At 43.2% G+C, this 144179-nt stretch overlaps 5 protein-coding genes across 6 annotated transcripts; 2 read left to right on the forward strand and 3 right to left on the reverse strand.

Annotated features, from left to right (window-relative positions):
• Positions 1 to 5260: 5260 nt before the first annotated feature.
• Positions 5261 to 9566, forward strand: LOC149277341 (phosphatidate cytidylyltransferase, mitochondrial-like). The gene is made up of 9 exons (XM_089503021.1): positions 5261 to 5380; positions 5529 to 5711; positions 6118 to 6210; positions 7694 to 7844; positions 7985 to 8130; positions 8223 to 8388; positions 8498 to 8560; positions 8982 to 9054; positions 9413 to 9566. The coding sequence occupies exons 2-9, from the start codon at positions 5535 to 5537 to the stop codon at positions 9564 to 9566; spliced, it is 1023 nt and encodes a 340-aa protein (XP_089359147.1). The 5' UTR covers positions 5261 to 5380; positions 5529 to 5534.
• Positions 9567 to 13206: 3640 nt separating this feature from the next.
• LOC149277342 (transcription cofactor vestigial-like protein 4) lies at positions 13207 to 25841 on the forward strand. 2 transcript variants are annotated; one of them, XM_089503014.1, is made up of 5 exons: positions 13207 to 13270; positions 21493 to 21682; positions 24884 to 25106; positions 25248 to 25371; positions 25573 to 25841. In XM_089503014.1, the coding sequence occupies exons 1-5, from the start codon at positions 13207 to 13209 to the stop codon at positions 25839 to 25841; spliced, it is 870 nt and encodes a 289-aa protein (XP_089359140.1). The 2 variants fall into 2 exon arrangements, with proteins under 2 accessions (XP_089359140.1, XP_089359139.1); XM_089503013.1 differs by lacking the exon at positions 13207 to 13270 and adding an exon at positions 18911 to 18992.
• Positions 25842 to 29361: 3520 nt separating this feature from the next.
• LOC149277343 (ubiquitin-like modifier-activating enzyme ATG7) lies at positions 29362 to 50151 on the reverse strand. The gene is made up of 18 exons (XM_089503022.1): positions 49974 to 50151; positions 49175 to 49229; positions 48753 to 48870; positions 48301 to 48378; positions 46882 to 46998; positions 46002 to 46148; positions 45601 to 45689; positions 44438 to 44559; positions 44070 to 44160; positions 43829 to 43973; positions 43579 to 43737; positions 42909 to 43103; positions 41694 to 41888; positions 41301 to 41416; positions 40520 to 40595; positions 40037 to 40117; positions 37239 to 37361; positions 29362 to 29394 (listed from the first exon to the last, which is right to left on the reverse strand). Exons 1-18 carry the CDS (start codon positions 50149 to 50151, stop codon positions 29362 to 29364), a joined length of 2118 nt encoding a protein of 705 aa, XP_089359148.1.
• A 9150-nt stretch (positions 50152 to 59301) lies between these two features.
• Positions 59302 to 66511, reverse strand: LOC149277344 (histamine H1 receptor-like). The gene is made up of 2 exons (XM_089503023.1): positions 65154 to 66511; positions 59302 to 59572 (listed from the first exon to the last, which is right to left on the reverse strand). Exons 1-2 carry the CDS (start codon positions 66509 to 66511, stop codon positions 59302 to 59304), a joined length of 1629 nt encoding a protein of 542 aa, XP_089359149.1.
• Positions 66512 to 107746: 41235 nt separating this feature from the next.
• LOC149277345 (sodium- and chloride-dependent GABA transporter 1-like) lies at positions 107747 to 115019 on the reverse strand. The gene is made up of 14 exons (XM_089503038.1): positions 114782 to 115019; positions 114243 to 114374; positions 113897 to 113997; positions 113444 to 113553; positions 112260 to 112392; positions 111725 to 111859; positions 111543 to 111646; positions 111047 to 111171; positions 110800 to 110912; positions 109732 to 109863; positions 109489 to 109591; positions 108945 to 109045; positions 108022 to 108189; positions 107747 to 107851 (listed from the first exon to the last, which is right to left on the reverse strand). The coding sequence occupies exons 1-14, from the start codon at positions 115017 to 115019 to the stop codon at positions 107747 to 107749; spliced, it is 1800 nt and encodes a 599-aa protein (XP_089359164.1).
• Positions 115020 to 144179: the final 29160 nt, after the last annotated feature.

Below are 144179 nucleotides of genomic sequence, written 5' to 3' on the forward strand. Positions count from 1 at the left end.
ATATATATCTCACATCTCATATATATATATATCTCACATCTCATATATATATATCTCACATCTCATATATATTTATCACATCTCATATATATATCTCACATCTCTCATATATATATATCTCACATCTCATATATATATATCTCACATCTCATATATATATCTCACATCTCATATATATATATCTCATATCTATATCTCACATCTCATATATATATATCTCACATCTCTCATATATATATATATATCACATCTCATATATATATATCTCACATCTCATATATATATCTCACATCTCATATATATATCTCACATCTCATATATATATATCTCATATCTATATCTCACATCTCATATATATATATCTCACATCTCTCATATATATATATATATCACATCTCATATATATATATCACATCTCATATATATATCTCACATCTCATATATATATATATATATCTCACATCTCATATATTTATCACATCTCATATATATATATATATCATATATATATCTCACATCTCATGTATATATATATATCTCATATCTCATATATATATCTCACATCTCATATATATATCTCACATCTCATATATATATATCTCATATCTATATCTCACATCTCATATATATATATATATATCTCACATCTCTCATATGTATATATATATCACATCTCATATATATATATCTCACATCTCATATATATATCTCATATATATATATATATATCTCACATCTCATATATATATCTCATATATATATATATATATCTCACATCTCATATATATATATCTCACATCTCATATATATATATATATCTCACATCTCATATATATCACATCTCATATATATATCTCACATCTCATATATATATATCTCACATCTCATATATATATCATATATATATATCTCACATCTCATATATATATATCTCACATCTCATATATATATATATATATCTCACATCTCATATATATATATATATCTCACATCTCATATATATATATATATCACATCTCATATATATATATATATATCACATCTCATATATATATCTCACATCTCATATATATCTCACATCTCATATATATATATCTCACATCTCATATATATATATATCACATCTCATATATATATATATCTCATATATATATCACATCTCATATATATATCTCACATCTCATATATATATATATATATCTCACATCTCATATATATATCTCAAATCTCATATATATATATATATATATATATCACATCTCATATATATATATATCTCATATACCGTGTATATATATATATCTCATATACCGTGTATATATATATATATATACACACATTTGAAATCTCATGACAGGGGTTCTGAATTAGTAGTAGGAGCAATGCGGATCGCCCCGATGAGTCAGACGTAACGGAGTGGGGGGTTTCAGATATTGAGCAAGTTGGACAGGCTGGCGAATGCCCAGGGCCGACTACTCTGCCCCCAAATAACTTTATCCCTGAATAGCTGGAGGTGTTTCACCTTCCTTCATGCACCGGCTGCCTCTGACGCGTTTCCCTGAATCCCGCAATATGTACAAATGTATTAGTAATAAGAATTATCAGCGCCATCTGCCCCGGGGACAGCGGGGCAAAACAAACATTGGCAGATGAGTGCTTACATACGGCGTCTGTGCCAGCTCTGCCTGGGGCACGGCTCTGATACAGGCCAAGCTGCAAACTAGCTAACTGCCCCCAGGAGAGTCCTTCGTGCATGCGCTGCGGAGCCGGCTGAAAGAATTTCTGTAATAAATGGCTTTCATCCCCAGAGTTCCTGCACCGAGTCCTGCGGTGATTGGAGGCTGGGGAGGAAGAGGAGTCCATCGTCAGTAAGTTACTATTTACGTACGGAGATGGGTGACACCGCTGCGATTGTTATTACTGTTTGCGTCCTTTCAATGTCTGTACTACTCCTTTAACCCAGTGCGGTCTCTGGCGGACGGCTGCTGGAGGCTCGCTCCCCGGGCTGGCAGCTGCTTAGCAGGTATTGATCGGTAAACGGCCGCAGTGTATTTCTCTAACACCAGCTGCATACACTCAAGCACATGTGCTAATGCCATATACTAACACACGCACACTCTAATGTCATACAGTAACACACGCTAATTCTAACACCGTATGCTCACACGCTCTCTCTACTGCCAGACACTCACTCACTCTCTCGCAGATTTCTGTGATAGTGTCCGTCCCGAATTTCATAAATAAAACTGCGATTCTCGGAAACAGACTAAACCTTTATCATTATCGCCTCATTACTCCACCAATGGATACTCAGTCCTGCTATAAGACAGCACAATAGGAAAAACTGGAACACAGAATTTTGCCCCTGGTGCTAATGCCCCTGCAGGGTCACTGAAATAGGACTGAAAGAGTTAATTATTCCCGGTTCTGGAGGGGGGGGTCTGCATTTAGTTCAGAAATGTTACTGTGTAAATGATTTACCCACCAGGGACGTTAACTGTCAGATTTGTAAGTTTCCATGGTAACCGCACTACCCACCCTCGTACTCGGAAGCCGCTGGTTACATAATATCCCCGGTCGGCTTCGTTAAACAGCCTCTGCCGCTAAACGCCAGCAGCCTCCGGTTGGGGTATTCCCGTTCCCATTTAATTTAAGTTAATGAGCCAAGAGGCGTTAATGGCGTCAAGAAGCTGCCGGCGGGCGATGCCTCCCTGTCCATGGAAAACCCGCAAAAAGGGCACAACTTCAGCGCAGAGTGCGGCCGCCAATCCCTTTACTGCTCTGCCGAGACGACACATAAAGTGACCCAACGGCCCGTAAACGCTGCCGGGCGGGTAACGGAGGCAGCAACAGCTCAGGGGGCTTTTAGAGGCTTTACCCCGCAATACATCATCGCCTGCCTTCGATACATAGCCGCCGGGGCAGATAACTCAAACAACTGGGGCAGATAACTCAGAGTTCAAATTGTTTTCTGTAGAACAGGGGTGTGCGTAGGGCTACTGGCACCTGGGTGCAAAGTTTCTTTGGAACGCATTAACACCATAAACTGACACACACACTCACACTAACACCATACACTGACACACACTCACACTAACACCATACACTGACACACACTCACACTAACACCATACACTGACACACACTCACACTAACACCATTACTGACACACACGCACACTAACACCATACACTGACACACGCACACTAAGACCATACACTGACACACGCACACTAACACCATACACTGACACACGCACACTAACACCATACACTAACACACACTCACTAACACCATACACTAACACACACTCACACTAACACCATTACTGACACTCACACTAACACCATACACTAACACACAAACTCACACTAACACACAAACTCACACTAACACCATATACTGACACAAACTCACACTAACACCATACACTGACACAAACTCACACTAACACCATACACTGACACACAAACTCACACTAACACCATACACTGACACACTCACACTAACACCATACACTGACACACTCACACTAACACCATACACTGACATACACTCACAATAACACCATACACTGACACACACGCACACTAACACCATACACTGACACACACGCACACTAACACCATACATTGCCACAGACTTTTACTAACATGCACACAGGAACACGCACACAACATATTGAAATGTCCTTCAGCCGGGTCTAGTGTTGCCCTAAGTAGTTATTAAGCCAGCCGGCCCCTTCCACCTCCGCGCCGGACGCGGTTATCTATAAAACCTGTCTGTCTGTCTGTGCATTGTGTCTGTCTGTGTCTATCTGCGCTGTATGTACATTGTGTCAGTGTGTCTGTCTGTGTCAGTGTGTCTGTCTATCTGCGCTGTATGTACATTGTGTCAGTGTGTCTGTCTGTGTCAGTGTGTCTGTCTGTGTCTATCTGCGCTGTATGTACATTGTGTCAGTGTGTCTGTCTGTGTCAGTGTGTCTGTCTGTGTCTATCTGCGCTGTATGTACATTGTGTCAGTGTGTCTGTGTCTATCTGCGCTGTATGTACATTGTGTCAGTGTGTCTGTGTCTATCTGCGCTGTATGTACATTGTGTCAGTGTGTCTGTCTGTGTCAGTGTGTCTGTCTATCTGCGGTGTATGTACATTGTGTCAGTGTGTCTGTGTCAGTGTGTCTGTCTGTGTCTATCTGCGCTGTATGTACATTGTGTCAGTGTGTCTGTCTGTGTCTATCTGCGCTGTATGTACATTGTGTCAGTGTGTCTGTCTGTGTCAGTGTGTCTGTCTGTGTCTATCTGCGCTGTATGTACATTGTGTCAGTGTGTCTGTCTGTGTCTATCTGCGCTGTATGTACATTGTGCCAGTGTGTCTGTCTGTGCATTGTGTCTGTCTGTGTCTATCTGTGCTGTATGTACATTGTGTCAGTGTGTCTGTCTGTGTCAGTGTGTCAGTCTATCTGCGCTGTATGTACATTGTGTCTGTGCAGTATGTCTGTCTGTGTGTGCAGTATGTCTGTCTGTGTGTGCAGTATGTCTGTGTGTCTGTCTGTGTGTGCTGTATGTCCGTCTGTCCCGTGGCTGCACTGTATCTCCCCCTGCTGGCAGGTCTCGGCATCATTTCTTTTAATGGAATCGCCACAATATTCTGCAACGCAGCCTTAATAACAGGAGTGAGTGTCTCAGGGGCAGCTGGCCTGTTAATTATTTGGCACAGAATGGTGGGAGTTGCAGTGGTTGTAATATATTTAACCGATCAATCATCACCCAGCATAATAACAGGGCGGGCTGATCAGTAACCCAACACCCCGCCCTGTAACTGCGAGCCAATCAAACAGGGGCTACTCACAGCCAATCAGAAGAGCCCTTAGAACTCGCCAATTACAGAGCCCAGAGCAATCCGGAAGTGATGTGCACGTGTGCAGCACCGAATTGGCTGTCACAGGGAATACTGTGCGTATATCCTGTGCTGTGTGTATAACCCTATAGAATACTGTGTGTGTATGACCCTATAGAATACTGTGCTGTGTGTGTATATATATATATATATATATATATATATATACACACACATACATACACACACACACACATGCATTACAGTACATTGAGAGAGTGACTTGTGTTTTGTAGCGGTTACTTTGGGTCTGTGTGTAGCTCTTGTCCAGAAAAGCCCGTACCGCGCATGTTGTAGGGCTAGTATTGTGCATGCTGTTCTTGCCCCTTCGCAGGGTATGAGCAGCCATGGCCATACAGGCGATCCAGAGCACCGGCTACCAGTTCAGGAGAATCCTCACCTACTTCCCCCAGGACATCAGCCTGGCCTTCGCCTATGGGTCGGGGGTGTTCAGGCAGTCGGGCACGGCTCACGGCAGCGTTGGGGTAAGACGGGTTAATGGCGGTTGGGCTCAAGCTCCGCGGGTCGGGGGGGGGCTCAAGCTCCGCGGGTCGGGGGGGGGGCTCAAGCTCCGCGGGTCGGGGGGGGACTCCTGCTCCACGCATCCATCATCCGGGTTTTATTCCTCTCTAGAACAATATGCTGGACTTTGTGTTTGCCGTCGATGACCCCGTTATGTGGCACTCGATGAATGTAAAGCAGAACCCGGCACATTACTCGTTCCTGAGGTTTCTGGGACCCAAAAACATCACGAGTGTACAGAACGACTATGGAGCCGGGGTGTATTATAACACCATGGTGCCGTGCGACGGGAAGGTGAGCGCCTGGCTGAAGGAATGGTTTGCTCAACCTGCCTGGTCAGCGTCTTATGTTCAGAAGAGTCATATCTCCAAACAGTCCCGATTTTCAGACGCTGTCCCAGGTAGACACCCCGCTGACCCCACCCACTTTTGGACTGACAACACCCCTTGCCACACCCCCACACAGGACATGTGAAATGTTGGGGTAGAGGGTATGCCTGATGCCCATCTATTCAGACAAATGCCATTCTCTGCTGCATCAAAACCCACGTCCACCAGGCCAAGCCGTGCCCTCTCCTCCGTGTTATCCCTCCACACCCTCCAGTGTTACTCCGGGTATCCCCGTTGCCGCGTTCCCCGGATACTTAGTGCCCTGTGGCCGTTTCTCTGAGGACTTTCGCCTTATGATTTTATCTTTCCAGGTGATAAAGTACGGCGTCGTCAGCACAGATACGTTGGTTGAAGATTTGCTCCATTGGAAGACATTGTACATCGCGGGACGTTTACATAAACCGGTAAATATTGGAGATAAATCTGACCTCCCGACATGACTTCTGTCCCGTTTAATAATCTTTCATAAACCTCCGGGGCTCTGCCCCGCGCTGACCTCGTAGGAAGGTTTTCCAGCCGTAGGAACCTATTACCAGTAGTTCCCGTCCATAGAAATGCTGTGATGTCATGAAGACATTGTCCCTAATCTGCCACGGACCGGTGACACGACTGCCTCGTATAAAAGATCGGGGGGGGGGGCGCAGCGGCGCAGCCGGTCTTTCATCTCTCTGACAGCGTCCATCGCAGCTGGCGATGCTTTCTCGAGTCCCCTCTCTGACCGGTACCGTGATAGAGATTTTTGTCTCTGAGGCCTCTGTTGATCCCGTTAGATTTTTGGTGTAATGTCAGGTTTAAAGGTGCCGTTCCACTTCGACAAATCTTTACTCGCACTCTCTATTCTGGCAAATCTCAGCCGACATGTCATTCCCATTCTCTGCCACTAGAGAGCAGCAACCCCCTAAATAACCATTCCGGATTTATTACACGGAGCTTATTCAATAATCATCACCGATTTGCCCTGTGTGGTGTACAAGAGCCCTAAAAAACTGCAACTTAACTCCCCTCCATGGACGCAGCATGAGGAGCGGCGCAGCATGCACCCCGGCCGCCATGTTTGCCAGTGTGGCTGGTTTATTGAGAGTCTGCCCGCCACCTCCTGAGGAGTAAGGTTGATTGAATTGGGGGCTTTTTTTGTAGAAGTTGCTCTGTTTATGTCGGGTCCCCCGGAGCGATTCACTCGGCTGCCTGGTTCAGAGAAACGTGCGGAGGGCAGGTCTCCCTCAGGGTGTCTCTGACCTAAATCTTTTCTACCATTATCTTACGCAAACTGTATAGAAATCCTTCTTCTCCATAAACAGGGTGGGGACGGGCCACGGGGGCCGTGACACGTGGCTTCCTGTGTACACGGATAGACGTGACGATAACATTAGATCGTACTGAATCCTGTACAACCAGATTAACGGCGGGATGGCCGGGTAACGCGCAGATCTAACCCGTCTCTCTATGTCTATATATACTATATATATATCTAGTGATGGCCCCCCTGGGCCGTGGCGGTTTATCTCTGCAACGTGTGATCGATAATACCAGCTTGACTGATCCGCCGCTCCCATCATAGACTCGTGAAGTGGAACTCCGACTCAAGCCGTCCTCCTGCCGAAGCCTTTGCCGCGTTCTGAATCCCGACCTCCGGCGGCTGCTTCTAAATCTAACTTTAAACAAGAAGCTTCCGAACGTTCTTCCTCCCGACCGCTTCCCGTCGCCGCTTTGGGTGGATCTGGGTATGAGGGTAAAATTCCCGTCCGTTTCCATGGCATCTGTAGGAATGTCTGGGTGCCGATCGCCAACCCGCGGGGCCTTCCTTTTCCTGCGGCTGATTAGAGCTGTGCTGCGTGTCGCCCCTTTTCTTCTTCTTATTTTTTTTTTGTATTTTGTTTGCTGTCTCAGGTAAAAATGCTGATGCAGAAGGATAACGGGCCGCTCCGCGCGGCGCTCAACGCCAACCTGAAGAGCGCGCTAACCACTGCCCTCCTGATGCTGCCGGAGAGCTTCACCGAGGAGGAGCTGTACCTGCAGATAGCTGGCCTCTCGTACTCCGGTCCGTGCGCGTCACACGCATGTCACACGCATGTCGCACCTCCCATGCTCGCACACTTCCCATTTTTAATAGTAAGCAGAACCCCCCGAGTGATATCACAAGCAGCCCCTGACGTCATCGCCCTTCGCGTTTCTCTTTAGGTGATTTCCGGATGATAATCGGTGAAGATAAAGCGAAGGTGATGAACATCGTCGGGCCGAACGTCCCCCATTTCCAGAAGCTGTACGGTAACATCCTGACGGAGTGTCCGCAGGCCGTGTACAAAGCACCGCAGGGCCGCGTGGAGGTGAGTGCTCGCTCACGTGGCCTCTCCGGCGCAGCGCTGGGTACCGTGCGGCGATTCCTTCACCCCGGCGCCGGTTCTTGTCTTTGCTCCAGGTGGATAAGAGTCCGGAGGGCCAGTTCCTGCTGTTGATGGCTTTGCCGAAGACTTTACAGCAGAGGATAACGAATCTTGTGGACATTCCCGGGAAAAACCGCGACGTGGAGGAGATGCTGCTGCAGGTGGCGCATGATCCGGACTGCGGGAGTGTCGTGCAGCTGGGTGAGCGGGGGGTCCCTATGGCGCAGGGTGAGCGGGGCAGCCCATGCGGCTGTCTTTGATTATACCGCGTGGTCTCGCCGGTTACATCTTGCTTTCTGCTTCTTCGCAGGCGTTCAGAGCATCGTAAAGACATCCAGCCTGTCTCAGAGCGCTAAAGGGATTCTGACTGCCGGTAAGCCGCTGGTGGGAGGGGCTGATCTGGCGCTGTGGGCGTGTCTGTGCGTTGCAGTCACATATATAAGTAGAGAGTACAGATACTCTCCTGCCGCATGGTGTGTGACTGTGATCCTGCCAGAATCGATCAACGCGTCGGGGGTCACAGCCGCCTCACCGGCAGCACCAGACCTCCGGCTCCATATTATTACCTGTTTTCTATAAGAATCCCCGCAGCGCTTCCTGCAGTCCCCACGTAGAAAGGGTCTGACAGACCGACACATTAGGTAAAGTGGCCTCGGCTCCAGAGCTTACAGTCCTTATGTAAATAAGCAATATGGGATATTTAATTTAGAATAAAGTTAAATGCCCCGGAGTATGTTCTCTTGTTACCTATGCAGGGCGTCCGCTCACCCTCTCGTCTATATTTTATCTTTTAGGCTTTAAGAAAACCATTTCCTACTCCTCGAAGAAAATGTACAAGATGGTGAGGAGTCTGCGCAGGAAGAACCCGTAGAATCCCCGCGGCTCCCAGCTCGTTTTTTATTCTATTTATGGAAAACTTTTCCTTTTATGATGTGAATTATAAATGAATGAAATGTGGCGTTTCCCCCGAGCCTTTCTTCTAACCGGCCGGACCCCCGGACCACGAATCTCCCCCCAGCCTTTCTTCTAACCGGCCGGACCCCCGGACCACGAATCTCCCCCCAGCCTTTCTTCTAACCGGCCGGACTCCCGGACCACGAATCTCCCCCGAGCCTTTCCTCTAACCGGCCGGACCCCCGGACCACGAATCTCCCCCGAGCCTTTCCTCTAACCGTCCAGACCCCCGGACCACGAATCTCCCCCAGCCTTTCTTCTAACCGTCCAGACCCCCGGACCACGAATCTCCCCCAGCCTTTCTTCTAACCGTCCAGACCCCCGGACCACGAATCTCCCCCAGCCTTTCCTCTAACCGTCCAGACCCCCGGACCACGAATCTCCCCCGAGCCTTTCCTCTAACCGTCCAGACCCCGGGACCATGAATGAGAGATGAAGTTGCGTTCTCTTTACGGTTGAGGAGTTTGGCCGGGCGCGGGGGTCCTCGGGTGAAGCGCGGAGTTTAGAGGAAGGGAACCGGACTGCATGAGGAGCTTTGGACAGTCTGGGGTTAATCTGCAGGAATTTCTTACAGGCTGCGAGGATTTTTAATTGCCCCGCTAGCTGCCCGGTCCGTACCCATCGCGGGGTGCGCTGTATGCGTGGTGCGGAGCGCGTTGGGGCTCGGATCTCGCGGGGACACATTCTCCTCGGCGCTCTGTGCAAACTTGCCTGCTTAGCGAGTAATTGGGGCAATTTCATAGAAAAATGTAATTCGTACAGAATCCCGAGAGAAATCACCCAAAAAGATCAAAAGAATTTCCCTTCCACGGGAGATTTGCAGTCATTACAGCGATGGTGCGAGGCTGGGGGGTCGGGGGGTCCACGCTGCTGGGGGGGTCAAGCCGGGTTGCGGGGTTAGACGGTGAGATCGATGGCGTTTGATTCCGATAGGTGGAGACACGTGGCGAGATCTCGAGGCGTTTAGAAATTAGACCGTAATATTTTATCGCCGAGACGCTTATTGAAGTTCAAATATTGGCGAGCAAGCGGCGGAGTGTCCTGAGTTACAGGGGGCAGTCCCGCTGTGGAAGGAGTTTTTATCCTGTTTGTGAGCAGATCGTGGCCCCGATCTGAATAATTAACTCCCCCTCCACCTTCCCAGCATGTTCTGCTCTGGCGCCCACAGGGTTAAGTAAATCCTTTGTAAGTGGAGGCCGATTATCCTGTTTACAGATAATCCCCCGTAAAGCTGGCGCTGCGCCCCCGGCGTGGGGGTCCCAGGCGTTATACCCCCAGCCCCCCTCTGAGTAACGGCCGCCGGTCCTGTTATTGGGTGTTTGTCTCCTTGCTGCCGCGGATCAGATTATTTATAGGGAGCCCAACCTTCTCCCCCGGGGCGCCGGGCCCTGCGTTTGTTCCTCTGGGATGATTGTGACGTGACTCACAGACCGCGTGCTGCAGATTCTCCTGCATGGAGCGCTTCCCGGGGGGGTCGCAGGGAAGTTGGGGGTAACAGACGGTCAGAGGGGGTATTTGGTGACCGGCTGCGTGTCCTTTCCTCGCGTGGCCCGGGTTTATCGTTTCTGGAGTTTTTAAGGTTAATTTGCAGGCGGAGCAGAGAGACGCGTTTAGTGGTTTTGGAATAATTTCATTTTTATTTTTAATATTTTTATTCCGCCCCCACCTCCCACGAATGGTTAATATCCGTCACTGTCCAAAGCCCCCGTCTTCTAACGTTCCTTCATTTGCCGCGACTGACCGTCTTGGACCCGGATCGCCCCAAACGCGACTCGTCGGTAACTTAGAACCCTAACCGGTGCCCGTGTGGCTGGCAGAGGCCATCAGGGGGTAACCGGGGCAGGTGTGTCTGGGGGTCTGTGTTTGGATCAAAGCTCCGTAGGGGGTGCGTTCCACGTCTCATCCGTCCCCCAAACCTGACTTAATATTTGGAAAGAATTTTTTTTGAAAAACAAGTAATTCTTGATGATGTCATAATAATATTGTTACCATTTTTGTAATTTTTACTAAACTTTCTTAATAAATGAATTTTCCGAAGGATTTCTTTCTGGCGGATGACGTCGCTCACAGATTTTGTCGTTTTGGCCGCCGGATGTTTCTGGTTTGGTGCAAAAAAAATTCTTGCGGTTTATGACGTTTTATAACTGAAAATAAGCAATACTGACCCCTCTCACCCCCAATACCCTCTCCTCCTACCCCTCTCACCCCCAATACCCTCTACTTCTATCCCTCCCAGTGCCCCTCGGCGGTCCAGCCATTCTTCTCTGATACACCTTTGCCCCTTTACCCCTTTACCCCCCCCCTCTCTGCCCCTTTACACACACCCCCCGTACCTGCAGCTCATGCTCTGACATCATCCCACTATTATACTCGCTGACCCCGCCCTCTTATCGGCCTCCACCAATAGGAGGACAGGGATCTCCCCACCTGCCAGGAAGAGAATCGCATCATTCCGAGCATTCCTACAGCTAGAGTGAACTGCCCCGGCCGCCGGAACTGCCCCGCCGCTCGCTGTGTCTATTGCCCCGGCCGCCGGAACTGCCCCGCCGGTCACCGGCTGCTCCCCCATCTTCCACCTGCTTCTCCTGGTCTGGATTTTGATAGAAAGTTACTGCACCGGAGACCGAGGGGTAAAGTGCCCTGGCCGGGGGTTAGTGTATCTAGTTGGGTCGCTTTCCTGTGGGGTACTTCTGCTAAGGCGTCTGCACGGGGGGGGGCGGTATTTGAGGCACATTGTAATGAAGTTAAAAAGACAGGGGTTACAGGGGCAGGTAAGGTGACCCCACGCGGCAGCCTTAGGGGTTCTGTTGCCCCGTGTGCCCCCGCATACCCCAGGATACCCCACTGCCCCCGCATACCCCAGGATACCCCACTGCCCCCGCATACCCCACTGCCCCCGCTCCAATCCGCTCCCAAAGGCACTGTCAATTTATTTTCACTGAATAGATTGTGAGCTCCTGGGGGCCCTCGTCTCACACGTGTTCACGGTGCCCGCTGCAGCATCGCTACGGTCTGTGCTGGCGCTATATAAATAATAGATTTGCGTGTTCCGTGTCCTCCCCGTGTGTTGTTTGCCCCGTTATTCTCCTGACGGTTTTCGGTCGCAGATTGTTTCTTGCGCTGCTGTCCCCGCACGGAACCTGCCGGCAGATCGGCCCCCAGCGGCCGTCGAGTCGGTTAACCTTAATCAGTCGTTGGTCTCGTCTTAGATACAGGAGCCGTATGTCTATCTCATGCATGTTTAATACCTTCACTGTATTACTCTCTACCACCTCTGCTGGGAGGCTGTTCCACCTATCTACCACCCTCTCCGGTGTGAGGTTCTGGTCTCTGGCTGTAACGTTTCTCCTGCATGTTGAGACGCAGATAGATCATGCGTGGAGCGCTGTCAGAGGGCAATAACCCCCCCCCTGCGGAGCACTGTCGGAGGGCAATAACCCCCCCCGCGGAGCGCTGTCGGAGGGCAATAACCCCCCCCCCCCCCCGTGGTGCTTTCTCTGTTACCCTGGTCGCCGACTTCCCACGTTACGTTACCCCTTGGATCGGTCGTTACCCCCGTTATTTGGGTCCGCGGCTTTTCATTGGTCGGCGGCCCCGGTAAGTTTTGGTGACGTGGTCATGCGCGGTATCGCTCTGCAGGCGACTCTATGCCCTGGGGTGATCTCTCCGCGTGGCCCCGTGGCTGTTTGTGTCTCCTGGATATGGGCACGGAAGGGTTAATGAGCATTTGCGTTGGTTAATCCTGTAAAAATACCTGTTCTGGAGGATCTGCCCTCCGACAATTACCCCCCCCCCCCCGCTACTCACCGCCTCATCCGGTTCATGCAGCCTCGCAGGTGCCTTCCATGCGGCAAACGCAGAGCCCCCCCATGCGCGGGTGCGGCGGGACGTGCGGGGGCTGTAGGTGGATTTTGTCCTTTTTTGTTATATTTTGCCCCAGCGTGGTGCAGACTCGCCGCTTGTACCCTCCGTGTCTCCAGACGTGGTACCTTGGCCTGGGTTTGAATGATGTCACGTCTGCCCCCCGCTGACACGTTACTCGCTCGTGTTTTTCAGGGTCCGGACATGGAGACCCCGCTGGACGTCCTGTCGAGGGCCGCGTCGCTGGTCCACGCAGACGACGAGAAACGTGAGTCGCTGAGAGTTTTGTGGTTGAATCATAACAGGGGGTGGGGGGATACCCCAGTTACCCCCACCCCAGGGGACCCCAGTTACCCCCTGGCAGTGAGTGGAGAGCCGCATGGCTGATTTACCACTCTGGCTTTATAGTCACACACGTTGGGCAGGAAAGGGTGTTTCCCGGGGCAGTTCCTCGCGTTGGTAAATAAACCCCCGGGGCAGTTCCTTGCGTTGGTAAATAAACCCCCGGGGCAGTTCCTTGCGTTGGTAAATAAACCCCCGGGGCAGTTCCTCGCGTTGGTAAATAAACCCCCGGGGCAGTTCCTCGCGTTGGTAAATAAACCCCCGGGGCAGTTCCTCGCGTTGGTAAATAAACCCCCGGGGCAGTTCCTCGCGTTGGTAAATAAACCCCCGGGGCAGTTCCTCGCTGGCCGTTGCGCTTTTGTCAATAACACCTGAGACGTCTGGTGAGCTCCATTGTTTGCAGATCTTTGGCAAATGACATCATTCCTCCCGCAGATGAGACGCCCCTCCCCCACCTGCTGATGTCAGAGGGGTAAAAGGGGCATTAAAAGCCTCCATGCTTTAGGAATAAAAGTCTCCCTGGCCGGGGGGTCTGTGGCCGGCGGGGGGTCCCTGGAGACCCCCTCACGTTACTGGCCGGCCCACACGGTGGAAAGGGCGCAGTTCTTCGTGGCAATGTATGTTCGCCCGTTTCAGGGCACTTTGGCCCCCGGGGCCGGTCGCTCGCGCAGGAGCTCTGTTTGATGAGGTGTGTTTGTTAGCGTAGCTGCGGCTGAACCGGCTCTGCGTGTTACCGGCTCCCGTGCAGCTCTATTTACCCGTCTGTCGCCAGTAACTGCCCCGGCGTCGGGCTCCTCGCAGCGCTGGCGCTCTCTGGGGGTCTGCATGCGCAGAGCGACGACCCAGTCTGTGGAGTCTGAACCAGAAAGTGGAAATGAATCGGCCGGCGGTGCCACGCGGGGCAGTAACAGAGCCCATTCACCACGCGTAACGTCCACGTGCCCCAGGGTGGGGTATTCCTGCGCGGACACACGCAGCGCTGGAGAGTGATGCGTCTGAATTACCCCCGATGTTCTCCCCGGGGCCGGAGCTGGGGGGGGGGTGAGAAGTGGGACGTGTGGCTCCTGGGTTTTCGGATCACTTTACATTGATCTCTGGGGGTGTCGGATCTCTGGGGGTCTCGTCCGTCTCCCGCCGCGCCCCCCCCCCGCCTGTGTAACGTTACTGATTGCAGGGGGTCCCGGGGCATTTCCCTTGCAGGCTGATGTCTCGTTTTGATGTAGAGAGACCGGATCTTCCCTACGGGGGGGCCGGGGGCATTAGAGGCAGATGAGAATCGTTGGGTTCTTGTCTGCCCCTTTCCTGCCCCCGGGGCCGGCTTAATGCCTCCGGTATGAGGAACGTAATTACCGGTATTACCCTCGCCCCGGGGGGGGGGGGGAGTTGAGCTGTTTTATTATTAATTATATATCGCCGTCATACTCCGCAGCGCTGTACAATGTGTGTTATTATTATTTAGATATCGCCGTCGTACTCCGCAGCGCTGTACAATGTGTGTTGTTATTTATATATCGCCGTCATACGCACGCCAGCGCTGTACAATGTTATTATTATTTATATATCGCCGTCATACTCCGCAGCGCTGTACAATGTGTGTTATTATTTATATATCGCCGTCATACTCCGCTGCGCTGTACAATGTGTTATTATTTATATATCGCCGTCATACGCCGCAGCGCTGTACAATGTGTTATTATTATTTATATATCGCCGTCATACTCCGCAGCGCTGTACAATGTGTGTTATTATTATTTATATATCGCCGTCATACTCCGCAGCGCTGTACAATGTGTGTTATTATTTATATATCGCCGTCATATGCCGCAGCGCTGTACAATGTGTTATTATTATTTATATATCGCCGTCATACTCCGCAGCGCTGTACAATGTGTGTTATTATTATTTATATATCGCCGTCATACTCCGCAGCGCTGTACAATGTATTATTATTTATATATCGCCGTCATACGCCGCAGCGCTGTACAATGTGTTATTATTATTTATATATCGCCGTCATACTCCGCAGCGCTGTACAATGTGTATTATTACTTATATATCGCCGTCATACTCCGCAGCGCTGTACAATGTGTGTTATTATTTATATATCGCCGTCATACTCCGCTGCGCTGTACAATGTGTGTTATTATTTATATATCGCCGTCATACTCCGCTGCGCTGTACAATGTGTGTTATTATTTATATAGCGCCGTCATACTCCGCAGCGCTGTACAATGTGTGTTATTATTTATATATCGCCGTCATACTCTGCAGCGCTGTACAATGTGTGTTATTATTTATATATCGCCGTCATACTCCGCTGCGCTGTACAATGTGTGTTATTATTTATATATCGCCGTCATACTCCGCAGCGCTGTACAATGTGTTATTATTATTTATATATCGCCGTCATACTCCGCAGCGCTGTACAATGTGTGTTATTATTATTTATATATCGCCGTCATACTCCGCAGCGCTGTACAATGTATTATTATTTATATATCGCCGTCATACGCCGCAGCGCTGTACAATGTGTTATTATTATTTATATATCGCCGTCATACTCCGCAGCGCTGTACAATGTGTATTATTACTTATATATCGCCGTCATACTCCGCAGCGCTGTACAATGTGTGTTATTATTTATATATCGCCGTCATACTCCGCTGCGCTGTACAATGTGTGTTATTATTTATATATCGCCGTCATACTCCGCTGCGCTGTACAATGTGTGTTATTATTTATATAGCGCCGTCATACTCCGCAGCGCTGTACAATGTGTGTTATTATTTATATAGCGCCGTCATACTCTGCAGCGCTGTACAATGTGTGTTATTATTTATATATCGCCGTCATACTCCGCTGCGCTGTACAATGTGTGTTGTTATTTATATATCGCCGTCATACTCCGCAGCGCTGTACAATGTGTGTTATTATTTATATATCGCCGTCATAACGGTTCAGGCGGTTAATATGGCCTGAATTTGATACAATGTTGTTCTCTGGGCTACACGCTCTGTTACATGTTACACGTCAGCGTGACCCATGTTCTGGGACCCCGCCAATAGAATTATCGTTTGAAGGGGTTTTCCGTGGCATAGGGACGTGACCCGGGGTCTGGCACGTACGGGGGGGGGGGGGGTGTTTAGTCTGCGGGGGGCAGGAAGTGCACGTTGCGGACAGGATGTTGTGGGTTGCCTCCTGTGTCGTCTCTCGGGAATCGTGTCCTCCCTGCCCCGGGGGTAACTTAGTAGCCACATCCCTGCTGAGTGTTCCTGGTGCTTTATCCACCCCCCTCCCCCACTGTCTGCTTCACGCCCCGGGGGTACTTAGTCATGTTCGGGGTCCTCGAACCTGTTTAACTCTTTGCGTCTGACCCCATCACACTCCGCGTCCGCCGGCGGGGAGAAGCCCCAACCATTCTTTCCTCTTTATTGTGTTTTTTATTTATATGGCGCCGTCATATTCCGTAGCGCTGTTTGAATTCCAGCAGGTGTCAGCAATGAGCTGCTGCCATGGCAGACGTGACTATTTACTGCTTCCTGTTGCGCGATCCCTTACGTTGTACATCGGGGTAAATGTGGCGGAAGGAACACCGTCTGCAGTCTGTCCCAGGTTCTCTCTGTAAGGGATGTTGCCCTGGGGAGGGTAATTTTGAGGCTCCAGGCTGTGGTGTGGTGGTGGGGGGGGGTGGGGGGGGTGGGGGGGGGGTGGCTGGGGGGGGGTGGGGGGGTGCCCGGGGGGGGTGCCCGCCCTGCCCCCCGCCACCTTTAATCCAATAATTGCCGTTAAAGGCTCGGGCGCTTCTCGCTCCGACGTGTCTGGCTGCACCGCGCCACACGGCTACATCAGTACTAAGCACCCGGGCGATCGCAGATCATTGTCAAATCTGCCCCATTCTCCCCGTTAACCCTCTGAGAGCCACGAGCCATTTCCAGGTATCATCAGGTTTGTCCTCGGCAGACTTCCTCCTGCCCAGGGGTGGGCATTCCATGTCGCGCATGCGCCCTCGTTACCGCTGGTTACTACTAAATTACGCCACAAAATATATTAACACCTTTGTGGCCGTATACCCCTAATATTAACCCCGTAGGTTCTGTCTACAGAGGCTTAGAATGGAAAATGCTTTGATACAAACTCTTCTGAGCTGTAGATGTTGGATCCACTACCCCTGCGGAAGAGCCCGTCTGCCAACACCGAGGGCCGGAAGTTCTGCCGGTCCCCGGACCTCATGGTGTTTGGAGCTGGGACCCTCTTTCTCGCACTGTTCTGTGGGGGGGTCCTGGGGGCCATGCGGAGAGTTAATGTCACAACGTGCCATTAGGGTAATAAGCCCTCGCTGTAATGCGTGCGCTTTCCGCGTGGCATCTGAACGCGCATGCATTTACTGCGGCGCATTCCAGCTTCCCGGAAATATTCCAGGAATTCCTGCCGTACCAATAGCAGCCACTAGATGGCGCAGTGATGGAGTGCGGTGACAACCTCTGCCGGCCGGCGGATCCTCATTGAAATTCCTAAAAACCGAATGTTGCAGAATCTTGTAATACCTTTTTTATTTAAAATAATAGACGGGCTTTCGGGGGTCCGCTCTTTATCAAATCAAACGCATTTCCGACCAAGCGAGTGAAAAAACGTTTAATTCACTGAAATTCCTTTACGTTTTCAGGGTCTCCTGGGGGTCTGTTCACTAAAAAGGCCAAACCTCACTGCGTGTTATATGGGGGGCAACTGCGGGGGGCTTCTCCCACAGGAAGGGCTGAGCCGGCCCCGTACTTCATTATTAATTTATATAGCACCATCATATTCCGCGGCGCCGTACAGCAGGCACAGGGACTTAACTGGTGGCAGCGGGGGTGGGGTTAGGGGGAGCATGCTCGGTGGGGGTGGGGTTAGGGGGGAGCACGCTCGGTGGGGGGTGGGGTTAGGGGGAGCACGCTCGGTGGGGGGGATAAAGCAAAGTTTCTATTTAATGTCTGTAACTGGAACGCCGGGATTCGCCAGCAGAGGGCGCTGTGTGTGACCCCCGGGGGCGCTCTTTGGGACCAGATAGGAAGCGGACGGAGTCCGGTATGTTTCATATCATTCATGTAAATATATCCCGTCAGGCTCGCTCCCGTTGCTCTGATAGTTTATATTTGGGGGCTAGCGCGCTCCCGTCGCTCTAATATATGGGGTGTGCTCGCTCCCTGCACTGGGCGGTAGCACTCTACCCCCCCCCCGTGACGTGATGCGCGTGCACGTCGCCCCGCCTCCGCCAGTCGGGCTCAGCCTGCGTGTCGTTCGCTTGCAGCGGGGCTGCGAGGGGTTTTTGTCTGGAGCGGCGCGTGTTTTTCCGTTCATTTTGTGTTTTTTTTTGGTTCCGAGCCCCGGAGACCCCGCAGGACGTGGCCTCGCAGGTAGTCTCTCTGTGGAGCCGCCGCCCCGCCGAGGACTTTTCTTTGTTTTTTTTATACTTTTAACGTGTTTTGTCTGCCGGGCCTTTTCCGTGTGAAGTTCGGGGACCTCGGAGTGTTCGACGTCGCTCTCCCGGTAAGGCCCGGAAGCCGGGAGTTTCCTGTTAACCCGATAAATGCTGTTTATGAGGATGGATCTGCTGAACTATCAGTATCTGGACAAGATGAACAACAACATCGGGATCCTGCGCTACGACGGTAAATACCCGGGGCCCGATGAAGTGTCTGTGCCCCCCCCCCGATGAAGTGTCTGTGCCCCCCCCCCGATGAAGTGTCTGTGCCCCCCCCCGATGAAGTGTCTGTGCCCCCCCCCGATGAAGTGTCTGTGCCCCCCCCGATGAAGTGTCTGTGCCCCCCGATGAAGTGTCTGTGCCCCCCCGATGAAGTGTCTGTGCCCCCCCCGATGAAGTGTCTGTGCCCCCCCCGATGAAGTGTCTGTGCCCCCCCCGATGAAGTGTCTGTGCCCCCCCGATGAAGTGTCTGTGCCCCCCCCCGATGAAGTGTCTGTGCCCCCCCCCCCATGAAGTGTCTGTGCCCCCCTCCCCCATGAAGTGTCTGTGCCCCCCCCCCATGAAGTGTCTGTGCCCCCCCCCATGAAGTGTCTGTGCCCCCCCCCCCATGAAGTGTCTGTGCCCCCCCCCCCCGGTGATCTGTCTGTGGGACTCCCCCCCCCCCACCCCCCCCTCCCCCCGTGATCTGTCTGTGGGACTCCCCTCCCCCCGGTGATCTGTCTGTGGGGCTCCCCTCCCCCCCGGTGATCTGTCTGTGGGCTCCCCTCCCCCCGGTGATCTGTCTGTGGGGCTCCCCTCTCCCCCCGGGTGATCTGTCTGTGGGGCTCCCCTCCCCCCCGGTGATCTGTCTGTGGGGCTCCCCTCCCCCTCCGCAGTGTCTCGCGTGGATTTGTTATTCCCGGTCGGGAGGATTTCTTGTGTTTTTGTAAACATTAAATTCACACAAAAAAAAAAAACGGCCGGAAGTTTACAGAAAAATCCCAATATTTACAAAAATTTCTAGATTTGTATATTTTATAAAACTTTTATTTCTGATTCGCCGAATTACTTTTATTATCACTTTTATTTAAAATATAACCGTAATCCGGACCCCCCCCCCCTCCTCGGTACCCACCCCCTCCTCGGTACCTCCCCCTCCTCTTCCTGTGGGCTCCAGCGAGAAAAATGTTTGCTTTTTACTTTGTGAAAGGCTGTTAACCCTCGCTGTGCCGTCTCCTCACTTTGTGCCTCTGCCGGGCGACCGCTTGGGACTTCGCACAAAGGGGTGAAAACGGATCCGCTGCGTCTGTGCTGTACAGCACCACGGCATGTGGTGGCGCCATAGAAATAATTGCTTTAAGTGCAGACCCTCCGCCCGGAGGGGGGTGTTTAGTTGTTCCAGCGGTCCGAGTCTGGCCCCCCCTACCCCGCCATACGTTATTCGGTATATGAGGGGGATTCGGGCAACATTCAGGTTTTAACCCTTTGGCTGACAGTTCATCTCGTGTTAACCGCTCGGCAGAGTCCTGCTGGCACCCGGGGGCCCCCACTTTCCTCCCTTCTGGAAGATTCTGTGTTCCCCGCGAATGTAAACACTGAGAAGAATCGTGCCGAGTCGGCGCATTCCACCTGCTCCGTTTCCTGATGTTTGGGATCCGCAGAGCGGGGTACCTGAGCCCTCTGTGGCCCCCGGCGGCCCCCGTCTCGCTGTGTCCCTCTCTTGTTTACATGCGTTTAATCCCGCGTTATAACCCACATTGGTTTCTGGATGCCACTGTAGAGGTAACCCGTCACACGAAGTGTTTTATGTGGTTTGGCTTCCGTGTATTAAACACCCCAGGAGTGGTTTTCCTCATTTTTCGGATCCGCCGCCCTGCCGGTTCCACCTCGTGGCCCCTGGGTGTATCCCTGGCTGAACTAAGCACGGGGAGACTCTTGTGTACCGTAGCGATCTAACCTGCAGCCGCCAGGTAATTACATCATGCAGAATGCCTCGGTCTTAATACCCCAAGAGTCTGTGAGAGTCCGTTTCAGGCTGGGGGGGGCGCCGTTACTTCCTGTGGTAAAGCAATCTGGGCGGGGCGGAGCTTAAATATCACATGATCACCAAAAACAGGGTAAAAGAGCTTTAATGAAACGGGAAGCAAAGCGCATTCATCTCTCCGGCCCCCTGGACGCCGCGGCAGAAGGAGAAGCGCCAGCGGAGCGGGCATGGGGGCCCCGGAATCTCTGCTTTGTGAGGCGCGTGGATTCCTGGCGTGTCGGGACTCATCGCTGCTCTTCTTCTGACCGCGTGATTCATGCGCGAATGATGCGGATTCACTGGATTCTTCACCAACAAAAAAGAGTGAAAATACCCGAGTAGAGCGCTCCGCGTGCGTCAGCGGCTGGGGTGCCGGCTTCTCTCTTGCGCTGCGGTCTCGCCTGCGACGGAAAGTTGCGGCGGTCTCTGCTGTTTAAATAAGAGACATTCTGGGTCTCATCCCACCCCTATCTCCCGTTTCATGAACCCTTTCACCCCCTCGTCACATGCGCGCTCCGGGTTGAGTGGACGGCTGCCCTCACTCATCATCCATTGTTTAAAGGAGAGATTGTGTTTAACTCCCATTATTCATAGCCGGCCGCCCGTCCGGTGCAGGGAAGTTAGCCATCGTGTAGCGTGTTCATGTGTTGTATGTTAGAAGCTCACACGTGTGTCTGTCTCGCAGGGGAAGCAGCGTTACGCAGTGAGCCCCGAATGCAGTCCCTGCCGATGTCCGCGGCTCTGACCAATCACCGGACGGGCCCTCCGCCGATCAGCCCGAGCAAGAGGAAGTACAGCATGGAGCACGGAGACGACGACCTCGACTGTGAACCCGACCACGTCTCCAAAATGAGCCGGATGTTCCCGCCGCACCTGTGAGTGTCTCTGCCGAGAGCGCGGGGGTCCATCGCTCAGTAGCTGAGCTCCTTTCAAAATGAATAGGAAAAGTGGCAGCCAATCGCGTGTCTGCTTGCTTAACCCTGCTGAACTCGCTACTACAGGGGAATTGAATGGAAGCGATACTGAGCATGTGCAGGAAGTGGACTTAAGTATACTTCCTGCTTGCTGACTTCCTGGTTTCTGTAAGGGGAGATGAGACAGAGGCCTTCTTTTCTCACTCGTATCATCGTCAGATTGCCGTTAGCTGTCCGGTGCTTCTCGTCCACCGCATTCTAACATCCCCTATCTGCCTGTCTGTGAGTGCCGGGGCCGGCCGTGAGTGCCGGGGCCAAATGCCTCTCATTCTTTAGTGAAGGAAGTGATCTAAGGGCGTCCTTTGATAAGTGAGACGGCTCTCGGCTGTCTGAGATCCCGGCAGCACATTCCCGGCAGCACATTCCCGGCATTCCAGGGGGGGGGTTGTCAGGGGGGTTTAGTCGCAGGCTGTGTCTGAGCAGCCGGGGCAACAAACAATAAAAAGACTGTGGAGGGCTTTACCGGCAAGTGTCTGTGAAGTGAAGGACAAGCTGCCTTTTGTGACCGTGGGGGAGGGGCGATGGAGTTAATCTGATGCTTTATTGCCCCATTAGCTCCAAGGATATAAATAGGTTTATAAATTGGTAGACTTGGGGGTAACTTTACTGATTTTATTTGGTGGGCTGTAAACAAATGTCTCTTTTTTTTTGCTTTTGATCGCGGCTCACGTGACGGCAGGCGCCTCCATCACAGCTCGGGGCCCCGCCGAGTAACACAGAAAATCTGCCTTTTGTGTTTGTCTTAATCCCATTATTACGTCCCACTTAGCTATGTGCCGACAACCGCTACTCCAGCCAGTCATTTGTCTTCAAAGGTTAAACCCAGAACCTTCCTGCAGATCGGCCCCCGGCGGCCCCCGTCTAGTCGCCCGTTTCTTCTGCTGTAAAGACTCAAACCTTAATCAGTCTCTCGTCTTAGATTCAGGAGCCGTATGTCTATCCCACGCATGTTTAATCCCCTCACTGTATTACCCTCTACCACCTGTGCTGGGAGGCTGTTCTACCACACTGCAATTGAAGACGTGTATGTGATGTGCCACATGCTGTCTTATTTCCAATTGTTCGTTAATTAACACCCGTTTTACACAGAGATTTCCGGAGGTGTCTTGGGTCCCGCTTGGTTGAAATCATGGTTAATGGGGAGGAATAACGCTCTGTGAACGTGGGCGTTTGGATTGGCTCTTACTCTCTTAAAGCAGCGCGGTTTGGCAGCGATTTCTGTAGGAAAACAAACCGTTCCTGTTTGGATTCGCTCCGTCCCAATTATTTTTTCCCAGCGAAATGAAAATCACCCCAAAAATGGCGGCTGTTGCTAGAAACGTTTGATTGGCGGGAGGGGGGTCTCGGAGCTTCACAGTCTTATTATTTAGCGTATTGCGCGGGAGTCACCTGGCCAGTAATCCCAGTACCCGGTGCCGTGTTGGCAGCCGGGGGTCACGTATGATGAGTGCGTGGGTCACACGCCTGGATCACGGTCCCCCGGCGCTGATCTCCCTTCTGACGGTGGCCGCTGTCGCTTTAATTGGCAGCTGAGGAAACAAAGAGCTTCTTATTCTTCAGCCCCTCCCCCCAGAGCTCAGCCCCTCCCCCCAGAGCTGTCTCTCACTAATAAGAGTCCTCTCTGGGCCGGGATCACCTGATCTCTCTCTGATCACCGGGTGCTGGGATCCCGTCCAATCAACATGCCTGTAATACGTGTAATAAGACGTGTTTGTGTGTTAGAGGGGCAGATGGACGGGCAGGGGTTAAAATGTTGCTGTGTTCTTTAGGGAGTTCAGATAAAGGGGGTCGTTGTGCCGGCCGCTCGGGGGTCTCGCTGCTGTCTCTGGGTAACGTGCTGAGTGCCTCGCTCCTGCCCGGGGGTCCCGCCGCGTTATTGGCTTCGTCGGGGTGGGGAATGCGAGGGGCTCGAGTCCCGCGGCTCCCCAGATGTTTCATTTACTCGAAGGTTTTGTCCCTGGGACGGGGTTGTTTTGGACACGGTTGCCACGGGCACGGATTCCGAGGAAGGTTTTGGAACGAGTCCCCGAGACAGCCCCCCCCCCCCCCCCCGTTGGAGACAGCGTATGGAGGGGTTAGTGCGTCTCTGTACGAGTTCCTTGGGGGGCCACACGTGCCCTCTGTAAAGTTTGGGGCCCCTCGCCAAGACCCCTATTTTTACTGTCTGGCGTGGTAGCTGCCTCGGCTGCTGATACCCCGTTACTGCGTCACGTGCAGAGCTATACCTCTGTTACCCTCCGCTCCCTGACGGCGACGCTCGCGGATGCCCCATGTAGGCAGGAAGGCCCCGTGCATGGTGTAGGAGGGGGGGGGGGGGAGTCATCCTGGTTAATGGCGTCCTCGCACTGTGCGTCTGATATCCCCCTCCCTCCTCACGCAGCATCCAAGGGGACTCTTAGTTTGACGGCTGCCGACAGCTTGCCAGATCCGTGGGGCCCGAGACTGGGGGGGCGGGGGCCGATTACGGCAGGGGGGTGGGGGGGGGGCTTAATGCATTAAAAACAAAAACAACTTTATTCACCAGATGCGAACTTTGAGTGTTTTCAGCCACAGTTAATTTAACCCCTGATGAGCCAAATCCGAAGAGCCGGTTAGACTGCCAGGCGAGGGGGGGGGGGGTCGCTGCTCGTTTTGGGGGGTTGCCATCCCGTTGGCCGCTCCCAGGCCTCATGGACCCCGTTATTAACGCATTCGCCTGGTCGTGAATACCCGTCGTCCTGTGTTACCCCGGATTTGCCCCACCGAGCAGTTTTATGTATATTCCCGGGGGCCCCCGCTTCATGTAAACGAGATATCGGGGGAGGTGCGGGACGTTGTGCTGCGGCCGGTCGGCCATATTTGGCGCACCGAGGGGTCCTTACACGGCGGGTCGGCGGTCCGTCTCACGCTCTGTATGGTTCCGTACTGTGGCTCATTTGTGGTATTTTAATACACTATGGATGTTCTTGTTACCTGCGCAGCTGTATGAGGGTAACGTGTATCCCAGCATGCAGCGCTGCACATGCATGGGCCATGTATGCGCACATTACTCCTGAAGCCCGCCGTGTGGCGTGACGAGGGGGTCTCCCTGGCTTCATTTCTGTGTCTTTTTTTTGTTTTTAGCTCCAAGACTCTTAATGGGGATTTCCGTAAAGAGGGGAGAGAGCGAAGCCGGAGCCCCGTAGAGCGCGCCGTGGCGCCCACCATGACGTTACACGGCAGCCATTTGTACTCCTCGATCCCCGGCCTCGGCATGGATCAACCCCTCGCTCTGACCAAAAACAGCTCGGACGCATCGAGAGGCGCCATGATACCGCCATCCCTGTCCCCGGTGGAGCGACAGCAGGTAACGCCGCGCACGCGTGGGCCCTCATCTGAGTCCGCCGGGGATCTATAACGCGGACTCGATCCCCGCAGATCCCCGTCTGACGCAGGCGGCACGGAATAGAAACAAAGTAACCGGAATAACCATTTTCTCCATTTCTAGAATCGGCCGTCGGTGATCACCTGCGCGCCTCCGAGCAACCGCAACTGTAACCTCTCTCACTGCCCCGTGGCCCACAACGGCTGCGTCTCCGCCGCGCCCACCAGCTTCCGGCGGCTCTCAAACGGTAAGTCGGCGTCATTTAACTCGTGCCGCGTGAACGCCAGGGCCACGCGCGCTCTGACTGGAGTGCCGCGTGAACGCCAGGGCCACGCGCGCTCTGACTGGAGTGCCGCGTGAACGCCAGGGCCACGCTCTTTCGTTCGATGTTCTGTAGGATTTGGGGAAATGCAGACGGACGTCTCACTCGCTTCTCTTTGTGTTTCAGCTACTACTGCCTGTGACCCCGTGGTGGAGGAACACTTCCGCAGAAGCCTCGGGAAGAATTACAAGGAGCCCGAGCCCGTGGCAAACTCCGTGTCCATCACCGGCTCCGTGGATGATCACTTTGCCAAGGCCCTGGGAGATACTTGGCTCCAGATCAAGGCTGCCAAGGACAGCGTGTCCGGCAGCCCCGAGTCGGCGTCACGGAGGGGCCAGTCCTCGCCGTCTTCTCACATGGTCAACCATAACCAGTCCCCCTCCGTGCTGTCGTAGAGCCGGAGATCCTGTGCTAGAGATGGGATCTGCAGGTCTCTGATCCCCGGGGGCTAAAGGGGGGGGGGGGGGGCGGGCGGGCAGGCATGTTTTTTTTTTTTTTTTTACTTTTTTCTTGTTAAAACATGCTTGGCATTTAATGGGTGCCTTTAAAACCTTCTAGCAGGAACTCTTATCGTAACGTAGCATCCTAACTTCCTGCCTCTGTTACCAAAGAAACCTCTAATGCAACCCGAGACAAACCCGCTCATCATGCGCAGAAAAAACGGACATTTAGTTGGTTGACCCAAACGCTATTAGCTTCTGATTGGCTGGAGAGCAGGCGACGCGCGGTTCGTTTCCGACGCTTTTTCTGTGGAGTGACGTCGTGCGTTTACTTGAAAGAACGGTCATGTCTGATTTGCACTATTCGGGGAGGACTGAGTTTCGTAAGGATGCGAAGCCGCGAGTTCCGGGGCCCGAAGGAGACGTTTCCGGCTGCCGGTCGATGATCCTCCTGTTGCTGGGCGGCTCGGTACCGGCCGTGGATGGCGGCGGGCAGCGTAATAGTGCATTGTTTGAACGTTTCGTGATGTAATAGCTGGAATCTATTCACGTAGAAAAGAACCAAATACTTCTCAGCTTCTGCAGAACCTCTTTGTTCTCCGGGTCCTTCGCTCGCTGCTGGTCCAGTTGTACCGAGATATTGTATTTGCCGTCGGCCGCGTTGGTAACCGGCTGCAGCCTCTGGAAAGGCGCCTGAAATGTTTTTCTTCTGAATTTTACCGGATGCTGCACGTTTCGCTCGGCGCCGCGCATGCCGCGTGGCTCTCGTTAGTAAGGGTCGCGGTGTCGCACACCGCTGTCCTTGCGCTTCGCTGCCACACACATTCCTCCTGCTGGAAACCCACAGGTGCAACGGAATTTCATTGTTCTGCGTGGCCCCCGTGCATGCGCAGCGTCTGACCTGCAGTCCTCTTGTTACATGTAACACCGCTACATTCCCAGTGACAGGACTAGGACTCCGCACTGTTCATATCAGTGGCCCACGTCGCCCCCGCGCAGGAACGCGTCCCCCGGAGACCGCTTACTCCGTGGCATCTCCCCGTGGACGCCGCTCGCTCGCTCTTAAACTTGCTTCCCCTTCGAGACTCGCAGGGATTGTGGCCGCTGACTCCCGTTTGGTTGGCTCCGTAGCCCTCCTCTGCAGGTAGCGCATGTTCAATGAACCCTTTTTATATCGGTGACTCGCAGACCGTCGTTACGCTGGCGTAAAGTGTACAGAGACATTTCTAGGTATTTTTTTTGAAGATCAGTTAATTTGTTAATGATTTGTAGCTATTTAATTTCCCATTTTTTCATTTATTGTAATCATTCAGTTTGTTTTTCCTCTTTTTTTGGTTTGGAGAAAAAAAAGTTGATCTTTTTTGTTGTAGAAACGTATACAGTAACGTGCAGGACCACATTTATTCTGTAGACACTGCATTAACCCTTTCTAAAGCCACTGTGTGATAGCGGAGAGTGTCCGCCCCCCGCGCATACCCATCCCCCCCGACGTCTCACTCAGCCTGTCGGCCTATCTGAGATAGGTGGTTAAAGGCAGCTGAGCGCACGTGGAGTAACAAGTCCACTTCTGTAACACAAGCACTCGTGCGAAAACCTTTGTGTTTAACCCCCGATGCGCCGGATAACATTACGTGGAACGCAACTTAAACGCCATTCGATCCAAACCCCAAATATTTAAGGAAAAAAGCTGGCGGACAGATTGAAACGTTTGGATTTGTGGGAGGGATGGAGAGGGTTAAGTTTATTTGTTTAGTAAAGAACAAGTAATTGGGGGGTAAAACAGACTTTTTTGGTATCGTTAAGGTTCTGCTTCCTCTCCCAGTAACTCCCAGTTCAGTCGCACTGGTTTTGCTGAAGAACAAATAAATATTTCCATTTCAGCCTCGAAGATCAATAAATAAAATGACCGAAAGTCTGTTTTCCCCAGAAATGAAGAACCTGCAGTCGGCGTGCGGCATGTCCACGTTTGTAAATCTGTATTATAGCTTCTCTTTTGTGGCCCCTGTTTTGCTGGAAACGGGGAAAGAAAAAAAAAAAAGGTTTGGCAGGCCAGCTTTTTTTCTTTTTCTTTTTGTACTTAAAAGTAGCCTTAAAGAACAATAAAGTGCTCTTAAACCACAACCGTTGCCTACGTTTTGTTTCTGAGTGTAAGCTCTTCTGCAGACAGCCACGTTATATATTTCTGCCCAGACGGGAGAACCTACCGACCATTAACTCCTGCCTTCCCGTCAGCCTCTTCCTTGCACGCCGCGCCTGAATATAAAGCCCCGTTACAGGGAATTCAATACTCTGTCAGAAATGTTAAAAAAGCCTATTTTTAGACAAACTCAGCATTTTGGTTATTTATAGGAAACAGAACCCTCTTTCATCGGCGGGCGTCGAAGATCTTTCGTGTTTTCCTGACATCGGCTAAAATCTAGGATTAGAACAAAGCTTTATTGAGTGGCCCTCAGGAACAACCCCCCCCCCCCCCCCCCCCCCCAGCTTTACCGGAATGGTCCAGCGGGGAAACCGACCAAACTCATTAAATATTCACTAATTGTCAGTTTGGGTTCTAAAACATGATTTAACCCGTTTTTAATATCAGCCAGCAACACGTGTGTTCTGCATCATTCAATCTGCGGCCCAAACGAAAACTTTCTGTCCTAAACGTAAAAGCGGTAAATTGTAATAAAGGGTTAATTAACTTACGCAACCAATCTCACTACTCTCAGCCGCTTCCTTGTTGTCTAGATGTTTCAGTAACAAATTAGTAGAAACTTCATTGAAGCTTTTTCTCTGGGAGCTGAATGTGTTTCTCGCCTATGGGCAGACTTTAACTGAAGGGCCGGACGGGGGCCGGAGATGCTGCCAACTCTTTAGGTCGTCTCCATGACTCGGCTAATAATTATTTCTGATACCGTAAACCAAGAGACACAAATATACAAACCCTGCAAACCCCGATCTCTCGACGCGTCGGCGCCGCTACGAAGAGTAAACATGGGGAGATGGGGGGGTTTGGCGTTATTATATCGGAGTTGGCGATCTGACCCCGGCGCCCCCCTCGCGGTTAGCGATGGGAATCCAGACTCCGTGACCTGGAAGTGAATTGAGAGGTCATTCGTAAAAATTACCTCTAGAATTAATGGTTTTGATATCAGTTTTAATTAAATTTAAATGAACCAATACCGTTTTTGTTGACATTTTGCCACGCTGCCCCCCGCCCATTACCCCACCGAGCGCCCTCTACCCCAACCCAAAGATTTCCGTTAATGACCGGATATTTCAAGCGAGACGGCATTTATTTCCCAAACAGATGAATACGGAACGTGACAGACGGACGCGTGGGATACGGAGCGGGAACACGGAGCGAGGCGGCCGGGGAAGGCGGAGCGAGGCGGCCGGGGAAGGCGGAGCGAGGCGGCCGCGTTGGGGGGGGGATTTATCTGGAGACGGACGCGCAGAGGCCGGGTTTTCTGCCCCTTTCTTTATGTTTTCAGATGATCTCATCGTCGCTCATATCCCAGATCTAAAGGGAGAGAGAGCAGAGGGGTAAATAACAGAGGGGTAAATAACGACATGGGGGCAATCACATTGTTTCTCCATCGCCTGTTAACCTTCCGCCGATTTATAAATCATCCGGATTTCGGGGGATTGTTTGAGATTATAACGCAAAGGAAGCAACAGACAACCCGCCAAAAACAATAAACCCAAACGTGGCAGCATCCGGACCCTCGAACCCACGGCTACGATCAGATTTCCTGCGAGTCGGCGATATCTCTGCTTATTATGTACAAAGAGCCGATAAATCCGCAGAGCCTCTCGCGTTAGGAGGGGGGCCCAAGGGGGCAACAGCGAGGAAAATGGCGGCCCTCTGCAGCGTTTGCCAATATAGTTCAGATTCACATGGGAAGCCAGACCTGAATCTACTACTCTTTCAGACCGGCCCCGGCTGGAAGCCTAACAGGAACTCTCCGGGTGAAGCGTCGCTCCTCCGGGTCACTAAAGGGGAAACCCTGGTCACGGGAGCTGCGTCAAGGCCCGCTACCCGCCTCAAGGCCCGCCCCGCTACCCGCCCCCTTCCTATTAAAAATAATCGGGTGTCCGTGATGGTGGGACCACTAACAGCAGGACCGCCCACTGACATCAATGGGACCGCCCACTGACATCAATGGGACCGCCCACTGACATCAATAGGACCGCCCACTGACATCAACGGGTCCTCCTACCCACATCCCGAAAGGGGTCTCCGAAGCCAGAAGGTTCCCGCGGAATTCTGCAAACTGGAGATACGGCGAAAATTCACAGAAAACACTACTCTGCCCAATCCCAGTAGTATTACCATCTCAGCTGTAAGGACATAAAATGCGTTGACTAATCCTTCATCAGAAATTTCCAAATCCTGACACAAAATCTGAATGAAGTCCTCAAACGCCGAAGAGTGAAATGGAGAAAGAGGTGGAGGGAACCTGTGAGGCTGCGGCGCAAGAGTTATTCCATTTCTCGCCTCTGTGACGGTGCTCCATGACGGCGCTCCGTGATTGGTGCCCCATGACGTTGCTCTCTGATCGGCGCTCCATGATTGGCACTCTACTTTCTACATTTTTACTCTAGTGGTTCTGCTGCAAAGTGGATTTATCACCATGGCGACTAATGGAATAGTCCAATCGCGGGGTTTACCAATCAGGGGCGGCTGTCACTTTAAGCGCAGTCTGAATACAATTAGCTTTATTACCAACAGCAGCAGAACACCCCCCCCTCGGTAAAGCTTTATTTAAACGCGGCGCTCGCCGACGCTCAGTATTTTTCCGTCGTTGACGAGGAACACACAGGATCCCTTCAGCTGGACGTCTGCGGAGCGTCCCGGGATTTTCCACGGCGGATATTCTAAGATTTACACAAAACTGCAAACTTGGCTATTTTTCCTGGTGGCCGACGCAGGCTTTTTTTGTTCAGAGTCACCAGTTTGTTAACTTCCCCGTCTCATTCCATCTGAGTAAGAGACCTCTGAGGTCTCACACGCTTATCTAACGCTTTCTTCTACGTTCTTCCAATAAATCAACTTCCACTAAAGACTTCATTTCTCGGGGGGATTCAGACCCCCGGAGTGGATTCAGACCCTAGGAGTGCCACTCGATAGAGCGTCCGTGTGGAGACATAGCGGGGAATTACATGGGTCGTGCGAATAAACAGTGGCGCGGGTGGTAACCCAAACCGGAGGGCCAAACTCGTGGCCCCTACAGGACTGAACTGGCTCTATATGAACATGAGAGATATTTCCTATCAGGATGAGATCGGGGAGGAAACACAGATAATCGCGCAGCTCGGTGTCCCTGTCTCCGCCCCCGTGATTGTGGGGGTGTAGAGGACCCCAGACCCAGGTGATTTTAGGGGGGTGGGGTCAGAGGGGGGCACAGACTGAATTCCCCGGCAGACGTCGGGATCTCAGAACTCACATAATGTCCACGAGCCAATCAAGAGCCACGTGCATTAACCCATGCCAAGCGGTGAGAATTTCCCCCTCAATCTAGAAAGGTGCACATGTCCCCAATATATCTGCGGTGCTCTACACCCCCCCCACACTGTGCGCTCCACCCCCCCCACACACACTGTGCTCCACCCCCCCCACACACGGTGCTCCACCCCCCCCACACATGGTGCTCCACCCCCCACACACACGGTGCTCCACCCCCCACACACACGGTGCTCCACCCCCCACACACACGGTGCTCCACCCCCCCACACACGGTGCTCCACCCCCCCACACACGGTGCTCCACCCCCCACACACACGGTGCTCCACCCCCCCCACACACGGTGCTCCACCCCCCCCACACACTGTGCTCTACACCCCCCACACACTGTGCTCTACACCCCCCCCACACGGTGCTCTACACCCCCCCCCACACTGTGCTCTACACCCCCCCCACACTGTGCTCTACACCCCCCCCACACTGTGCTCTACACCCCCCCCACGGCTCCATGCCAGAAATTATAAAATGGAAGAATCAGAGCGATAAAGCCATGACAGGGGGCTTTGTTTCCCGTCGCGCGGTGCCGCTGCCGACGCGCTGCAGAGAGCTTTTTCTGGGACTCGTTTATTTGTGAAGCCGCGAGATGAAAAGACACAAGAGGGGGGTAATTGACTCGAACTCGTTTAGTAACCTGTAACCACGGAAACGCGAATTTGCAGCCTGTCCGCTACTCTGCGTGATACAAAAAGCTGCTTCGTGTGTCGGATGAAAAATGACTGGAAAAACGGGCATTTCAGCAAAAAAAATACAAACTTAATTAATGTAAACGTTCGCCAAATTCCTTCCTTCGTCCTAATTTTGTAAACGCGGGGATTCAGAACTCATGCTTTTGGCCTCTTTTTAGATCTTCTGGAGTCGTCCAGCGAGCGCGCCCCGAATGCCCTCTTCTATCTAAACGACCAGCCCGGTCTAGCAGGATAACTGCCCCTTCATGCCCCACATCTGCTCCGCGCCGACCGGGAAGTAAAAGTAACGGCGATCATACGCCCGTCATAATACCCAACGTGGTATAAGTGGGGGTAACGGGTGAGAGACAAGGGCAAGATCTGCTCTAACCAACACAACACAGCTTTGGAAATCGCTCCTTCGCACCATATGGGGGGGGGCAAAAAACGACAGAGTAAAAGGACCCCTGAGCCCCCATACACTTTGCCATAGGGGGCAGATTGATGCCGATCGGGCCCTGAATAAACAAACCCTAACCTACAAAACGCGCCTGGAACCGGTCCTGTTGGGAGCGTCAAATAGGTCAGCAGTCTACGCCCTGCATGAGAGGGTAATAATTACACAGGGCCCGGGGCGGAATTAGGGCACGGGAAGAGAATCTCCATCCGGGGGAATTCATAATAAGAGCTATAAATAACGCTTGGAAAGCCGGGGGAAAGCGTCGTTAGGAATCCATGTTGGGTTTTGCTCTAAAATAAACATTATTATGATTTTCTACGTGGACTCTTTACATTTTGCTAATTCTGCCCCTTTGGGTTCGGGCTCTGCCCCGGGTGAGAGCCCCTCGGTCACGGACTAGGTTTTTGTTCTAAAGAGGGTAGATATATAATGAATTAAGTGCTGGCGGGGTGTATTGGGTGCGGGGGGGTACGGGCCTCTGTCACATCGGGGGGGGGGGTACGGAGACACAGGCGGTTCCACGTTAATACCCAGACCTTGCACTCTATTTAAGCTCCGGTGCCGTCGTCCTCGCTCGTAAGTGATATCCGCGGTAACCGTTAGCCGGTTGAAAATGATCCGGAACGTTATCACTTTAATCCTACACGGAAATAAAAGTCGTCGGGGAGGAATTTCGGCTGTAACCAGACCCAGGAGGAAAGCGGCCAGCTCCCTGCCCGCGGCAGCTGCTGTAACCCGAGGAGCCCCTCTGCACGGAACTGGCACCTTCCGCTGGTCGAGGGGCTCGCAACAACCCTTAATCCCGGGGGTCCTTTCCGTGGTCTGCGGGGCTGGTCGGGGGGAGGAAAAAGGATCAGAGGCAGAGAAACCGGCGGTTCCACGTCCTGATCCAGCAGAACTTCCAATAAAGTGATAGACAAGGAAGCACAGAGGGCAATTGTTACCGACTGTAACTGGCGGGGTATTAATGGGGGCATTTCTCACCATATGCTACACTGTCCTAGTAGGTGGTCTGTGAGAAAGCCACGCAACTCCACAGTAAGTGCGACCACAACTGTGAAATGGCAGCACGGCGCGGGCGGAGGGACGGCGGGGGCGGAGGGACGGCGCGGGCGGAGGCACGGCGGGGGCGGAGGGACGGCGCGGGCGGAGGGACGGCGCGGGCGGAGGGACGGCGGGGGCGGAGGCACGGCGGGGGCGGAGGGACGGCGGGGGCGGAGGGACGGCGCGGGCGGAGGGACGGCGCGGGCGGAGGGACGGCGCGGGCGGAGGCGGAGGCACGGCGGGGGCGGAGGGACGGCGCGGGCGGAGGGACGGCGGGGGCGGAGGCACGGCGGGGGCGGAGGCACGGCGCGGGCGGAGGCACGGCGGGGGCGGAGGGACGGCGCGGGCGGAGGGACGGCGCGGGCGGAGGGACGGCGCGGGCGGAGGCACGGCGGGGGCGGAGGCACGGCGCGGGCGGAGGGACGGCGGGGTTACTCTCTGACCTTGCAAAGGGATCCTTCTCAAAAATCTCGTTATTTCTGGGCCAGAAAGTGCCACGTTTTAAATACACGCAGATATTTCCAGGGGCGAGTGTGAAGCTGAAAGCGTAATTCTTTGAGCCAGGCGGGTTTCAGACGCGGGGCGACCCCAGTATTCGTGACGCTCGCCCGGCGCCGCCTTCTGCTCTTTCCGGCTGTTTCGGTTCCAGAAGGTTTTCGTTTAAATCTCAGTTAGTGAAACGTCGTCCCGGGGCACGTGGCCGTAAAAATGTCTTTATTGCCCCAACCTACGGCTGTTTTTTTTGTTAAATAATCATAATTTAGCGCACACTGAAAAATCTTTTTGGGTCAGCTTTTGGGCGTAATCATCAGAGAAGCTTCTTTGAAGTCTCGTTGGGTTTTAATCGCGGTGATGAAAGCAGCGGACGCTTCGCAGCCCAAAATCTGAGCAAAGTTTAGTGGGTGCGGGGCTGAGCTGGAAGCCACTCGATGGGCCACGGCGGAGCGTTTACACAAATCTACATCTGGAAATCATTTGCTCCGAAGCCGATTTTATTTCTCCCTCCAGCCGAGGGGCCGATTGGGGCCCAAATACCCTGCTATTGGCTGTAACAGAACCCACCGTCACTTTCTTCCGCGGGAAGACCGGAGATACGACTCGGGCGCCTTTTTTTACATCTAGAATGTGCAGTAAAAGCACTCCTTTATAAGCAATGTTTTACAAATGAAACGGACGTTGGACGAGAAGCGTGATGGGAGTTGTACTCCCCAATCTGTGAGCCAACAGACTTTTAAAATCCGAACGTTAAACAGAAAAACCCTTTGCAGCGGAAGGGCTGTCGGTCTATCCCTCGAGTCTCTCGCTCCCATTTACCTTCCTGGTTCAGGCTCGGCGACGTCCCGCGGAGAGCCACCAGGACGCGGCAAACAATCAGTGTGTAAGCAGCGCGTTCACTGACACAGCGTGGAGCGAGCAGAGCCCGACGGCCTGCGCCCAGGGAATGGATGGGGAGCCGCGGAGACCGCGACCGCTGCAGAGACGAGCTGAAGCCATCTCTCCTGCAGCTGGCGGCATCAGGGGCCACAGGAGCCCATCTGAGGCAGGTGGAAACCGTAATAGTGAAGATTAAAGCCGAGGAAGGAAGCGACTGTGACATAAGTGACAATTCTGGGAGCCGTGCGGAGGAGCGAATCCAACCAATTTACCGTCACATTCAGTCATACAAATACCCACAACCTTAGGGCTGAATGAACCCCGGGGCCCATCGGCCCCTGACTCCTGGCCTTCCTTCTGGTCTGTGACACAGCAGAGTGAAACCGCCATAAAACTTCCCAGGAAAATGTTTGATTTTTCCATTTAAAGTAAATAAGTTTGGGTTAGCCGATAATAAAACACGAGAAGGAAGTCAGATTTTCCGCCGCTAACCTTCACGATTTGTGTATAAAACATGCATTTCAGTCCCAAAGTAAAAGTGAAATTACAGCCGCGTTCTCGAAGAGAAACCCATTAGCCGCGTCTTGACACGATATCATTTCACGTGGATTTTCCAGCCCGTTTTGTCCTCGTCCCGCCACCCACCTCGGAGGGAAAGCTGCGCACGCGCTTATTGTTGGAGCCCGAGGAGGGACTTGCGTTACACGAAGCCTGCGATATCACTCCGGCTCGGAAATAGAGAGAGATCTTGGAGCTTTTCCAAGCAAATGGAAACGAGATTCAAATGTTAGCTCGAGTAAATTCCCAAAGCGCTGCGTCTCCGGTGGAAAAGAGACTTCAGCGCAGATTGGAGGAGCTTCCCACAGCTTGGAACTCGCAGCTAAGACTGCATTTGCCGTGGAAAGCCCTCGGTGGAACCAAAACACACACAAACATTTCACTGCTTACAAAAAAAAAAAGAAAGAATATTATTTTCAGCCTTCAAATGAAAACCAGATGCCGACGACGGCCGCCAGATCCACCCCGCAAAAGCTCCAGGAGAAACGCGCGGCGGATGTTATTTACTCGCCGGACGGTTAATTTCATGGAAACCAAAGTCACAAGATGCTGTTTTTTGCTAACGAGGCTTTTGCGGCATCGTTACTGTAAATTTACAATCACTAAACGGCAAAGAAAAAAAGGTTTTGATGAGAAACGCGAGGGAAATGGAAAATTTTTACTAAAACGAGAGGAAAAAAAAAGTCAGAGGCTTCCAGATTCAACAAAGTAACAGAACCGATAGAAATAAATAAAATCAACTGAGAAATAATATGAAATTTGGCAAAATAATGTACGTGTCGAGACCCCGTTATAACGAGAGGGTCAGCACCTTCACGGCAGATGCCCCAGCGAGGGCCACACGTATCACGGCTGTTAGAGAGCCGTGGAGAGCAGCACATGCACGTCACACGTATGAAATGACTTGGTATGATAAACATACTACGAGGACATGCAGTAACTGAACAGTTTATGCCGATAGCGCCAACATATTCCGCAGCGCTGATAATCATATAAATGAGGCTTTTTCACAAATGGAGAGAGCCGCGCGAACAGTTACCGCGTGGTTTATCGCGCGGAAATCTTTAATCGGCTCATAAGCTGCTGAATGAATTCCCCAGAACGCTTTCCATGTTCACAGAATCCCCGCATTTAAAGAGACAGACTCTGCGGTTCCTGCGCCGCGCAGGCACAGGACTTCTCGAGCCGTGAACGTGTTTCTTTAAGAAGCGTCTGTGTGTCTGGGAGCCGAGCACGCGATGAATGACTGCTGTTTGCTCCGTTCTATGCATTACACCCCGGCAGGAGCAGACTCGCCCGCACAGGGGCTCCCGGCGGCGGAGATTTAAAGAACCAAGAAGTGAAATCATCCCCCGATCCGTGAATTCCACGTCCCTGTCTGCGGCTCTTGTGACGTTCGTGCCGGTGCCAGTAACGTGTGTAGTTGTCATTATTGTGTTTAAAGTGATGTAATTTGATACAAAACAACAGGAAACAACCCAGGAAAACCCAAACCCTTTCAGTCTGGACCTCAAACGCTAAGCCGACCCCGATTTCCTCTTCTATCCGGATAAAACCTATCATTCCCTTTCATGCATTTAAGTATCTATACATTTACTATTCTATCGTCTCAAGGTTGCAAACTTTATGTGGTGCATTCCACAGCTCCATTCTACTGGTTGCTATAGCGATTGCTCCACTTTTAGGCCTCAGAGCCGCTCTTTATACAGTGTTTTCTGACTCGTGTGTGCAGCCCTTACCTCGGCGGCCTGCGTCTCCTGGTGGAGCAGCGTGAGACCCGTCAGATCTTCCAGGAACGCGTGCGAGGAATCGAAAACTTCTCTCAAAAACCGGAATCCGTCCTTCTCGTACTGCTCGATAACCTGCGATAACACAAAGGCAGCGTTAGAAAACGGCCGCTCGGCTGGAAATCACAACGAATTCCCCGGCAGCCTCTGAATAAAAACACTAGAGCACATCTTACCCCACAGAGCCACGCAAAATACCCCAAAATCCCAGGGCTTTGCGGAGGGGCAAGCGGGTTCACCTCGTACCTGGCAGTCGGGGAAGGATTTCATGATCTCATCTGATGAGCACGGGATGGGGGGGGGGGGTGTCTGTAAGACCAACAGACTGACCCTACAGGAATCCTCACCGCTGGGGGTCCTGAGGTCCCCAACGCACGGATACTCTGCCCTGGTGACCCTCAGACCGCTGAGCACAGAGAGATTACTCGGTGAATTAAATAACGAGTGCATAAAAAAAAAAAAGTGACATAGAGGACGATTTATTTAACCAATATCGTGGTATTTCATACAGTTTTTATGTACGTTCACACAGACTGTCCCTGGCACCGTATGGACAAGGAGCGACCTTCCTGTCCGCTGACGTATATATCAGCGCTTCCCATGGAGCTGACAGCCGACGCAAACAGGAAAAGGAAGGGAGAGGAAGGAAGCGGCTCGGCTCTCCCGTGAACACGACGGGCTTCATTCCGAGTGTGAGGGGAGCCGAAACCTCATTATCCGAGCCAACTTATCGGCACAAACAAAGGCCTTATATGGTGAGAGGCACATGAAAGTAACAAAACGTGCAACATCACCACCATTCACTAAGCATGGTGAGTAACGGCGCAGTCTAGAGTTTCCCTCGCAAACGGCAGAATCATCGGGTTTTGACCCGGAAGATCGAGATCCGACGGCCTCTGGACCCCAGAGGGAATTGCTTTGCGCTTGGAGCTGCTACTTCTGTAGCATCAGACGAGATATAGTTCAGAATCAACAAATATTTGGGAAAGTGAACTTTTTGCCATTTTGGGCATCTCTGTAGCTTAGCTGTTTATTGCACCAAAATAACCAAATCTCCCGATTCTACAAGCTTTTCAATAAGAAGAGAAACCCAGTCCTACACGGCTTAACCCCTTAAGGACAACGGGCGGTCCCAAAATCCATTGAAAACAATGCATATGTCATTAAGGGGTTAAAGTTCCCTCTCTGTATGTGATCGGTGTGCAGTACTCCGCGCAAGCTCGGACCCGTGATCCGTAAAGCGGCAACCTCTTCCCGCTACCAACGCCTCTCCACACGACCTAAACCATTCATTTTAAACAAAACGCCAGCCTTTTACAAACAGGACGGTGGAAAACTTTACATTTTGGGGGAGAAGAGGCTTTGAAATAAAGACCCCATCAGCGGAAACGGACTTTCACCGGAAATGACAGAAAATCCTTTGGGAGTCTGGACTCACACTTCGGGGTAACAATGGCGGGAGCGAGCGGTGTCATTTCAACTGAATAAACAATGTCCCCAACTGTTCCCCAGCACAGACGGCTCTTTGTGTCTTCCAGTTATACTCAACCCAAGCGAAGAACTTTATCGGGAAACCTCGAAGGAACAATAGGGGGCATTGTGCCGGCTGCGCTCTGTGCAGGAAGAGCCGACGGATTTCACAACCCGCCGGCGTACCGTATGAGGCTTCAAAACCTCTTCTCCTCAGCGACTGCTGTGACATCATACGGCGTGGAAATAAGGGCTGAAGTGAAGTCACAGCGTGAAACGTTATATATAGAGGCGCTGGCAGGAGTGGGTGGGATGTGCGGCCGCCTGCTCCCGATCGTCCAATCAGAGTTTTCCAGCTCCGCATACCGTTACCTGCGCGGCCTTATCCCATATATTATAATAACGAGTAGGGGGGATACGTCCCGCGTGTTACACAGCGAAGCCGCGTATATGAACCGTATGTCTCTGTCGTTCACTTGGCATTGTATCCATTATGTTTCCGTATGTATTATGTTTATAAGGAGGGATATTTTAACCCCCGAAGCACTGATATGCTGCCCTGAGAAACGCGCGCTCGTTCCATGGCAGGCTGCGTGGCTCCACACAACTCGCCCATTTCCGCAGAATTCCCCTTTCTGAGCTCAGACCTCAATTTCCTTAAAGTACGCAAACGGTTCCAGCAGGCAGAAAGAGCTCGCGGGGAACTTGGCAGCGAACGCCAGAGATAAAAGACACATCTGGCTTAAAGGAGACGCGTGCAAAAAAACCCAAAATGCAAATACAGAGGAATAAGTCCTCCCCGCTTCCAGATCCCTTGGCAGGTTTACACGAAGCTATTAAACTCACGATAAGTCGAGTATTTGCTGTGATGTTGGCCGGGCTCCAGCCAAACAACTGCGATCGGCTCCATCTCGCTACAGACGTAAAACATTCAAACGCAGCACTAAATCTCACGCACCCTTACCAGCCTCGCCAAGAAAAACGCTCTATATACACACACACTAATATATATATATATATATATATATATATATATATATATATATATATATATATACACACATACACACACGTAATAAATAAAGTATTATGAATAATAATAATGCTAAAATCGGTTACCGACTCACCAAACATCCGCCGGTACATATTATAAAACTTAATAAACAAACTTTTCGTGGGAATTAAGCTTTTCTTGATACTAAAGTAGAAATTTTGTTTGTAAACCAAAATAATTCTTTTCTAAGTTATTGCCGCACCAGGCGAGTGATGGGATAACATACCTTCACGGAGCAGGCGGTGCACTTGTCAAACGCTAGGCTCACCGGCAGCACGTTGTCGAATCGGGATAGAAATCCTCGGATCTGTAAAAGAATTCAGTGCGATTAGGCATCTACAGTGCTATGGCATACCCGGGGTTAATCGCTCCCCAACATTCAATGGCCGGAAAGCAGAGTGAAGCAACACTGCCCCCTTCTGCCCAAACAGCGGAAGCGCTACGCAGACCCAGTCCCTGTGCATCGTCATGGAATTTAAAGCATTTAAACTTTATCTGCGCAGAACAGAGAAAAACGGGCCAAAAACACTAAACTACAGGCTAAAAACGTGAAGTGGGAAATAAAATTAAGAAATTACGTTTCCAGTCTGAAGACTAAAAAAAGGCCCAAAATTACTAAATATATATATAATCCAAAACATGAAACATTCAGACACTTCCAAAGAGAGGCCAATGAACACAAATGAACGGTCATTAACCCCTGAATCACCTGATGTGGTACGAGCCCAAGCGAGGTGGGAGGTTCGTTCATACGGTCGTCACTGCTGCTCGCAACAGCATATCCCCTAAAACACAAAAAAATGCAGGCGATTTGGGCCATAAGGTGCAGAGCAAGGACCCCGCACAACGCAAGAACGTTTTTTTTCTGCTGCTATGGCAAATAAGCCTCTCAGCCTATCAGCAGCTTCTGCCTGTGTCACAAAGCTATAAAGCACTAGCACATAATTACAGAAGACAAGGGTTAGTTAACCTAAGGTTTTGATGGCCCTGGCCATGTGAGCTTACAATCTAGCAGAAGGTAGATGAGATACAGCAAGGGGCTGTCTGCTGATTATGTCATCACACGCCTTTTTTGCCACGGCATCACCAAATATAACTTCTCAAAGTATATAACAGATCTGCCCTTTAGACCCCTAATGGTTAACGGTTTCACCTCCCAGCTAAACCCAAACTGGGAACCATTTCAGAACACTTAATGATCTCCTTCGTAACTCAGGGGCTGCCAAAGCATCTGGGACTTTACATCAAAGGGAAGCGATGCTGAAGTCAGGTTACTGTGACTACTACATGTGAATCAGCCCGTAAAGAAGACATGATTCATGCGCGACGCATATTGGAAACTTAGTTTCTTTTAGGGGAATTCTCAATGAAAAGGTGATTATGGTGACAAAGTGAAGCCGTTTGCCACAGAGAAAGTGTCGCTGCCACGTTACATGACGGGAAGAACTCAAGGTCACTGGATACCCTCTCATCCCTTCGTTACCACGTACCCCTCGGGATGCTGGATTACAGATACCATCAACTCCACGGCTAACGCCCCGGCGATCATGGATAACCCAGGTCGGCTGACGGTGCACTGCTGGTCCAGCGTACGGTCTCTGGTGGACTGATGGGAAAAGTTACCATAAGTGTCTGTAAGCACATAACTAGGTGACCGCATTCCCATCTATTATCAGAAGTTGTGGACGTGGTCGCGTCCCTTTAACGACGTCCTGCTGAGCCACATGCTTTACTGACAAACAAACAGTTGAAAGAGAATAACGTGGGACTCTGCGGTAACCCTCAGCCGGCGAGCGCCACATAACCCGTGTTCTAACCGTACCTGTGTGGCACTGGATGCCGCGGGTGTGTAGTTTGTGTTAATTGGCGGATTTTTCACTCACGTCTCCTGGTGCCACGACATCGTTGCAGAAATAACAGCCGAGCTTGTAGCCGGGGATATTGGAGAAGAGAGAGGAGCCCTGGAGATCACAGGAGCTCTCGGCACAAGAGTCGCCTGCATCCTCAATCCGTGGCCTCTTCAAACCGTGTCTCATCACCACGAACGTGTCAAACCCCAGGGCAGCGTTGATGACCAACTGAAATCAGAACGGGGACAGAAAGGGTGAGAAATACTTGACAGCTTCGGCCGAAGAGCCGTGAGGAGCAGACAGACATCGTCAGAAATCCAGGCGCAACATTTCCGTTTCCCATGATGCACCAGGACATACGGAGTGGAACCGATATGAAACCTCATTATAGCGAAAGCGAACTAGAGGAATACAGCACTCAGCCTGAATGCTGTTTATTGTATTTATGGTGGCCCTAAACCGTTATTGCATTTGTGTCCCAAAGAGCTTGCAATCCACTCATTATTATGCTATCTATAATTACCCTGTGGCAGGAAGGGGGCAGGGAGTGGTTTGTTTGTTTGCGAATGTATGAAAATGCAATTTAAGTTCACGATAAGTGTCTACTGAGTGTGGGCTGTGCGGAAAGTGTGAGTCAGGAATAGGACCTTGAAGTATCACTCACTGAAACAGTCACTCTAAGCGGAGTAAAAGTTGGTTTTGATTCACCGGCCGGCCTCTGCTTTTTACAGCCTTTCCCGGTCTGCACGGAGGCGTCTTTTTTTAGTCCCTGATGGACCAGACTGGACAGAACAGATCTAACCACACGAGCCGCTTGGGAAACGGACCCGGTGATCAGAAACTCTGCCATTTCCTTAGAAGTCGAGCGTCAGCAAAATACATAAATAATTTTAACTATAAAGTTGAGGCCGAGCTGGGGGAGGACGGATTCATTTATGTTTTTGGGAAAAACTGAAATCTTTCAACTGTATGTATGGCAGTAAATGGCGCGAGCTCCTGGAGCCGCCGAGAGTCCCCACAATACTTTTACAGTTTAAACCGAAGCGTAACATCTCGATCCTCCACATTCCTGGAAAAAACTATGAAAATAGAAAAAAATTGTATATAATGACAAAACGGGTCAATTGCACTTTAATGGAACGTAACACTGAGTGATGGGAAGCTCCACAATGGGCAGTAACGGCAGCCTTGTTACTAAAGTCAGATACAGAGTCGCCAGCATGCAGTACGTCGGCTGGAGGGAATTACCTTCCTCTGGCTGGCAGCGATGACTGTGGGGAGCCAGCGACTTTCCCTGGTGTCCATTAGAAGGAATATCACGTCATGTTCTGCTATGAGCTGCTCCAGCTTCTCAACTTCGTCCTGCGCTTGGGTCAGGGTCTCCTGGGAGAAGTTCACTGGATGTCCCGGCATCGGGATACTCATATTAAAGCCGTTAGATGTCTGCAAATAAACAGGGATTGGGTCAGATTCCATCTTCATGAGGACGACTCTGAAGGAAAAGATTAATTGAGTGTCGCCTTAATTGGACATTTCTCGTACGGCTGCGCTCCGTTAACATTTAGGCCAGACGTTTGTGTCATTTGATATTAAAAGTTCCGCTACTTGGAGATAACAGCTCGACCGACTAATTGTTTTGGAGTGACGGAAAAGACAAGAGGCTGAAAACACTGTAATTAAACTAAAATGGTTTCAAGCACTGGGTGAATTTAACACGTTAGGCATCAGACGGGGCAGACAGAAGCCAGATTTTTATTTATGAATCCAAACTGCTGTCTGCACGACGGACGTACTGAGGCTCCGGAAAGCAAAACCAAAATGAGCGAGTTATTTAGATATTTTTACGATAGTCCCCTCTTCTATGTATATTCGTTATTCTAGAACGCCCATCTATTGATCCCGCCGGAGGTTTCCGTACCACACCAGGAAAGATCTTCTGCAGTTTTGCGGCGGCCGCGATGGCCTTTGAGGTTCCCCCTCCGAGACAGTCTTCGAATTCATACAGAGGCTGCCGGACGGGGTTAGAATAGGAGATTTTGGCATTGTCCACAAACGTTATATGCCGGACTCCCCAGCCCTGCACAAAGATAAAGGAATAATACGTGTATCCTTTCCAAAGCGTGAGCGCAAAACATCGTATAACATCACAATCAGACGGCACCACTCACCATCAGCGTCCGAGCCACGTTACAGCCCAGGGTCCCGGCTCCCAACAACAGGCACTTGGCCGAAATCACCTTCTCCAAGTCCAGAGAAGGAACCAACCGCCAGCGCATGAGTTTCAGGTTGAGGTCTACGGATGACTCCGCTAATCTGAGAGAGAAATCGGCACAAAATTAAAACGAGGCCAGAATCCAGGAGTTTCAGTTTTATCTGAAGATTAAAACAAAAGCTGTTGATATGGTTTACCTTTTTGGATCCATACATTCGCTGAGGTTGACCATTCTTGGGCCCATTACCCCTTTTTGGTTTTTCTCCCATCCAACGGCTTTTGGGCAGGCTGAGAAAAGACACCGAGGGACTTCATTTAAATGGTGACTGGAACCAATAAGTCAGGATAATTATCACATATTGATATGTGAAGCCGGGAATTTCCAATGGGTTCACGCCATGAGCCCTTTAATGTCTTGTATGTTATTTTGGGTAGACTACATGCTAATTACAGGTACTTTTCATGTTATGAGATGTATTCCAGCAGCAGAAATACTGTCACTCTTAGTTTTGGGGATCTTTTTTCTGATTAAACGGTTTGATAATTATGCTGATTATCCGGTTACCTTGGCTAAGCGTGGTCTGAGGGAGAGTAATTTGGAAGGCCAGGCTGTGTGTTACGTCCCTCGCCCCCTGCATGGTCCGGTCTCTAACACTGATAACTTCCACCGACGGAAATCGACTGCCCCTGAAAATCAAAGTTTAGAAATGAGGGCGACGACCCCCAATCCCCGCCGGGCGCCATCAGAAATGAACTCACAGCTTCACCTTAATCACTTCTGAAATTCATAAATAGCTTGAGGTTTTTTTTTTAGCAGAATTAATTGATCATTTATTTTCGTTTAATTACGTTCAGTGAAATGCTAACAGTGTCGGGACAGGTGCTTAATCAGTTCCATTAATCTAAAGATTTGCGGGACATGACTGAAATCCCGAAACAGGAATCAGATGGAGACGCTTGATAGAGGTCAGAAAAAGACACCGGAAACCAGCTGAACTTCTAGGGGCCGGTAAGATACCGGCTGCCCCCAATGGTTTCCCGTCTGACAAATGACATCATACGGGAAGTCACACGTGCCACGGGCTACCTTTATTCGCAGCGTACGGGATTCACAAGGAACAGTTCATTTTCACGTGAACTTTTAGCTTAATGGGCAAATATAAAAGGTTCAGATTTTCCTCTCGAAGGTACATCAAAAAGGGGGCTTTTATGGTTCTGTGGTGTAAATGTTTAAGGAAGGGCAGTTTATACTCTATAATGCATTAAGTAAGATGGTGGGGATTACATTATTTTGGTTATTTAATTCATGTCAAGTTTTAAAAGGGATTGTAGTTTCCCAATCGCTTCATGGCGCCTGCATGAAGCTCCTTAAGCATTAAAAGGGGTTAATTCACGCCTGCAGACTAAAAAGATTAGCTATTGTCATGCCAGCAAGAACAGGTAAAATCACATAAAAAGCTTTCATTATAAAAACATAAGTAGAGATTGGGGGAGAAATGAGGGCACAGGAAAAAAAATAAAAAAGGCATTAAATTGTCTCTAATTAGCGCTATTAAATTAACAACTCATTTCTAGAGCCGCTCAGGTTACATAATCCCAACGAGTCTCAACGCAGACCAGATTGATGTCGGGTTTCATCCAGTTATTTTATGTGCAGAGTCTGCAGAGAATCGCAGTGACGTTTAACCTGCCCCGGTACGGACTGATTTAATACTTGTGCTTCAGTACCATTGGTACGCCACCATCGCCAGCATGTTCCGCAAGGGCCAGCCCGGGTGATTTGGTAAGGTGCTTGGGTCGTAAAATCCCAGCGTTAGCTGAAGAAAGACAACAAGTGGTTAAAACAGTAAATACTGACATCCCAATTAGTGGATTTACTTCAAGGCAGAGACGTGTTACCACTGCACGCCAACCTCGTCTCTTCACTCATGCCGATTAACTACTTAAAGACGGGGGCGTTTTCACTCCTTTTCACAATTTAATGGACCTGTCAAAATTATAGTTTACTTAAGTTGGGCTTCCCTTCCATATCGGTCCCTGAAAGCTGCCTAGGGTCCTATGGAGACGCGTTTAGAAACCCTTTCCACTTTCTCTCCGACTAGAGATTCCTGTATTCGGGAAACACTCACCTTTTCTGTGTCTTTATAAAATTCATCAAATTTGCTTAGCGGAGCCATGGAAAACGAATCATTTGTGTAACGGATTAGAAAGAACGGCGGAGCCGAGGAGCCTCCTGCTTGTAACAAATCGTCGTATGCCTTCTGAAAAGCTTGTACCTGAAGCCAGAGACGCAAGCAGGATATTTTACAGACGTCATCCAGCCATTACCCCCATTTCATAGATCAGCTGCCCTCTCCGACTCGATGCCACGCAGAACCTTTCGCGCATGCGAACCCTTTGAGTCCTTCTAGTACCGGGTGCACGTTACATGTCAAACCAGCTGAAACTCTGCAATCAATTAACACTAAAAATCTTTGCAACCAATTAATTACATCTCCAGTGATTTAATTGCAGGGGGACAGGGTAACACAATTTGAGATGGAAAAGCGTTTCCTAAAATTCCTCAAACGCGAAGCTGGCAGCCAACGTGCAATTCTCTGTTTCATAGCAAATCCTTTCGGTACATCAGCCAAACTTATTGGAAAGCAGTAACTGCACTCTATAAGCTTGCTGCGTTCCATAACAGACGTTTACCACTAAAAGGAGTGATTCAGGAAGGAATTAAGTATTTATTACAGTAAATATCAGTGAAAGAATTCACAACCTGCAGATTATCACAAATCATGTGAAATCTATTTAAAAGATAAATAACGCAAACTAAGTCGTTAAATCAACCATTTGGCTTTAAAATCAAAATGGTATCATAGCCAATCTTTTTCATAGCTCGACGATGATTTTAAAATGATAATAATGAACCCAAAGCCTTGCTGGCCTCTTCTACAAACCATCTTCCATGTCACCCCAGACACACTCATATCAGCGCCGTGGAAGCCTTCGTCGGGCTGTTACCTGAACCTCCGAAAACCTTTCCCCCAGCGGCACCGGCGCCGTCTCCAGCTGGACTCCGTCTGGGAGGCACAGGGCAGGGAAACAAAACCAGTAGTAAAAACGGTACTTTTTCAAATCCTGCCGAATAAACACATACATTAAAAGGAGCACAGATTGCCAGCGGCAACTAAACAAAAAAAATTCCCCAGTGTGACCCAGTTATCTTTTCTTTATAAAGCCCCTGAGGCTAATATTCTGATCTCGGGGCATTCATGAAACACGCAGTTAAATCCCTGTTATTAAAGAATCCCAGAGCATGTTACAGAATATTACCAGCTGCTTCTATATTCCATTTTTATCTCGATGCTGTCAGTGACATTTACAGAAGCTTTTCAGACCACAGAGGCTCCTTCTTCAATAATCATTATATGCTTGAGACTAATTACAGAGACCCAGGGGCTCATTATATGTAATATGTGGTTTTAAATGAAACATGATGGGGGGGTTTATTATCTGTAAACTTATACGGCACATCCTAGAAGGGTTTAATACCCGTAACACGTGATCGTATCTATGCCCGTTTCTCTGCCTCGTCTGGTAATGGAGAGGGCTTTATTTTAAAGAAATGAAAAGAGGAGAAAAGGAGCGATAGGTCACCGGTTCCAGATCAATGTGTTATCGGAGCGGGCACGTCCTAAATGGGGGCTTCTGTAGCGGATGCAGCAGGAGAGAGCGAGGACATCCAGAAAAATAACAACGTGTATTTATATGTATTAATAGACACATGGCGGTTACAGATAAAATGTAAAAATAATTAACTGAAGCCCCTCATGCAGCCTTTTCTGTATGCAAAATTAGACAAAGCCATCCATCACGGGCTTTGGAAATCCATTAGAGTTATTTACGTTGCGCACACGGTGTTTGAATAGCTAATCAATGTCTTTTGTTGACCCATATTTTCATGCAGGAAATAGACAAAAGCTTTGAGAAGCAAAAGAAAAAAGGTATAAAAAAAGCCGCCTGTTTGAAGATCGATATCTGCGTATTGTTATAAATTGAATTGTCAGAATCTAACCTTTCAAGCGTACGGAGGCTCGGGCCCCAGAAGACCGAACATATTAAAAATGTCACAATTTAATCTGGAAAATAATAGCCGGAATACATTAGGAGATGCAAATCCTCCAGGATAAACGTTAAATTAATAAAACGTGATCTTTATTTCCATGGTTTACAATTAACATTCAGCAAGAGCTGCTTTAAAGCACCCGGGAAACTGGATGATATAACCCCAAGAGTTAAGATTATGAGGGTAACCTTTCTGCTCTATGGGGCTAAACCAAGTAGCAGATTTAAAGAGTGCCTGTGAGGTCCAACCTCGTTCAGATTTCTTTTCTGCATTTACTGTGGTTTATGACAAAGGTTAAGAAAAAGTATAGTTACCGAGAATGTTAACAGGATGAATTTATTTAGGAGAATGGGATCCTCAATGGCTTTCCCCGACATAATTGCATCAAAGACCTGCAAAATACGTGTTTTGTTAGACAAATATAAATCAATGAGTTTTACTAAAGAAGCACAGAGACACCAAACATGTTTGGTTTATGCATTTCATAGAGCTGTGACTGGAGCGATCTATGCATCAAACAATATGTTTATTAAAACACAGTCACATTTTTAAGGGGCTACCTTAAGGCATTAGAGAGAGGTCTTGTGATAGAAGACATGTATTATAGACAGACTTAAAAATCCCAAATATAAAAAAGCAATTTTTTAATCCTAAAGCCACTCATGATTGGACGTTAATAGTATTCCAGCGATATCGGGCCGGAATGATAGCTTCACATTAATGATAAAGAGCTTCACAACTTTATGAAGAGCTTCACAACTTTCACCTCATTAGCTGCATGTTCCAGCAGAGCTTTCTTATCACACGATTTAAATGACTCCAAGGTGTTGGTATTGTACAGGGACCCCCGCACAGGGCAGCATCGGGTTGGCGTCGGGGCGTTCCTGCGCAGGGAAAACAGACACGTTAACAAGTTAATTATTCCAGGGTGATAATGTCGTCCTGTACTGTGTGATATTTTAATAAAAAAAAAAAAAAGAGAACCGGAATCTCTAAACAGCACCTGGACCCGCATCGTTGGGCGCTGCGAGGGAAGAATAAAACTGTCCATGAAAAAGAAATTTAAATAATACGTTTGACCACAAGATAGAGACTTATAGAGTCTTAACACCCCCACCTCACAAACTCCATAAAGGGGGAAATGGGTCTCAATCTTTTTAGGTTTAATTTGAAAAAGTACTAACTCACATATCAAAGGCACTAAACTCCAAGGTAAGGCGAGTCGGTAACCGAACTGGATCACCTGAAACATGAAGAGTGACAATTATGTGGAACAGGAGCGACAATTTAAATTTGTCTTCAGCACTAAAGTACACTTCATCCAAACTAACTCTTTAAAACACATAAAAGAGAAATAACTTCAAATACTACATTAAAGGACTCATTAAATTGTCAGGGCACGCTACAGTTCATAATACCTGTTGACTCTCCTGCTAGTAAATGCATGTTTTGGTTTAGAAACATGTAAATATGAAAGCTCCTGATCTTTAAAGCCCTTCAGACTTGCTTTAACAGAGATATCGGAAGTTACCTGATCTGCTCTTTAAAAATCATGCCCCAAAGTACTTGGAATGAGTTTGTCTTTTCACACAAGCGCCGTGTAATCAGATCCACGCCACGCAGATTACATATGATTATAATTACACATAATGGGGAATTAACATGCATTAGTATGATATATGCATATACAGTTTGTACACATGCCCCATTACAGACCCTCTTCCCATTTCCCTTCTGATTGCATCTTGGCATGCTGCGTTTTTTAAATAACCGTTCAGGTTTCTCTGCAGCTCGCGTGAAAGCTCATCTGGCATTCTTGGCATCCCATTATCAGAGTCCGTCCTGGCTGACACAGGATAATTACCTGTCCCTTTCCCCAGTAAAGTGTTAATTCACACTGTGAACACTCACACATTTGTCTGTTACCATAAGACAGGATAATGATCTGTAGGATTACACATCTCCATTTACACGCCATGTCACTTACCATTATAGTAATAACCCTTTATTTCTCTGGGGGATTCATCCAGCCGATACTCATTGAGCTTTTTTTGGGTTAATTTGTGCCAAAAGCCTGCGTCCAACGCACTTGTGAAGGGAACAAACTGAAGCTTTGGAATGTCGTGCTCGGGCACAGGTTCCGTTATGCTGATGTCGGATGTCATTGCTTCTTTTAGATTTTACTGAAAAGAAAAATTGATTATTTATAGTTTTTTTAAATATTACGATAAAAGCTGCCTCAAAACTAACACCCCATCTCCTGTGAACCCTGGCCGTATAACATGGAAATGAGACATTGTGAGCACAACGCTGTCATTATCATAATCTTCATTTCTATTCAGCATCGAAGAATACAAACTGTCATTTGAAAAAAAAAATGTGAATTCATGTGCATTTTAATTAGCTTCATATCGACACAAAGGCTGCCCTGGGTTATGGCCTTATGTGTAAAGTCTGTGCGTTTCCGTTTGCTAATAACCCTTTCCCGAGCACTCTGATAACGGAATTCTCGGACAGCGGCACACTCGATTTATTGAGAGAGGCGCTGGGTTACCCATCTCTTAGCCTCAAACTAATTGCACAAAGTCTGCCGCTGCCACAGACCTCCTGCCACGAAGGTTAAACTGAGAAATATATTGAGAGCAGGCCACGGAATGGAATTTTAATTAAGTGTATTAGTTTAAATAAAGAAGCTTATTAGGTAAACAGAAAATACACATCTCTGGCTTGAAGAAATTCCAAATTTCAATATTTTGTGCGACCTCTGTCATTTGTGTTTTTTTTTAAAGAGCAATAAACATATTTTAGCGACAAGTGGAAATATCGCCTGTGCCCTGTCTGCGATCTATCTAAAGTTGAGACAGTTAAGGATTATAAATGCTAATGGGGTTCAATATTATGAGTGGGAAATATCTTTTACATAAAGGGGAACATTTTTTTTTATTGTGACTTTAAGCGTTACCAGAAAACACTAATCACGAGGAGGCAGGTTTCCTCATTGTCAGGTAGGTCTCGTGCCCCCCATAGAGGGGTGAGCCTCTTCACTGGGAGGTAACATCACCCTGAGACAGCAGTCCCATGAGTAATGATACCCAGAAATGTGTATATTTTTTGCCCTGTGTGGGGTAAGTAGTGCTGTTAATAATGATTCCCTCTGTGGGGTAAGTCTCCTGCATTTGCAGTAACATTACTTCTGGTTGTGTTGTCCTGGGAGGGGTAGGTCTCCTAACCCTGGGGTAGCAGTGATCTTGGTTGTGTTGCCCTGAGAGGGGTAGATCTCCTGCCCCGGGGTAGCAATGCTCTTTGTAGTGTTGTTTTAGGAGGGCATTTGTTCTGCTCCTAGGGTAGCAGTGCTCTTGGTAGTGTTGCACTGAGAGGGGTAGGTCTCCTGCCCCGGGGTAGCAGTGCTCTTGGTAGTGTTGCCCTGAGAGGGGTAGGTTTCCTGCCCCTGAGGTAGAAGTTTTCTTGCTAGTGCTGTTTTAGGAGGGTTGGTGTCCTGCCCCTGGGGTAGCAGTGCTGTTAGTTATGATGCCCTGGGAGGGGTAGGTATTCTGCCCCTGGGGTAGTAGGGCAGTGGGCTGTCTGTAGGGGGAGGCTCACTCACAGTCTCTGTGTCATGACAGGTAAGGGCTCTCTCAGTCCTCTCTGCCGCTCTGGACTTCCTGGTTTGCTGGCTGTTGCAGTCACATGACCTCAGTGCTATCACCTGACTACAGTAGGCTGGCTGGGACAGACTACCTCAGGCAGTGACTCAGTCTCGGTGACGCGCAGATTTAGCGGGAAACTTCAGGGCCTGTGAGGCGAGGCGGCAAAATGCTGCTCCCACCATCCCCAGCCAGACACCACAGCCCTCCGGTTACAGTTACCAAAACTATATGATATAAACCCATTTACCCCCATATTAACCTGTTAGTGGCAGCAGTGACAGTGAGTGCTGTAATGTAATAATTATAATAATAGAGAGTTCTCTGTCTGTGAAGCTGCGTGGAGTGAAACACACCGGGTCACGTTCTCCTGCCGTCCGTTTCTTCCTCCGTGAAGATTTATATATAAAGCAGCGTCTTCTGTTCAGCCACCGTGTGAAGGTACCACACGGCACGAGGTCGCCTTGCGCCTTTTGTGTCCGTGGCACCATTAGACAGCCCAGGACACCAAGCCCTGTGATGGGGCAAATGCCAATGACTGTCTCTCATCTCCTTGGTATCCGGTATTAACGCCGCGAGGAGGGTCTCACAGAACCAGAACGGCTTCTCCGGTAACGGGGAGGATGACGTGTCTCTTGCGTGTGAGAGCTGGTCAGGTAGGGCTGTGTTCACTTATCTGTCATATGCCACGTGGAATGGTTATTGTGCCACGTAATGTATCTGACAGGCGATGTAGGTCGGTGCGTAAGATTGGCCCCTGAGGCGTAACGAGGGCCTCTGAGGCATTGTGGTGCAGATATAGTCCGGTGAAGCTGCACCAACGCCACCTGCTGCCCGTGTGATTTATCGCCAGGCGTGTCAGGGAGTTAAATCTCTGACCAATTTTATAAAAATTTGGCACATTTGCTTTATTTGTGCCATAATATAACCATGCAAAAGTACTGATTTCAGACATGCGCCATAACATCTAAAATAAGATACGGGGGCCCCTAATCACCCTGGGCAGGCCAGACATTATGTTCTGACAGATACAATACCGGGCCAAGACGTTACATACTTTTAATAGCAGGGGAGGGCTGGCACCTTCTGGCCCAGGTAAAGCCAAGTGGCCCCATCGTCCCCTTGCAACCCACCTCCAGTAACCCATTTACACACACACTCATTACACACACACACACACACACTCATGATTACACTCACGCTTACAGACACACTCATGATTACACACACACACACACTCACGCTTACACACACACTCATGATCACACACACACACACACGCTCATTACACACACACACACTCAGGGCCGGCCCGACAATGGAGCCGAGTGGGCCAACCGCTCCAGGCGGCACTTTGCCGCCCCAAGCCCTTTTTTTTTTTTTTTTAAAGCGAAAGAGAGAGAAAGGGGCGCAAGTGGTTTTCGCTTACCAAGCTGTCAGTACTGCTCGGCGCCCCTCTCTCTCTCCTCTGCGGCGAGTCTTCCTGTTCGGTCTCGGTGCCGGCTTGTAATGCTGAGTGCCGGCGCTCAGCATTACAAGCCGGCACCGAGACCGAAGGGGGGGGGGATGCAGCAGGGACGGAGGGAGAGGAAGGGTAGATAAGGGGGGGGGGGGGGGGGGCCTTGGGCCGGCCCTGCACACACTCATGATTACACACACACTCACGCTTACACACACACTCATGATCACACACGCTCATGCTCACACATATATGTACACTCTTACTCTGACGTAAATGAATACTGACTCCCTCTCTCACCCCCTTACCTTGCTGCCAGCTTGCTTTATGGCAATAGTTTACAAGCAGCCTCGCTTTTACCCAGGGTCACAGTAACCGTTATGTGACCCCGCTGCATTCCTGTCTCCATGGGTCCATCCAAAATTCTTTGCAAAGGACAAAGAGCCAGCTCGCCCCTGTTGAATAGTCATATTGCAAAATGTCTTGGTGGTAAAGTCTTTTTGCTGATGATACAAAGGTCTGCAACAGGGTATGCCGTCCGGGTTTGGGAACAAGCAAATTGTGCATGATTTTTGTAAAGTAGAAGAGCGAGCAAGCACACAGAAGCTGCAGTTTCCTTTTGATAAATGTAAAATGATGCACTTGGGAAATTAAAATTCAAAGTCAAAATATATAATATTAATGGCACCGAACCGGCAGCAACAATAGAGGAAGAAGACCCTTAGAGTAACATGGTGTGCAAATTAATTGGGATAGAAAATGTTGATTTGTATGTTTTTGATTCCTCTAAGATCTGGGCATCTTCAACAAACTGTAAAATGTGAAATCACAAAAAATGTGGGGATTTTGTATGTCAAAGCGAGAGATCAGCGCACACCCAGCAAATACTATTTAAAAGCACCTGTCTGAGGCATAAATATTGGGGATTCCGTCACACTATATGGCTGTATGTTGCTTATCCTGCCTCTATGTCAAAGTACCCCAAGTTCGGGGACTCGGATCGAATTTTTCATGGCTATATTGCTTACCAATCGCTGGGGCTGCACTGCCTTTTAGCCCATTTTGTACTTCCACTGAAACTGGGGTCTTAACCCTGTAAAGACATAATGATATAACATGCCAAGAGGCAACATTGTTATCCCGTCTCTTCCCTTTTCTGCTTGTCTCCTTCTCCTCTCCTCCTCTTTCAGTTTTGCTTCTCCTTTTCCTCTTTTCATCCTTCACCTCTCCTCCTCCTCCTTCTCTCCTCTCTTTCGTGCTTCTCCTTGCAGCAACTATGTTTGGCCCAGCGTGGTAGACAAATCCCACAATCCCAAGCCGTTCATATATGTACAGATTCTGAGATGCAGAATTGTTTTGCGATAACAGATGGAATAGCGAGATGCGTCACCAAACATTAAGAACTCCATCCAAGACAAAAAGGTAAACGTGTCTCAGGGGGCTTAGATCTCGCCTCATTTAATCCCCATCTGCAGTCATTGATTCCATGATAAGGAAGTAACCATGTATCTGTCAACATCTTGTGAACGCAATGTCAAGCCGTGTAAAACATGTGATTTACCCTAAAGGAAGACATTTTTAAAAAAAAAAGAAAAATGAGTTACATGTTTGTGTGAGGGTCCCAATTAATTTGCACACTACTCTAATTACTTCTGCTCATCCAAAGGTAGGTTTTAAGATGTTTTAAGTCTCCGTATTCTGCAGGATCTTAAAAGTAGACTAGAACTAAAATGTAAAATGTTTACTTGTTTGATGTGATTCGCCTACTTAAAAGATCGGACGAGCAGCTCCAACCCGGCGTGGGACTGTGCGTTTCATTACGGTAAGTGCCTCTAAGACATGGAAGGAATATTATGGTATTTACGAAAAATGGCTTCCTGCGGAGAGATTACCCGTAATGTCATTGTGCAGCAATGTAAATGGATTAAGTCGGAAAACTTATAGTTCTTTGAGTGACCTAGAAAATGAAGCACGTCGTGTAACGTGCCGTACACATGTACAAACCTGATTGCGCTGTGATCATATATCGGTGTTTAGTGCAAGTTACCGGTGATTTATAGAAACATTATCTGCATTGACATCGAAGTTCGTAGAAAAACTAGTGCAGAGTACACTTTAAAAGCATTACATAAATTACCCAAACATTTTCAAAGCATTATATACGTCGTACAAACAACACGCTTACCTGTACTCAAAATATTCTTTCGGAAAACATAAATACTATACAATTTCTGGTTCCGCTTTACTTAGCCTGCTGATTTGAAAGGGTTAAGGATTGGGTTAATGGCAAGACTGGTCTGATTTTGAGAAATTTAACGAAGTTAATTTAAAAAATGGGAGAATATTTAGAGCGGCTGTTATTATGAGTCGGATTCACCGAGCAATCTGTGGCCCCAGAGATGCGCATGCGCAGCCACTGGGCACATACACAGGGGCCAAACCCCAAAACACATGCACCCCCTTGAGCTCATTTTGGGCTTTATCTCGGCTTCCTGCACAGGAAAGAAGGAGTGCATAGAGTTTAACATTTTGCTCAAACACAGGACACTAATTGCTGATGCACGGATATATGATGTATATATAACCAGTTCTGCAATTTTTTCTTTTTAGAATGAAACATGCATAATTTCAGGGTAATAAAGAGAATTTCCTTGTGGCTTTCTGTCCGTTGTGCCATTTCCCGGGACAGTTCAGACAGTCTAAAATTTTCACTGATTTTACACAGAAAAAGAAACGTGTGGATTTTAGCCTTTTATTTCACGCCCCCTCTGACTTTAAAAGAAAGAAAAGTAATTGTGTTAAATGGCATCCTTTATTATACAAAATGCTACGGATGACAGTTACAGCAATTAAAATAACACTGCTACAAAAGACAAAGCTGTAGACAATATCATATATTTTTCTACGCGCTTTCATAGCTCATTATGTATAAACGGGCAGAATGGAGAAAGCCTGACAGCAGCAATTTCCAGGAATTGCACCTATTTAGAGAATGGGGAGTGTGAAGGTCTGTTCTCAAATTATATTCTGTTAAATCTTCTATATATATATATATATATATATATATATATATATATATATATATACATACATAGATATATATATATACATAGTGCCCTCCACTAATATTGGAACCCGTGGTAAATAGGAGCAAAGAAAACTGAAAGATTATCTTTATTGTTTTTTATTCTTATTGTATATCTTTTTCTTTAACCCCTTAAGGACCGGGCTCATTCTTCGTTTTGTACCCTGTGGGACCGAGGCTGTTTTGACACTTTTGTGGTGCTTGTGTTCAGCTGTAATTTTCTCCTCACCCATTTAGTGTACCCACATAAGTTATATATTGTTTTTTTCAGGACAAGATGGGCTTTCTTCAGATACCATTATTTTGATCGTATCATCTTATTTACTATAAAAAAATTAAAAAAACATGGTGAAAAATTGAAAAAAAAACACATTTTATGACTTTTATTTGAAAAATCTTTTACTCACCTAAAAAAGCAAGTAAAAAAACTAGCTAAATAGATTCTACTACTTGTCCTGAGTTTAGAAATACCCAATGTTTTTATGTTTTTTTGCTGTTTTTTGTAAGTTATAGGGCAATAAGTACAAGCAGCGTTTTATGATTTCCAAATCTTTTTTAACAAATCTGGTCATTCTGCCTCCATCTCCTCTTTGGAACATCTTTGAAGCCGGTTAACTCAATTTAACCCATTCAAACCATATATTTTTGAAAACTAGACACCCCAGGGTATTCCAAATGCTGTTATTTTAACCCTTTCCATGCACCAATTATACAACTACACTTTGTCAAACTTTGTAATAGTAATTTTTTTTATTTTTTTTTCACACAAATTGTACTTTAGTTATAGATATACAGGTCCTGGTATATGCCACTGTCAAACAACACCCCAATGTGTGTTCAGGAACATCTCCTGAGTGCAGTGATACCCGACATGCATGGGTTTGTCGGGTTGTTTCAGATTTAAAATGCCACATTTGGGAAGTGCGCTTTTTTTCTCCATTTTGGTCAGTCTGTACCTATGCCCTATCTTTGAGCTAGGCCACTCCAATTTACCCCATCAGCCATTTTTTTTATATATTAGACACCCCTTGGGTATTTGAAGTGCTTTTTTTTTAACTCTTTGTTGAGATTTTTGAGAAATTTTAGCACTTGCTCAAAATAATAAACTTTATTTTTTAATTTTATTTTATTTTTTTAATACTTTTTTAATATTTTTTTTTACACATTTTTCTGGTACTGGATGGTTCATCTAGTGACATCACTGCATAATAATTTTTAAATGTTAGCACATTTTTTTTTCCATTTTTTATTTACACATAGTGATTAGAAAGCTGGGCTCCATTGACTTGCATGGTTGAATGCAGTACCTGTATTCAACCAGCAAGTGGAGCCAGTTCTCTAGAGGGTCTGGAGACCCTCTAGCGAACTTTTTCGTCTTTATTGTTTTATTTCCCGGGCCGCCGCCATCTTGCTTGATGGCGAAGATCACCGGCAGCGGCGGCTGTGACCGCTCTCCGGAGCGGTCACAGCCCACCCAGAGGTAAGTGTTTGGTGTCGCTGGATGCCTCCTGATCGAGGCATTCCAGCGACACCATTTAAGTTTAGGAGGCGATCGTTGATCGCCTCCTAAACGCTTTTAAAACGGGCGTCCGCCGCCGCCCCCGATGCCGATCTCGGCCTTGCTGAATGCCTCGACATCGAGGCATTACAGTAACGCCGTTTAAGCGAAGAAAGTGATCGTTGATCGTTGAAGCTTATTTTACTTTTTGACGGTTCAGGACCGTCAAAGGTCATTTAGTGACCTTCATGTCATGACGGTCCTGAACCGGCAAAGGTCGCGAAGGGGTTAAAAAATACTCCGCTCCCATGGATATCAAACAATTGCAAACACAACACAGGTTTATCCAATATATATATATATATATATATATATATATATATATATATATATATATATATATATATATATATATATATATATATAGTGTGTGTTTCAGGGGAGGGGCACATTAACAGTGTATTGTGGTTGTAACAATAAATCTGTTTAATGTAATTAGTTTGGGATGAGCAGGATGAGATAGGGCTATGTTTGCAGTGCTGCGCTTACCAGAAAGCCTGGACGCAAATGCCTTCATTGGCTACTGTGAGCTGGAGGCTTTTGGCTGTGGAATCAACATACATGTTCACTCGCAGTCATACGTGTCCACCTGGGGGCGTTTAATAGTGGTTACTGGATTCTTTTTTGGCTCCCTTTTACAGTTGTACACCCCACATGGATAAGTGTTAGGGGTAATTAGTGCTACTAAGGAATGGCCATGCCCAGCACACTGTGCCTTGTTCAGTCATTCTTATGAATCTGTACTTGTGAACGTTCTCAATAAGCTGCATTATAAGAAAGGGTTAAGGGCAGACTGTATTTTTTCTCCTTTATAAAGTGTGAACATGCGTCTCCTTTTTTGACCCGGCTTTGGACACAGACTGCCCTCGCACTCCCACGCTGTGTCTCAATAAATGACACTGACTCACCAGCTCAAGTGCTTGACGTTTATGGATTTTAAGAGGAATATTTTTACAATTCTGAACGTAACGTTATAAAGTTAGCGCTCTCTTTCAGTAAACTGCGCTGTAAATTTCCTAAACACCAGGAAGGGGAATGTAGTGTTTTTCTAGTGTAATTAAACCAGGAGGGTTTTCCTGATTGCGACGGAGACATCTCTGGGAAATGTTAACTGCGACATCTGCTCCAGGGTCCGGATAACTGGGAACATTTGAGTGAGATTAGGTTGATATTTTTTTTTACTTCTGGTTAAGGGCTGACTGTACATTATAAGTAGCCCACCCCGGTTTGTTGTAGGAGTTAAGACTTAATCTCTTGCAAATCACTATTTAATGAATAAAACCAGATCCTCAGAATATTTTCTCTCTTGGAGAGAATTCTTTCTCCCCCTCCATATAAAATCCTGTCAACATTCTATAGTTCTTCATGTATCAGCCCAGTGTTTATTGTCCATGGAATTGCTGTGTAATATAATCTCACTGCATACCGGCAGAGAGGCGGATGACGCACTTTTTAATGCATTATGGTTGGTTCTCCGAATCTGTGTAAGAACGTGGTAGGTGCTGCCCACTCGTGGTCAGGGTGTTATCCTTCGAAACGTCTCATTTACCCCTTGGCATTTGATGTTTATCAGACCAACCGATACTCTCTGACCGGAGTCCATTCCAAGCTGCCACCTGTCCGGAGTCCGGTCCCAGCTGCCACCTGTCTGGAGTCCGGTCCCAGCTGCCACCTGTCTGGAGTCCGGTCCCAGCTGCCACCTGTCTGGAGTCCGGTCCCAGCTGCCACCTGTCTGGAGTCCGGTCCCAGCTGCCACCTGTCTGGAGTCCGGTCCCAGCTGCCACCTGTCTGGAGTCCGGTCCCAGCTGCCACCTGTCCGGAGTCCGGTCCCAGCTGCCACCTGTCCAGAGTTGAAGCTTTATTACAGGCTGCATGTCAGCTGGAAATGCTCGTTATCCCCAGGGAATAACATGGAGCATGCAAAATAAACTAACCACATCCACATCATCTAACACCAACGATGACAGGCACTACTACGTACTATTTCAGTTGACGTTTTGCAGGACTAGTAAAATAAAATGTCTCTCACCAGCTGACAACCCTCCGTCCCGCTGCACGACCCCAGAGAGTGCCAACAATAATCAAAAGCGCCAGCATCCTGCGGGTGATGTAAGTGATGCTGGCGTAATAATTCTGAAATGCGTTGGAGGTGAGGAATATTGGGCTTCCCAGCAGACACACTATATAGTAGTTCTCCCATTTTTGTAGTGTATGGATGTATGGAAACAGGATATATGAAATCTTCTTGAATCAAAGGAGTGAAAACCAATCACCTTTTCATAACTGCTGTAAATGATCTCACAGTAAATCCAGGTTAAATATTTGTATGTACAAAAGAAAATAGAAAGGGACGGCTTGTGGTGTTTAGATATTTCGCAGTGTGTCATGGTTTGCATAGGCTGGTTTTGGCTTTTCTCTGTGTATTTGCCATTATTCTGAACGTTTTGAGATACGCGCACGGTGTTCAGTCAGATTAAAGCCATAATATCCACGGCAGTTTGGTCATCGTACTGGGCACTGGACTCTCTTCACTCTTCTGGTGTATTAATGGAAATTCTGCTCGGAAAGTGTGTGGGTGACATCAAGAATCAGAGAATATAAAGCTTTTCAGGGCTATCGGCTGATCAGGAATACCCCGTGGACAATGTATCAAGAGAAATTGGGAAATTGCATTTCCGCTCGACAGATCATGCAAGAAGGTGGTTTTCCTTCTTATTGGATTATGATAAATTTTCTCTAAATCCTCTGTAGCAGTCAGAGATTCCACAGCTTGGTGCACAATATTTAACACAAAGATGAAATAGAGGACACATGTCTTGCTCTGATTGGCTCTTAAAGGAAAACAGCATAAAATCTGAAAACCTGGTATTAAGATGTATTAGAAACATCGAAAATTTGGTCTCGTTCATAATCTTTAATGGAAACGCTAGACAAAAGCAGACGTTACCATAGAAACTAAAAAAGCCTTCATAAAAGTTTCTATTTTGTTTTCATGTGATTAAACTTTCAGAAATAGAATAAGGTGACAGCTCTGCTAAAGTTTATTTTCTTTACATGTTGGAGAGAGAAATTACCGTATTAAACATGTGGAACAACTCCTATAAATGGTATCCGCTCAGATAACTACTGAGCTGCTAAAGAAATTTTGACTTCCAAGTTAGTAGTCACAAGATCACAATCTTTCATGAGATCAACGCAAACTCTGCCCCAACTCTTTCGGAGCGGGAATTAGAGCCAGCGGATCGGTCTGCAAGTCACATCAAGCTGAGCTCAATGATAACTCCTGAAGGAAGCACAAGGTTTTCTCTACAGAGATTAGTGTTTTACCCATCGAGTCTGTGACCAGGCGACACTGTGCATTAAAAAGAGCTGGTGGTCTTTGATGCAGAAGGCTCACTTTATGGTGGTTTAACTAATAAATGGGTCGGTTCTTCTTCTACGGTTTCCAGACTCTTTAAAATAATCAGCCTTTGTTTTACATCTTCACCCCAAAAAGCCATGCATTGTTTCCTATCCAGATCCGATTACTGCGCTACCAATGACCTTTGAAGATGAATCAAGTGTATGAAGTATTAGTAATAGTATTATTTTCTACCCTCTCTTAGGAGGTTGATTAATACACGGATGTAATTTCTCTTTCATTGTCACACTTTGGATTGTATTCTCAGAGATCCCTTAAAGCTCAATAGCAAAACCGCATTAACCCACCTGATGTACTGTGTGGTGTCAGTATGTTAGATTATGAAACCTTATCCACATCATAAAGATCAATATTATCCATTCCGACAATAGCAGACCTTAATACAATAGTACCTTAGGGTGAGGCCTCTTTCATGACTGAAGGTTTCGGGGAGATTGGATACCAGCCTCCTGCCTTGTCTATTAATGATTTAGCCGTGTGGGAGCAATTGAAAAACTGCAGGAAATGTCCCAGCAAACAGCCGTGCTGACGTTTTACATTTCTTTAAAACTTTGTGATTGAATTCACGTCTGTTCCTCGGATGTTCACTGGGGGGCTGTGGACCCCTGAGGCTCTGGCTGATAAATAGAGCTGAGTGGACAGGAATCACTATCTTCCGTAATGAAGCGTAGACACTCGCTGTTAGACAAAACCCAAGTGCCCTCCATGTTACACAAAATCTGAAACCACCGACTGAACCTAAAGACCATTAATTATAAAACTCACAGTTTATCCATCTGGGAGACTCGAGTATTATCCAGAGAAAGCTCAATAACACCGATAATTGGATAAAACGACTTACCGACACATGAGTTGGGTTTCTCAAAATGCGACAGTAGCTTTTAGTACATGGCTTTGCTTTCATGGTCAATTTTCAACTCTTTAGGTGACTACAATAGGTGTTTTTTCCTTGTGGTTACACATACCAAAAAAAAAAATGGATTTACTGCCATGTTTAATTTAAGCGTCTAACCCACAATCCGATGCTCGGAATAACAGGAAAGTTCTACACAGAGCACTATGTTTCAAATTAATGTTTTCATTGGTGACTTTTCATTGAACAGCTTTTATTTAAATTGTTTTAGTCCTGTCCTCACCTCGCTGTACCCAACTGACAATGTGTAATAGCTCTTCCCAAAGACTCTTCCATCATAGACTATTGAAGTCCAGATATGAGTCACAAAATACTCTGTCTGAATTTCCTGGTTATCCTCCCAGTTTGGCCCTGAGCCCCAGTAGCAGGATTTTTAGGACATACACCCCCCTTTCAGCGTGATGGTTTTCTGCTGGGGGAGGGCTGTTTTGAAGGTTGTTTTTTTAGTATCCAAAAATGTTTTCTTTCCATGAATCCATTTGATTTTATATGTGCCACACTTCAAGATTGTCATGTCTTGGGTACAATGGTTATATTTTACATATGCTTTGCTATGAAAGAAATGAAACTGAAATATTAATAGTCTTTTATCGCTCAATTTTGTTGCTTAGTAGGGTTACCGTATTTTGTTGACAGGGGCAGGGTCTAGAACCTCCGTTGGTTTACACATCAGGACCTTTAAAAAAGGTTAATTCAATTTGGCCCCTTATTTGCCCACCTAGAACGTCACATTACAATTATTAAATGTCCTCATTACATTAATTGGACTGGCTGAAATATTCCAATTCAGTATCCCAAAACACGTAAACAGACTCTGGCTACCTAGAAACTAGATTTCAGGGGAAAGCGTCAAGCCTTTTGGGAGTAATGTTCCTCCTATAATAATGCTGTAGCCGTTCCCTTTACTTCTTTGCTCACGTGGCTGTCCATTCATTACCCACAGAATAGAACTTACAACTACAGTACATTCTGGAACAGTTATTTATTAAAATAATTTATTAATGACATGTTTTAATTGAAACCATACAAATGGCACCCATTACTGATGTTATTTCATACAGAAAGAACAATGTGTCACCATAATAACCACGAGTACCACAAATAATTTATTTACACGACAAGGTACAAGACTGGGATCTGTGTTTTAACACAATGTTTAGCGACCTTTACTTTTCATTTTGGCACTCAATGTATTACAAACGAGGGTCTGTTACGAGAACCGAATATAGTGGGCTTCACCACAAGCATTGAGCAATTTGCTGCCCAAATAAATCCTGTGTCCAGCAAGTTAAATAAACCATTAAGAAGAATATAAACCAGAATAGAAATGTTTCATATCTAGATGACAAAAGTAAGTCTTTTTAAACCTTTGTTAGTGCAAATATTTTGTTGAGCTTTGACATCATTTTGAAAGCACAATAAAAAAAATAAAATTGTCTCAGAATATACCAATATGCAACAGACCGCCACCCAGAAGAGAGAGTTGCCAGATTCTGCTGTAGGTGCAGGGTGACAGATTCCTTGATTTTTCACAAATTACAAAGTACGATCTCACCGTCCCCTCATCTTTTATAATAAGGAGCAAAGAAGCCTTCAGTTTTTGCAGCTGTAAAATAAACAAATTATAACCATCAGGTCACTATCCAGCAGCCAGCTCATTTTGACTGACATCCTATCGCTAATAACTTGCTTATGTGATATCCTGTAGGCATCAAATTTTCCTACATTAAGTTATTTTTAGTTTTTAAGAATTTTTATTTATTAAAAAGCTTTATTATAAACGAAATTCAAATGTCAACTTTAACATAAATTACAAAAAAACCTTAAAAAAAATTACAAAATAAATAAATGATTAGCAAATAATTAAAAAAATAGGTTTCCAGCCAAACAGATTCAGTAATTCTGTGGCGGCAGATATACTGCGTCTTAAGAATTATAAATTATAAACTATAATGTGGTGACAGATGCTGGTCCCCTCTTTGAAGTTCTTTCCATATAAAAAGATGTTCATTCCTTTTAATTTAGTCCATGATGTGTTCTTCTGTTGTTATTTTAATAACTAAATCATTTTTTAATGAGTTTTTAAAACACAGTTCAAAGGTGCATCACTTGTTATGACTTTAGCCCTTTGTGTTAGATGGTGTGGACATGATACTCAGTTTAGGGCAAAGCAAACCAAACTGTTTACTTGAATAACCACAGGCGTGGAGACAGTCATCGCCCTAATCTCTGTCTTTCCTTTACTTGACAAGATTTAGAAATTTAGGACGTTGTACGAGTTTGTTTGGCATGGAAACACCTTTTGTTTCTTGCTGCATTACCACAAAAAATAGTTGTAGTAAATATTTACAAACTGAAGAGCAAACAAAACATATTTTCATCCCATATAGAGTAGTAAAACCGGGATAAGAATAAAGTATTATAATCACAATTTTTTGGTAAAAAACAATTCCAACCCTGTCGATTCTGGGTAGTTCGGGCAATGTCTAACGAGGACTCATTTCCTCGGTTTAATGCTTCATAGAAGATTAAAACTTAGAGAATGTTACAGTGCAAAGGTTAATCTGATGCTACATTTTTATTATTCCCCAAAGGAAATCCCATGTTTTTTCTATACAAATAATACTGCATATGCATATAATACAAACCCTACAACTCACAGAGACACTATCCCGATCCGAGGGCATTTCGTTGCTGAAGTGGATACTTTAAAATTCTCTCTTGTTAATAGACTGAGAGGGTCAGGAGTGTCACGAGTGTCCTCTCTCTAGTCATAGTACTGCAAAAAAGCGCAAAACGCCTCTTACAACACAGGGTGTTTGTGCCATTGAGTGTCATATATCTGCAAAGATCAAAATATCACGATGCATGGGTGAACTTCAGATCCTACTGATTTCAGATGAATATTGTTTTGTCTTTTTTGGTGTCTGGAGCCCATTCGTGGGTCATTTCAAGGTGCAGGATCCACACTTATCTTTCTTACACTGGCTGCAGTACAGGTCAATGTGAAATATCTTTTTAAATGTCTTTTTAAAGTTCTCATTACACAGAGGGTAAATCAGGGGGTTCAAGGTTGAGTTTACATACCCCAGCCATATGGTAAACATGTGGAAATTGTGATTACAGCAGTGATGACAAAATGCAATAACCATAAAGAGGACAAAGTAAGGGATCCAGCAGAGCATGAAAGCTGCCATGATAAACCCCAACTGCTTGGCTGCTTTCCTCTCTCGGTTCATGTGAAGTCCCTGGATGTGCTGCTTGGAGTGAGACCGGATCCTCTGCCACGTGTGCTTCAGGTAATTTAAATTCCCCGGCATGCGAGCATCTGTAGCCTCCACTGTCTCCACATTGGATTCCCCTACTTGATTCGTCTCCATAATACATGAACCAGCCTCAGCAAAAGTATGCTCCTCTGATATATCAGTTACCTCCTGGTTTTCACAGCAGTGATGTTTATTTAACTTCCCTCTGGTGACAGTTACATAATTATGGCACTCCTCTGGGTGAGTCTGTAGGATTGCCAGCGGAAAGCAGTGCAACTTCACGACATTACTTTCACACATGTTAAACTCTGGCTGGGTTTCAAAGTCCTCCAGCTGGAAGTGTCTTGGAGAGTTATCCTCTTGAGTGAAAACTTTGGAAACTGTATAATGACTTTGAAAGTGAGGCTTGGGAACCATGAGTGTTCCATCTGAACATTGCTGTCTGATGCAAGGATTTGGTTTATTCAACACATTGAGGTTCCTCATAAGTTTACTGTCGTAATACAGCTGAAAGGAGCCATTGATGAGCACCCTGTGCTGGTAGTGTTCTCTCACTGCCTTGTAGATCTTCACATAAAACCACAACATTAACAAGGATGGGATGTAAAAATTCAGTATGGCGGTGAGCACTTTGAACCAAGTCACTTTGTGGAATTCTGTTTCACAAGTATGTTCCGGCACTGATCTTATGCCACCATTTGCAAACACGTGCCAACCAAGAATCGGGATGATCCAAGTGCATGAAAGTAGCCAAGCCCCAGAAATCATTAAAGAAGCCCTGGTTTTTGTCCTGTATTTCAGATACTGCAGAGGCTGCTGAATGGAACGGTAGCGATCAATACACAAAATAAAGAGGCTGAAAATGGAGGCCGTGCTCGCAACATAATCCATCGATAGCCAAAAAAGACATGTTGGCCTTCCTAAAATCCACTTGTCGTTTAGAAGGTAGATAATGTTTAATGGCATGACGGCCACACCTACAATGAGATCCGCTATGGACAAACTGACAATGTATAGATTGCCAACAGTGTGTAAGGTGCGCTCTGTCTTCACAGCATATAAAACCAAAATATTCAGGATGACGGTAAATACGGAGATGCTGCCCAGCACCAGACCCAGACTCGCAGAGTGCATGTCCGTCACGTTCCCTGTTACACTGAGGTTTGTGAACCACATCATGTCCCCAGATCCGTGGAGGGAGAGGGCGATAGTTGAGTGACGTGACACTCACTGTCACATGTGAGCACGGGTGAAAAATGCCATCAGATCTGTAGGAAACAAACAAAAATGCTCATGACCCAGGTGTGAACATTGCTGCACAGAAACATTAATCACAGACCCGACATCAGGCCTTTGGGTTACAAATAACCCTTTTACTGCAACCATATTTAATGAAGCATTGGTCCCATAATCATTGCCTCAAACAGGCAAATGCCTATAAACACTATGCGCAGGTGCCCCCAATCACCCGAAGAACTTCCAAGAAAATACATAGTAAATATTTTACTGAAAGAAGAGAAAATGTGATAACAAATTGGCCTATTATTAAGATCTCTTTATACGCTTTACAAATTGATATTATTTATCTCAGGTACAGGCTAAGTACTGAGAAACTGGACAAGAAGAAAGGTTGGGATGTTAATTCCAAGCAGTCATTTTCTTTACAATTATAGTAATTTTAGAAAAACGCGATGGTAGCAGTAATTTCTACATCTGTCCTTGGTGAGGGTGGAAGAATCCTTGTGATGTTTTCTTGAGAACTTTCTATTATTGCATTTATCCCAAAGCACATTTTATGCTTTTTAATGGTGCTTGTGTTAAATTGCAACAAATGGGGAAAAATTGCTTTAATGCCATACAAATAATAATTCTTGTAATAAGCATGTTCCCTCGTGTTTTGCTGTGGCGCTTTTCTATCTATCAGTTGGCCTTTGCTATTTATTAAAACAAACTCTGTATAAACCTGTTAATAATCTCAGACTAAATACAAGCAAAGGGAGAAAACTAAAATATACACTATAATTAATAAATAAATTGTAATAAAATATAAAAGGTGTGAAATCATTTAAAAGTGCTACCTTGTTTGTGAATGTACAGCTACCTCTTTTATAAAAGATTTTACTCAACGCTTTTTATTTCTGCTCTAATATTGCATATTTTTGATATACACATGTATGGTAAAACATTTTTATTGTACCACATTATTTGGTTCTGCTTAATATCACTTTGTGTGGATTTCCACACTATAGTATTTTAGTTGGAATAAATACACTCACACTTTATTATTTTATCATCATTTCTCTATTAATTATGGTGTATATTTAGTGCTTTTACTTTGCGTTTTGGTTTTCTTTTCTGACACACAGGAGGGTTTTCTTTAAGTTTTCTTTCTTGTAACACTTTAGTGTCAGTTTGATTATTCTGTTTGTTTTTTTAATGATTTCACAATTTGGTTTAAAAATTGGCAATTAAAAGTGTTATCAATCGTCACCAACGTCTGCTGTTAAATTTAGCACAAATTTGAATTCTTCATTTCCTCATCTACTGTTTTCTCAACCAAAATGAAAAGTCTCATTTAGACATCCTACAAAAAAGCCCCGAAACACTAAGAATTTATTCCACCTACGGATCCGTTAATGTAGGGGATGTACATGTTTGCATAATAATCTATGATGTGTAATTAATTCAGCTTGGTGTCTCTTATGCAAAGCGTATAGTTGATTGTTTATGTAATTTAACATATGAATGTAGGCATTTAAAAGGAATAAAATTAAGTAAATGAGGAAACATTCAGATGTTAGAGTTGGAACTAATCATAATCCCCATGTGGGTGCAGCTGAGTCTTCCATGTTCCAGGCCTGCATGGCGTCGGTCTTGAAAGAGGCGTGATACGTGTTTACACCGTGTACTCTGCTGGGTCACCGCAAGGCTGCAACTGCACCCTGGCAATAGTACGTATAATCTGGTGAGTCATCTTTTGGAATATCAGGAGGTTAATTAGCGCTGCCAAGCGCCCCTACATAATCACAGGAGACTTTTTATCTACTGCCAGTCAGAAGGACCAACCTTGATTAATCCACCTGTGCTCATCTGAGGAGATCCTGAAAGCTGCGCTTTTTTTTACATACGCCAGCTCTGATGTTGAATTACCAATGAAGAATGAAAATGAAACATAAAGTGGGGTCATAAGTCCTGTCACTTTTCGAAGACAGCTGGATTTCACTGGTGGCGCTCGACAGGCTGCTGATCGGAGCTATCCGTCAGATCTTAATACGCTTTGGATGAAGTCACAAACAATACCGCGGGTCTCAATGACTAATGTTTCCCTACGTGCTACCAAATGCAGGCTTTTTCGTGAAGGTCTTTCTGGTTGATAAGTTTGTATGTTCTGTCTGCTTCCCTCAGTATAAAGTCTGTCTGATTCCATGAAGCTTTATCAGTGATCTAAAAACCAAGCTCCATGTAAACCCTTTATTAGCTGATCCAACTGAATGGGTGTCCGGCCCACCCCATACTAAAGCAGACTTTGCACCAGCTTTCCTCAGACCTTGATCCTTGATGATTAGCCAGTAATTGATGGGCTTAGCATCATGGGAGCAGTAGTTCTGCAGTAGCTAGAGCACTGCTTGTTAGCTATTAATGCTGATTAATGAACTTCTAGCTTAAATTTGCAAAAAGATGTAATAAATATATATTATTATAATAACATTTCCCTGCCCCCTTCATGGACAGTGTTAGAAGATACTAGACAATCTCTCAGGGTAACATTAACATAAAAAAATATGCATTTATATCAGAAAATAACTAGCTTTCCTCAAATCTGAGGCCCACAAAGAACCCCAAATAACTGCTCTATGTTGTGGTGGTGGGTTACGCCCTGACACAGAGGGGAGCTGGGGATACTGACCTTGTAGATGTTGGAGTTAGTCAGTCTTATGAGTTTTGGATACTGTAACTCACCTTCCAGTCGGATGAGCAATTGGCCGAGTCCTAGACAAGTCGCTCTTCCAGCGGCTAAAACAAGTCTATTCAAGAACAGTAAATCCTTACAGTGGCACCATGTAAGGTTGCTTGCTGTTAAGTGAAATTGGTTCATAAAAGTAGCTGTCGCACATTGTATGTTTGAGAGCAAAAATATTGATGAGCAATCACCAGTTCTTTGTTTGGGCAACAATTTCAGCCGAAGAACTTTGTTGCTTTGTTCCAGACAGGACCTTCGGGCACATTATGTGTCTGTGATCTAAAGTGCCCAGATATGTCTTATTCCTGTACAATTTCTTAGTAACGTGCAGGAGAAGACTGTGGGATTTGCCATTAACGGTCTCAAATGGAAAAGATTAAAGGAAGGAGATCTAAAATAAACTGTATTTACTGATATGTGATACAGGGAACATCAGTCACTGAATACATCCAGTGATTCCAGTGAGTTGTACACCTTCCATCAACCAGTCCCACATTATGAAGGCACCTGTATTGCACGTCAGTTTCCATGGAGTGATTTTTCCCTGTATTGATACATGAGAAAATTAAATAACCCCTGAAAGTGCTTTTCCACCAGAGAGCGTTCTGGTCTTCATTCAGTTCCCTGATTTGGCTTTTTAATTATCCCTTTACATTTTTTTCCTGACTCCTTGAATAATTGGTTAAATATATTCTGGTCCCTGAATAACAGACCACTTAGTTTGAAGGTCCGCACATTCTGCTGCCATTTGAGATATTTATTTAATGATGTAGCTAAATGGTCATGTTTCTGGCACTATGGAATCTCCGAGGACAAAGCAGCATTCTTGGAATTATCTGAAGTTATCTGTAGATACGGCCTTCCACCAATCCTCAGTGAACCCCACCCTTGCAAGCATTCTTACATTCTGGTGGAATAATTTTTAATGCATCACAAAAAGGTAGCCTGCAAAGCACACACCAGGACCTCAAGAGATGGCATGTGCCCCTGGGTGAGAATGACGGATCTTTTAATTGCACCGCACATCAGATGGAGAGCAGCCTGCTGTTCAATTAATTTGCTCCTTCCAGCCATGTGACGCTTACAGCAGATACAATGTGTCTAACACAGAACAATAAACTTGGACTTTTCGGCTTTGAACTGCAGAGGATTGATATGAAAACCATGTAACTGTTTCAGAAACAAGGCTGGTGCTTGGTGTTCAAGCATCGAGTCTTTGAGTCCCCAACGCATTTCAGTGCTTTAAGGAAGCTTCCATACAATCTCTGGTGCTGATCTATGTAACGGGAACCAGGGGGTCTACCGGGACGTCCCTGGCCACTTAAACACTTAAACATTGACTAGGTGATGAGACATCACATAGGAATGGAAACAAGAGGGTAAAAATACAAAATATTACAATTTAACCCCTGTAAGTCAATGTCAATCTATTTAATACAGATACCATTTCCCTTCATATTTAGGGCCAGTCCATTCTCCCAGCTCCAGGTTCAAGCAATCCCTAAGATGTAAACTTACACCCCTTAAAGTAAAATTTGTTAGGATATTTTGATTAATAACCTGCCGTATGAACGTTACAGGGATGTTGGAAAGAAACAAGAAACATGTTATGCGTTTTATTCATGTCAGTGCTGATTGTTGGTTTTATTTTCTTGTAATTTTTTCTTTGGCACATGCGGAGCTACCCCTGGGCATTATTCAGGCTTCCCTTCTATAAATAACCATGTAGACTTTATGAAGCCTACGCTGTCTGAATAGTTACAGTGACTGAGGATCGCTTCCAGCCTGACCCCATCTAATGATGAAAATAACCGGCAAATTTAATTTCATTCTTTATCAAGCAATGTTATGGTTGTTATATTGTGACATCCGTCTGGTTATACAGTCCTGTCTACAGAAAAAGTCAGAACGACACATGAACGACTTTATAAAGAATTGTGTGTCTGTAATTAGCAGCGCCAGCTTCATATTAATAGGCTTTATGTTACTTTATTTAGTGTGGACGATTAGTATTTATGTATCAATAGCTATTTTTTTTAAATAATATCCTCTGGTGTTTTTAAATTTTACGTGGTCATAATGAAAAATGTGTAACATTCATGACTTTGTGGGGCAATAGGATGAATGCAAGGCTCTTGGGAGCTGCAAAAAAGTAGCAGAATAATAATATTCATATGATAATAAAAGGCCTCCTTTTATTGTGTACCTTACTGAATAAAACCAAAAGCATTAAGCTGATTAAACTGAAAGAACCAGATATAAAACAGATAAAAAATGCTCAGAGGGACAGACATCTAAAAGCTCTCGCAGACCCCCATCCCCTAGCATGCGAGGAGGGTCCGGAGGGGGTCTTGGATTCACCCGTTGATGTTTCAGGGACTTTATTTTGAAGATCACTGATTAATTCTCTGTCCCCGGTGCGGCCAGACAGCTCTCTGTCTGCATCTAGTCTTTCAATAAGAGACTTCACAATCTTCTTTGTTGTTGCTTTTCTTTTTAATCTTCAGCAGGGTGACTGGGCTTTCAGGGTGACCCCGGACACGTCCTTGTGGGTTTGAGGCAGATGGGGGGCTTGCGGAGATTCAAGGACTAATTGCTATAGGTTTTAACTTCCAAGGGGATCAGGCACCAAGCAGCGCATCTCTTCTGCCTGTAGCCCTAGTGTCTTCCACACCAACAAAGATTTTAGGGACCTCTGTTTGAGTAAACAGGGGTGTATAGCGGTTCTATATCCCCATCTATGGATCCCTTTTTATGGGAAATAAATTCACAACAGACGATACAAAAATTTCTCATGGAATTATTTATTTATGTTTGTAGCCTTCTACAAACATAAATAGCCTGGTACCCATTAACCCAGATTGATTTTGTCTTATAACAACGTGGCACAATTCAGCTTCTAACTCTGTTTCCTAAAACATCGCTTTGTTAATGCTGGTTTCTTGTGCCCAGCTGAAGAGACTGATAATTCGCTAATAAGCTTTTTCATGAGGCCGCAGTTGCTATGGAAAGTCTCCTCATTGTCACCAGAAACATAAATATCTTGATTCCCACTATTTTAAGATGATTTTGAGCAATCTAGGGTCTGTGGTGTTTACTGCTGAATATCTTGGGCAGGTGACAGCTCTTGGTATTGTGCTTTAATATTTTTGATTAGAATATTTAAGGTAGGATTTTAGTTAATCTGACACGTGATAATCTTAAATGCTTCCTTTGGGGTAGTGTTTGTATATTTGATAAATGGTTCATTTAGTCCATTTAAAAAAAAATGCATAGAGACAATCCATACAAGCTGTATGTCTGTCATTATGTCGGTCTTGTTGTAACCTGGTGCCCAGCGCCGTGATTTTACGTATCCTCCCGGTACCAGCTTTTACCATATTTGACGCTGTCTCCATTGCCACCCCGTCGCTGTTTCTTTAGATAAAAGTTTATTTAATTTCTGCCACCCATATAATTAGTTGTCTCAGGTTTTCTTATCCACATTCCTGTGACATTTGAGAAATGCACATCTGAGATTTGCTCAGCAGGAAATCCGAAAACTTAGACAGCTCCAATCTTTTTTGTGTTGTATTTTAATGACTTGGGATAATTAATTTGAAACCAAGCGGGAAAGAAACTCCTGATTGGTTAGAATTGAAGTAAAACACCTTTGTAGGCAATACGTGTGCATCCAAGAAATCAGGTTATTTATCACCGATGCAGAACCATGTATGTTTGATCTCCATGCGCCGCAGGAGAAATAATAAACGGAGAATGCCGATCATCTGTGGGACATACGGAGCAGAAGACTTACAACTTATAACCCCTCTCCGGCCAAATCATTCACTGGAGTGGAGTCAGGGTTCTTATGTTGAAGGATTATGTTAGGTATTGTTTTACATTTATTATTTATTCACTAGGATAACGCCTTCATACTCTGCAGGGATGTACAACGGGTAAACATGATGTAACAAGTAGGTCATCACAATTTCGACAGAAACAAAATGAGATGAGAACACTGCTTAAAGAAGCGTACTATCTACAGGGAGGTGGGCAAAAATCTCTATCTTCCTTCAAACCAGACCTAATGTGGGATCTTACGTAAGGAAAGCCTTGCAGAAATTGCTTATAGCAAGCTTTTAACTCACCTGATTCTGTACCAAAGCGGCCATTTAATTTTCTCTTTTGTCTGTTGCCCCTTTTGTTCTTTTAGTGTGATCAGAGATTTTTAGGAAAACAATAGTCAAAATGCCGTGACTGGGTATCCTTTTAACTGATAACTTAATTAAATTCTTAGAATATGTGAGTTTTTGAAGGGTTACTGTAGCTATTGCGATCAAATTAGGAGCTCTGAGGATTAAGCTGACATCCTAAAAATATGAATATATGGAAAATGTTAAAAACTGTCCAAATCCATCAGAGAAATATTGTAGACTCTAAAACGGCACCCCTTGCGTTTTCCAAAAACTTTAAATTGAAAAGTTAGATGGTTTTTTGACAGGGATTTTGAGATGCAAGATTGCTTGTGACTTTGAGATAGAGAACCAGGCCTTGCTGTAGCAGAATCCTATTTCTGGAGGTCAAACAGACACATTCGGTGTCGGTCAGCACTATAGCAACTCAAATTGTCATGTGTGCAAATCGGGCTCCTGGTAGCAAAATTGCTGTTAGCAGAAAGAAACCCGCGCTTCTGTACTCTCTGACTGCCACGGCCATTTGTCGCTTTGCAAACTTTTTGACGCTTTTTTATAATTGTTATTTGAGATTCTTTCTCGGTATTTGGATGGATCTGAAATACAGATTGAAACCAGGCCTTAAATTGCATTTGGACCCAGAGCGAGAAATGTAAGATGCATTTATTAAATTTTTGGGCATATATTAAATCTGATATGATCAGGTTTGAAATTTAGAATTATTCTAATGTTATCTGGGATGAATCATCATAGGATTTTACCGGAGAAATGATACAATTTGTACCTTTCATCCCTGATTAATTACTCAGTCTGAATATGATTCCCAATGGAGATCTAAAAATGCCAGCTCATTTTGGTGTAAAATTCAGCCACGTAGCTCCCATATCCCAGCAGCAACAAAAATGTATTTTTGTTCTAGATCGAAGTGTTCATGAAACATCCTGTTCATTTTGGGGGACATGCAAAAAGCCAGGGAGGCATTCAATGGCCTCTATCTTTGGGAAGGCTGCTGATAAAATGATTCAGAATCCAGTAAAAGCAGGATCTGTTAGGTTTCTGAATGACAATTACAAGTTAATTGTTAGAGGACTCATAACACAGGGTGCTACAGCCCTGGTTTGGTGGTTATTGCCTCTTTAATGCATTCATTGCCATTTCTCTTTGTAGAGGAATGATAAATCTTCAACTTATCCGTAGAGATGGACTCACCGGCATTCTCTTTGTTACTATATTGTAGTTTATTATGCAATCCCTGAGCAGAATGCAAAAAAATCTAAAAGTATTTGGGGATTTTGGAATTAAGGACCAATTTTCCCTCATTAAAGACAAAATGCAATGGATCAGCCAAAAAGTCAAGTCAGCTCAGAAAGATGCCACTGCTGGCGAACCTCATAATATATATATTTATATTATCTACAAGAAATAAAAATAGTCAACTGCCCTCATATCACATATCCTGAAACAATATATACTGATTCTGGTTTTACAGAAAACATACACGATAAACAGATCTTTTATCAGAAGTAAACAGAAGCTAATGCAATAAAAATGTCTTAGATGGGATGAGTTCCTTGGTTTCTATATAGCATTTGTGAATTTGAGTTTAATGTCTATGGTTCCTTTCGGTAATTCTTCCAAAATGGCATTTTACTGGTGCGGAAAAGCAGTCAGCTGTCAACATGGGGACGTGCAAGTCTAGTGTTCCAGTCTGGGCCAAGAAGCAAAGCAGATATGTCTGAACTCAGTCCAGAGGAGGTGAGAACATATGACAATATGGACAGCAAGGCATGATTTTGATTGGCCCCGTTTACTCAGGAAAAGACAATACGTCACACAACCAAGTTAGGTAGTGCAAGGTACCTTCCCAAAAATCCCAACATCATATAGGAGCTCCACTTTGTTTCCCAAAACAACAAACACATATTTGGAATTCTGTCTTGGAATATCATCTTTGTATGGAAACATCGGAATCACTTCTTTTATGTATACCAGTCCAATTCATGTATTTACAGCTCTGTTAAAGCAGAGGTTTGCCAGCAAAGCCCGTCTGAGGCTTATGGGAGGATACTCAATTCACATGAATGACGATGGGGCCTTTCCCCATCAACCGTGACATCTGAGATCTTCTTGAAAACATCTGCTATGTTCCCATTCAGGTTGGAAAAAAATACCCTTCCTCTGCTCTATGGAACACTCCAAGGTGAAATTGAAATAAAATCTAATTTTCTCTTGCCCGGGCTCAGTGATATCTCTGCAAATTTCCATTAATCTCATGAATTTTTATGAGATAAAAGCTATGCCTTAAAACAAAAGGTGTACTTCTCCAGTGTCTGTTCAGATAGTCGAAGCTTTCTTGGCAAATAAGTCAGTTTATATCATTGTTTTGTCAATCGACCCATTGTAGCCCTTTAACAGTGGTTGCCAGTCATTCAGGGCATTTAAAGCCAAAAGTCACAGACAGCGATGCAGAATAGAATTCAGTGCGAAGGATTCCTTGTCTCCGTGTGTAGGTACCAGCAAGCAGACTGTCCATGGGGTCAGTAACAATGTTTCACCTCTGTGTGAATGTGATAGGCTTTAGAAAACAAATAATATTCTTATTGTCACCTTTCGCCGGCGGGTCTGTCCAGGGGGCTCCGCTGCTGCCGTCCGGCCGTCTCGCGTCCCGCTCCCTCGGGTGGGGGCGTCCTCGATGGTGCCCGCCGTCGGGTCTTCCAGTGATGCTCGCCGCCGGGGATCGCCCGCTTCGCCCGTCCTGGAGTCTGTCCCTCCTGCCGGGGGTCTACGGCGGGGGTCCTGGAGAGGTTCTGCTGCCGCCCTCAGTGTGCTGGAGGTGCACACACGTGCACGCTGTCATGGCGGCCAGGAATCCCATACCCAGCAACTGCGTACGTCACGCTAGGGGGCGGGTCCTCCCGCTTTTTATCTGATTGGCTGATTATTGGCTGCAGCTGTTTGGCACCAAATTTAAACTCCCTGCTCACTCTAATCTGAGCCCTTGTGTGGTACATGCGTTATCACTGTCTCAGTGTGTTATATTCTGATTTACTGGTTTCCTGAGTACTCTCTGATCGCCGCCTGGATTGATTTTGGATTGCTATTGCTGCCTGCCTCGACCTTGGATTGTGACCTGTTTATGCTATTGGAACTTTCCTGCTGTTGTCCCACTATTCCTCCTGCTTCTACCCGTTCTGATATCCCACCATTCTGCAAACGGGACCCGTCTCTCGTCGGATCGTTACACTTATAACTTTGCATTACCCCAAATGCCTGCTCATTCCCACGCTTGAAAAATAAACCATTCAAGGAAAAACATTATCAGCTTTTCACACAAAAAAAACAATTCTTTCTTGTCCAATGAAACGTGTCCCATCTGGCGGGTCTACGCAAACGTGTCATGGGTTCACATATGATACCTCCTGTCTCTCAGAAATGTCCTTTAGTTTCTTGATATTTGGCTGTCAGGGATCTAAAATGACACTGGGAATATTTTTTTTTTATCATGTTTTTCTCTTAATTTGCATTTGAATTCAATTTAGTTTGATTCAGCTGATTTACCCCCAATTCAGATATGTTTTAAATCCAAGATTGAAAGTAAAACTAAATACAGACTGTATGTATTGAGAAATTAAAAAGAATGCTCAGTTGGGAACCTACATACTGATTTCCCCATACCCGTGGCATGGAGATGTTGGACTAGGATTTCTATCTGCTCTCATGTTCTTTGAACAGGAAAACATGCTTTCCATCTCGGCCTGACTAACTGGTCTGCCAATACATTCCATTAACACCTGAAACAAAAGGAAGACGTTCTAGAGAAGCCATTGGTGTTTGTTGGATTCTGATGTAAGGATGACAGGCAACAGTCACATACTGACACCAGCAACAGTCTGCTTATGGTTTCATTAGTGGATAGACTGGTTGGGAGGCTAGTTAAAGATGGGTAAGGAGATTTCATGGAGCGTAGCAAACAGAAGGGTATTTCCTATGTTTTAAATATATTGAACTTGTAGGATAAACTCCATCAATACTCGGAATTGACATATCCTCACCCCTCAGTTTACTGCTGCTGTAAAACTTTTCTGCAGCCTCCTTTATGGCAGCGTGTCTCTGGGACCTCTTACAGAGCAGTGCGTGTTGGGAGAGGGTATTTCATGGAAGTCCGTTAACATGTGTAAACAAAGCTCCTACTTACTAACAGCTGTCAGAATATCTCTGATTCCACCATCACCAAACACGGTTGATGTGGATTATCCTCCTCCTCTGCTAGCTACATGCAATTGGCTAGAAATCCTTTCTCCAGTTTCCTTCGGGGTTTAAATATTGTATTTGCCTTTCAAACATTTGAATTAACCAAATAAAACATGTCAATCTAAGCACAGCTGTCTGTGTATCCACCATATAATGATCCGACTGCCTCTGTTCTTGAGCCGTTCAACGTCACATAACGCTTCTCTTTAGTTATGGCTCCAAAATAGTAAAGGTCACCTAGTTATTCTCTACTAATCTTTGTAAAAGTGGCCTGGTTTACTGCAGGAACAGTGAATGACTTGGATCGTGGTATTAAAGCAGGCAGTTCCAATCACCGGGAAAGCAGCTCGTAAGTTTTAAAGTACAAGCTGCTTTCTCTAAAAGTTGGAAAAACAGTCGTGGCTTCTTCAAACAGTAAAGGCGCTATAGTTCTTAGTTTCATAAACCAATAACAGTACATCTTTTTTATAAGTGGAAGATTTCAGACTGAAATAATGCTGTAATTCTGTTTACAAAGACACAGTATAGAGTAAAGGATAAAACATGCATTAAAAGAAAACACGTTTCTCTATGGGAAAAACCAGAAATGCAAGAATTACCAGTTCTATGCATTATTTGGTGACTACACATCGAGCAACACATAAGAAAAATATGGTAGATCTGTTACCTCTCCGGTCATTTCCATGGCTATGTAACTGAGAGCCCAACCTTCGCTAGACAAAAAAAACTAAACTAACCGGTTGTGCCTCCTACAGAAGAATATTTTTGAAGTGGCACCAGTGCACAGGGTTTCCCAATTCTGTCCCGGCTGAAATCAGTTACCTGTTATAACATTTCATGTTTTCTTCACATTCAAAAATGATAAGATGCTACAAAGTCTTTTTTGCCAATTTTTACAAAGAATATGGGAGGGAGTATTGTGTGAAGAATTGTTATTAATAAAGTAGATAGCATGTGGTATTTTTATGAAAATGTGTTTTTACCTTCAGAATTTATTAGCTTTATTCATGTACAAGTGACGTTATAAACCCTGTCTGAATGGAATAGACGTATTCAGGATAATCCCACAGTATCCCATCACATCCTAGAATAACCCGGAATATCTTGATGTTTCAATGCGTGACGCTCCCCACCTGGCACGTAAATGCTTTATTCCGTATTCAGTCCTTTGAAATCAGTGAAATGGGGGGAATGTGTTCATGGGGGTCTCATATTTTACTCATATTAGGAAAAGAGTGAACATTTCCTCCTCTTAACACCCCACGATATCGAGTCCTTTGGTTATGTCTCTGTGGAGCCACATCCAGCGAATGGAGATTTTGGCAAAAACTGATTTTTGGAAATCATGGGTGCGTTTTGGGGGTTAAAACTGAACATTCACTGAGATTTTAAAGAAAAAACCTCTCAGCACCTTTATTATTTGGCTTCTGCATATAAAGTACACAAATTTAATATCCATCAGCATTCTGCTGCATTTGCTTATGTTTAATTCCCATCTTTAAATGACCCATCTGGTTTGCTATGATATACAGTTTGGGGGAGTGTGGCATTACCCTATATCCCTGTGCTGATGGAATCAAGAGACTTACTATTAAAAGTTTCATTCACTTACCTTGTTATCGTGGCTCAGGTTGCCTGAGATCTGTTACACTTTCCCCCTCGCAGGGATTCAGTATCTCTCTCCATGAAAAGTCCTTTAGTGGGTTTTCTATTCACACAGGAGCTTGCAATCTGCTACCAGGACGGAGAGGTTAATCCCAGGGATCAGAGAGATCTTTGTCAGTCTTGGTGAAGTCTTTGCAGGGTGACTGACATTGAGCAGACTATCGGTCCTCTCCCTCCCGCTGCCTTCACGGTGACTGAGAAACCTTCCCTGACAGAAGAATCAGCCCCTCTGATGATGATCTGCCACCCAGTGAAACACACGTCCTACTGCTTCCGAGACAAGCCCCCGACTTCTTCAATTCCCCCCTCTGTTTATTTACTGCCCATATCATATTAAACAACATCTTCCAGTTTTCTCTTATTAGGATAAAATAACCGAGGAGTCCAGGCTTCCTGTGAATAGTTTCATTCTCACTTGTTGCACCGACATCTAGATTAATTAAGTGTCCGTAGCATCAATCAGCTCTATATGGGAGATTCCTTCTTTTCATTGCATTCTAGTGCCAGTAAACCTTCGGAAAGCCTAATGAAGCGTATGGACTTTAGCATAGAATTATATTCATTATTTTTATTTACACACTAAAACACTGCCAGGGCAGTAACATTATTGCTTAATACCTGAGATGCGTAGCATAAGGGGTGAGCAAAGTGAGATGCTACACATCTCCGGTATTATCAACTGCCCCTGAGCGCCCCCAGACCTTTAAATATGTTCCTACTGCAGTGAAGTAAATTATGAAGGAGCTGGAGGTATTAGGGTATATATTTTTAATAACATGTATTGAGCGCGTTTATCCTACTTACAGGTGTCTTACTATAGACATAATTATTGTGAAAGACTCTTGTATATCCCATTAACAACAAAAACACGCGAATCCATATTTACGTAAAGTCACACTCCAGCTATCATGTGCACCTTAATGCATATGATAACTGAGTGGCTGTTTTAGATTTTCGTTGTGTCCCCTTGGCAAGTGCATGGAGGGATTCAGCAGAATCTCCTCCTAAACATTTATACATTTGCCCATTTCCCCGATAGTTACTATGCAAGAGATGTGTTCAACCTCCTGACGTGGCACCCCACCAGTCAGCACCTGGTCGGCAGATGTTATGGGGGAAATAGTCTAATGAGACCCCAGTGCTCATGCACGGAAAACGCTCCTATGGATTCAAATGGGAGCACTTTCCTGCCAAATCTTTGGTCCACAGAGGAGGAGGGGAACTACAGCTTTGGAACTGCAGCTTCTCCCTAAGGTAAGTGACTGACTTTTTTTTAACCTTTTAAAAAATGTATGTTTTGCCACTCGTGTGCTGTTTTTGATGGATATCTCTTGGGCAGTTAAGTGTTTTGCTTAAGGCTTAGTGGCATGAAATATAGGAATGTGGCATCATACGGTTGTGGACACTATGTGATTAATGGTCAGGCTACTAACCCTCGATGTTATGGGAGATATCAGGGTCCATTTGGTTTCCAAGCAAAGTGAAAACATCTTTTAAATATTTGATACTCTTCTAAAATATTTAAATTTAGGATGATATACAGTAACTACTCACTATTAAATGACAGAACCAATTCACCCATGCAACTTGTTTGCTTCTTCTAGCCAACGGATACTACGTATTTAATTACCTTCATACTTCATCTCCGAACTGTTATAAATATCGCCTTTCAAACAGCAACAGTATCTAATCATTTGATGAATATACTTTCCTATTAAGCATTGATTGCTCTGATCACATATTTTAGAAAAATAATGGAAAATCATATATTCAAAACCAATTTAATGATCTGAATATTCAGATTTTTGTGTGGATGGTAATGATTTATAATCTATTAAATAAAATTTACCTCACATAAAATCAAAGTGTTTCAAAGCCAAAAACTACTTAATCAGACTAAAATGAGGAATACATCTTTTTTCCAAAGGGTACATAGAAAGCATTTTCCTATTTAACTTCTCCATATGCCATGGGGGGGCCTTGTGCATAATGTTTTTGCATATGATCAGTGATTGCAATCAGATGGGAGGCTGAGAAAAGTCAGGATGGCGTTGGAAACGTCTCTTGTGAATTCTTTACAATCTGTTTTCAGATTGTGTGAATTCCTCTCTGATCTCTGCATATGATCCAACAGACATTTGCTGCGATAAACCCCACTCCCATCATAATAATAATTCATGAGAACACCGCAAGAAATGTAGATTGTATGGAAATGCTCCAGGAAGACATACTGAAAGTTGGCAGAGAATAAACGAATGAACAGTGGATAACCAAAAGTAAAAGTGCCGGCCAGACTTTGTCACGTTTCCTGATTCTAAAGTAAAGATTTTATTTCGTGCTGTGAAATTCTGAATGCAGAGAGAATGAAAGCTTTAATGATAAATTCCCACACAGACTGTGATACACTGAGTGATACACTGCAACCATAAATAAAATACCGCTCAATATTTACTTCTGTTTGTTTAAAACTGAACAAATTGTAAAATGTAAATAATTTTTAGCACATTTTCATTCACTGTACACATCACTAACAATAGCTCACAGACACTCGCCCTTTATCTGCAAATCACAGATCCCAGTCAGACTGTTAATTATACAGTTAATTATTGCTTTCACCATGACAGTTGAAACTGATAGACCGGTAACACCTCTAACAGAATCAAGAGGTGAAATTTGTTGGAAAGTCCTAAAATGAACTCCCGTAATGCCATAGGCTGCAAAGCCCCAACGGCCTGCAACCAATGGGTGACATAAAATGTCATACATATATTTTGATTTATTTGCTTTTGTCCTTGAAAACATTCCAAAGGATTTTTATTTGTGTAAAAAAACATATAGCAATTCTTATACTTCTTATAAATAGCAATTGCTTTAGTGTAGTGAACATAAATGATGCATTTACTGAGCTGCATGGGGTTATAGATATATATATATATTAATGTTATCTAACTTGATTTTCTTTAATGAATTCAAACTGCTGTTTCCGTTAATTCTATACACTTGAGATTCTAGAATATTTGCAGAAAGAGGAATGACCTTTCTTTAGTAACACTTTATTACTAGTATTAATACTGTTAATACCTATTACTATAATGTAAAGACGAGTTGAAAGGAAATCTGCATAATTTGAGTGCACCTGTTATAGAGTTATAGTATTTTTATGTATCTGCCCCAATTTTATATCTTATTAAAATCAGTAGTAAAATTGCTAATTAAAATGTCATCAATGTATCAATGGGTCTTATGAACACAGGTAATTTCTAAGATCATTAGATGTCATTTTCCTTAAAGAAACTCTCATTATACTTAAACATCTCAAAGGACGGGGTATAGTTTGTGAGACGTTTGCCAGCCTCTCGAAAGGCGTTGTGTGAATTTTGAGAACTTGGCCGCCCTCTTTGCTGTGAACAGACCTCGAATCCCTGACACTTGCACACAGGGGATATATACATGGGCAGATCGCAGAGCTAGTCCTGCTCCTTTGTAATGTAGAATCTTATTGTGTGATTCAGTGAGTAATAAATCGTTCTGGGACCATGATAGGCTTGTTCTAGATGTGGTAACAATGTATTGTTTTCCTTTAATAGACTCCGCTTTCACCACTAAGAACCAGCTAATTTCTGGCTAAACTGAATCTCTTTACCTGACCACTGACCTTCCATGTTTCCGTTTGTTGAGATATTCTGTGTTTCTAATGAGAAACTAAAGATTTCGAGGCCCTCCCTTGGAAAGTGATCACCTTTTAGAGTTGACATCAGCTCCTCCAGACTTCTGTCTCACACTTTGTCAGTACTGCCAGGCCATCTGCATCAAAGATCATGCCTGGTTCTGGGAGATGATGATTTGGAAGACAGAGGTCAAATATTAAATATGGCATAATTCCCAGTGTGTCAGGCAGTGAGAAGCTAACATTTTGTCATTCCTGTGGATGCAGCTCATGTTCCACATTCAAGAAGTTTCACGTTATTGCAGATCATTGTATTTAGTCTGTCTAATAGACACATCATTGGGATATCAAAATGGCTGTTGGGCATAACACCATGTATTTGTGTTACCTAGCAATAGACTAAATTAATTGGCTTCTGTTTGATAGGTCTTCTTTAGCCAATAGGCAGCGGGTTGAGCTGTGACATCCCGTACATACTTGAATCTTACTGTCAAAACGTTTTCTTCCTGCCTTACGTGAAGATTTAATTCCTCTGTCCATCTGTAGCCACAGGAGGTACCGTGAATAGAAAATGGGGCTTTAAGAATAAAGAATTAATCCAAAGTGTGAGTAACATGCACAGTAACATGCACAGCGGGGATTGCAAACTTATATTTATCTACCAACAGGGGAAAGTGGATACGTAAATTAAGTCACTTACAGAACTCCCTGACAAGGTGTAGATTTTCTTATCTGTTGTATATATAATTGTTTCACCTATAGAAAGGTGCAGACTTTCGCTGACTGTAGTACAGGCTGCCAGGCTGCATTATATCCATGTAAAACTAGATTTATTCCCCAAATATCCACCGCGGATACTTCCTGCTCATAGAAATGGGGGAACGGACCCAAACTTCTGACATGATTGGCTGGATACCAGAAACACCTCTCCAGGGAGGAGCCTTCTTCTCTTTAAACCGCTTCAGAGAGGCCAGGCATGCGCGAAGAATAATCAGAATAGAATTGACGACCAAAACTCACGGTGACGTATTTCACCAAACGCTTCATGGCCGTGAAAGACTGCGAAATATGTCTAAACATTGATAGCCTGTAACGCACACGTCTACATAATATTTCTTGGAAATGAAACTGGAAGCTCGTCATGGAAGCAACAGACGCTGAACATGGGGATTGCTTGAAATTCTCATTCATTTTATTTTAATTTTTTTATTATTTTATTTATTATTGAATGTAATTCTCCCGTGTTGTCACTTTTTGCCCCCAAATTTAGCAATAAATCATCATTTTATACAAAATCTAAAGCGACGCCTCATCTGTCCATGCTGCTCCTTCATTTCAAACCTTTGTGTTTCTCAGCATTCGTTGGCCAAAAGTGGATTATTTTACCTTATATGAGGAACCTTAACCAAGAAGTAATTTATTTCCTATTATTAAATTATTTTAGGATTTCACAAAGATTGGAAACGAAACACAGTGTGAATTATTGCTGCTAATTGCTCTGAGTGAATCATTCTTGTTTCCAGTATCTTCTAGTAAATGTTAATGAATTTCTAGAGAATTGGTGTCACGTTTCGTATATAAAAATATATATCAGGAGAGAGAGAGCGAGAGAGAGAGAAGAAAGCCTTAATAAATAAAATTCACACCGTTCACTAAATATGTATTTCATGTTAACAACGTTATAAACTGCCTGTCATAAAAAGTCGTTATTTAAACAAAACCCTATCTTATCTGTTAAAGCGTGGAATATGTGGGGTATGCATGTGATCCCTGGGATCCCCAAACCACACAAAGTTTTTTTAAAAACACATTTATATTTTCCAATATTACAGTTTGACCACGCGCAGTGTGATTCATTGTTCTGGGGCATTTACACACCCTTTTCTGCCCCGTGCTTATTATTTATTGGTTTAAGGGTGACTCATATAATATATGTTGTATTTGCATTTGTTTTCCTGCCTCTTTGAAAATAAGTCTTAGCCGCTGACATAAAATATGAGCGAACCTTTAGCAATGAATCCCTACTAGCTACTCAAAAAATTCAATAAACCATTAGACACAATATGTTTACATGCTGTTTCTGGTGATCCATTTGTAAAGGGAATTTGAAATTGTTTCTTTTTTTCCGGCTGATTTTTTTTTTCAGAATAGCCAGCGTCTAAAATAAATGTCTCAATCAACGTTAAAAGCAGAAATATAAAATGCTTTGTTCAGCACACATTTGAAATTGCGACAATCCAACAGACTGTAATCAAATGGTTTCAGAGCACACTATTTAAGTAGCCCCCCATTCAAACATGTCACTTAATGCAAGGAAAATGCATGTCACTTAATGCAAGGAAAATGCATGTCACTTAATGCAAGGGTTCTCTTTTGCCGGCTCGCATTATTTGCAGGAGCTAAACTGGATTTGCAGAGTAGTCTGGTGTTGCCAGAAGATCCTAATCCAGCGATTATTGGTTTTGAGGACACTCTGTCAGGTTCTGCCATCTCTCGCTTTGTTTATAATACTTGACATCAAAGCACAGATCAGCTGAACCTAGTCCTCCTTGCTCTCCCTTACCCTGACCTCCGTGTTCCCTCCATCCTCTAGTCCCCAGTCACCTTACTCTCCCTTACTTTGAGCTCCTTACTATTTTCCATCCTGACCGCCTCACCTTCCCTTACCCAAAACTATCTTGCTGCTGCTCACATTGTCCTCCTCACCTTGCCTCCTTAATGCCCTTTTGCCCTTCTCTCAAGCTTTCTGCTTTGTTCTTATCACCAACCTATGATCACTGTGCAGATTCACCAAGTACCAGGTTGTCTGAGATACCCCAATCTTGGGATCTTTTAGGATTGTGCATGAGCTGCTCAGTCCTTTCTGGGAAGACTTGCCTTCGTCCCTCACATAGAAACATAGAGTCTCCTGGCAGATCGGCCCCGTTCGGCCCCCATCTGGCCACCTGTTTCTCCTGCTGTAAAGGCTCAAACTTTAATCAGTCTCGTCTTAGGTTCAGGAGCCATATTTAAATCCCTCAATGCATTAGCCGCTACCACTTATAAGAGACTGTGATATATTTTACCCTGACTGAAAACCCTGTTTCTACAAAGAGATCTTCAAACGTATTCAGCCCGTTTACATCATATTTTGTAACACATACACTCTGTAGCCTACAGACTGGACGAATTACACATTAATAATAATACACCCTGATAATAACATGAAAAGACAAAGGCGTGTAATAATTCCACATAATGAAAACTCTGAAGAAAGTCAATCCACCCCAGGCGGTGTCACGCTGTTATTGGACGGTGCTGAAAGTTTGACATCTTTTTAAAACATTCTACTAATGCCACTCGCTGCCTCGCAGCATCCCCTGCTTGGTGCCCACAGCATATAATAAACACATTTTATCAGGACCTTTGTTTGACAAACAATTACTTCTATATATTTTTTTAGGTTTTCATGCATATTTAATTGTAAAAGCCAGACTTCCCAGGGAAGCTTTTATATACAGTAGCAGCTGTTTGTGCGTCTTTGTGTACTTCTGATTAGTTTAAAATAAGAAAGTCTCTGAGTTTCCACGCCTCGCTCTACAGGGCAAAGATTTTGCTGCTTTGGCAATTTAGCCAATAGCTTTGTGAATCAGATATCTATATAACTCCTGCTGTATCTGTTTACCAAACTGAGCTGTTTGAAATCAGTTGCGTTGGCGGTGACTACATGTGCACATCATTAATAATTATGTATTTCTATCAGAAAAAAACCTCTAAAGGAAAGACAAACTTTGTACTCGTTGCCATCTACTATGCATATTCGGCACCATAAACATTAAGATTATTTATTTGTATCCATCGCCGTCACCTGATAAGAAGGATCAATAGCGGAGGTGGTAGAGGGTAATACAGTGTGGGTATTAAACATGCATGGGATAGACATACGGCTCCTGAATCTGAGACAAGACCAACGTCTTAAAGTTTGAGTCTTTACAAAAACAGGCGACTAGATGGGGCAAATGGGGCTGATCTGCTGGGAGATTCTATCTTTCTATGACCTTCTCCTCTGTTATTTTGATCATATGCTAAAGCTTTTTTGTTTTGTAAAAAACCTCATTTTTAGAGAAAATAAAAACTCATATCGAATGCTCCCTGGAATATTATAATGTTCCATAACGCTCCTACGAGACACCGTAGCTCTCTTTGATGATGGGTTATAATCCAATGGAGCGCTGAGCTGATGTTAGTGCTAACGATCTCTCGCTGCCTGAGAATCCTTTAATGCCATTCTGGACATGAACACGCAATGGTCAGATGGATGAACTCTGGCCCCCAAGGACATTATCTGCAATATCTCTATGAGTACACTCTGCCACAGTCTAGTAAACATAAGCATTATAATGAATATATATACATAACATAGTTTAGGAACTAAACATATATACTGTGATGAATCAACATCAAGTTCTCCTGTGAAATACTCGTTAAAGCTTTATTCACTATGTTAGCCAAGTTTTGCTGTTTTTCCTATTAAATGCACTATTTACTCATACTACGAGGTAAACCACGGATTAATTTGTAACTGAACTGCTCAGCGTCACATCAAACAAAATAACCTGGACATTCTTGGTCTGCTGTCCCAGGTCTTACAGCACCATCTGCTGCTGATCGTAGTATTAACACTGAGCCATACGCTATCTCTAAATACTAGCAGCTCATGATTATTAGGAATCAGTTAATATAAGACCTTCCTAATGTCCAGATAACGAGAAAACACTGAACGTTCTACACATTATTTTCAGGAGGAGACGTGAGACGCCATAGTGGTTCCAACGAGACTAAACAATCCACTTTCGGAGAGACACCCGTCAGCTGCAACGTCTTTACTGCAGCTGCTGACTTAATATTAAAACAAACCAATGAAACCTTAAAAAAACACAATAGCATTATTAACTCGTGTTGAAAATGCTTAAAAGCCTTGTACTGTAATTAAGATATAATTAAAATATGTGAAAACAGTGACGCTGTCCAGAATCGTGGGAGTAGTTTAGCATATATGCGCAGCCTCTGGTGAATGGGTGTTTTTTATTATTATAAAAATGTCCATATTACATGATGGACGTCTGTTTTCCTGATGTCATTATTACATCATATGTCTACTTTTTTAAAATCCTCTGCGACTTAGAAAGTGTGGATTCCAGGTAATATACGTCCTTCTGTCTCAGGGTCTGTAACGAGCAGACATTCCTATTCCTTATTAATTTAATATGATGCAGAGATTTCAATGAATATTTCTTTCTCTCTAACCTGTTATTCGCAGGCCGGTGGAGCGGTGATGTCCATGGGGTCGTGCAGGGTAGCACATCAATATGGTCAAGGAGACGAGGTATCTGTGATGGTTCATTTATCCTCCTCTCCTTACCTAGAAAAAGTTTTGTGTTTAGGAATGTATAGAATAACTGGATTATTTACAGTTTTTGCTAGGAAACTAGCAAAAACTGCGGTCTGGAATCCCCTCAGATATTTCAGGGCAGATATCTGGGGGGGTGTTCTGTATTTACATTTCAACAGATATTGAGAATTTACCACCTGTGCAGAGGTGAGCAAAGATTCCCCAGATATCTGCCCTGCCAGTGGCATTGGAATGACTCATGGTTTTTGGCTTCACTTTCTGCGATCTCTGTAATCACCACAAGGGGGCACTTGCTCCTTAATAAAGAAAAAAAGCAAGTCGTTGATATTGTCAGAGTACAAAGGACTGACCTACAGGCTCTGGGGGATCTGCACATCCACCGGCCTCGGTCTCCATGTGTTAACAGGCTTTAATTCTGTACCTGGCTGTACCTGGCTAGTGGTGAGCACCGCTGTATAAATCAGTGACGTGGCACCGGAACAGGGTGCAAACTGAACCCAACATTGGTATGTGTGTAATAATATATTATCTGCAAACTGTTTTAGTTTTATTTTTTTTAATAAAGTACTTTGGAAATGCTACATTTTGATAGCATTCCTGCTCTGAAAGTGTGCGTCATCAAATGTTTTGCTTGAATTTAAATTAATGTTAGAGTTAAGCATTATTTAATAATATAGTTAAAATGAGACTAATGTAATTATAATAGACACAGGTATTCGGTTTACAGTCTGATCTCGGGGCATCTGTCTGCCGAGAGATTTATCGCAGTAACGAGTTTAGTGTAATTAGTCAGTTGATGGTGTATTTAATGATCTGTAACATATGCGATACCTTTTTTGGTGGAAGTTTCCTCTAGAGAGCTTTGTGCTTCTGGTTGATATTGCGTAGAGTTATAGCTTGTGAGTAAGTGGTCTTTGGAGGTCTGTGGTGGGTGATTCTGTGCACTTGGCTGCTTTTACCGGCGAGAGGAAAAAGAAGATTATTCAACCATGTTTTAGGTTGAGCTTCAGAATGTAAGTGAAATAATCAGAAGCATGTTTTATCCCGTAATAGGGAGTAAAATGAACTGGTCCAAGATCTTCCACTCATGGATTCCGAGGGCTTCTTTTAATCTGGGCATTTAATTATCAGGCTCACAAAAAGATGTAACCGGCCAGTGCAATAGGGTCACAGATATTATTAATAAAAAGATGGCAGAAAGACACATTATCCCCTCAGTGAGGTTTGTAATGCATTATATGTGAACCGTTTTGTTATTTCACGTGTCCAGCAATGCTAACATAAACATTCAGGACACATTGCCTATAAAAACATCACGGTGGCTGGATTTGGAGAAGTGCGAGGTAAGCAGTGAAAGTACCCAGTGTTTGATCTGAGGGTCACATTATATTTATACAGAGCAGCTGTATGGATGGGATTTTGGATAACATTAATATATATAGTTTGGAGGGGAGCACCCAGGCAGGGGTACCACGTGGACTGATTAGAGTGTCACTTCCACTGCAGGGTTGTTGACAGCCTATGAATCCTTTTTACTTTTATTCTTAATAACACATTCCCACGTAGTGGGTTGAATTTGATCAGTAAGACTTGATTATGCGATTGACCAACGCTGTTCTTAAATTCTATGAGTCCAAAAAGTATCTGTATGAGTTAAAGCAAATACCTCCTCGACAGGTAGGGTGTTGATGAACTTCTTGGTGCTGATTGCTAGCCGTGTGTTGAAAATTATCGGATCTCGCACCAGTTACTTGGGGTACGACACAACGATTCAGTAAAGATCACAGGACAAAGGCTCAGGGCAGGCAGCTGATGAACAAAATGAAGCTCAAGAGACATCAGCACAGGAGTAATTCATGGACCAACTCTGTCCTTCTAAAACCTGTAACAGTGAATAGAATAGTCTGGCTGGATCAACAGAGCTAGTCAGGTTCACGCAAAACACAAGCTTATTGGGGTAAATCCTGTATTGTCTTCTACCGATTGTGTACTGGAATCCACCTTAATCTGAAACAATGTATTTCCGTAGATATCATTAAGAAAATGGGATAATTATGTACAGACTCTATAGCTTGAGGAACTTTGTAACAGTTTGACATTTGCATATTAATTTAATGAGGTTGGCACACTTGTCATGCTTTACGTGCCGTGTCTGGATTTTCATTCCTTGTAAGCAAATTCATGGAACAGAGAGGGTTAGAATCCATCTTAAAGCAGCAGCTACATCCAAGAGGGTCCCCAGGGGCACCCAGACAGGAGCCTAATAATGAATCTGACACTACACTGTATAAGCAGGGTAATTTAACCGTCAATCACTGTCAGCAGTGGAACACACAGGGGTACATTCACCTGGGAGCGTGGAAACCCGATCCATTGACTGTGGGATCACCCAACATATTAATAAAACATCTTAATGGCTGGGTGAACAGTGCATGTTCCAACACGAAACGCCCCCATTTTATTCTCTTTAACAATAATATCTGATTTTGCAAAATATGTTTAGAAATCTTTTTTTGGCAGAATTACTTGACATTGGATGGTTTTCAGATTCATAAATATTTCTCCTTTTCCGTCTCTTGGAATACACGAGCAGATGTATCTAATTTCCCCGGCTTCCTTTGTGATACTTTCCACCAAGTATAAAAATATCTCTAGCACATAATAGTCCTAGCTCTCGGTGTCGCACGCATTGTAATCTGTTTGGCACGCGAGAGCAACGATATTCGGGATCACGTGATCATTATTCCAGTAATTGTGGGAACCAGTTCACAGTCGGCCCCCTCCAATGCAGGTGCACCTGTGACGTGAAAGGGCCGTAAAGTTAGTATTTTAAGGATGATTTTGTAAAAAGGAAGATCAGGAAACCATGCATTCAACATGCTCTTTTTTCTGACCTCTTCTACAAACCCGACTCAATTACTTATTTCAGAGAGAAGTGGAATGGAAATGGAAGCATTTGGTCAAAATACTTTTTTAAGCCATAGAATACAACTGTTTCAGGTCACACCACACTGACTTAAAAGGGTTAAATATAACTCCGTCCTCCAGTCCAGACAATTCACAGCATTTACAATGTTTCTGTTATTGAACCAAGCACCAATGGACTTGGTTGGATCATACCATATTCTTGTATGTTTACACTGGGTTGTCCTGCTCTAGTCCTTAATGGTCACAAAGTACTAAATGCGGAGCAGCCACCATGCATACCTTGGTTATTCCTCACGACTGCTCTACATTTAGCATTCCTGTCTGGCTTTTTGCGTTATTTTTTTTTGTGTTAATATAATGTTAATGGAAATGGCATGGGGATGAGGAGCCTGGAGATGTTTTTTTCAAGAAATGTGAGGGGAGCTTAGTCTTCGGTGGCTGTGGTCATATTCTCAGGTTGTGTGAGCCGTGACACAACTGAATATGTCGAACGTAAATGCATTTATGGAAATATTACCAGTATTTTATTACCAAAATGGTCTCTAAGAAGATTAACAGAAACAATTTAAAGCACAACAGCCAGCTCTAACCAGTTCAGAAATTTGGATTAAAGGGGGTTTTCAACATTGAACCTCAGCTGAAATCACTTCACTGTGAAATGTAACAGGCAAGATCCCATTTTGTATCTGCAATCAGATTTTCCCTTGATTAGCTGTGTCTCTTGATTGCCGTTGTGCGCACTGACTACGCAAGCAGTTAAAACCATTGGCTTTCACCCTTTCGTACCGTCATCAAAAGGAATATCAGAAGATTGATATTATTAATTGGAACTTGTTTGCAAAATGATATTTTCTGTTATACAACAAAAAAGGAACAGTGATATGATTGCCGGAATATTTGAGTCTTAGACTTCGAGTTAGTACTCCAAAAAATTCTGTAACACTCCTTAAAATATCCCCGGATAAGGGCTGCATCATGTAGAGAGAAGTAAAACCTGTCGGCCACTTTTTTGCTCTTTAATGTTGCTGTCACTTAAAACTGTGTTTAAATGTTTATGGAAATACTACAGTGGCCTAGAGACCGTCATTCCGCCAAAGCCCCTTCTCTTTGTATTAGATCACAGCATTCTGACCGCCTACAGCCGCTCCTACCTGCCATTTCATGCTCAGAGTGATAGGTGTGATTGAGTGAGGTGTGTGATAGGTGGGATGGGAGTGATGCATGATATCAGTGAGGAAGAGAGGTTTTTTGTGTTCTAGGTGTGATGGGAGTGATGTGTAAAGGGGTGAGGAAGTGAGGTGTTTTATGTGATATATGTGATGGGATTTATTTGTGACAGCTGTGAGGGAGTGAAGAAGTGAAGGAGAGACGTGTTTTGTGTGAATACACGACCCCCAGTATTGCCCGTCTATATTATACATGTTTTTATTTGTTGAATGGCCTTTATTTTTCTTTCAAGAAGCTGTATGTTTATGGATGAATGAAATCTTGTCCTTTTGTTTATAAACCTGGCTTCCGATCCCTGCTGAAATCCCTTACAAACCGCTAGAAAATTCAATTAACATCTGTTTGCAGTGTGCGGAGGGTGCTCAGATTTGTAGTTATAAATAAATCGCACATTTTCTGGTGGCTCCCATGTAAGGTGCACAGGCCCCAGAACCTACCCCGGTGTTTCATACCCCCTATAGCCAGGACACCGGGATGCACAGTGCAGACTCGCTGGAAGTTATACTCTGGAGGACACGTTAAAAGATTTTTATATCCCAGTAATAAATCTTTTCATTACTTGGCTCGTGAATCTTGTTACACTTACTTTATCAGACTCTCAAACCGACGCATTCGCAGTCTGCCATGTAAAATTATTATGTTTTAACGGAGGAATAACAGCAGGGAGTTACGTTGCCACAAACTCCTCAAAGCTAATGCATTCCAGTTTAATGAACTGTTTCGTCGCTGAGGCTCTGCTCTTGTCTAGACTAAGTTAACAGTAATATTTGTGGGTCTCTGACATTTTGTTGATGTCATTGGTTAGAATACTATATTATCGCTGGAGACGTGCTTTATGGGATCATTAGCTGCCATAGGCGAGCAACCTGGTGTTCAAAAATGTTACCCCTCTGTTACAAAAAGTATGAGAACCACTAATTCAGAAATGAGCAATTACCAAAAGTTGGCAATAATCACATATAAATTCCAATTGTCCTAGAGAGCTAGAACAAGGTTCTTCAGAATTTGAACCATGTTTTATGCACATTCACTCATAATCATAACTTTTACTTATGGTTTGAAACATAAATATACAATAAAAGTAGATTTATTTGGAATTGTACTTCTCGATAACACCAGAAACCCCCACTCCTTTCATGAAATCTATATCTGCAACGCTTGGCGTTAAAAGATTATATCCAGGTTTTATTAATCAGCACACGTTACTGTTACAGGTGTTTTTGAGTTATTAGAGTTTTTGTCTCTGTTTCCTTTGCTTCCTAGCGTAAGTACTTGCCACACATAAAACACTAGCCCAGTAATTACTTTTACCGATAGCTCCAGAGCCATTGGCTGTTTCCTCTGGGGCTTTAGCATGGATGGGGGACACAGCCCTAAACTACTTAAATGTACATTTACAAATACACAGTCATTATTTGTCCCAGTTGTGTCCCTTTTAACAGGAAAAGAGATGAATTTGTCTGGAGAGGTTCCAGAAAGCTGTATCCGTATAAAGTGCCGACCCGTGTCTGTCTGCGCCAGCGCCAAATGCACCTGAGTGCTGGGCGGCAGCGATAAGCGGCTTCTACTATCTGCTTAATCCTCCGCTGCGTTCTCTGCTTCTCCAGCTAGTTACAGGTCTGCTCCTGGCTGTGCGTTTGCCATCATGTTTAATAGAAATACCTGTACTTGTTCATAGCGCGGCTAACCTATTGATTTAAACAAACCCACAGAAATTCAGTTGGCACGCATCTCCCATAACAAACATCTAGTTATTTGTAACCTAAATGAATATAATCTGTGAGCCAGGGTCATATTTTCATGTCACTCAGGAAGCTTTGTTTGACTCTGTAGAGGACAGTGGATGCAGTTTGTGTTTACAGAAGATGATTTCTTATGTCATCACTCCGTTCACTCTGTGATTCTTCAGGTGGGAGCCGGAACGGGATATGGTGGGATTACGTTGCTCAGGAGGAGAAGGCTGGCATCACGTTCAGTGTCTATGGCCAGTTACAGGTAGAACGTGTTAGTATTCTGCTCTGCTCTATCGTTTTCTGCACAGATGGAGAAAGAGACCATTAAACTGTTGGCACGTGAGCCCATCACAAGCCTTTTTCCCATTATTTTTTGGGCTCTCATCAAGTATTTCATCACAATGGGATAACGCCTTGTGTACAGAAAGTTGCCCAGTTACTTGCACAAAAAAACGAATCAGATTGTGTTCCATATTCTACAAATATGATTCTGCCAATTGTTTTACCCGTGATTTTGGGTCGTGGTTCTGTGGCTTTATAAGAATATGTCTAGGAAGTCCAGGATGTGTTTCTTGTAATAAACACTGTTGTTGTCTTGTGGATCACATTTTGGTGCATGGACTGCGCCATAATCTGGTGTTTTTGTTTTGTGGTCTTTATAGGTTAAGCGCACATACTCAGTGATCTTCTGTATTGCCACGTTCAACAAAACACTATTTTATTTCATTAGGGAAAAAGTTCTACTTTCACAAATGTGACAGAATGAGTTGTTTCATCGACTCTTGGATTAATTCTCAGAACATCCCCGATGACCTTTCTGCTACATATTTCAGTGCCCTGAGGTTCTGTGTGTCTTGAAATAGCAGAAGACCGACATATCTGATCTGTGAATTTGGAAAATCTGCAAATTCATAGGTCATAATTCCCTCCTTTTAAATGTGTTGCTCATCCCGACAGTCAGTGACACGATAGGGAAGATCTGAGTTCCAGGCTAATCATTTATGGTGATTAATTCCCTCTGGTCCACTTACCTGTAATAAACAATTTGGACCTTTCTAAGGGGCTTATTAATAAATCTGAAAAAGTCTTTACTCAAAGTCAACAACATATCATGAGATTCTATGGAGAAATCCCATCTGAATACTGGAAGATAAAACAAACAAAAAAAAGGATAAAATATTTTATTAGAGCATTTGGCCCTATTTTTATTTGTTTATTTTTCAGAATGCTAAAGTACATTTACAAATATTCTGAAAGAAATATTCTTAATTTGTAAAAATAGCAGAAATAGTCATTTTTATTTACACAAATTACATAAAAATAGTAGCTATTTACAAAATCAGTATTTCACAAGAAAAGTTACAAAAATGTCATCAAAATAGAGACAACAAAAAGCAGGAGATTTGGGAAAGCTGTACTTTTGGGGTCCATGAGTTCTAACAATCTTTTAAAAAGATAATAAGAATAATAATAATAATAAGAAGAATGAATAATAAAAATTATACTTTTAGAGGTGCAGTTACAGAGACCCGACTTCTTCTGCCCTTTCTCTTGCATATACATTTCTCTTAAAGTCTATAGAATTAGCCACTCTACCATTGTTCTACTTAACACATGAAGCCCCATTATGTTATATACACACCGACGGACATCAAACTTAGGGTCACCTACAGTAAGTATAGGTATGTCAGACAAACCAGTACAGTAAGATTGGGACCCTGCGTGTTACTGGCTGCCCTTTCTGGATAAATCTATGAGAAAAAATAAAATATCTAACCGTTCTTTTTTTTTTTATTTTCCTGGGCATGTTTTATAGCTGCATGTGTCCCGATCATTCCTCTCCTTGCGCTATTTGTATTTATAACTAGAAACGTGCGTTCTATATACTCCTATTTATGTTCTGGGCTCTACAATGTGGTGCGTTTGATTTTTAAGGGTTGGATCCTCAGTTTATTTGCTGTTTCCGTCTGTATTTGAATTCTGCTTTTTCAGATCTTCCAGAGGAACTTGACCTTTTGTTGCAATGAGAAGCGGACCCTCAGGCAAGTGCGGAAATAATGTGGCTCTGTGAAATCTGATGGATCGCTGTGTGTCTGACCCAGAACGTTTTTTGCTCTTTCACAATTTCTGGAGTTTTTGTTGCCAGTTTGATCCATTTTATTTTGATGCAAAATGGCTGCAGTAAAACCAGCGACGAATACTAAATGAAACAGGTGAATGCAGCGCACGGAAATTCCATTTAACTACACCTGGCTTTTAGGGTAGTTTTAGGATAATAATGTGACACGCTGAACAACAAAAACAAAATACAGTATAGACTCGGTGCTCATTTTACATCAACTCACCGTACAGCTGATCGCAGTAACACAGACCTAACCCGATGTAAGTGTGAGGACATACTAAATGGGGAAGAAGCGGTATCATCACTAATTTTGTGTTACTGACTCCCGTTTAATCCATTGATATATGAGTTCCCGCTAGTCTCATAACCGTGGAACATGGACAGTTTGTTGATTCTCTGGCCCTACAAATCCATTGTTTGAAGATAAATGTACCCTTATACAACAGATAGTATCGGCTAATCTAGTCCACTTTTTAAATGAATTTAAATGTGGGAACAGGAATAAAACACCTTTTTTCATTTTCTAGTAAGCAAGAAAAATAATCATTATCTCATAATATATTTCTGAAGAAATGTGTTTCAGGAAGTGCTTTCTCAGACCCCATTAGCCAAATCAAATGGATCGTTAGCAGCAAAAGTGAAGTTACAGATGAACGCTTCCTTCTTCATATAGTCGATGTTTTATGGTCACCGTCAACGCTTAGTCTTCATGACTTTGCAATTATTGTTAATCTCTCTTTGCTGAAGTGAGTTTGTGTTTCATCTGTGAATTTAAAATGTTTTTATGAGAAATAATGTTATTTTGTATGTATTAAGAAGGCAAGGACTAGTATAGACTGTGTATTTACCTCCCCATCTGCTGTGACCTTAGCAACAGAGTGACCATTCGATCGCTCGGATCTTTCCTTTAAGACAGTGGCATATTTCGGCTTAGGGCAGCAGGTTTGAGGAGAGAATGATCCTGCAAACCAGGGATAGATCACCCTGTTGGGTACTCAATGGGCTGTTTACAAGAGAGATCTCTGATCTCCCCAGTCCACCATCTTCACGAGCCTTCATAGCATAATGCGGCTGGAGCCGCACGTTCTTATGAGCGGAGTGCCGGGATATGACATCATATGTTGCTCAGTAGAATGGATGGTGCCTGTGGAGGTAGGTGCCCTGGGACACACATACTGTACATACAACACTGGAAGAGAATCTATGGAATAATCATACCAGAGTCCATGTGACTGTAAGAGACAGAACAATTATCCAGGCCAACAAGTTTGTTACAGTCTGACTTCTTTGTAACATGTAGAAATTAGTAATCATTTAAGAAGATGACAAGACAAGCAAGTTCTTGTATAGGATTTCTGGATCTACTGAAAATTGTGTTGTGCGTTCAGGGTGCTGCATGATACGTACTGTGAATGCGTTTATAATGTGTAACCTGTACCTTTCTGCTATGCCAGGTCAGACCCTTCTGAGGCTTAAACACCATTCCATATATTTGTTTTTGTGATGCTTTCCTATAGGAAGTAGAACAAACGCATGCACCATACAGGTTATCATTAAAATGAGTTGTGTTTGCAGTGAAACAAAACTTAGATACCGTATTGGCTCGAATATAGGCCGCACTTTTTCCCCCCACTTTAAGTCTTTAAAGTGGGGGTGCGGCCTATATTCGGGGTCTAGCGCCCGACTCCCGGGACATACAGTCCCGGGGCGCCGGGCAGGCAGCGGGGTTAGGATACAGATCCCCCGCAGCGGTGCAGGGGACCTGTATCCTACTCTCTGATACGCTCAGACAGCCTCCCCTGCCAGCACTTTCCACGGGGGGAGGGTGCCGGCACGGGAGGTTGTCTAAGCGCATCGTGCGGTAGGTCACCGGCTGCGGAGGTTGTTTACCCGCATCGCCGCAGCCGGTGACCGTCCGCACGATGCGTTTTACCTCTGCCCCCAAGACTTACCAGAGCAGACTCCCGGGTGTCTTGCGGGGACATCTACGCAATACGCGTATACAACTTCCGGTGCCGGCACATCCGCTGAGTCCCGGCACCGGAAGTTGTATACGCGTATTGCGTAGATGTCCCCCGCCGGCCCCACGAGACACCCGGGAGTCTGCTCTGGTAAGTCGGGGGGGGCAGAGTGGCAGCATATCTCGGGGGGGGGAGGACAGTGGCAGAATATCTCGGGGGGGAGGACAGTGGCAGCATATCTCGGGGGGGGAGAGGAGGAGGACAGTGGCACAATATCTCGGGGGGGAGGAGGAGGACAGTGGCAGCATATATTGGGGGGAGGATAGTGGCAGCATATCTCAGGGGGGGAGGAGGACAGTGGCAGCATATCTCGGGGGGGAGGACAGTGGTAGCATATCTCGGGGGGGGAGACAGAGTGGCAGCATATCTCGGGGGGGGAGACAGAGTGGCAGCATATCTCGGGGGGGGAGACAGAGTGGCAGCATATCTCGGGGGGGGGAGACAGAGTGGCAGCATGTTTTTTTTGGTGCTTTTTTAAAGAAAAAAACTTTTTCTTTAAAAAAGCACCAAACTTTTAGGGTGCGGCCTATATACGGGGGCGGCCTATATCCGAGCCAATACGGTACTTAATAAAGGCGCGGGCAACTGGAATTTAAAATAAAACTCTGCTGCTTGATTGTAGAATCCCAGAAATTATGATTTTAGGTCAGGCTGCTGATAATAGCAAATATATCCTGCTTACTTTACCAGAAATCATTTCCTTCCAATGTAATTTCAATTGGATAAATATAAAACCAGAACGAGAATAATCATAATGGCAATAAAACTAAATTTTGCACTTCCTGTTTTTTCTGTATGTAATTGCCCTTCGATTCTCCTTTTTCTGATGCTTTAATGGATAAAAATTTGCCACCAGTATTGCGGGCTTGTTGCTTAGCAACCGGAGGTGAGCAAGCGTATTAGAAATCCTCCTCGCTGGAGACATTGAAGGGTAAATGGAGAAAGTGAAGGCAATTTTGAATGTACTGAGCTGATCGGGACTTTTTTCCCCAGTAACAAATAGTCATTTTGCATTGTGTTTCCGAAAATTTCAGGTTGCGACAAACATCTCTATTGGCACCAGCTGCCTTCAAAATATATGGGTAGAAGTAAAGGCGGGTGATACGAGGCTCTGGTAGAATGGTTAAAATGATAGATTAAATCTACATGATTACAGCTTACTGTAAAATCTGTGAGATCTCTCCAGGCTCTATAGTGTTTTTATCCATTATTACTATTTATTGTTTTATATAGGGGCACCATGTTCCGCAGCGCTGTACAATGGCACATGAAAGGTTTAAACAGGGTGGCGCAGTAGGAAGAGCCCTTTCCTGGATTATACAAAGACTCACATCTAAAACAATGTTACATAATAACGTAAAGGTGACGACTCATGTCACAAACACCTACGAGTCTGACCGTGGCTGTTCTGGAAGGTTCCAGAAGAGATTTTAAAACAAATAAAATCGCCACCTGTGCATTTACCTAGTAGAGCAAACCATAGTAATGCCACAATCTAGCATTAGACCATCACGTGCCATGGAGCCATGATGTCATTCTCAAGAATCTTTCTCCAAGAGAACAGTGAGATTTATATTTATTTCATATATATTTCATGAAATAAAGCCCCAAATTAGTGTTTTTGTAAAGTTAACCTTTCACAGTGCTGACTACAGAAAATGTATTAGATCCACCAGAAATAATCTGCTCTATATTCATTAATTAAAGTGCTTGATTTCAGGTTTCATGCACTTAAAATTAAAATGCAAAAAAATAACAAGAGTGCTGATTTCAGATTTATTGGCTTTTGAAGTCTCCTTTTGGAAAGAAAAAAGGCAAAAAAAATGCCACATCATAGAAAATAATCCTCAATTCAATTTCACATCAACCTTTGACAACTTGATAAGAGGAAAAGCGGAACAGAAGATTAAATCAGACGAGCTGCAAAAATAATTAATTTCATCTGAAAATAAGATTGTCACATTTCTGTTTTGTAGATAATAGATAAAGAACTGTCCTCTGCTGTTTTGTTCCGCTAATATTTAATAACTGGATATCAGGAATATAAATAATTTTATTGAATGTTATCTGTGAATAATAATAAATGTTTTATCGGCAATCCAAGTACCTACTCATTATACGTTGATAAAGTGTAATTATATTAAACCAATGGAATGACATACTTTTCTCACCGGATTTTGACCCAGAAGGAGTTGTGGTTTTTCTGTGTGCCAGCCGTTCTTTACCGAAGTCAGACGGCCAGTGGGTAATTCATAGAGTCATATTGGTGACCATGCGAAACCAAACCAACAGAATAAAACCAACCATGTTTTAGTTTTGGAAAACTCATTATGCAACCGATGTGGACGTGAATCACATTTTAGAAGAAAATGGCCAGTTGGAGCCAGCAAGACGTTCCTTTACTTATTTTATCCCCAAAGTTGTTTGCTTTCTATTGCTAATGTCAGGTTGTGAAATCCACGTGAAGCCTTTGGTGTTTCTTCATAATTCTATGATTGCACTATAATTCTATCTTCTGTTGCAAGGAAAGCTGGCAAGTTCCTTCTCTGGTTGGAGTTACATATATTTCCACGAGATGTCACTGCCTCGTTGGTGTATTATGTGGCCCACAGTTAATATAAACGTAGGATTACTTTATTTGTATATTTTGTTACTAGTAATGTTTTCCAGATGTGTATATCATATCTCTTGACCTAGATTTTAGGATTAAAGGTCTTTAAAGGACACCGGTGCTGCGTCTGACAGGGGGTAACATCTTAATATGGTGGCAGTTTTTGGTTAACATTGTGTGTAATATGCTGGAAAACAGATTACAAGAATGCAGTATTCACCTTTGATGGGTAATTATCTGTGCAATAATTATTATATGGTTTGGCAGAAAAGGGGCAGCCCCAATTTTCTGAGACTTATCGTTACCGTTTTATTTGATATCATGTGATGTGGAGCCCAAGAAAGAGCTTTGGTGGAATTTTGCTTCCTCTGGTTGTGCAGAGGGGCTTTCAGTGTCTGAGGACCCTTCTGTGTTTTGTGTCCAGGGGGATCCAGTGACGACCTCTGACAAGGTAATCAGAACTTTTTGCTGTTTGTGGGGTTTCACCTGGCATTAAGGCCGAGTATATGAGCACCTTAATCTATACATCCCTAAATAAAAACAAAAAGCGCATTAAACAGATGACTCCAAACACATACTTTGAGTTTAATTATTAGTTTCAATGCAAGTACCATTTCTCATAAAAATTGGCCTGAATGAGAGAATTGTCCCCATTTTATAAAGCAGGTTATTGTAACTTCCACAACTTCAGAATACAAAATGTTTTGTCTTTGGGGACAGCCAAACAAAGAATATAATCTGCCTACAAGGAGATTACAAACATTTGATTTTAAAAAGTGGAATGAGGTGAAAACTGTGTTTGGTGCAGCAGAAGCACGTTTGTACTTTGCCCAACACCTGTTGGAAAGCAGGTTATTTGAAAGTAATTGTGCTTTGACCAGAAGAGTTTTTAGCCTAAAGGAAGATTAGTTGGAGATAAGTAGTTCTGCTGTTTGTATGTGTGTTTAAGCTCAGCTATTTCGAGCCTGTAAATCTATTCCAGCTGCCGCGCTATTAGCCTGACTGCCAGGCGTGAGAAGACACATTAATAGATAAAATTGCCATGTGCGGCACTCTGTAATTTTGCTCCAAGAGGGTTTTTGCAGAAAAGCCTTTTTTTTCTTCACAAAGTAATATGCACTTCATGTGTTATATGTGTAAATGCTACAGTAAGTGGCAACGGAGACCCTCTGTAGGAGTTTAGCCAATTGGGGAGATTTCAGCAAGTATGTTACATTACAAAAACTATAATGTAGCCCTTTGACGACCTTTATAACCAGTGCTAGACATGAGTATGAGAACTAACCCGTGGACATATTTAGGACACACAGCAGAACGCGAGCCAAGACGTGTCACTCGGGAGCAGGCGTCATTGAAAATCCATCCCCCAGCTTTTTTACTTTTCCCGTCTATCATTTCAGTTTTTATGTCCTTCATTAACTCCTTTCCTCTTATATGAATCTATCTTTCCACCCTTTATATAGGTTCACTTCTCTTTTACTATATATACCTACATGTCTTTTATTGTAATGAACATCTATCACAATCATTTTATAATATGCAGTATAAATGTTTTGCACACTCAGACTGACATTGCCAAGAAACAAATAATCTCCCTAATGGGTTGTCAGCAGTTGACTGATGCGATGAACATATTGACGATATCTGCTGTCTTCAACCAGATAAAACCATGCGGAGCATGTAATTATTAACCGTCTGTCATAGCTGGCTTATCAATATGGTCATAAAATTCTCTCAACTGCTTGCTAAAAGTTGGCTATTTCTCCATCAAAATCTTCACAAAGTTTTCTTGCTCACCTGCTTTTACAGGGTCTTTCATGTGGACCCAGAGGACCCTTCCAAGTAGCAACAGCAACAGTTTTACTCTCTAACAAAACATAAAGGATCTCCTACCTGTTTGCGTTCACCCTTCCATCTCCCAAATCCTTGCCTTTCCCTCTTAAGCTCATCTCGGGAGATTTTTTATGTCTCTTCCATGTATTCCCTGGATGACAAGTCACACGTGGTCACTGACTACGTTTGTATACATTGGAAAGGGAAGAGATTAAGGAATTGTGACATTACACTCGTAGTCTGTACTACCAGAGCGTGTGTTCCAATCTTTAATACCTGAAATGATCGACACCCCAAGATCTCATTGTATCTCCAGCTGACTCTAACTCTTTACTTACAGGATCTCTGTGAATATCATCTCATTACTTTAAATCTGCTCATGACACTTATACCAAATAAACCTTCCCAGCATCTGTTTCCGTACTAAGAGAGTTTGTTTTCCTCTGATAGCTCCCCATGGGGCACACAGTTGAAATCACATGAAATTGCTAAAATAACAGATTAAGGAAACTCACTGGAAGTGACTCCGGGGAAAGTAGTTATACAATAAAATCCCCTGGTTGTAGAAAGTCTAGAACCCTGCAGATTTCTTATTGAAGGAAATTGTTTGATGTTTCTCTATCGTTTTAAATGTAAAGGAAATCATGTAGGATTTGCCAACATTAAAGGATTATTTAACACACCGAATGTGTGCGCTTCCACCTGGCAAATTCAGGTGCCTTTTAGTTTAGTTATGTAGGCTGTTGGTGTCTGTTATTTTTATCGTGGACATGCTGAATTTGATGTATTAGGCTTCTAAATTGATCATTTTCATAAAACAGAAACAGAGGTTGAATGTCTTTAATAGTTCATCCATTTCTTCTTTGTCAATGAAAAGGTTAAATGTGACTTATGAAATTCCTTTATTATAATGAGTGGGCATTGTTTCTATAGAAACGAAGATAGATCCAGCATAAAGATTTGGAAGGGGCCTTGTATAAATCAAATAATTAATGTCCTTTACAAAGAAAACAATATTTTAAAATTTGAAATACATTTTAACTTGCTATTTTTGATGTGGGGAGTTTTTTCTGATGTAAAGCCCCTTTTCTCACTATTCTATCTCCAAAAGTAGCAATTTCCTAAGACATACTTTTGTTAAATTCATTAATTCATACAAATATCTGAAAATAATGAGGGACCCCTAAATAACGAAAACAAACGAGAAAGCTCTGAATTTTCATTTTGCTTCTCCTTCTTCACTCCTCCTCAATTTCTGCTCCTCCACTCCTCTTTCTTCTCTTCTCCTCATCTGCTGCTTCATCTCTGATTCTCTTTCCTCTTTCTCCACCGCTCCATCTCAGCTTCTCCGTCTACATGCTTCTCTCCTCTTCACACTACTTCCGCAACAGGGGGGGAGCCTCCATGCTGACCATGGGGACAACCTCTCCTCTGATTAGAGGAATGAGGGGTTGTCCCCATGGTGTGCGCAGAGGAGAGAAGAAGCAGTGGAGAAGGAGAAGCGGAGAAGGAGAAGTGGGGGAAGCGGAAACAGAAGGGGAAACAGAGAATTTGGTTTTCAGAGACTAGGGAGTGCGAGTGAATGAGAATGACCTGACCTGAAAAGCCAGACCAAAAACAAGACAAAAAAAATTTATGCATTGTTTTTGGTCCATACATTTGTTCTTTTAAGAACATACAGAATGTCTTATTTTTCTGTATGTCCACTGGCCATGCATTTCACAAATAAAATCAAGCAGTTTTGGGAAAATAAAGTGCTCTGCATGGTTTCTTTGTTGTAAGAGCAAAAGGAAATGTATGAAAACATAATTAAAGGACCATGTGTTCAGGCTAAGAGTTGAGAAACCCAGTTGGTATTATTGTTCATCTGATCACAGTTGGGTTGGCTCTAAGCATGGAAATAGTTTTCTGATGCTCAGCAGGTCACATATTATTGGAAGTCATTCCAGTTTATTCTTAAGGGACAATCAGTTAGTTTTGGGCTGATGGACAGGACCTGATGCTGGCTGCTCATACGCTGCAATTACACTAATTACAAGTACTCAGACTTTACCCAATAACACAATATATATATATTATATAAATATATATATATATATATATATTATATAAATATATATACAGCAACTGCAAGATGAGCACAATCATTAAAAGCTTCTCACAGGACCGGCTCCGAAATCAGAAACACAAATGCAGATAAGGAGTTTCAATTATTTGTGAAAGTCGATAAAATCATACACTGCCGAGGTCATTTGGCAGAAATTAATGTAAGATTTCACCACCTGCTAAAGAGCAAAGATTGACCCTGTTTATTGCGCTTGTGACTTTGACAAGGGATAAAGAAATGCAATTACTGAACTGCGGGGTTCTCTGCTACAAGGTCAGCAGGAAAACTGTTTTTTTTTCCCTTTTTTCACTATATGTTAAATAACTTGGCTAAAACTTAAATAACAAAAGTGACATTTCTTTGAGTAAGCTGGTCATAAAGATTTTGTTTCCGTTTTAAGGAAGACTCATTCGATCCATTTTGCCCCTTTATCTGGATTAGAAATCACATCCCTAATATCTGATCATCTGAACTTTTATTTATTACTTTAATACCCTTCATTCCAGGCAACTTTATTTATCTTCTTTTATAAATCCACTAAAACAATAATCTCAAGTATTAACAATGTATTTGTCACCCCCATTAGATTAAAAAAATGACTATTGATAAAAGCCGTTACTGTGTAATATATCCTTTATTGAATGTCTATGTTTGTAAGCATACATGACCACCGTGCTATAAGTACAGTTTGACACAATTTAAAAGACATTTCAAATGCATCTTATAAATATATTACATTTGGTCCATTGAACATATTGCAGGTTCCTAAATGTATATAATACTGTATTTTAAAATCAGACTCTGTATATATATATATATATATATTTATATATATATTTAGACTATGTATATGATACATTACATATATATTTTATATAGAGATAAATTTATTTGTATCTTGATGATAAACTCTTATTGCAGGTAAGCTTATTTGATCATAATATGACAGGTTGTTCTCAGGGCAACTACTACAAAATGGTACGTCTATTCACAATCGAAACACAGTAGTTCCTACGACACTATCTTGCTAAAGCATATATTTGTATAGAAGGTTGCTACGAAGCGCACCAAATCTTTATGTAATATTTGGGTACAATCAAACATTTAATACGTTATTTTTTGTATTTTTGTTTTTTTTAGAACAACATTGGACTTTAGTACATACATAAAACGATTAGAAACTCCGATTTTTTTTGTTGCTTCTTTGTGACACTGAATCATTCACAAACAAAATGTTAGACAGATTGTAAAATATACAAATTAGTGGTACAGCAAGACATTTGATCAGCTTTCCAAAGGATCCAGCTACAGACATTTAAAACAATATACTAAACAGAATATTGTACATTTAAGATAAGACGATTCAGGCTTTACTAAACAATACTGCCATACAAAGTCTGTTAAAATATCTGTATACATTTTCTATCATAATGTGCTTGACTTTGTGAAATTATTACTTTATTGCAAGAAGATAATATATATATATATATATTTTATATATATTTTTTTTACTCTTTGGACAATAATGACGAACAAAACCAACATTCACAGTTAACACTGTACCATATACTAGCTCTAAGTTTATGGGTGTGCTATATAACACTGGAAAATGCACAAAAAGTGGCCCGTAAACATGACCATTGTGCAATTCGGTCACAGTCATTTAAAATATATAAATACAGCATTTACTCCAAGTCTCGTCGTAGCTGCCACTCAACCAAAGTCAGATTCCAATGCAGTAACTACACATAAATTATTCTGACTTCATTTTGATGAGCAATATGAAATAGTATTTATTTGAAAGGTGTGCTAGGTCAGAGCAGGGGTGTTTTGTGGCTTAAAGGTCTCTATCAATGTATCTTCCTGATTTTTGTATAATTTTTATTAACCACGAGGGTGTAACAATCGTGTGCTTTACACAATTTGGCAGAGAATTGAAGAAGACTACAATGTTTTCTTGAGAATGCCCATGTCGTAAAATCATAGTCTCCTTTCTCATTAGACAGTTACAGCTGTTAATGTATTATAATGATTGACTTTATCTCATGCAGCTGCAATTTTTTGATTTATGAGTTCTAAACTATGCTGGTGTTCATTGATATTTAATCTCGGATCCATTTTTGTTATTTTAGATTTTCTGTTACAATATGCACTTGTTCTGTTTGGTCCTCATAAAAATTCCTGAATTTATTTGTGCTTCTGAGCTTTCATTCAGAAAGAATGTGTAGTAATTTTGCTAATGGATTGAAATCACACTGAAACTAGAACCAAATAAAAATACTGTATTTATGAGAGGTGTAAATTTAATTTAACATTTTATTTTTTTTTTAGAAAAGTCTGCGGTGTAAAAATATCGAGTAAAGAAAAAAAAATTGTATTTCAAATTACTGGAGCTGCCTGTAAGGAATGCATTTTTAAATCATTAAAAATATGCTACACAAAACCTCAGATCTTCTTGCCAAGTATTTTTAAAAATGGAATATTTTGTTTATAAATCTTGCGGAAAGATAAAAACATTAACAGTCTCAGTAGCCTGAAGACGCAAACCATTTCATCGCGGTTTCCACAAAACGGTAATAAAATAACCTAGTTGATTTCCTTGTGCTCTACGGGTGATGGATCCCTTTTTTGCCACAGGAGGTAGGTAAATTTATTTATTCCAGATGTAAATTTGTGGTCATATCAACCATTTTGTATTCAAAGACTTGTTAGAATACAATATTATATATACGCTTCTTTGTTTGCAGAATTGCTTTGTGACAATTGCTCGGGACCATTTTCTGAGTGAGCAACATCATCGCTGGGCTGGATCATCGCTTGTAGGCGCTTTGAGAAGAAACACAAGATTTTTATTTTTTGACTATACAGAATTTCACAATTCTTTCTCCACTTTTACTTGTCCCTCTGTATACCCTTCCCAATATAGTTCCTTTTAATATGTTTCCCCAATTCCTTGTATTTCATTCAGTATAAAAATGAATCAAGATTCTTCCTACCTGTTTTAATGAACCCTTAAGGGAGAGGAACTTATACACCATGTAGCCTGGAATCAACACCATTGAAGACAGAGCCATGAACCAACCAACGCCTTGTCCCCAAGATGGAAAGACATAACTTCCCATGGTCAGTGGAGTCATTTGGACGGCACTAAAAAGAAACACACCCTGCAAAGAAAAATGACTGGAATCAGCATAAGAAAAGTTACTTGTGACATGCGATGGTTGGAATTCGAGCTGAATTTAAGTTCTATGATTGAGGAGCAAGCTTATAATTGGGCAGTGGGGTAGGGTTTGCCTAGAATGTGCTGTTTGTGGGACATGGTACGTGTAACACGTCCACCTTCTGCTGTGGAAAGTAGCGCTCCGGCGGCTGGCATTCTCTACAGGAAGTCTAAAGCTAACTTAGAATCTTCCGATGTGTCTGTTTTTCTCCTGCCTTCCATGTCTGATGAGATGAAGCCATTTCAGCAGTGAAAATCATGAGGAATGAATTAGTGCTGGAAAGGTTAGAATGTCAACACGAGAAAATTTGATGAAAAGTACAGTTTTACAAACGTCAAGAGGGACAGAAATAGAAGCTTCTCTGCAGCTACTTTCTTGAGGGATTCTCGTTGACATTTCGTTAATCAGGGTATTCAGGAGGAGTTTCATACACGAATGCAAAAAAGCCATCTTTCATGATATTTTAAGATTTAGGTTGTAATTACAGTCTTATATCTCATTAGAGATGATGTTGTGAGACATTTTATTAGTGACATTTGATATAAGAGGATATTGTATAGAGTAACAATATATATTTGTCCCTGTGCACGGACCTTGTTACCATCACAGCCCTTTTCTCCTACCTATAATTATCTACATTATTCCCTTTCAATTTGCATCCAAACTCGATTTCATTTAGTAGAGATTTTAATTCTTACAGCAACAACAATAGGGGTGAAGAAACACCAGCAGAGTTTCCACCACAGGCAGGGTCTGTAGCCAACCATCTCCTCAATGTTATCATAGAATCTGTTGACCCCTAAAGAAAGATGAAGAAAAGTTCTTAGTATAAGGAACATATTAGCTGGGAGGGGATGCTGTCTGGCTATGACCTGTTATCATGGGACGCAACCAGAATATCTTCATTCAAACATAAAAACAAGTTTTCTTCATTCTCAGTTGTATTAACTGAACTATTAGATAAAAACTCATAAGTAGCATTTGCATAACTATTCATTAACTGGCAAACCATTTTCTACTTGTGTTTTATCAATCTTTCCCATTTTATTATATTGAGCATTTAATTTGCTTTTATGATTCAAAACATCTTTTATTTACTGATAAAACGCAAATCTATATTATATTATACTGCAAATCTATATTATATCAGGAATATCCTAAAGGCCTTTTCAATTAATGCACAGAATATAATTATGTGAACCAAAGGCGAACTCTTTAATAACTGCAATCAGACTGCCTTACCGTAACACCAGGATATAGAGATGCATTCAAAGAACACAAGGAAGAGGAGACTCATCCCGCTGGCTGAATAATAGTCAAAAAGCTTGAACACGTAAATGCCACCCTATAGAAACAGGTAATTGGTAAGGGGTGAACGTGTTAGAAAATATTTTATTGGTAACATGGAAAACTGCGGGTAGAGAATCTTGAGATATTGTTTACAAGAGAATCGTTATGACTCCCTTCTCAAGGTTACCAGCTCACCTGAGTTATATTGGACAGTCCCACCAAGTAGGAGACAACACACACAATCGCAATGAATATTTCTCTTCGGTTGCGTAACAGTTTGGGAAACTCATCGACAAGTGCCGTAATGAATCCCTCCACGGTACAGAACTGAAACAAACGGCAGAGAGCAAAGGGCATTATTTGGTGAAGCTTCAGTTGCCAGGCTGACTCCCTCTTGTACTCATCAAGCGAGCACACTGTCAGTATCTCCTGCAAGGGGCAATAAAGCGGGATTGCACCCTGTTCCTGGGATTCCTGGGATAGTTCAAGACTTGGCACTTCCATATCCTGATCAAGTTTTATTATTCCGTTATCTATTAGTTGTTCGATTGACCTTTGATTCTGCTCACAGTTTTAGTTTTGATGGCCTGGGTTGGATATTTGAAGCATATGGCGCTGAAATGGCCCGGCTCTTTTAAAAAAACAAAGCTGCCTCCAATAACATGTTTCCGGTTATACAGCAGAAAATCCACAAACTACCATTAAATTAGAATATCAGCCTAAAATACTCAAAACACTGTTAAAAGCAGACCCCAGTAACTGTGAAGGGACTCCTGGGCATCGATGTCTATATAAATACAGCATTTCACAACTTGGATAATGAATCCATGCATTCTACTTAAAAAAATATATTTATTGCTAAAGAGTCATAAACTCTGCTGCTTGTTCCTGTAAAGCATTATGCTAATTGTATTTGTACCGATATATTTTAGAGTCATACTTCTTGTGTTGTTCTCACGACTAAATGCCTGAGGCATGAACTGACCTATATTTGTCTGTGAACCTAAAATATATACCTAAAATCTCTCCACAGTTTCTCTGCTCTCAAACTGCTTTGAATTAAAAAAAATCCTCAGTAAAATGAAATGATGGTTTTCACATGAAACCAATCACATGATATAATATCCCCGACTCTTGGATTCGTCATCGCAAAATGTCCTCCAGATAAATCTCCTTTCGTGATTTGACCCTTCTTTGTATAAACTACACGTAAAAAATATTGGGTATGCAGAATAACAAAAAGTGCTAAAAAACGATATTTACCTGACTGTCGATTCCAAGCATCAGTAACATGGAGAAGAATAAGATGGCCCACAACGGGGATATTGGCAGCTGGGTGACCGCTTCAGGATAGGCTAAAAACGCCAATCCGGGCCCTGAGAGGCAAGGAGAAGAAGAGTAAAATGTATTTCTCTGTTTGGAATTCTGTCAGCTCACTCATGTTTCTCTGGTTCCCGGCTGGAGGGGAATCAGTCACAGCTCTGTAAACCCATCAAGGACGGCATTTTACCTGAAGCTGCGACTTGTGCTATCGGTCTTTTAGTGACATGAGCCATGAATCCAACGATGGAGAAAATAACAAATCCTGCAAACATACTGGTGGCTGAATTAATACAGCAGACGATAATGGAATCTCTGGAGGAGAAAAAACAAGAATTTAGAAAAGGTACTTAGAGGGCTGGAGTTATAGTCCGGACAAAAGCCCATAAACGTCACAGGAACCCCGAAAGTAAAAGAATAGCAATGGCATCACTGGATGTGGAACCGAGAACATCAAGGAGGATCATTTTATCACTCAATTTATTGAGTTCTAGATTGTTCTCTGTTGGTAGTTCTCGCACCTTCTTGCTAATTGTGATAAATGAGGATGCCTGGATTTCTCAGTGATAGGATCGGTAAAGGCCGTGTGTTATTTTGTGTAACGTCTATTATACATGGCGCACCATACTGTATATTTTGGGTAATGGTAGGTTACATGGAGGGCTGTATGATAGAAAGAGACTTGCCTGTAAACATTGTTGTGAAAAGGGTTGTAACTCCCCAGGGCTATGAGAGATCCGAGCCCCAAACCATACGAGAAGAAGATTTGAGTAGCAGCGTCAAGCCAAACCTGTGGCACAGAAAGCCAAACTTATAATATCATTTAACCACAAACTGTAGAGATCACAAGTTACACCACAATCTGTACCTCAGAATTGGAAAGTTTGCTGAAATCTGGAGTTATGTAAAATAAAATGCCTTCTCTTGCTCCAGGCAAGGTCACCCCTCGGAAGAATAGTATGACCAGCATGATGTAGGGGTAGGTGGCAGAAAAGTATACAACCTGCAGACAGACATTTACACAAAACCAACTGGTTAGCACAAAATATTGTCATTACTTTAGAGTTTAGTATGTTTATATGAGGCAAGGGGACACAGAGATGCCGAGGGGGAGAACTTTTAACCAATATATACTTTGTTGGATATCTGTTTAAGAGAAAACCATCACCCCAGCATCTAGAAAATAACGGAGGAACCAAACTTCCTTTAATACTTTCTGGTCTTTAAGCCACATGATATTATTATATAACACAATGAAGAGAATATGAGAAATGAAGCGGCGCCTATTCTGTAAATCCCATTTTAAAGAACACATAAACTCTGCTTCCCATCCCTGCGGCATCTCAAGAAACAAAATAAAGAGAGTGTCATGTCAGACTTGTCTTGATGTCTGTTTTACTCACCTTTCCAGTCCAACCAACTCCTTTCCAAATACAGAAATAGACAAGAATCCACGCAATGGCCAATGTTATAGCCAAAGGCCACCGGATGTGTCCAGGTTTCTCTAGCCCGTCTGTCATTTGGTGCATGTTACGTCTGGAATAATAATATTTATATACAGTATATCAGAATAGATCAAGCCAACATGCATCGATCTTCCACGTGCCTTCTGTGTTTTAATTCATATTACCCTGTGTGTTCATCCAGTAAAAAACATTGTCTAGGTTTGATATGTCCCTTCAATACAGTCCCTTTGTAAAAAAGGTATATTTATACAAAAACCCTATGTTTTAATGAATGGATGTTGGACCCGAGCAGCCATTCAATGTGCACTTGCCATGAGCTCGGATTTAAACTCTACTTGTATGTTGCCCCCCATCCTGAAAGGGACTGAGAGGACATCCCCATCATATAACACACATTTGCATTTGAAGGGTCTCTGATTGAACCAGAGCAGACTGCTCAGCCCCAGTCCTGATTAGAGCATCACTCTGTTGGAAAACTAAATTGCACTATTCAGTTTTCCTTCTTTCTATCTATTTAATATCTATTTACCAAAACCGTCCATTCTGTTTATTAAAAGCTGATGAAAACTCATTGGATTTGCTTCTTTTGTTTAAAATGGCTTCTCTGTATAACTTCATCTCTATAATATTCCATAAAAGTATTTTTATTGGATTTCATTTTTCTGCTTTATGAAAACTGTCTTTATCTGTAATTTTATTTTAATGAGGAAATCCCCTCAAATCACATTTATTGATAATTTTCAGAAGTTGAGTCCTGTCCTTTAGTTTTCTGTGGGTTCCTGAGCTTAATCCTCCATCAAGTTAGTAACTGGGAATTTACTGACGCAGTTCACTAGCTCCGACCTTCTCTTCCTTACATGATATTTTATAAGGAGCCTTGAAGCTCTGTAACCAATTTAATGCTGTTCCTACCAGCCTATATACTGACAAGATTAATATTCTGCTTTCTGATTAGACTAATCTCTAATATAATAATAAAGAAAATCACTCTTCGCTTCTTGCCAGCAAATATTCTTTTCAACAGTTTTGGCACATTGTCTTGACCTTTTCATATTATAGTTACTTTAATTTCTAAACACATGACATTCCCAGTTAACATTCTAGAATGAAATTCAACTTACTCCCAAAATTCAACCACGGCACTTGTCATGTTAGTGGTGTTTAGGAGGCTGTAATTGGAGAAACAACGTTCCGTGTTCCAGTAATTGTCACAGTGTTTCCATGGCAGGGACTGTAAGAAGAATAAAAAGTGATTTATAAGTCTTTACATTGATGGTGAATTGTGCTTTTGCTAAAGGAAACCAACTGAATCCATGTCCCCTGCGCACTATAAGTGAAGTTGGGGGCATTTGTCTTGATATCAACCCTTAATTACATTTTTTCTAATTATTAAAAAAGATAATTAAAAATCATTAACTGCCCCAAAACGTTTTCTGTCAGAACAGCAGATTTAATAGAAATGTATCCAGGGTGATAATGGCCATCAGGAGAATATGAGGGTTTTTGGCTTTTGCTGTTAAAGTATATGTTGGCAGTTTTAATTTAGTAATTAAACAGCTACCTGAGAAACTTACTGTAGTGAATGAATTGTACAGGTAATATATGGCCCACGCAATGATAACAATGTAATAAATATTTAGCCAAAAAGAGAGGACAGCAGCCGCCAGCCCCACACCTGCAAAAACAAAAACAAAGATATTTGTACATTTTCCATGCTTCCAAGAGTCAAATGAAAAATGGATGAATTTCAAATAATCCATAGGTAATTCTGGATTTGATTAGTTAATTGGATTTAATGAGAAAAATACATAAAATGACAATCCATAAAAAATATGCATGATGGGGTAGGAAGGGTCGATTAAGCACAACCCCGTGAAATAAACATTTGTCAGTAAAACATAAATATTTTGCTAAATGTACCTTTAAACATAGGGGCCAGTCTCCAGACTCCAAGGCCTCCGACGGATGTGTATTGTCCCAAAGAACATTCCAGGAGAAACAGAGGCATTCCCGCAAAAATAAGAGTTAAGAAATATGGAATAAGGAAGGCCCCTAAAAAATATATGAATGGTTATTAATTTCAGAAATGTTTCATTGTACAAAAATTACAGTCTCGCTGGGGATTAGACCCGAAATTATATAATTCTGACTGGAATGGTGATATTATCTCCAATATAAAACCTAAAGCGTCACACCCTAACTAGGTAAAAGCCAAGAGCTTCTCCCACCCCGGGCCAAATGCCAGCTGTTCCTTTGCCTCTCTTATTCAGTCAGTAGCCTTTTTTCCTGGCCACATAATTCTAACAGCCGAGAATTTTTAATTGATCTAAAAATTGTTTCGTTTTCTCTTGGTTTTCCTTTCGCTCAGCTTGTCTAATCTTTGTGCTTAATGTTTATGTTCTGCTAATCTGCTCTACCTTTGGGTTATTTCCATTAACATCAATCTGTTAACATCTTACCGCCTCCATTTTTCCCACAAAGGTATGGGAATCGCCAGACATTTCCAAGGCCTATGGCATAACCAACACAGGACATAAGGAAGTCAAATCTTCCCTTCCATGTATCTCGTTCCAAATCCACTGGCCTCTTCTTTTGCACCTTGACTACCAAGGTTTTAGGTTTATCGTTAGTGATAGGGGCCTCACTAACTTCTGTAGAAATTTGCCCATCTGCCATCTTAGTTCCATTTGTTGCCATGTCTCTTGGTTTGGAATGGCTGTGCCGGGTAGCCAATCGAGAGATTTCAGCACCAGTCCACGTGGACAGCAGCTTCGCGGCTCCTTCTTACTTCACTAGGGGTTATAAAGATGTTTTCAGAACTTCTCAGATGTGGATGACGAACAGTCAGGGTTATATGGCTAAATCCTGATCTGAAACACATAAGGTTAAAATACAATATGTAATTATGCCGATGTAACGAAACTATACAGCTCTATTACTCACTTATGCAAGCTAACAACTCTTATTTGTTTTACATTTTTTTTCCTTCTAGCAAAACAACTAGTTTTGTGAATTTTCAAATGACACGCCAGCGTCTAATCATTAGTTTAGTAATGTTTGATCATGAAGTGCTGAGAGAATTAGCAGGGATACAAATTGTTCCAGATGTGACAAATTCACGAAACCATTATCCGACATCCATGTAGGAGATAAGCAGTAACAGTACTAATGATCGTAGTATTTTTTTTAACGTTAGTTAACTAGCCTCTTGGATGATGTTTTCAAACATTGGGTCAAAACAAACTGCTTTGACTACAATACAACCAATAGAAATGTCTTATAGAAGTTTCAGAGTTCTGTGCATGAGCTTGTAGCGGAATTCGCACAAAATGTTTTATTATATATTGTAATATTTGATGTCACCAGACCAGGCATTTGCTCCAGTATTGTATATGATATAAGGGCACCTAACCAAGGTCATAATAGAAGATATATAATGAATATATAATGTATATAATGAAGAAATATATAATGAATATGCGACGGATGTTTGAAAAGTTTGCACACTTTTTTCATATAAAACATATATTTAATATTTTTATTTAATTCTAATAAATCCCTTCTGCTCAGCCATGGCTGATGGAGCATCATGAGAACATGATTTTACTGACGGGGCCACCTCCATACTGATCATTTCCACTTGTCGAATGTCTCCTCTTTATTATTCTCTTTATAGTTTCACATGAGATGGTCCCTCGCTTTACTTAAAAACCAAGGTGGAGCAGCTATCAAAGTCTCTACAACAGAAGTTCACCATCACAATTTGTGTAGATCTTCCCTGTGTTTGGTCAGGCCAGGAACTTTATGCACCCCTGTTTGTGGCAGAGTGGTATGACCCATGGTGTTTTTCTCCTTGTAAAACTGATCCAGTTGAATGGTTTGACAAAATATATGCACTGTCATTATATAACCAAAAAGTAAAAACTAAAGTTCATTACCCATCTTTTAATTTGAGAGTCTAAGCAGTTGAGAATTTAATTAAATTAATTGTCTATTACTATTACTGTTAATAATACTGCTCATTAAACCAGCCTCTTTAGTAAAACATGCGTCATCACCTCCCATTCTCCTTCCTAAAAACAGTAATAATGCTGTGAGAACCATGTGCCCCAGGGGCCATGTGGGCATGGGAGGGGTGTCACCTTCTAGCTCGGGGAAGCAAGTAAAGCCAAGTGGCCTCATTTGCCTCTTGTCCCCCAACATACTCACTGGCACACATATGTACACACACTTACACACTCACGGTAACACACATACTTACACACACACACACTAATATACACTTACTCATACTTGCTAACACACACACAAGCTAAAACATACTCCCTGTCACACCACACATACATTTCCTCCCCCTCGCACCCCCCTGACCTCACGAGCAGCCTTCTCTCTGTGCGAGCCGCCTCGCCTTCACATCACTATTTTGCAATATTTTGAATTATTGTTGCAATTAACATAACATCACAACACGTTGTTGTATTACTAATTACTAGTAATAGCTACAGAGGTAGCCGTGGAGGCTAATGAAACATACCCTGCTTTCGGTTCTGTTTACTAGAAAAAGAAAGCAAATTAACAGCCCTATGCTGGACGAATTCTGCAAACGTCGGTGTTCAGTGCTTGGTGCGTGACTTTTAGAACAATATTGCTTCAAGTGCAAACTGGAGGCCCTAACAATGAAACTGATGTCTATTGAAATAGTATTACTTGTCTGCTACGTATAAACTGTTGTGACTTTAAAGGGCATTTGTATTGCTACCCTCGTCTACAGCTCCATTCAGGCATGTTCTTCACTGTCTAAGCTAATAAGACTCAACAGCGGAGCTAAAATGAAATTGCTGTGCATTGGCCAAGCTTTTACCAAAATACCACCTGGCTCCTCATTGGCTGCAGAACTGATTGGTGTCACTTCTTAGCTATTTAACCAGCTGCCGAGTTTGTGGAAGAATGACTAAATTAACACAAATGGGCATAGAAACAGCCAGCATTAAGATGTAAGTAATATGTATCAGTAAAAGTAAATGGATGATTAGACACCATTAAATTCCACCTGTTACTTTGTAACTATTTTTGTGGATCAAAGTAGCTAAGATATTATTGTGTTACCAATCTTTATGGTGTACAATGGGAGGAGCCATTTTAAGATTTGCATGATTATCCCTCCTCGTTAGGTTGGGTCTGCCAGCCTTTAAGGGAGGAGTTAGGTGCTGTCAGGAGCAGTTATTGGTTGTACATTGTGCCAGTCTGTAAACAGTTATACTAGGGTCAAGTAGTATTCAAGTAAAATATATTGAAAACAATGGCTGTGTATGGAAAAAAACGCAGGGAGTAGGCAGTTTCAATGAGTCGATGTAAGGATGATGTGAGGCTTATAGGGAAACTGTTCGTGTAGTCAAGACGATTTCCAGCAGAAAAGCAAAAGCTTTAAGACTTTCATTAAACAAAATGAAACAGGGAAACACAAGATGCCTTTACAACTCCCTGGGTACTCTGTGAAGAGCGCTGTCACCAAAAGGCTATAAAGTTACTGGAAGTCAGGAACTAAAGCACAAATTGCATGTCTGATGTCTAATAACATGTGCAATCATCATATATGTTTAATATTGTATGTAAAATCAAACATACCATGTGTGTGTGGATACCACTGCTACTAAACAAAAGGCTCAATATGGAGGAGATATATTAAAGACAGCATAACAATGGGAGTTTACTGATGAAGTGCAGGCCTGCAAAGGCCATCTGGCACTCCGGGAAAATGCCAGGTGGGATGGTGGACAGAATCACACGCTGGTTAAACCAACTGTGTTGACTGGAGGTAGCAATAAAACCTGAAGTGTTGGGGACTTTAAGGTATACGGTTAAGATCACTGACATAAAACCTTAAGTTCACCTCTTGTCTGGAACGTGTTGCTAGTGGCAGACCCGCACCTCATGCATTGTTTGAATTTTTTATTTTTGTGTGTAGAGGTGGAAGGAGTCTCCACTATCAGGGGTTATAAGGACACCCTCGGGTCTCTAGGGCCAGATCTAATGGATATTTATCAAAGAATTCATCTAGATTACTGACTTTTTAAGCTCATGGGTTACTGAAAGTTTGAGTAAATGTACAAAGTCTGGATAGATATTCCATTCATATGAAGGTGAAAGGCAGCAGGTTAACATGTCAATTGGAGGAAGAAAATGTATGAATCCTTAAACAAAGGGTTTGAAATCAGAGGTAAGGGAGGTTAAGCCCAGAATATGAGACAAAAGTTAGACCTTATTTAATGATTGGAAAGCAATTCATGACGTGAAATTATTTTTCCCATCAGTTTTTCTATGTTAAAAATAAGATTTTGACAAATACGTTGTGAAGGAACTTGTTTCTGGATCATACGTTGTTGTCAGTCACAGTTACAATAACTCTGGGGTAAAATTTCCACTTTGCCTCCAAACCCCCCCGAGGGAGTATAATGGGATAAAAGACTTAAACCTCAACTAATTACAAATCTCAACTTCCTAATAAAACCCAATAACGCAATCTTTTGTTCGCGTTTCTTCCCATTAATTTCCACATAGGGAGTCACTTCACTATATGTATAGGGCAGTGTTACTTTGTGTCATTCGGAGATAATTATAAGACCTCGGGATATATCCGCGCAGCGAGATCTATTGTGTGTGAAACACTCGGCCGTTAACAAATTACATCTGATGAACGCGACATACACTTCAGTAATATGCCTGCAGCCTTCTTTTTATATCATCAAATAATCACCATTCCATTTAACAGAAAGTGGATTAATCAAGATAATTTCTTTTATGAAAAAAAACTACCTGTAATCTCTAAAATCAGATGGACAGAGTTTATTCTATGTTTTTACCAAGATACCGAAACGGATTTGCAGCTAGATTTTTATGTTTTTGTCTTTGGTCAGATGATCTAGTCTGGTTTGTGCTGTCTTGGTATAAAATACACTATGTATGTATATATATATATATATATATATATATATATATACATTGTGTTCCTTTCTTTAACCTCTTTACTATCTCTATACCACAGTACACAACCTCCTCTTCCTCATTCGTTTTCGATTATCAAGTAGAACGAGGGAAGACGTTGGCCCTACATGTGCTGATATAATGAGATTTGTGGCAGATGGATTAGGATCTCGCTGAAATCCGCGCAGGTACAAGTATAGAGGATAATCCTGTGTTTGCTGCTTCAAAACATTGCATCAATTTATTGGGAAAGTAAACAATATTACATAAAAGGATGGAAAAAACTTTTGATCGCGAGTTTGTTTGTGAAAAAATATCACTTTACCCTGATGTATTTATTTTCATAAAGTCCGTACATCTTAATGACAAGCAGCAAATCATACATGTATTTTTGCAAATTACAGCATAATACCAAAAAATAAAATTATAATTTTATGAGACCGTTTCAGACCCTGGTGTGGGTCATATCACGGGGTGGGGGGATATGATAGCAACATTTAAATACACAAAGGAAATCAACATGGTAAGTGAGAGCAAGCATGGGATACACATAAGGCTGTCCTAAATATAAGATAAGGGACTAAGGAAAGTATTCAGAGGTTGGGCAGACTAGATGCCGGATGGTTCTGCCAACACATTCTATGTTTCTATGTCTGTGACTTTGTCTTCATGTGAGTTGCAGCCGTTTGTTTCCTGACCTTCGGCTAATGACTTAATCTTTCTCTGAATCTTGAAAATGGTTTTATTCAAGGTATTAAAGCTTCAGAGTTGTGTTCTCTGGGTGTTTTTTTTCCAATTCAAGTAACTGATGAGCCTTTCAAAATGTTTGCCATAAAATAGAGTTCTAAGCAAAGACAATGTAGATACAGAAGTCCAGTGTTTGGCAGAAAATCATTTCACACTCACAGTTAATAACACAACCTATCAATCTGTAAATGAGCTTTGCACATTGATCCATCGGATGTTCAGTTCAATGTGTGATGTTACTAATGGCTTGAAATACAGCGGGTTAGGCTAGTGGCCGTGTACACCTGATCCGCAAGCTCTAGAGCCAGTGATTTATTCTCTGTCCTCAAATGGATTCAGTTTGTTTTGCGAAAGAGTAACAAGGTGATTGCTAACAGGGAAATGCTCCAGTGAGATCACTCAACCCAAAAATGAGAAACAAATGACCGTTTCTAAGCCAAATGTGGTGCCAGATGTGGGATCCCGGTTTGTGAATTATGGATTTAACACCATTGATGGTAAATTAGCGTTAGAGGCCTTTAATGTGGCTTCTGATTTTATTTATTACATATTTCCGGCAATCAAACATTCATTACTGGCTTGTATTGGACTTGACAGTTTCTTTTCATTGTGACTTTTTTCTGTGGTTGTTTGTGACAAATATGATCTGATATTTAATGAATAGCCGGAGGGCTTGAGGCTAGAGTTTTGTAACATATTATTTCTGTTTCACCTATAATATATATTGCCATTTGTATATATTTTCCCTTGTATCAACGCTTTGTGCGTCTTTGTAACCTGCCTTGGTTGACTGGTCTACGTTGAGACTGGAGGCACCCACTGTCATGCAGAAAGAGATGGCGTGGACGACCTCCCACTCCATTACCGAGTATCCGTCACTGAAAGCGTCGTATGCAATGCCCTCCACCAGAAGTCAGCATGCATAGGAACACAGACTTCACATATAAGCCCCTCATAGGTTTCAAACATGGGGTCTGCTCTTTGCCATACAGCGACAGCGCGAGTATCTGTCATACTCCACAACGCTCTAATGCTGTGTGTTTTACAAAAGACATACGGTTACTGTTACTAACCCAATAAACGAGAATAGCGTGAGGAAGTATTTGGTAAGAAAGAGGGGATTGTACATCTTTTTTAGGGTTTATTATACAACGTACTTTATACTGTTATGAGTAATGTCAAGTTATATATTCATGGCAGATTCTCTTCATAATGAGTTTCGATTTACAGAAAATCAACTTTACCAGCTAAATAAATCAGGAAATAATAATGAATATCCCTTTGAATAAATAATAACCTTTACAAAATAAGTTTGAAGCTTAGATACAATGAAGTATAAGCAAAACCCCAAAATATATATTTCCAGAAAAGTCCCTCTGATCCTACACAGATACGGTAAAGAAATGTGTTTAACACGAATGGAACGAGCGTGTCCTTCATCCCTTGTCAAGTGAAAGTAATTGTAGCAGATCCGGAAAAATACATCCAGTCCACGGCACGGCGATTAATTTACCGGGACAAGGTCGCACGAAACACTGCTGTGCAAGAAGCCCCTCTGGTTGTGGAGACGTATTCCTCCCGCGCCAAGTCATTCTGTATAGCTCCGGCAGCTCGGAAATCTAGTCTTTGGGGGACTTTTATTGCATTTTATGTCAGTAGTTACAAAGTATTTTAGAATGAATGAAACTTTATTATCACACATTCTGGCTTTTGATTCTTTTGCTAGTATATGAAGAGTGAGTTAAAGTTTGCAGAGTATTTCGAGTTTGTAGTAAATAGATAGACTCTGGTTTAGTTAGAATTAGGGAACATTTTCATGGTACGGCACTGCACTTTGTCTTTGATTTAAGCATCTTGGTGGATCCTGTATCCGCGGCTCTCGTCAAGACCTGCAACTGGTTTATCTTAGTGATCATCTAAAATTACATTTTAAATTTATACCACGGGGTATAACACTCAGGACTATGAACGCGTAAACTGTCGCATTATTATTAGTGTTGGGCTGTTGGCGGCTCGTTGATTTTTGCATATAACAACCGAATGCAAATTTTTTGATAACGTTTATAATTGTCCGTCTTAGTTCCCGTTCCTAAATTATTTTTAAATAAAATTGCTGGGTAAAGGTTTTGTTCTACTACAAAATATAAATCCTACTCTGTAGTATATCAAGCTCAGTATGTGAAGCTGATATGTGTTTATTTAATGGTGTATTTTGTCTCATGTTTACACCCGTATATTTCTGTGTGTGTCACGCTTGTACAGGGATTTGCTGCACGTCAGAGTAAAATGCAGGAAAATTCATGCCAAACACACAAAATCATCACACGGCACCAAAAAAACAGCCATGGCTATTAATATGCAGCTCAGCGTCCATTGCTGCCGCAGTTACTGTATCTAGCAATGCACATCCAGCATTGCCATGGCAACCGGTACCGTGCAACCATGTCTATTATTACGGCTATTACAGGCTTTTGTGTTCTCCGGTGCCAAGGCTATCATTCTAAGCTCTTTTAAGTTAACAGTTTTAAAGACATTACGAATGTAAGGACTGAGGCATGAAATAAGGGAATTATTCTGTCCCGATAGATAAGCCGGACTGGAAGCATTCTCTGAGGAGCGTAATTATATGTAATCAGTTAAGGACGTAAATTAACTGTGTGATCGCACCCAATACGTCAGTGAGGGAGCATTTTACTGAAGATAGTGTCATTTACACAAATAAAGGGGATTGCAAGTCTTCACACAATGAGGACTGTCGGGGAGCAAAGAAAGGACTACATATCAAGCAAAAGAGTGACAATAATAATTAATTTTTGGTGGGGACTCAATATGCTTTATGTTTCTTATATCGGCTGTTTAAGTGACAAACTCCCAGCCGATAACAGTCCTACCAACCTTTCATACGTGAATACTCATAATGCCCCAACGTGTGTTGTAAATCTTCTGTTTTTTTGACCAAATATCACTTTCACAATATATTTTTTCACTTCTTGTGTATTTATCACACATATTTTTGTTCTGTTGTGACGGTGGCAGCGTGTGCGTTACCGATGTCAGTGCTGTGATACACTTTTGTGATGTGAGCCCTTATCTTGCAGAATTGGGACATTGTCACACAATCCATATAAAAAAGCGTGCAAAATGCTTTAGGAATGGTAATTATTGTGGAAGTTCCCTCGTTTACTTTAATGTTCCTTTTATGCGGCTCTAGAAGGATCCAGGCTTTGAGACATGGACTCTCTCCTTCTTCTCAGACTTCCTGAAATGGAAGGTTATGCGAATATTTCCGCCAGTAATATCATCAAGTTATTTGCAGACTCCCTGGTGAGATAATTTGCCTCTTTTTCTACACCGCTGGTCGCATGTCGGTATCTCCATCTCGGCGGCTGTCACAAATCACATACAAAGGCGCAGGAGATTTCCGAGTGCTTCATTTTGTGTGAGTGAATTGAAATCTCTTCATCTCTTTCATTTTGAGTTTCCAATATGATCGTCGAGCCAGTAAATCAAGTACTTTTTTTTTTGTTGTGAAACGACATGGGGCCGATCTTTGTAACTATAAATACACATTTTTGCCTTGGCTATAATATCCTTGAAAAAGTCTTAATTGCTCTCGGTGTTCGAGCCATTCACAGTCATGTGATCAGTCATGTGATCAGTCAATGTGATTGGGTAACTCTGCATGCTTGTCACGACTGTCTTATTCCCGAAGGGTTAATATTTGCGTTTGTCTATTTTAAATATATGCTTTCGGCAAATGCTGCTGGCATGGAAAATCATTTCAGATTGGACAACTTCATGAATATTATTCGCGGAGAGATAAGAAAACAATAACTATGCAAAGCGCAATTCCAAGCAGCATACATTTCAGTCATTCCCAGAACCATTTCCCTCGTTCATCCAAAATAGTTTTAAACACATAACTTAAGGGTTTTAATCTAAAATCCAGTTTCCTGGGTTCTGTGTAAAATGTCAAATGTTCTTTGTGCGGTTTGACCAACACGTTGGTCCAGCTCCTTATCTGTTTTTTTTTCTGGCTTTTGGGAAAATTCACCCTTTTACACAGAATTTTCCAGATTATACTATGTAACCGGTAATATTGGGGAAAACATTTAATAACTAATGAGCAGTAGAAAGGTAATAATGTATCATACACAATAAAATTACTTTGTGCTTCATTTATCTAATGCAAATGGTTACATAGTTAGGTCTTTATTAAACTGTAAATTTATCATAAGCATGCGATCATTCCTGTTAATCCCCATTTTTCCTGCTAATATTTAATTAGCACATCAGAAATACATTTATAGGGGATCACTCTCTAAGACAGAAACAGAGACTGGAAAGCGGAGAAGCAGGACGGAAAGTGCGAGGCGGACAAGAAGGCCGAGCAAATGCCAAACGTAGGCTGGGTCAGGAACCGTAGAATCCAACAAATTAATAGCCAGCAACAAACTGCAACTGGACAGAACTAAGCTGATTCTACAGACGGAATCATGGTCAAAGGAGCCAAAAGGAGGCTCAACAATACACCCGACAAACTCACCAACAGACGCCAACAAAAAGGAAGGGTAGGCCAATGGAAGAATTCTTCAGGAAACGGGGTCAATCAGTTAAAGAGTTCTCTTTAAGATGTGTGGTCATGTGACCATGCTATGCGAGGAAGACCTGGATATGTTTCTGGTCTGTTCTAGGTGGGTGAGTGCTTGTAATATCTGATGCTGAGACAATCTGTCATCTTGAGTAGCCATGGTCAGCACGGATGTCCAGTAGTTACCTTCATTGAATAAGCCAAGTTAAATAATTTGAACAGAAATTATGGAAATGGCCCTTGGAGCATACAATATCAGATCACGGTGCTGGCTACCGACCAGGGGACTGATCATGGTGTAGTGGGTAGATTTGAAGAATGTATTTGATTGGGAGTGGCATTTTTATTTATTGTGTAAACGACCAAAGGTCAAGACAAGGGTAGAAAGGCTGATTCCTACTAAGGGATTTATTGTTGCTGTTGAGGACAGATAACATGTATTAGCAGACAGGGCTGACCAGCATCCATTGTAGTTGTTAGATACACTCTGTCCAGACATGTGATGGAGCACCACCTCCAAAAAAGATAAGGAACTCACAATAAACAACACGTTAATGTTTAAAGCTAATTTCGTTTGTCTATGAAAAAATAAAAAGTGAGCCACAGAAAGAAGCAAAACCAAAAATCAGATTTCTGGATTGGGACCGAGCCTTGTGTGTCGACATCAAGAAAACAATTGTTGGTGGGTATATTTAGCAATAAGGCCCTGTAGCTCCTTATGCAGTACATTAGAAACTGATGGATCCCAGAGGAATGTGTGGCAAAGTCTGCATCGGCTCAGTGAGATCCTCCTTCAGGTACCATAGCAGAAGTGTAGAGTACTGGCATTAAAATGAAAGACGTGAGACCTGCTCACCTGTACTCAATATTAAAGATGACATGTGTTGTGTGGAGGGAAAGTTAGCACGTAATACTTAGGCTGAGTAAACCCGTCATCATTACCTGTCATGTCTTATACATTCCATGACAAATGATCCTGAAAAGAGAGTGACAGAGACTAATAATTTACTTTCCATGCAATCATCGATCAGATCATAATAAAACCTAACAAAAGCAAGATGCCTTCAAACAGAGGGATCTTACTTAGAAGGTACATTTCTTCTTGTCAAACAATACAGATTTGTGAGATTTGTGTACATGGTGGTTAACAAGAATATTATGTGAGATATACAAAAAATCTTTTTATAGCAAACACATCTGTTTATATTGATGCCACATCCACAATTCCGATTTCTTCATGAAAATCTCCATGTAGAGCTTTGAATACCAGACTTCGGGACACAGGTAGCCATGGTTTCAAGCCACGAGTACCAACACATTTTAGGTAGAAGTCTTCTGCTGTATTTTTAACATGATGAATTATAGAATAAATATCCTTTATTCAAAGTTCATATATCCTCCATAGTGTGATAGCTTCCATATTTCAAGCTGGTTAAGTGAATTTGGAGTAGATCTGGTTACATCTTGAGAGACATCAAAAGGAAGGCATCATTCTGCGGTAAGACTGAAGCAAATGATCCTGGTGAAGATGCTGCTGATGATAACCGTGGTGATGATAACTGTGTAACCAATGTTCCTATCCTACATCTTTCCGCTTTTTTACTCATGCTTAGCCAAATTCCTCCGGGCAACAGTTCTCAAAGACAGACCAAAGGGGAAACTTTTTCAACTAGATGTTCTTCAATGTTATTTAAGTTGACTTTTATAAGTACAGTTATACATAAGAAGTATAATTTTTATCTCCGTGAGCTACAAAGAGAAATATTCTGACACTCAGGGTGATGTAGAATTAAGAGACTCGTTTGATGCCAAGTAAATCCATCTAAGCTTCAGGTGCATATGTTTCTGCTAAATCTTCCAGCCAGAAAACGCCAGTAATTCAAACAGTTTTGCAGCTGAGGCATTTCAGTCAACTTGATGCATGAGATTATGGCATTTCCATATCAAGTCTTTCAATAAAAAAATTCCACTCAAAAACTAATTAACTGTGAAAGTACGAATATCAAAGCTCACTTACTCTATGGCGGGGTTATAACTTGTAGTAGATATTTGCATGCTGTGTTTTCAATTAAAGCACAAAATGAGCACAAAACCAAGAAAAAGAAATCACAGGGAAAGGATGGTCATTTAGAGGAGAATTATCTGAAAACTCACATTAAGTAATTTATAACATAACAATTTAGAGCAAAATGAATTTGCTCCATAGAGAAATCTTATAAAGCAATACCCCAGAGTGTTGCTTCATGCTTTGTACTTTGTATTGGACCTGGAATTTTACTGGATGATGGCCTTCATTACCTGCAGGTTGTTTCACTTGGGGGGTCTTAGGGACCCTTGCAGTGTATGTTCCTACTGGATTACTGAAATTAAAAAATTCAGCCCTGGACTTTGTCCTTTTATTTAGACCTTGCCACTGTGTGGAAGAAATTTTATGGGTTCCTCAATTCAGTAGACCTATATTTAGTGGAGCTGACATAATTATTTTCTAACACCCCACACTATGGCTACATGGACAGGCGGCAGAAAAAAAAAATTTGGGGGGAGGGCATGTGTTGTAGTGTTCTCTAAATGCAGTGGAGCACGGGGAGATCTCTAGCTAGGGATACTGAATGATCCTGTATAAAATTCATATGAACCCTTCAGAGTTCACGCTAGATGCCTTATTTGTGGGTCATTGACTTAATGGCAAGATAATGCCCTATTCTCTAAGATTTATTACTTATTGATTTTTCCCCACCATTACTATGATCATTTCGAAACAGATTGTTGTGTCCTTGTCTTTAGGAAGCTCTGTGTGCTCCCTTCAATCAAAGTTGCTCTCACCAACAATGATCAAATGACATGATGGATTTTTTTTGCAACAATAAAGAAAGCCCTTTTTACTTGTATGTGCACTACCCCGCCCTGTCCACTAGAAGTCAGTAGTTTCCCAAACTGGAGATGGAGGAAGCACCAATACCACCATCCAAGAGGAAGCCATATTTTTATGCCATTTTATCCAAGGCTACATTGTGTTCCTCTCGTACATTCATAGACATCTTAAGTATTTTATCTACATGGCTGATCATGTGTATCTGAAACACTGATTGCCACTCTTGGTTTTATAAAACCCAACGCAAAAAGAACAGACAGGCAATAAAGACTTCACAGAAGCAACCATGGATATAAAGGCTAGAAAATGCTGAGATATAGATGTAATAGGCATAATTTCTGCTGGAACCGAACATTTATAACACGTTATCAAGTTTAATAATACGTTGGGCTTGACAGTAATGGCGAGAGGCAGGACTCGCAGGCACATAAAATGGAAACAGAAGGTGTTTAAAAATAACCCTATTTTTCCATTTTGTTCTGAACAATACAAAATCCTGTCCATCCAGCCCCATCCCAGGACACTATGAGTTCAGAGAAATGCCCCATCATGAATCTTATAGGGCATTTTTAGGGCTCTTTGTATCACTTCTCATGGTTAGGATCAATTCTAAGACAATTTTTTATCATGTTGTATCAGAATGTTTGGATAATGTGCTGATGGCTGGTAATGGAAGCCCTCTATATCTCATTCATTGGAGTCTGACTTGATGCATGAGATTATGTTCTAAGAGCGGTCTAACACGTGGAGTGGTTCGTCTCTCGGGGGGTATATTATATCTACTTTATAAACCTGCTGCGCTGTGTAGAAGGACACCTCAACACCCTGATGTCAGATAGCTTCGGTAAGAAAGCATTTGCCATTTTGTGGCTTTGCCACCAGGTTTCTTAGCTTTATTATTTGCCATAAAAAGCATGAAACCGGGTACCACTAACAGATGGAAGCTCACTCCCTCTACGATGCGGCCCAAGCTCCGTGTCACCCAGTGAGTCTGATTATGGATCCTCTTTCTCAGAACTTTCTTTGCTTGTCTCTTGTCTATGGCTAAAACACACATCGTTATGCTGTAGAGTAGAGGTTCTGAGCTTCCAGGTGTGTTGATTTTTTAGGAAATCCTGAAAACCTGCACTCTAGGGTAGGGACTCGAGGGTTCCTGGCAAGAAGCTCTGGTTTAGAAACTGGGGAAGGGTACTTTCATATTTCAGACTAAAATCTTCTGTAGTTATTGTTACGCAATAACATGAAAAAATAAACAGCATGGCCAACCCCAAAAGGCTGCAATGAACAGTTTATTGGGAACAACACAGATTGCTGTATAAAACATTAGGGATTGATATCATATGGATTGATAATCATGATTGACCGATTGTTCTATAGAACTCTTCATGCATTGAGGATGTATCGTCCGCTCTCTTAGTGTCCTACTATATATATTTTCAAAAGCAAATGTTGGTGCACATTTTCATTAGAAGTGTTATTGGATAAATAGCATAAAGCTATCAACACGGAACCATTTTCTCGATGTATACACACTTATTAAAATGAGGCATATACATGAGAAGCTAAAGTGATTTATGACTCTGTCATTTTACTGTATAATAAATAGGTAATAAAATGTCTCTATCGCTGTTTAATGTCCCTTTTATCATTGAAAAATACTCGTCTCTCAGATAACACAACATGTCTCCTTGTGATGCAAACATGGCGTGTGATCTGAGGGTTGTGTGAAATGCAAGCTGTACCGCGTCCCTAACAAAGGAGAAAATTTGTTACGCCATATAGTCTATCATCTCGAGAAATTAATGCTGCCTCCGAAGTATTCCCATCCAAGAAAAAAACACAATTTGAAGCACTGCCTTCATGAAATCAGATCAATATTGAGGTTTTTGTTCTAGAATTTGTCAGATAATTTGCATTTAACGTATATTTCTTGTTGTTTTCACTTAGTCTGGGTTGTATTTGTTATATTAATTGTAACGTCCCGGAGCTATTCGGTAGCAATTTCATTTACTTGATCACAGGGGACCTGATCAGCTGCTCAAAAATATACGTTGTACACTGAGTGGATCTGTGCACATTAGGCAATACTGCCCAAAACATGGTGGCTCTCATTAAGAGAAGCTACATGGAAGGGCATGGGCATCAGCGGAGCAAGGATCCAGTAATGGTGGAGAGCGTTTCCAGAAAAATGGTATGTGATGTGAGGTTTATCGAGACATCTATGACATGGATTCACCTCGGTATACCAAGCTCTCTTGGGAGCCCTAAAATAGCTGTCTCTCCCAAGATTAGGAAAAGCACCACATTCTGATTTTCTTCTGCAGGATGGTTGGTGCCAGCAGTATAAATGGGGTATAAAATGTTAAATAAAATTTACGCCACAAAATGCCACAAAAAGCTAATTTCTGACTAACAGTGGAGAGCAGCTCAGCTCTCTGTAAGGTGCTAGTGAAGTTTACCGGCTAAAACTGAAACCGATGAGCATCTTCACCCTGAGCGTGTGTGTTTCAAGATCATTGCAGAGTCCAGGATATGTTTAAAATGCCGAGGAGTTGGTGGCTTTGGAAAGTTCTAATTTCATTACCAGGAGTATAATAGTACTCATTATTGTGTTTCGGGGTTAATTCCTCTTGGCCCAGCCTGTGATCCTGGACAGATAATATTATATGAAATGTTTTTGTTGTTTGACTGTCAAAGTGGAATAAATTCTTCAATATATTTCTATGTATCTATAAATGAATATGACCCAGACTGGAATGTGTGCAAATCAGTTAGCAAATCTCCCTGTGTCCAGAAAACGCAATTGAATGAGAATCTCTGGGGGATGTAACCCTAACGAGGTGGGCAAATGACTAGTAGTTTCAGGAACCACAAATTGTAGTTCATGAAGCAGGTTTGTCCCAAGCTTTAGCCAATAGGAAGGCAGCTATTGATCACATGATGTCCGAGACACGCCCCTACCATGATTCTGGCGCACAACGCATTTTGCGTTGCTTTATAATCCAATAGATAACATTTCAAATAAACGTCCAATGGTTTGGCTGTGACCGATGTTCTATGCGTTTTAAGGCCATTTTCTGTAACAGTCTAACGGACTTCTATTTGGCGATGGATGATACGAATGCACGGAATTCTAAGATTGTGTCAACATGTCAATAATTTTACACGATCACCCAACTCAACAAAGGCAGCCAATTCCTGATGTAACCAGATTAAGTGGAAATGGCATTTTCACCATTTGAAATGATGTTTAGTATTGATCATGCTCTGGAGAGTCGTCTTACTGTCATATAATAATATTTACATATTTATTGTGAATCGCAGCACAAATGATTATGTTAATACATTCTCACATATTTACACAACAATAACTCACATAAACAGCATAGACAGTTATCACCCTAACTATGTTTACAGATTATTCTTTCTGAAAATTGTTAATTGATTTATCATTAGAATTATTAGTATTCTCTGCTGGTTTCTTAATGCTTTCACTGGATTAGCTAATAAATATGAATCTGAAGAGGCTGTATAAATAATACACAATATGGCTTTCTAATATTTAGACCATACAAAAAGCGGGCATTTGGGATGTTATCCTAACACGACATATAGTTTATTTGGGGCAGAAGTAGAATGGAAATAAAAATTAAATATTTTTCCGGAAAGGTTAGCTAAGTACAGAGAGGATTTCAATAAGTCAGTGTTGGCCGTTCACATTCTGTGCAGCTATTAAGTATCACGATAAGGTGTTACGTGTTTTCCTTGATATATTCGTAGCGTTATACTCATATATCGCCTGCACCCAGCAGATATTCATGTTCAGAGCTGCACTGAGAATCTGTTTGGATGGATTATTTGGATTTTAACTATCTGGGATAAAAATGCCTTCAATGTATTTTGGAGAAAAGACCTCAATACAGAGAGAGCTACATTGTTTCAAGTATTGAAAAGTGTTTTTTGAACACTTCTTTAAAGATCCCATCAAATGCATAGTTTCAATGACCTTAATAGTTTGTCCTTGAAGATGAAGATTGCGAAAGCCTGATCTCATACCCCGGAGCTACAGAGGGGTCTGCAAATAGGACTGTCTGTCAGGAATTATTACTGGCCTAATTTATTTTAATTTGGACTCATCCCGTTCTTCATTTTAGATTCAGATTTAGGGTTCATTGACTACAAAGTAAAATGATATAAATGATTTGCAAATGTAAGATTTTTTATTTTTTTTTAAAAAAAGCTTCATAGACAGCAAACAAAACACTTTCTGCCTGTCTCTCCAATCATTACAAATGAATTGTTGGGTATAATCCTCTTCAATGAAAGCTCCTGTGACAGCTATGAAATGTAATAATTTAGGGAGTTGTAGAACGTAATGTTGATTAAAATAACTGTAGGATTCATCAGTCATCCTATTCATTAAACGGAATTGCATTTCTGAATAATAAGTCAGCATTTAGCAAGAAAAAAATAAAGCCTGACTGAGAGAGACGTATGAGACCTGGAAAACACAGAGTAAGACAAAGACAGCCGGGGTCGAGAGTAGAACATGTACCCCAAGCTCTTTAAATACTAACTTAATGATCATTTTGTTTCAAAAGCTATTTAAATAACATGAAAATTTGTATCTCATATTTTCATAAAAAGAGAGATTTCAGCTTAAACATGATACTCGAGTGTATGTTATTCTTGCTACAAAATCACATAAATGTTCTTATAATACATTTTAGATATTTATTTTAATGCTAATGTTTACCTTATTCATAAAATAATCAGCAGAATGTATTCTCTACCTTAACTAACAATTTCACGATAATTCAAAATGTCATTACAGAAAATAGTTGCAAAATAAATAGAATGATTGTGATATCGCTGAATGCGACAATAAATCATATTATCACTTCATAACCCAGCAATACTTACTTATTGATGTGAATTTATAGCAGATAGTAAGTATTTTGGGGCAGGTGGAACGGTTTCTCATTTAGTGTTTTGTCTTTATTGTCACGGCATTTATTTTCTCGCATAATGATTCATTTACAAACATTCCATTATTTTGCTCGGTGAACAGATGGAGCGTCATAAAGACGTTATATGAATCCCATTGGATTTACATATAATGATAATGAAACACATTCACTCTTCATACAATCAGTTACCTGCTAACTCACAGGCTGTAAAACCTAAATGTTATTATTTTTTAAATACATCTTTGATTTTTGTGGCTTTATTCACAAACACCTGTAATTACCAGACAGGTGATGCCAAAATGCAGCTAAAACATCACATTTAAAGAAAAAGTTTTCCTTCGGATATCAGGATTCGGAGGAAAATGAATATATTGTTCATGTACCCATATGGCTTATGACATAAATATTATAAATATTATATTATAAATATTAAACACATTAGCATAAAACCTAAAATCTGCCTCAGATACATCTAAGAACCGACCTGCACTAAAATGCCTTTTTAAACTTTGAGTTAACCTTACAACCCAAAGTAGCGAATCCCCGGTTGGACGTACGTTCGGAAATGTTCCTGGAGTTTGTGTGTCGTGTAAAGCGATCTGCTCTGGGAAGTTTACTTCAATGATTAAAAGCAGGAGAAACGTACCTGTGAGCGAAGGCTTCCCACACTCTGTGCTCATTTTCTGCTCATTCCAGCTCAATGCGAAAGCAATTCAGCTGCTCCCAGCTCCGATCAGCTCTGCACAGCTCCAATTCAGCTCTCCCTCCACATCAGCATTTAGACACACCTCTGTCTGTGTCATCTCCTGCTCGCTCTCTGGAATTCATGAAAAGGACCCAAGCTTAGTGAATCATGGCCATAGTGGAGTACACTGCCAAGCATGAAAATTGAGTCTAATCATATCCACACTCAGTTTTATTATGAGAAAATTGTGTTTGCAAAAATTAGGGGGAAAGAAAGAACTGTCGGATGAGATGACGAACACCTTGATTGTAAGTCCTCTTGGCACGGGTGAACCAGCTGTCACTATGATGTCATCTTTTTAGTTGATACCAATTCATGTCATGTCTTCGTCGTTGATGATGCTTCAGTAACTTAAAATGAAATGCCTCTGAAGGTAAAAGAATAGGGTTCCAAGCAAAAGACACATTACACCGAGATGAGTGTAGAAAACCCAATGTCCACAATCCGGGAGATTCTGTTCATTAGTTGGACAAGACGCTACATGGGAATTTTCCGATGGGACGCGGGGCGATGAACAGCTCCATGTTTGTATTAGAATCCCACAGGTTGAAGCCTCTTAGACTTCTTTACTATTTCCTGTTTCTGTTTTACAAAGCCGAGCTCTTCATTTATCCCCTGGGGTAATGTTATGGTGAACAGATAAGTGGTAATATACTCGAACCGACAATGAGCCTGAAATACGCGCGTCTCTCCCAGAGCGGGAATGCAAAATTATACTTATTCAACAATATTTAATAATGCAAGAATTGCCACAAAGAACATTAACTCATTTTGTTGTATGTTCGAAAAATGCAGTTAATGCAATCTGTTCTCGAATTACATAACTCCCTGAGAGCCAACGTAATGGGCGACATACTCATTTGCTTTACTATGTCAGAGCAAACCCAAAAAGCTCCAAATTCTGCCCTTTTATATGAAGCTGCTTAAAGCCGGCATGAACTATAAAATCAGGACAGAATATTCATCGGTGTCATGTGGATTTAATCTGCATCCCACCGACCTGCCCCCGAAAATTGATACCTGTGGCCGGGTGACGGGGGGGGGGGCACTCTCTGCTGCTCTGTTACAATAGACTAGTTTATGCCCAGTCACAGTGGCGCCCCCTGCAGATCTTACTGTTACACCACCAAGCCTCATATCAATCTCTAATACACATACTAATGCCGCCTGTTAAATAAATAAGGGAACAGAAGTTTATTATATTGATGCCATTCTCTAGATTTTTCCGCATGTAGATTCCATATAAAATAATGCAGAGTTAGCTGGAACATCATTCTTATAGTAAGTGTTCCTTGGTTCTGGAAAGAAAGCGGTTCTGCTGCAAGATACCAAATGAACGCGAGAATTAGCAGTCACTAGCGTCATGTTACACCGTATACAAGCATTCCCATGTTACACCGTATACAAGCATTCCCATGTTACACCGTATACAAGCATTCCCATGTTACACCGTATACAAGCATTCCCATGTTACACCGTATACAAGCATTCCCATGTTACACCGTATACAAGCATTCCCAGGGTATCGTGTCTTGTATTGTCTGTCTATTGTGCAGCGTCTGTCACTCTACTGTGTGTTATTTCCACAATATGTCATAAACCTAATGCGAGTCTAACTAATAATAGTCATTCCAGAGATATTTATCAGATATGTACGTTGTTCACACCGCCTTTTTATTATTGTGCTGAATAAGTAAGGTTACCTTTTAATCTGAGGGGCCAAGGCTGCATACCCAGCCAGGTATAAATATATATATATATGTATCGCAAACCCAGCCAGGTATATAACATCCTATAGTGCCCTATGAACCCCGTATGCCTCCTCTCCCTAGGCTGTCCAGCATGGTTCTATCTTTCAGAATACAGGGTGTACTCGGTGCTGTACGACTTACTACTCACCTGAATAATATGATATAACAGATTTTGTATCAAGTTTTTCATCCTATATTTCCGGAAGAACATCACATTATACATGAATATCCTTTCATTATAATATTCAGGGTTATATTATCCCCATTTGAGTTGGGGCACCTTGTTGATCATTTTTTGCCCCTCGCCCTTGAAGAGATGATCAGGGGCCATGGGAGCAGAAGCCCGAGGTGCAAACCTCCGGAAGGTATATACAGTGTGTAACCGCAATCAAAATATAAATATTTTATCAAACAACATGATAATAAGCGTTTTCTGTTAGGAAAACATCCTCCAGCAGGAGGTTATTTTAATTTAATGTGGATAAAGAAAGATAATTTTTTTTTTAAAAGGCAGAGGCAAATGACACATCTTGGTGCCAAAATAACTAAATAACCAGATGTAAGTTTGTTTATTTTATTAACTGCGAACATATGTGCGGCGGAGGACGGATCCTCGGAAGTAGCCAACACGCGGCGGGAAATCAGTGTAAGAGAGCCGGTCACGGCAGGAAGCAATTAAAGAAATACCACGTTTATTAAATGTTTGAGGCTTGATTCTCTTTGGAGGTTGGTACAGTCTAGAAGATGTCTCTCCGGGTTAAATGCCTGGAAAGCTGTGCATGCGCAAGGGGATTTGATAGACCCGGGGGTCACACTCATTCATGCGCAGCATGCATACAGCAATGGTGAACCTGCGCAGGCGTATATATAAAACAAGCTCCGGTAAAAGCTGTTTAAAAGGTATTTATCCTACACGGTGCTAAATAAATATGATGTGGAGACTGTTAAGACAAAACCCATAAGTACAAAGCATGAGGTTAGACATCCTGGATTGTAACTGCAGCGGGGTCTTGATGTATGCCATTTGATACATATAGACTCTAGTATGTATTGTGATCATTTACAGTTTCATCTGCTCTGGATATGTGGTTAAGGATGGGGAATGTACCTGGCTTCCGGTAAAGGTACTGGTTCCCGGTAAAGGTACTGGTTCCCGGTAAAGGTACTGGCTCCCGGGAAAGGTACTGGATCCCGGTAAAGGTACTGGTTCCCGGTAAAGGTACTGGATCCCGGGAAAGGTACTGGATCCCGGTAAAGGTACTGGCTCTTGTAAAGGTACTGGCTTCCGGTAAAGGTACTGGCTTCCGGTAAAGGTACTGCCTCTTGTAAAGGTACTGGCTTCCGGTAAAGGTACTGGCTCCCGGTAAAAGTACTGGCTCTCGGTAAAGGTACTGGCTCTCGTAAAGATACTTGCTTCCGGTAAAAGTACTGGCTCTCGGTAAAGGTACTGGCTTCCGGTAAAGGTACTGGCTCTCGGTAAAGGTACTGGCTCTTGTAAAGGTACTTGCTTCCGGTAAAAGTACTGGCTCCCGGTAAAGGAACTGGCTTCCGGTAAAGGTACTGGCTTCCGGTAAAGGTACTGGCTTCCGGTAAAGGTACTGGCTCTCGGTAAAGGTACTGGCTCTCGTAAAGGTACTGGCTTCCGGTAAAAGTACTGGCTCCCGGTAAAGGTACTGGCTCTCGTAAAGGTACTTGCTTCCGGTAAAAGTACTGGCTTCCGGTAAAGGTACTGGCTTCCGGTAAAGGTACTGGCTCCCGGGAAAGGTACTGGATCCCGGTAAAGGTACTGGCTCTTGTAAAGGTACTGGCTTCCGGTAAAGGTACTGGCTTCCGGTAAAGGTACTGCCTCTTGTAAAGGTACTGGCTTCCGGTAAAGGTACTGGCTCCCGGTAAAAGTACTGGCTCTCGGTAAAGGTACTGGCTCTCGTAAAGATACTTGCTTCCGGTAAAAGTACTGGCTCTCGGTAAAGGTACTGGCTTCCGGTAAAGGTACTGGCTCTCGGTAAAGGTACTGGCTCTTGTAAAGGTACTTGCTTCCGGTAAAAGTACTGGCTCCCGGTAAAGGAACTGGCTTCCGGTAAAGGTACTGGCTTCCGGTAAAGGTACTGGCTTCCGGTAAAGGTACTGGCTCTCGGTAAAGGTACTGGCTCTCGTAAAAGTACTTGCTTCCGGTAAAAGTACTGGCTCCCGGTAAAGGAACTGGCTTCCGGTAAAGGTACTGGCTTCCGGTAAAGGAACTGGCTTCCGGTAAAGGTACTGGCTTCCGGTAAAGGTACTGGCTTCCGGTAAAGGTACTGGCTTCCGGTAAAGGTACTGGCTTCCGGTAAAGGTACTGGCTTCCGGTAAAGGTACTGACTCCTGGCATTTGCTGTGATCACATTATTACGTAAACTGCACAGTCTGGAGTCATGTTTTTTGCATGGTGCCCTAAGATAAATTTATAAAAATGCTAATAGATATACACTATAGACTGGTGTAAAATCACTTGTTTCTCCCTAATTTTCTTGCTTTCCATAGTGTCGTTTTATCATTCCCTCTGGAAATGAATCTGTTATTATTTCCTCCAGCTGCTTGATCTTGAGAGAAGCCATTAACACTGACATTATCTGCTCTCTTCATCAAACAATGTCGCCATGATGCAGAGATACATTTGACAACATATCCGAAAGATGCAGCTAAATGATAAGTGATTGCAGAGCGGATAACAGGGGCCCCATCGGCCCCTTCTAACCACTGCTCTGAAAACAGGTGAACAAAGCCGCCAGCCCACGAGAGTCCAGGTGTCTGTAATTACAGCAAGATGAAAGAGAAAATACTTAGATGTTACAGACACACAAGGCGAAGGTTATTTTACGTACGACACCACGGAATCTGCTGGTGCAATATAGCTATGGTTTTAGAATAATACTTTTGTATATAACTAGCGGCGTAATCTTTTAGGAAAATACATTTCTGCGGCACCTGTGATTTAAACCAAGTAACCGAGACCCTGTGAGTGGACGGGGAACTGTGATGATGTCACACGTGGCCCCTTCAGGAGCAGAGATAGACATGTCTGAAGGATCAAGACACCAGCTGGGGACAGAGGCTGCCCCCCTATGTCCACATTCCCTCAATGCCCAAGACCCAGATAGGCTGCGCATGTCAATCAAGATCTGTACAGATGTAGGTAGGAGTTCATAAATAAATGATATCAGAAGAAAACACAACATTTCAAGGACTGACCTCTAATTTCTAATTTCTGCAAGAAAACATTGTCTTTGGTGATATTTGGTCTGTTTGGATTCAGAACTTATTTGGGTAGATGTGAAGCTTTATACCGATCGGCTCACGACTGATTGATGCGACCAAATGGAATCTGTTTTACTCGCTTTGTTTGGCTTCGGATTTTTCAATATATAAAATAACTGGATTTTCACGTAAATGATCAGCTGGGGCATTTATTTAAATAGAGAGATTTGTCACTGTCCCGGAGTCCGGCTAAAGCCAGCTCAAGTTAAAGCCAGGTGACCCTCTGTAGTCGATAACTGGAAATGGACCAGGCATCGGTCAATATGGATAAAAATTCCTGTTTACTGGATATAAGAAGGAGAGACCATCACGTTATCCTGGAGGAGCCGCTACCACCGCCTTTCATCAGCAAACAGAAAATTATAAACACTGACAGAACCTCAGTTTGCTTTACTCTACGGATTTAAATGTAATTTTCAAAATGCAAATGAAATTACATTTTCATTTGTTCTTTATTAAGACAAGTATGGCAATTCTAACTCAAAATATGAGATTTGTTTTTACACTGACAGGGTGGTGGATAAGTAGAGAAGCCTTCCAGCAATATTGGTAGAAGTTAATGCAGTAAGGGACAGGCATATGGCTCCTGAATATAAGACGGGTCCAAGAACCGTGGAAGGTTTGATCGCTTACAGCGGCATGGTTTACATGGATCCAACGGCCTTTTCTGCTGGCTAATGTTTCTACATCTTAGTTTTTTGCCCTAAGAAAAGGACTTTATTAGGAGCAAGGAAAGTGAGTTGTGAGTGGAGGGTAACGCTGTGCGTTTGTTACCTCTCTTAACAATCAGTTCTACGGATAAAACACGTACTGCGTTGACCCGCCTCGTATCTCTGCACGGACTGCCAGCTCGTTTCGGTAACTTAGTAAAATGTGAAGGTCATCCACTGAAAAATCCAGTTAATAAGCACCTATAATAGATATTGATTTATGAACAAGAGACTAGAATGCCATCAATAGCAATTAAAAAAAAGAATGCTCTTTCTTACATGTTACTGATGTCGCTTCTCATCTTAAATTAGTTGTTAGCGACCTTGTAAATGCCTGAGGTGGGAACTGCAGTGGTCGGTCAGGGCCGTTCCTTTTATATTTAGGGGCAAACCACAAAATAATCTTAGGCTTTTTCCTTTGATGTCATCAGCTGTAAAAGCAAAGTCAGTAGATAAAGGGTTAGTAATTAGAATTAATCTTAACCCTAACCCTAATAAAGTAACCCAGATCCCGGTAAAAAATCTAGCTTTCAGTGTCCAGCAAGAATTTTTAAAACAAATTAATGTCGTCTCTTGACTCAACGAATGAGGCGTTGGAAAAGCTGAAATTGGTTTTATTGGATTATATTTAAAAAAAATCATATTTTCTTTGAACAATTACAGCTGTGGGTATGAATGTGGGTTTTAATGTTTTCCTAGGAACTCATTTACATGCAGCCAGAATGAGACCTGAAAAGAAACATTTCTTTGAAATTATTCAACCCTAAATTGTGTCCAGTTGTTGTTTTTCACTTCCGGACAAATGACATAAATCTTTGTGTTTGTAGATGAAATTTGTGTATGATGAGTTTAAATATTTGTAGAAAAGTGTACAGTGTAAAAAACTCTTTAGATTGGTTGAAATATTCAGTTCATTTGTGTTATAAATTAGTCCAACATGATCCTGAGCAGCTACACTACCCTAAAATAGGATCATTTCAGCGAGCGAATAAATTGTTATTGAGCATTTTTGCTGAAATTTACAGGATTCTGCAGCTAGATCCGAACGCACAGCTTTAGTCTGAATAACATTAGAATTTAGCTTTCTTACCCAAACCCTCGGTGTGCTCAAGAAACAAAAACCTGTCTCCTTCTCCTCTCCATGCTCAGAAAATAGCAACAACGTTTCCTATCGCAGCATTAAACGCTGACAGATGGCGGCCAAATGAGGGGGAAACTAACCTGCTAAATAATATGACATGAAATTTACCATTTAAGATCCCATCTGGATTAGCTTTACAGTCAAACGCTCTTCTGGGGTTTGGCTATGATTATAGAAAATGTGCCACAGATTTTTCAGGCACTAATGCAATTTGAAGTCCTTAGCAAGTGGGCTGCATCACATGACTGCTCGGCTGAATCCGAAACCTCTGGGTACCACATAAGGTAGCAATTAAATGACATCGCAGGGTGCTCAGAGCTTGCGGGCTACAGGCTGATTAATGCGGCGACGCACATTTCTGGAAGTCTGTCAAAAAACTGCACTGAAGCCTGTCCAGAGCCGGCTGATTAGACCCAGCAATATATCCAATAATCCAACCATACGTGCTAAGAAAGGGTCCATGAGCTGGGGTTATATGTCAGGCATGCCTTACAGGTCTGTTTCTGGTAGTCTTATAGATCAATCAGCTATTATAAATACCAAAAAAATTGTGGGTGAATTTCATCCACAAATGTTCAGAACACAGCTGGGTTTAGACACCTGAAATATGAAAAAGTGTAACATTTTTATTAAAAGTATCCCAAATTTTAACATACCCTTTCAAACCAACTCTGTGATTATTGGCTGTTTCTAAATAATTCATTTTTAGAAGAATTATTTTTAGATAGAGTAACAATGACCAATCAACAGTACATTCTGCAGCAGCCATCTCAATAATGCTCACATGTTCCAAATCCTGTTTTTTAAAGAGCAATTATTACAAACATTTGTTCAGTGAAAGTAGTAATTGCTGGGCGGTGGAGGAACAGAATCAGGGGTTAAATGCCACAGTGCTTAATACTAAACCCTAATGTTATATTAGCACAGATGGAGGGTAAATGGCTGCTGTGGGTGCACGACACCCTGTAACAGAGGAGCCTAGCAGGGTCATGTAACACGCGTGAAGTGACACCCGTGCTAGTAGCTTAAGCTTGCACAGAGAGATAAAGATAAATGCTCTGCGAGCAAGGTGAGAGTGAGGAGAGCTGTCCTGTAGATGGGAGAGGTGTGGAAGGGAGAAAGGAAATAGAGACGTGAGAGGGAGAGAAAGAGGAAGAGAGATTAAGGGGGAGAGGAACAAAAGGAGAGGCTGAGAGAGAGAGAGAAAGAGGAGGAGAGGGTGAGGCAGAGAGTGAGTGTGTGTATGTATGGGTAAGTGTGTAGTATTAGAATGAGCATGTTAGTTTAAGAGCAGGTTTGCATGTTTTTGTGTGTGGGGGGAGGGGAAGGTTATTTATGGGGGGTGCCAAACTCATACTAGCACTACTAATCCTAGAGAGAGCCCATAACCTCCAGAACATAATGTGTGTCTTTGTATCAATGCTCAGACATTACCGGCAGAAATGGCCCAATTGGCCCCTCTATCAAGCCCTTTTTGATTCATTTAACTTATCCTTTAGGAAAGAGTTATGCATCTACCAAGCTTTCTTGTACTCCTTTGCTGTGCTTGCCTGTTCTACGTCCACCAGAAGTACACTCTCTGTCAAAAATTTGGGTTCACTGCAAAAGGGTTTTCTAACCATCAATTAGCCTTTTAAACTTAAATTTGGATGAGTGAACACTAAGTCCCGTTGGAACACAGGAGTGATAGGAGTGATGAGAGTGATAGGCGTGATAAAGAGCCTCTGTACACCTATGAAGATATTGCATAAAAAATCAGCCGTTTTCAGCTACAATAGTCATTTATATTATTATTATATTAACACTGTCTGCGCTTGATTTTTGATCCATTTCATGTTATTTTACGTTTGTTTCAACAACAAGGAAGTTTCTAAGTGACCCCAAACGTTTGAACGATAGCCTACATTCCAGGTACCTGGAACCAGGTACAAGTCACATTGTGTAGGAACTAATGTCACATCTTAGTTGTGTTCGCTCACATTTAATCCACATATTGATAGGTAATCAATCCGCATCCAAACAAAGCCGACCTGAATGCGGCGGAGTTAGTCACCGCTCTGCGTTCCGAGGGGAACTTTATGAAACAACGCGCATTCTACGTCTATCTTTTTGTAGATTTGCAGAGATTGAATATTTCATTATCAGTCAGTATTGGATGAATTCTACTCACTCAGTTTAACATAAAAAACGTATTTCTCCAAAGAGGAAGGGTTACGTGCTTTAAATGTTACCTAACAGGTTGAGGTTTTTAAGGTTTGAAGTGATAAACGGATTCACGGTTGGATTTCTTTGTGCCTCCTTTATGGCTCGGTTATAAACAACTGATGCATCCTTACACAGGCCACACCGATAACACCGTGACAGGGTAGGTGGATAACCCCCCCAGGTGTCAATGAGGGTTATTGTTGAACAGACGTACCTGGCTGGGAGTGCTGGTGGTTGAAGCACAGAGGCGGGTTGTATTGGTCATGCTTTATAACCAGAACAAGTAGATTAACGATGTGACAATTAGTGATTTGACTCAGTACTTCACACTAACCGCAATTTTATAGTTTAAAGCATCAAATCAATTCAGTAATGTGTATTAGGAATTCTATAAAGAGGACACATTATCCAACTTTCACACTCCATGACCCTCTAATGTGCTCCGTAACGCAGTAGGTGACAGCTAGTCATAGATTTTCACATTTTGCCTAAAAAATTGTTCTCCTAAAACATTGATCGATAATGTGTGGGTTAACTGCCATTATACAAATGCATTTATAGATACATAAATAGTACAGGACCTGCTCTCACTGGAATGTAAGAAATGTACCGGATGTCAAAATGGTCTTTAGAAAAGCACTTAGAATGTGAAAAACTCAGACAGCTAACGCAGTGACTTATTATTAATGCCATTTAATACTTTAAGAAATGTTTTTGGGCGATGATTTTATTAGCAGCTTCGTTGGGGATTGAAATTCACTGGAAGCAAAATATACGAAGCCCCCCCCCCAGGTGCTGATATCAGCAAATCTTTCCGTGATCAATTCTTTATGATCCAAGCTTGTGATTGGCTCCATAATTCATTTTGTGCACCTTAAACCTCTCGGTACTGAAACGCAATGATAAATTATTAGTAGCTTAGAACTGGGTAATATCGACCTTCCCCACGCGGCCCGTCTAGTCGCCCAGTTTGCGTGTTGTAAAGTCTCAAACTTTAAACAGTTTTTTTTTTCGTCCATTGTATGGAATATCAGTTAAGTTTTTCCCTAAGAAAATAAAGTTGTTGAAGAGTTTTCACCATCTAAATATAAAGGATTGGGGTAATAATAAAGGTAATCATAAAATAATAATAGACTTGCAAATCAATGATACAGTATGTAGATAGGTAATATCTAATATCCAGCTCTACTATCACTCACTTATTAATAATGCTTGTATTAAGTGATATTCATTTATAAACCAACGTTTAATGTTCCTCCACTGATCCATTATTTATATGAAATGCTGACATCTCAATAAAGAACGGACACAGGAGGATCACTAGTGTTTTACTCTAATATTAACGATTTCACTTGTTCCCGAGAGCATGCGACTAATGGTGTGAACCCTCCGCAGTGGATAGGCTTAATTACTAACATTAGGGCTCAATCAGGAAGATGTTACATAGTATCACATGAATAAAATTAGTGTGTATGTATATATATATATATATATGGATTATATAAAGGAATTTAACCCTGTTTTGAAGTCACTTAATTCGGTTACGCCGGAGTTTCTGCCCTGGTCTGTGGCCGGAGGCTGCATCTTTGGAATCTTATATTTGTTGCTGAGGCAGCATATGATATCATCTTCCCCACCCTCGAGGGGCAAGAAGGAAACATTTGCCCAACACAGATATCCTGCTGGACAGACTGCAGGGTAGATTTCAGGTTCTTTGTGATTTGGTGCCCAGTCTTCTGGGACCCTTCTACCTGCTGCGTGTCCTCTCAGCACCTCTCCATTCTATAAGTCAGGGGTACCTTTCAGTTTTATTATTTATTGGTCTACAAGAGTGAAGATAATCCAGTTTAAAG

The sequence above is a fragment of the Sceloporus occidentalis genome, unplaced genomic scaffold (genome assembly GCF_023333645.1).
Source record: "Sceloporus occidentalis isolate IW3139 unplaced genomic scaffold, rSceOcc1.0.p SCAF_216, whole genome shotgun sequence".
Taxonomy (NCBI): Eukaryota; Metazoa; Chordata; class Lepidosauria; order Squamata; family Phrynosomatidae; genus Sceloporus; species Sceloporus occidentalis.

Coding starts and splice junctions, on each gene's coding strand:
- LOC149277341 (XM_089503021.1), top strand. CDS start 5,535: ATGCTGGACTTTGTGTTTGCCGTCGATGACCCCGTTATGTGGCACTCG. Junction 6,211..7,693: donor CGGGACGTTTACATAAACCG/GTAAATATTGGA, acceptor TTGCTGTCTCAG/GTAAAAATGCTGATGCAGAA. Junction 8,561..8,981: donor TAAAGGGATTCTGACTGCCG/GTAAGCCGCTGG, acceptor TTTATCTTTTAG/GCTTTAAGAAAACCATTTCC.
- LOC149277342 (XM_089503013.1), top strand. CDS start 18,911: ATGCTGTTTATGAGGATGGATCTGCTGAACTATCAGTATCTGGACAAG. Junction 21,683..24,883: donor CGGATGTTCCCGCCGCACCT/GTGAGTGTCTCT, acceptor TTTTGTTTTTAG/CTCCAAGACTCTTAATGGGG. Junction 25,372..25,572: donor CTTCCGGCGGCTCTCAAACG/GTAAGTCGGCGT, acceptor TTTGTGTTTCAG/CTACTACTGCCTGTGACCCC.
- LOC149277343 (XM_089503022.1), bottom strand. CDS start 50,151: ATGACATCCGACATCAGCATAACGGAACCTGTGCCCGAGCACGACATT. Junction 46,149..46,881: donor AAAGGTTTTCGGAGGTTCAG/GTAACAGCCCGA, acceptor CTCTGGCTTCAG/GTACAAGCTTTTCAGAAGGC. Junction 40,118..40,519: donor TTGGGCTCGTACCACATCAG/GTGATTCAGGGG, acceptor ATTCTTTTACAG/ATCCGAGGATTTCTATCCCG.
- LOC149277344 (XM_089503023.1), bottom strand. CDS start 66,511: ATGATGTGGTTCACAAACCTCAGTGTAACAGGGAACGTGACGGACATG. Junction 59,573..65,153: donor ATGTTTACCATATGGCTGGG/GTATGTAAACTC, acceptor AACTCTGGACAG/GTGGCAGCTGGGACCGGACT.
- LOC149277345 (XM_089503038.1), bottom strand. CDS start 115,019: ATGGCAACAAATGGAACTAAGATGGCAGATGGGCAAATTTCTACAGAA. Junction 111,172..111,542: donor TTTCACAACAATGTTTACAG/GCAAGTCTCTTT, acceptor TTTCTCCTCCAG/AGATTCCATTATCGTCTGCT. Junction 108,190..108,944: donor TCACCCCTATTGTTGTTGCT/GTAAGAATTAAA, acceptor TTTTCTTTGCAG/GGTGTGTTTCTTTTTAGTGC.